At 37.2% G+C, this 144,179-nt stretch overlaps 4 protein-coding genes and 1 long non-coding RNA gene across 9 annotated transcripts; 1 reads left to right on the top strand and 4 right to left on the bottom strand.

Annotated features, from left to right (window-relative positions):
- The first annotated feature begins 26,032 nt into the window (after window positions 1-26,032).
- On the top strand, window positions 26,033-31,333 carry LOC129760631 (uncharacterized). Its single transcript, XM_055758289.1, has one exon. It carries the CDS (start codon window positions 26,033-26,035, stop codon window positions 31,331-31,333), a length of 5,301 nt encoding a protein of 1,766 aa, XP_055614264.1.
- A 17,765-nt stretch (window positions 31,334-49,098) lies between these two features.
- On the bottom strand, window positions 49,099-50,830 carry LOC129739161 (achaete-scute complex protein T4-like). Its single transcript, XM_055730573.1, has 2 exons — window positions 49,621-50,830; window positions 49,099-49,510 (listed from the first exon to the last, which is right to left on the bottom strand). The coding sequence occupies exon 1, from the start codon at window positions 50,529-50,531 to the stop codon at window positions 49,686-49,688; it is 846 nt and encodes a 281-aa protein (XP_055586548.1). The 5' UTR covers window positions 50,532-50,830; the 3' UTR covers window positions 49,099-49,510; window positions 49,621-49,685.
- A 5,340-nt stretch (window positions 50,831-56,170) lies between these two features.
- LOC129742160 (uncharacterized) lies at window positions 56,171-56,918 on the bottom strand. Its single transcript, XR_008736516.1, has 3 exons — window positions 56,787-56,918; window positions 56,556-56,728; window positions 56,171-56,441 (listed from the first exon to the last, which is right to left on the bottom strand). It is a non-coding gene; the product is annotated as an uncharacterized LOC129742160 (long non-coding RNA).
- A 38,435-nt stretch (window positions 56,919-95,353) lies between these two features.
- Window positions 95,354-100,993, bottom strand: LOC129739388 (intraflagellar transport protein 172 homolog). Its single transcript, XM_055730817.1, has 3 exons — window positions 100,785-100,993; window positions 98,687-100,728; window positions 95,354-98,572 (listed from the first exon to the last, which is right to left on the bottom strand). The coding sequence occupies exons 1-3, from the start codon at window positions 100,821-100,823 to the stop codon at window positions 95,431-95,433; spliced, it is 5,223 nt and encodes a 1,740-aa protein (XP_055586792.1). The 5' UTR covers window positions 100,824-100,993; the 3' UTR covers window positions 95,354-95,430.
- Window positions 100,994-118,317: 17,324 nt separating this feature from the next.
- On the bottom strand, window positions 118,318-143,055 carry LOC129738856 (uncharacterized). 5 transcript variants are annotated; one of them, XM_055730167.1, is made up of 6 exons: window positions 142,294-143,055; window positions 130,049-130,295; window positions 129,611-129,881; window positions 121,130-121,767; window positions 120,499-120,964; window positions 118,318-119,512 (listed from the first exon to the last, which is right to left on the bottom strand). In XM_055730167.1, the coding sequence occupies exons 2-6, from the start codon at window positions 130,130-130,132 to the stop codon at window positions 119,166-119,168; spliced, it is 1,806 nt and encodes a 601-aa protein (XP_055586142.1). In that variant the 5' UTR covers window positions 130,133-130,295; window positions 142,294-143,055; the 3' UTR covers window positions 118,318-119,165. The 5 variants fall into 5 exon arrangements, with proteins under 5 accessions (XP_055586142.1, XP_055586143.1, XP_055586144.1 ...); XM_055730168.1 differs by having other exon boundaries at window positions 142,442-143,055; XM_055730169.1 differs by having other exon boundaries at window positions 142,533-143,055.
- Window positions 143,056-144,179: the final 1,124 nt, after the last annotated feature.

Raw genomic sequence — 144,179 nt, 5'->3', positions numbered from 1 at the left:
AAATAATCGAAGAGCTCAGTATGGCCAGCCCAGGCTGTAAACAGCATCATTCCCATTGTAGGTAATATGACATTGAAAATATGATACTTTTACCGTATTCGTTTTCTCCATTCGCCCAGTTTTGAGGTTTACCATACTAGAACGAACATAATTTGTCGTCAGTGTTTTGCTACCTCGATCAAACGAACCTTCATTGTTCCACCGTCCATTTTAAATCAAATTTGGGGAATTACGGATGAAAAACTGAGCGCATAAACTTCTAAAAATGACAGCAAAATTTGCAAAACTTGTTGTGACTTGGTGCAAAACTGGGTATAAACGAATACGTTATTAGATTTTTGGATATAACATGAAGTCAGTTTAGCTGCAACACTCTACCGCCCCTGCTTTCATAACAGTCCCATATGCAAAAACAAGCAAGCGAGAAAATCAGCTTTTCCTGTTTTGGAATACATTCTTAAATTGTGATCACCACTTTCGGCATAAACGAAAATCGTTTCTAGGTTGTCATAATAAATCGTAAGACCTGAAATTTTCGAAATTAAGTTATTGATAAGGTCGAGAGCACCATTTTTATTCATTATGAGACTGTTAATCGACCATATTTGAAACCTTTTTCAAATTTACTCGCATAACAGTCCCATACAGAATATTTTTTTCTCACCAAGCTACTTTTTAAGACTTAAATTTGATCATTTTTGAACTTCTAAATGCAATTGTCAGAAAAAGAAACATACAAAATATCGTAAATTCCACATTGTAAGTTGAATCTTTTTACGATTTTTGATTGCATCCGATAGGAAGTCATTCCTAAGGAAGTCAGACCTGCCTTCGAAAACTCGTGTGCATCATTCGACATCAAGTGAGTTAAATTTGCTTTAAATGATTTAAACCAATAAATCAAAGACTATTTCGCCGAAAGAAGCATTGAAAAGTAACCAAATCCGTGGTATTTCATGGAACTGTTATTCGGGTATATTTCATATAGGACAGCCACAAATTGATATTTTTTTCGAAATTTGTAGAACAAAACCTCTTTTTTTAGTGTTTTATTTTGAATCCCTATGTTGACCTAAAATGACGAAAATTCATATGGGACTGTTATGCGAGTAGGGGCAGTCTACAAAGCACAAAAAAATACTGTTTTTTACCTGCTTTGAAAAGTTCTTTTGTGTCCATGTTGTTAGAAGTACGCGCTCACTCCATATGTTAGTGCAATTGTTCGACCATTGTTTGTTTTCGATGCAAAAAAAGAGATTTGTTGCCATTATTTCTTTCATAACTCTTCAAGGAGTTGATGGCCCACTTTGGTGTCTTCAGATGAAAGTTGCATCATAAATTGAGCTATTCAATGGTGTTTTTTGCAAAATATTCGGTGGTGCAGCCGGTACTTTTAGACGCCATTTAAAGTTTATTAACAACTTTTCATGTTGAAGGTCTTTATTAATTTTTTTCCAGCTATTTTATTTGGAAAGCTGATAAAATTTCAATGCATTTTGATGTTCTATTTTATAACTTTCGTTGAAAAATAACAAAGTTATGTAGCTTTGAAAAATGGTTATTTTTTATTGACAAAAAAATCTAACCGAAGCTAACTCAAAAAATATAAATGTTAGAAATCTGAAAAAATACATGTGATTTTAAGTCGCAAAAATGAACCAAATTTTCAATTTTGGGGAAAATCTGAAGACCCCCGGCGCAAACCCGTCAGATAATAAAAAAAATCCCCTATAGCAATATGATTGGGCAACTTTTGGACGGAATCTAGCATAGTGCCACTTCAATATGGGCCTTAAAAAATGAAAAAAATTCTAGGAGTCTGTTTAGGGGTGTTTTGACGATTTATAAGGATTTTTTTGTGAATTAGCTTTAACCTTCATCTGTTCATTGACGTAATCGATGCAGTTGTAGTAGTAGTCATGAGATCGAATCTCGATCACGCATACATAATAATCTTACTGTGGGCTGGTGGTTTTAGCATTTGTAAGATGCTAGCCATCATATCCTTGAAAGATGTACGCCTTAGTGTTAAGTTTAAATTTGATCTCTTCAAGTTTCACTGAGAACCTATATGTGTGTGTTCGTTAAAACAAATTATATTTTTGCCAGGCATACTTTAGACCTGATTCAATCAAAATAAGTTTTTTCAGATAAAGTTAAAAATGTTCATGTAATTTTTATATTTTTGAATTTCAACTGGAGATTTAAAAAAAACTTAACTTCAACTTTATGTGGAAAGAGTCCCTCATTTCGGAACTACAATAAATTGCAATTCGGGCTGCCTTTTCTGCCATTTCTGAAGAACGGTTTCAAACAGTTGAAACATTTTTTCTTCAAATTTGACATCTGTCCAAATAACCATGGAACCTATTTGCTGGTCAGAATTCATGAAAACCAATTGAAACATTAAAAATAAATAGAAACATAATAAGTAACATAGTTAAAATATATATGAATAGAATATGAAAAACAATTTATTCCGGTTTTTTTTTCATTTAAAATTGACATGAAGTGTGATAAAATTGCTGGTGATGATAAAAACATTTTTTTCTAGGACCTTCTATTCATTTTTATTAAATAAATTATTAACACTTGGGGTCAAGTTGAAAGCACTAGATCTTTGGTTGGCATTTATAGAGACAAAAGTGAAAGCACCAGTATTTAGTACCAATAAAAGTTAGCGCCCATTATAGCATCATGCACAAGTTTTCCCTTATTGTTTGATTCGTGTCATCTCAAAATCACATTGTGATTGTTAAGCACCCTGTGCATTTTTGATATTGTTATTATTTATTTATTAGTTAAATTTGCATTTTGAAAACCACAACCCCCTCCCTCCTTTAACGGGCCTGCCTATACTTCTAGTTTCTTTTTTTCTTCTTCAACCTTTCTTCTTTTTTTTCGTGAATCTTTTTCATCTTCCATTTTTTGTTTTTTCGTGAATTATTTTTGTTTCAAACCTAATATACTACTTAGAAACATCAGGAACAGTGTCTATATCTGCGTTGGATCTACAGTGGCAGTTGGCACAATTAAAAATCGACTTAAAATGCCGATATTTTCTGTTTCTCAATATCTTTTGCAATTTCATTGAGTTTGTTGGAATTTTGGTGATTTCAAGATCAAATTAAAATTAAAAATTGCATTCTTTTTTGTAAGGTATTGGTGAAATTAAGGGAGGTTCAGACCCTAAAACAGTTAAATAACTCTATTTTCATTCTAAATATAATTTTGGTTTACTTTTTTTGTTCAAAACCGTCCACAAACTCTCAATAGAAATTCATTTTAGAGTAAGGGCTGGTTACACGATTGATTTTGGCCATGTAGATCAAAATAATTCTGCTGCCTTCTATGCTTTTTGGTTTGGGTCAATATTTTTCTAAAGAATGTTTTTGTCCTCCTGTCCCGTTTTTAGCGTGGATTCTTCCAAGTTTTCACTCTAAATGTCTGGGACCCATTTTGCGCCGGAATCCTAGTGAAATTTTTTTTATTTTTTTAAACCCTAAATAGTTTTTATTAATCCAAGTAACAAATTTTGTAAATGAAAACCTGCAAAAATGCTTAAAGCTTCATGTTAAATCAAGGCCAAATTTTGTATACTTTATTACCAAATTTACAAAACAATTAGGTCGGAGCAAATAGCAAATTCTTTTTTTGAAAATTACCCCTTCCCCCCTTTGATTCATTCGAAAATCCATAAGGGAGAAATAAATAAGAACATGTGTATGGTTTTCATTGAAAGGATTGAAAATATATTTGAAAATTTAAACAGTTGAAAGAAACAAAAAAATAAAGATAAGAAAGAACATTCTATGTTCTTTCTTATCGGAGTTTTCAATCTTAAGAGCAAGTTCACTGGTGTTGGGAAAAAGTGGTAGAAATATTGACATTTGGAAAATTTTACCATGCAAAAATGTTTTCAAGATCTTGGGGCGTTGTATTTTTTTACAACACTGTTTCTATTTCAGCCGTATGTGATAGAAATATGGCTATTTTTGCATCATAGCATGCGACAATACAACACGTGTTGTAAAAAAACTTGAAGGCCACAGATCTTGAAAATGTTTTTACATGGCAAAATTTTCAAAATATGCCGTAAGTGTCAAAATTTCTACCACTTTTTCCCAACACCAGTGAACTTGCTCTAAACAACATAATTTCTCGATTCTATGCAATATAGATTGTAGGGAGAAGTGCAGTAGGCGTTGATAGGATTGGACTTAATTTTTTTTTCCGCGTGTGTCAAAATCATTGTAGGAAAATTCTTTTCCATGTAATTCAATAAGGGAAAAATTAAATTAAATAGTTTCCTCTAATAGTGGAGAAGGATTAACCCTCAATGCCCTCAAATTCCGATGCTGCTCTTCCCAGAATTTCCTAGAACGAGTGAACAAGTCTAGCGAGCTAGAGTGTTGTTCCCCCGGCCGGGTGTGGCTCATTGGCTGGACTGCGGACGAGTTTGCAACGTCCTCTTTGGCAAAAATTCAACTAAACCGAAGCTAAGTATTTTTTTCTTTTCGATTCATTTTTAAAGCGAGTTCTATGAACTTGAAAATGTTGTTTTGCAGCGGTTTGCGATGCACATTAAGTGATTTTTTTTTATTCTGCTACTGATACTTTTTAACAAAATTTACTCGTTAATACGATGAAACTGTCAAATTTGACTGACAAAAATGAAAAAAAAAACACTTTCAAAGTAAAATTTGACAATATAGGCACAATTCACAAGGTTTTTTTAATCAGAACCTAATGTATATCTCTGTCTCGTAATTTTTTAGAGATCTTATTTTAATATTTAATTTAGAGAAGCGAAATCAAGCCACTTAAATATTAGTGAGTAACAGTGTTATTACTTCGCGAGCTCAAATACTTACCTCAAATAAGTACCAAAAGGTATTAAACTTTCTGCAAACCTTTCCGAAAATTCAACATGTTATCATCAATAGCATCATCTATAACTTTTTGATTCTTATTCCATGTTTTTTTAGTGTTTATTTGTTTATTCTGTTCAAGAGTCGTTTCGAGAATCAGTGATGTGTTAGAGATTATAACGAGGGAAACAGCTAGCTTGTAGGAAATTCGAATGGTTACTTTTCTAATTATTGGAGTGTTCATAATTCTATTTAAATTTTCCAATTAAAACACCTCGCAGATATTATTAGGAGTTTCCTTACGAAAATGTCTAGGAGCATAGGAGGTGAAGGTCAACCAAAGATCATACCATTTTCCAAAAATGGCTCCTGATCCAAACCTCTCCCTTACTAAAAAGAAACCCCTTCCTGAGAAACTTGAATATAGATTCGCAGACGTATAGACAGTTTCTATAGCTGGAGATACTGACTTATCATTGCTCCAGAGTTTCCAAAAAAAGCTTTTGAAGAAAACTGGAACAACAGATTTATGGTAGATCCTAAAAAGTATCTTACTAACAATCCTTCCTTCATCCCTCTTTGACTTCTCGGAAGTGGCTGGCGCCGTTATTGATCATTTTATAAAGGGGGGGTAGGGTCTAACACTTTTTTATTTTTTATTTTCTTATTGTAAAACATTTCAAGAATGTTGTGTCAAATTTTCAAGTCAATTGAAGCAAAACTGTAGAAATTATAGGCCTTTATCTCCTCCTATCTAATACTGCAAGAAAGCAAGAGCAGAAACTTCATACGCGTTTTTCTCGAAAGCACATTTTTAAAGTCCGTGGACATCGTCATTTGAAAACTACTAATCCGATTCTTTTCAAATTTGGAACATATTTTCTACATATAAAATACCAGACCCCAACGTTTTTCTTTTTTTTTTTACTTTGGGGAGATTTTACAGATAAAAAATGGCGGATTTTTTCGTGAAAAATCGTAGTTTTTACTTCAAACAGCCACAAAAATTTCATAAAATTTTTTTTAACCTAAATAAAAACGTTGGGGTCCAGAAAAACATCTATTAAAAATATTTTGCTCTGATTTTTTGACTTCAGATGATTCTGTGCTGAGATAGAGTGTCCATACAGTGACAAATTTGAATACATTTGTTTGAACGATAGCTCTAGAAAAAAATCGTGAATATGGTGTTTTTTTACCCGTTAGACCCTAAACCCCCCCCTTAAAGGGGTAGCATGAGTTTGGTGCATTGAGAATAAGTTGCTAATCCCAAGCTGCATTCTTTTGGCCCTTGCTCAAAATTGATGCAATCACAGAGTAGCAACCATTGGCGATGTGGAACTCGTTCTACTTAGCCACGCCAGCGATCATGAAATTCTAAATACATTGGATGATTCGATACAATGTAATATTATATTATATAATTCAAGCATTTCGGGCTTAATGATTTTAGGTGGATATGAGTAGTCAAACAAGCTAAGCTAAGCTCTATGCAATATAGATTGTATGCAATATAGATTTTCTACAATTTTTTTTTACTTTACTTATGACTTAGTAACTTCGGGTTCTTTCTTTCTACACCAATTTTTGCATCAAAAAGATCTTGATTGTTGATGTCAGTTGTTTTCAGCAGGGTAATTGGAAGAAAAAAAATGTTGTTCCATTGACGACCACCACGCATAGACGACCAACACGTATAATTTCCTTTAAAAAAAGTTACGAATGATCTATTTAATGTCCTGTACAATTTATAGCAGGAAAATGAAAACATAGCGCTTATAAAATCACTGAGCATCATTTATTGGCACAGTCGTAATCCTCTCCAAACTTCCCAAAGAAAATGTTCCATTTTCAAATATGATTTATTACAAATTTAATCAAATGAGATACAATTAGGCTGAGCAACGACCCACAGAGTGGAGGGTTTCCTTTCGAAGAAAAGGCAGAGAAACATTTGAATAAGCCGTCATCATTCCATCATGTACATTCATAACGAAAAATGATGTTTTGATTCGGCAACGAATTTTCGGCGAGCGACTCCAACGAGGGACTAGCAAATTATGTGACCATCGTCCTAAATTGAGAAACATCCGCTGCTGCCGATATTGTGGGATTTTTTTAGGGTTTTTTTTTTCTTCTGTCAAGCGTAATTTCGACCAGCGGTGGTCTCCCGCCTTGTTTTGGTTCTACTTAGAACAGGCACGCCATCAGGTTCCCGGAGAAAAAAGTGTGTCACAAAAAAGGGTCCAACTTCTTCCGCTGCATTCAGTTCTCCGAGAAAGAACGCTAACGATATGGCGGGTGAGTGTTTTCTATGGTCAAAAACTTTGAGATCCAACGAAAAACCGATTGATGGATGTCACCGAGGACGCTTGATTGACTTGAATGTCGGCAAATTTATGTATCCGTTGTGGGTTTACCTTGGACCTCGCTGGCTTTTCCTCATGATGAAGCAATGGCGGAGTCAGCATTTCGCTGGTGATCGCCACCGCCACGATCTAATTGAGTCATTACCCTCTCTTCTCAACTCAACGCAAACAAAACTCAGACATTGTCCCCAGTTTAGGGAGGTGCGGGGGTTCCGAAAAACTCTCAACATTCGTCCTTCCGCCTTTAATACGTTTCGGTAAAAGCAGATGACCTCTGTATCGTTGGTCACTAGAAGATTCACTTCAATTCACAAACTTCAACAGACTTGGCGCAGAACAGACAGAGAGAAAAAAACCCAAAACTTGAATTTATCTTTTCGCAACAGATAAATCCTCATGGCAAAAACAAATCCAATGGGATTGGGAGAACTTTTTTTTGTGTCCATCTCCTTCTCAATCGGTTTGCTGCTGCCTGATCTTTCTTTAAGGAGGACCCCTGCTGCTGGCCTGGGCAAATCCACAGGAAGAAAGTGATCGCTCTATTAAGGGGTCATAAGCGGCATGGCAGAGCAGAAGGATTTTAGCAAACGACCAACCAAGAAGATGATGATGATGATGATGTTGGAGAAATTATCTTAATCTGACAGAGCCAAGCAGAAAAAATAAACTATATATGAAAACATCACAATCCGATGGTGGTCGTAAATTTGTACCAGAAATATGTTTTATGATAGCGTCCCCGATAGATGGGAAACCGGATCAACGTGCTCCCGCCAAAGGGAAGGGAAGACGATCTTTAGGCTTTAAAGTGCATCCCAAGAAAGGATTTCTTTTTCCCAGGCAGAAGACAGGATTAATCAGCCATAAATATTAAAATAATTTATTGTTGGTTGATCCACAAATTGGATCTTGCCATCATACGCTGAATGTACCGGAGAAAGGTCCCCAGAAAAAATTTTGGAAGGTTTGTAAATCGAAATGCAGTGAATTCAAAATGATGTAACTTCATAGTAATAATATACATTTCATTTCGTGGAGTATTGAAGCTACCGATAAATATTACCATTGTAGTTGGTTTTAGTAAGACAGTCTACACTGATATATTTATCCATTAATTACTTCCCACAAATTGGAGCTAGATTATGATTGGATTGTGTCATAACCTGAACTCTTCACAGTTCCGCATGTTCATTGTAGTCGTCAAATAGAGCACTTGCGAGGAGCTTCCAAGAAACCATAAACCATCGTCTCCACGTAATAATTTTATAAGATTGGGCTAAATTAAGCTTATTTTCAACAGGTTCTATATTTTTCACTCATTGAAACACTTGGTTTATCGACTTAAAATGGCTTTTGGCTTAACATTTATAAACAATTTTACTCATTCTGTGCCCTGGAAAGTTCACAAAATAAAATGTTAGTGATAGCGATAATGACATCTGAGCCAAGATCATAAAACCGTCATTTCCGGTAATCAGGATTACGATAAGTCTCCTCATGCAGGATCGTTGAACAGAGTAGCCACTCTTGAATGGAACGAAATCAAGCATCCGTATCTCGTTGTCGAGATCTTGGAGATCACCGTACCACACTTAATCACAGATCAACCACGTTTTGATAGACAGCCGGAACTGCTCGGACATCACTGACGTCAGTTCTTATCGAGGCGCCAATATCGAATCAGACCAATATATGGTGATGGTGAAGATACGCCTAAAACTCCCCATAGTAAACAACATACGAAACCTCGCCTCGGTTAAATATCGCACGACAGAAACGACCTGAGATCGCGGCAGACTACGCGCAAGCGCTCGAAGCAGCACTGCCGGCAGAGACCAAGCTTGACGAAGTCCCTCTCGAGGATACCATCAAGACAGCCATCAACAGTGTTGTGGAGATCGTCTTCGGGCATGTGGAACGAACCCGACGGAAACGACTGGTTCGACGAGGAGTGATGGACGTTGATGAACAATGGAGGAACGAACGGAGGGTTGAAACATAAAAAATCACCGACAGCGACAGAGGCTGCGATTCCGAATTTCCCAGGAGAAAAAGCACTGCCTGGGGAAGGAGGAGCTCGAGGAGCTGGAGCAGCTGCATCGTTCTCACGAAACACGAAATTTGTATCAGAAACTCAAAATGTGGAAGCAGCATTGCGATGAACACCTGAACGGTGCACATGCAGGAGATCAAGATGGTGGGTTAAGGTACATCGCTGGCGTAGCCAACAACGAGGTGGTGCCACTCTCAACGATGAGTGAAGGTCTTCACAAGCTCAATAGCAACAAGGGAAGGATGGTATCGCAGCTGAACTCATCAAAACGGGCCCGGACAAGTTTATCGAATACCTACACTACCGAGCGATCACTGTCCTCAATGCCCCCATACAACATGCTATCCCGAATCCTACTCCGTCGCCTAACGCCACAAGCAAACAGATTCATAGTCGTAAGATCATCTGCGGCGATGGAGGAGAACTACTGCAAACTGAAACGCGAAGCAAGAAGGGAAGATTGGGTTAATGATAAATACGTCCAAGACGAAGTATATGCTAGCCTGCGCATCCGACACCGACTGAATGTGCTTGTCCAGTAATTACAAGGTAATGATCTACGGCGACGAGCTGGAGATAGTCGAAGGCAACAGCGATCGAGAAGACTTAGCCCTCGCATGAAATGTAACCTGTTCATGACGCTTATTAGATCGGCTGTTCTCTACGAGACACGGATATTGCTCGAGGAGGACCGGCGTACACACGGAGTATTCAAGCGAAGTGTGTTTAGAACCATCTTTGGTGGCGTGCAGGAGAACAGAGTGTGGAGGCGAAGGATGAACCACGAGCTCGCGCGATTCTACGGCGAACCCAGTACCCAGAAGGTGGTGAAGGCTGGACGGATACGCTGGGCAAAATATGTTGCGAGAATGCCGGACGACTATCCTGCAAAACAGGTGTTCGCTACAAATCCGGTAGAAACTAGACGAGCAGGGGCGCAACGAGCGAGATGATTATACCAAGTGGAACGTGATCTGGCGAATGTAGGATGTCCGAGAAATTGGAGTTTCCATGAGTCGTAAGATGTAATTCTATGAAAATAAAAAATAATGTGATCCGTTGATGTTATACACAAATCAACAAATAAACAAATGTGGATGATACTCAACTCACTATAGATGATAATTTTCTCTTTTACTGGAATCTGGATAATGTGCTCAACAGGCTGACGAAGATTTCTTAATCGGATTGATTCACATCTATGAAAACAGACGAAGTACTAGCCAGTTTTCAATCCATACTTTCCAATAAGAATTCATTTGTCCTTATTGAGCTGGATGACTGCTTGTTGATTGGCGAAAAAATCATCAATCCAACACCATATCGAACACGAATCCTCAAGTACCTCTTCGAAGTTCGTTTAGGAATCGTCTGTATGAAATCGATTTCAAAAGGCTACTAGGTCTGGGCGAGGCTGGACAATGGCATTGTGGCCACTAATAGTCATAACAAGAAAATCATTTTATGAGATTTTCATTCCATTGGATAATTTATACCAAAATAATAAAAGATTAAAATGAAAATCGAGCCCAACGCAACTTTCTTTTTTCGACTTGCCAGTTCGATAATTAAACCAATACACTAACTGAATCAGTTAGCAAACGAAGGTTGATTGAGTGAGATGAGAATGGGATGGGAATGGGATGGGAATGGGATGGGAATGGGATGGGAATGGGATGGGAATGGGATGGGAATGGGATGGGAATGGGATGGGAATGGGATGGGAATGGGATGGGAATGGGATGGGAATGGGATGGGAATGGGATGGGAATGGGATGGTAATGGGATGGGAATATCATGGGAATGAGAAAGGAAAAACTGTTTTCTACTGCCAGTTTACATACACACCCACAGCTGCTTACTGCCGGACATCTTAGCAGGTGGTTATTTTCCTGCGGTTGAAAACAAAGAATGTTTTCCTTATCTAATGCCGGTTTACACACTCACACAGTGCTAGGTTCATCTTTTGAATATATATTTGCTGTCTGATTGTTTCCATCCTGCTTTGTCTTATGATGGGATATGGGATATGTTTTACTTGGTTTCTTTCAGACATATGAAATGCCATTGCACTGGGAAGACAATGCCAGCGATGATAAAGATTGTGAGTGCCGGTCCGGAATAGAATCTTATGCCCATAGTTCCACCTCTAAGGAAGGTCATTATTGGAGTAAAATGTGTTTTGTGGGTGTATCAGATAGAAAACTTCCCCGGATACTGAAGGGTGAACTTCACACCAAGCCTAACAAGATGCAAGGGGTTCAAGAAGGGAATATCATGTTTAGCAAGCAGATCGGGAATGAGTAGAACGAATGAGTTTGAATGCCATGCCAACGCACATACGGCAACTAGGTGACAGAAACCTTCATGGCTAATGGTTTGTGCTAGTATCTCCCGCTACGGCCGAACTTCGCTGATTTCTTTTTACCTGCCCAGCAAACATTTAAGCAGTTATATCGCAGGAATAACAGAATTATTCTAACAAATGTACCAGATGAAAAGATTGAATTAAACTTGCCAAAATAGCATATAGCTACACAAGTGGAGGCGATCCGATATATCTACAATGAAAAGATTCCAACGATTCGATTTCCCCCCCAAAAATATAAAATAACGATATCAAATAATCTGAGAAAAAGAATAAAAAATTTCTTGACCGAGATTTGAACTCCAGTCCACCGAGTTCACTGTCCGGTATCCTACCACGATACCAACTCATCAGTTGATATGATCCACGCTATAGCTCTATAATAGGTGAGATTTTCTTTTTACGAACTGGTCAAAAGAAGAAAGGGGCCACTCAAATATTACGTAACGCTTTTAGGGGGGAGGGGGTATATCAGTTTGTTATGCTCAATTATTTTGCTTAGAAATTTTGAGATGAATGTGTTACGTAGGGGGGAGGGGGTGTTGAAAATGCTCGAAAATTGCGTAACGTAATATTTGAACAGCCCCAAAGGGAGATAGAGTGTCAATTGAAGGACCGCCCATTTATCGTAGATCAGTTCACTTGTAGATAGCTCAAATTGTTAATGTCGAATTAGCAAATTCTCAACTTTTTTTAGACTTATTTTCAAATTTACTGAACTGCTATCCGATTTAACTTTTTTTGGGCAAGAATATCGTAAATAAATGATAGAAATCACTCAATACCAACGTGTTCACGATGGTTTCACAAATTTTAAACTCCAGTAGATTCAGAATCACAATCTGAAAAAAAAACCAAATCTCAAATTCAAAGCATGTTCCAGATAATTTCGAGCTCGGAGAGGTCGGCGAGTTCACTTGATCTAAACACTATAGACTTCGCTATCTGGGGTATGTTAGAGGGCAAAATCTGCCCTAAAAATCATTAAGAAGTGAAAGTCCGGTAAAGAAATTTTGCGGCAGTCCGGAATAAAATAACATAAGGGCATTTTCGAGCCTCGTACGGTGCCTTTCTAGGTCGTCTGCGGCGAGTGGATAAGCTCAGAGTCTAATAAGTTGAATTACACCAATAAACCTTCATGAACAAGTTTATAAAATAAATTCTTATAAATTTGTTAAATAAAAACTGTTTTTTGCTGTTCAATTTTCCTGTTTTTTTTTGTATGAAGAACTCCAATAACAGAACTTGTAAAAGAATCTTCGGCGACATTATAGTTTTTTTTTTCTCTTATCCGCAGATATCAGGGAAAAGTTACCATAAGAAATTACCTTGAAGTGTTTTTGATTAGATACTTAAACGTAAACTTATTTGCACCTGTACATTAGAATGACCCAAATCTTACGCGCTTCACGCTTTATCATTGAACTACCAGAAGATCTTAAGTAAAAGTTTAAGCGACTGGGATCCCTCCCCATTGTTCTAAAAGGAACACCACGTTACCATTTCCATTGGTTCTGTATATTTGAAACAAGATATTAAGAATTGTTTTATATTATATTATATCTAAAAAATATTTTGAATTTTGTATTACCGATAACGTTTTAGCTTAAATTGTAATCAACATTAATTCCAGAATAATTTAGTACAAATTTCAAAACAAATTAATCTCTTTATCTTATTTTGTATTTCTCTCATTCCACACAGGCATACCTTTTTGTCAAATATGCTCCACATCGCGAAACCGATCGCTATCACACGGAATTCGCTGGGGTCGAACCTTTCGGGACCCATCAAACGAGCGACCAGACACACCACCATCACGATTGCCGTGTGATCAAAGTTTGGGACCCCCGCGTGCATCGACAGGTCGTGCTGTCTGTCTGGATTGGCGAGGGACCATTGATGAAATTATTTGGCTCCATTCATACCAAAACCTGACCCGACGACGGCTTTCGTCAAACGTTGTTTGTTTTGTTCTCGACGTTCTCGGACAACGTTTTGGCCCTCTCTTCACAGACGGGTTGTGCTAACATTTGTTTGCCGTAATACTTATGTTTAATTTAGTTTTTGTTTTTGTACTTTTCATGGCATGGTAAATGCCATTAGCCAAGAATGGCGCTTATCATCCACGATCAGATTGATTGGAAATTCAAGATAACACTGGATACACGAATCCTTATTTTTTATTTTATTTTTCAAGGTAACTTGTGTTTAAGGCTAAATCGCCATGTTCATTCTAAAAAAAGTGAGAATTGTCTGTATATGTTTTTAAAAATTGACTTCGAAATCGTTTCAAATACCAAAAAACTTGAATATACTAGTATAATGGCGAGAAATCAGATAATAATCTGAATATTCTCTTGTTGACATCAATAATGGAATTTCATCTTCAACAAACAAATATTGGCTTTGTCATTAGCATTCAGTTGATTTGCGGTATCAGTTGATATGCAAAGGATTTCAAATATTATCATACTTGATTGTATGCATTTTTGATACGATTAGAGCAGATTATTCCTAGTTTTGCATTCTAAAGCTAAATTATTAGTGCTCCAGCTGAAAGTGGGTTTCTCAGAAATTTAGATTGTTACAAAAAAACACCCACTTTCAAAGTGCATTTTCATGATCAAAAGCTGATCCGATTGTCAACCGCATCAAATATCAATTTAGCACATCTTTATCATCGTCATTTACAAATTGCCCGGTTTTGATCTATGCAAATTAACCTTGTCTGGACTGCGGTTTTCAAAGTTTATGAGGCTGGGTTTTTTCGCTTGCTTGCTGTGCGTTATCCGTTCCTTTTTCTTGTTCCAAAAGCTGCACGCGACCAAGGCGACACAGCAAAAACAGGCCCCAAACTCATTTTACTATCAGATATAAAGAGATTTTTTTACTTTTTTTTTGAAAACTTCATCTATTTTTGTAGCACTAGTTATCTTCTACTTGAACGCAAAAAACGAAGATGAGAAAATATTCTAATGTACCGTCAACTGGGGCAACATGCAACATTTTTCAATTTCAATGGCTTCCAAAATCTTAATGCCTACAGATAATCATTCCTCTTGTACATCAAAAGTTTTAAGGTTGATGGGGGGACGTAGTCAGAAAAACTATTGGTTTTATCAGTTATTTTTAAATTTTCTAAAACATGCGATTTTCACCCTACTAAGAAAAAGGGGTAAGTTGCAACAAACTCTGTAATTAATGAAAAATCAAATGAAAACGTTTGAAAATTTAAAGTTTTTTATACATTTGTGATGTCATAACGCATAAAGTACCAATTACAGTAGTTTTTGGTTTCGTTCGAACTAAATTTTACATTTTATCTGTCAAAAATGTTTTTGAGAAAAAAGTGTTAATCTGCTGCATACATTTAGGGGTAAAAAACACTACAAAATTTTCTATTATCTTGAATCATGTAAATAAATCTTAGGATGGATGAAATTTTAATGTTAACAAACGCATAATGCAAAACAATCATATTCCAGCATATGGAAACGCAATTTATGATATTTAGTTCTGATTTGCATTTAGTTGCAGTTTGCCCCAGTCAGCTAACTGAATTATAAAAATATTTATTTAAAAAAATTTGGTGATTGTACGAAAAATAGTTATACACGAACAGTGTTGGTATTGTATAATGAAAGCAATATAAAGTTTGTAAGTGATTTCATTAAGCCAACCCGTCATACGAGGTAAAGTTTTTTACGGCATCGAAAAATGTAAAAATTTGTACATCTATTGCTCGATTTTTTAAATTTTTTATGAGAATCAAAAACTTTAAAAAAACTCTTTCACGATGTTAAAAACTATGTCATCATCAATTCGTTATCATTCAATGATAACTTTATAACAGTATATTGAAATAAAAATTGAATGAGTGTTGTGGTATAAAATTGTTGCATCTAACCCTGCTTTTGCATGATGCCCCGTTAGACGGTTCATCAGTTCTTCAGAGTTCACTTCTCGACATTGGTTCTTATATTTTCTAAAAATGACTTTTCAAATCTGTTAGTCTTAATTAATCCAAACGTGAATTTGTTAAATTCTAATCCAATCATTTCAAGTTGTAAAGTAAAGAAACCTTATTAATAATTAAAAAGACCGAAAGCCAACATGCATTCCTGAAGGCTTAATGGTAATTAAACCTATTTTGTAGAAAATAAAAGTTTCACATAGAGATTGAATGTTATTGATTAGTCATCTAAAATGATTGATAGATAACACATTTATAAACCATTTGCCGAATTTTGAAAACAATTTGATATTCATTTATCGTTACTTTAACGAAACACTTTCGGAATCACAATGAATAATTCAAGATTTATGCAGGATCTAGTGTGTTCTTGGTCATTAGTGGTGTACCATAAGAGAGTAACTTGAGAGCCCTTCTATTCATCACTGTTATGAGCTGGCGTGAAATTTCCCTATAGAGAATCACCGATGAGCTCGGTTTTCGATTCTCAGTGGAGATTCTCTGAAACGCGCCACGGAGATCTTTAAATGCACCACCGTATGGATTCTGTAAATCAACACCACAGATCAAACACACACTACAGTGGAAAAATGCTGTCACAATGGAGAGCAATGGCAAATGGCTTGGCTGATTGCGTTTACTAATACATACGAATCTAAACACTTGTCCAAAGCATTCAGCGTTTGATGTTTCCATTATGTACGCCATCGTGCTTGTTTTGTCTTTGCTTTTTCGTGGCCCCATGTTATTAACGCAGTTCTTTGTGAAAGAAATTGTCACAACACGGAGCTATTGGAATAAGATGTGTGTGTGGCTCTTGAAACCTGGGTGCGGACAATGTGTGGAGCGGGGTATTTTGCGCCTAAATAGACTGGATGTCTTCTACGGGCACGAGACGAGGATATTGCTCCATCGAAAAGTCAAATCAAACTGAACAATCGCATAAGCAGCCTTCAAAATTTGTGCTTCCCAAGCCAATTCCATATATTTCCACCGGGAGGCCAAATCTTTAGCCAATTCCGTCTGTCTCCATCGGAGGTCGAAATGAAAACAAACATTCAGCCGCAACATTCTTAAAATCTGCGCTTCCTAAGCCTATCCCATCTTTTTTAACCGGAAGGCAAAAGTAACCCAAGCAATAATCAGCCGCAGCCTAAAAAATCTGCGCCTCCTAAGCCAATTCTGTCTTTTTCAACCGGAAGAGCAAATTGAACAATCAGCAGCAGCAGCAGCCATTAAGGGGGGGTAGGGTCTAACACTTTCAAAAAATCGTTTTTTTTTATTTTTTTATTTTCTTATTGTAAAACATTTCAAGAATGTTGTGTCAAATTTTCAAGTCAATTGAAGCAAAACTGTAGAAATTATAGGCCTTTATCTCCTCCTATCTAATACTGCAAGAAAGCAAGAGCAGAAACTTCAAACGCGTTTTTCTCAAAAGCACATTTTTAAAGTCCGTGGACATCGTCATTTGAAAACTACTAATCCGATTCTTTTCAAATTTGGAACATATTTTCTACATATAAAATACCAGACCCCAACGTTTTTCTTTTTTTCTTTTTTTTTACTTTGGGGAGATTTTACAGATAAAAAATGGCGGATTTTTTCGTGAAAAATCGTAGTTTTTACTTCAAACAGCCACAAAAATTTCATGTATTTTTTTTAAGTTAAATAAAAACGATGGGGTCCAGAAAAATATCTATTAAAAATATTTTGCTCTTGGTTTTTGACTTCAGATTATTCTGTGCTGAGATACAGTGTCCACCGCAAATCCTGTTTTTTAAAAGGCATCCTCGAAAGTGCTCCGTCACCGGCTCATTTTTCAATATTTTTCTACGAAAAAATACAAAATGTTCTTTTAACAATGGTTTGTATAATGCAAAAAATTTTAATACATTTGTTTGAGCGATAGCTCTAGAAAAAAATCGTGAAAATGGTGTTTTTTTTACCCGTTAGACCCTAAACCCCCCCCCCCCCCCCCCCCCCCTTTAAAATCTGCACTTCCTAAGCCAATTCCATTTTTTTCCACCAGAAGGCCAAATCAAAACAAACAATCAACAGCAACCTTAAAAATTTACACTTTCAAACCCATTTCGTCTTTGTTCCACCGGAAGGGCTAATCAACATAAGCAATAAGCAGCAGCAGCCATTAAAATCTGATTTTCCTAAGCTAATTCCGTTTTTTTTTCAGCGGAAGGCCAAATCAAAACAAACAGGCTTAAAAATCTGCACTTTCTATGACAAACCCGTCTTTATTTACCGGAAAGCCAAATAAACACAAATATTCAGCAGAAGTTGCCTTTAAAATTTGCGCTTCCTAAGCCATTCAGTCATTTTCAGCGGGAGGCAAAGTCAAAATAAACTATCAGCAGCAGCAGCCATAAAAATCTGCATCCTTATCCAATTCCGTTTTTTCCACTGGAGAGCCAAACCAAGTAAAAATCTTCGCTTCCTAAAAAAATCGTTTTTTTCACCGTGCAGTGTATTATCTTATAACACAGCAACCAGCGAGACCGACCGAGGCGACGAAGAGTAAAATGGCATAATCGAAAGAGAGCGGCACTATTATAAGAGAGTATAAATAAAGCATCCCGTTTCCCAATTAGCTTAGTTTATTCTCATCGTTTAATAAAGCAGTAACTTGTTATAGTAAACAACGCTCGTGTTTTTTTATTTGGTACACCACATACCGGAAGGCTGATTAAAAATAAACAATCAGCAGCAGCAGCCTTGAAAATCTTCGCTTCCTAAGCCAAGCCGTACTTTTCCAGCGGAAGGCGAAATTAAGCAAACAATCAGCAGAAGTTTTCTTAAAAATCTGCGCTTTCTAAGCCATATCGTCCTTTTCCACTGGAAGACGAAATCAAATCAAACGATCAGAACCAGCAGCTTTAAAAACCGTTTTTTCCACCTGAAGGCCAAATCAACACAAACAATTAGAAGCAGCCTATAAAATCTGCGCTTCCAAAGCCACTCCGTCTCTTACCACCGGAAGGCCAAATCAACACAAACAATCAGCGGCAGCAGCCTTAAAAATCTGCACATCCTAAACCAATACCGTTTTTTTCTACCGGAAGGCCAAATCAAAACAAACAATCAGCAACAGCCTTCAAAATTTGTGCTTCCAAAGCCATTTCGTGTTTTTCCACCGGTAGGCCAAATCAACACAAGCAACCAGCAACAGTCTTAAAATCTGCACTTCCTAAGTCAATGCCGTCTTTTTACACTGGAAGGCCAAGTCAAAATGAACAATCAGCAGCAGCAGCCTTAAAAATCTGCGCTTCCTAAGGCAATTCCTCCTTTTTCTACTGAAATGCCAAATCAAAACAAAAGACCGTAACAATCTGCGTTTCAGAACCTTTCCGTCTTATTTATCGATGGAACAAGCAATTAGAAGCAGCAACCTTAACAATCTGCACTTTCTAGTCTCTCCGTCTTATTTACCAGAGGAACGAACAATCAAAGCAACAGCCTTTATAACGTCCATCACTCACAAGAAAAGGTGGGGCTGACTTTGTTTTATTTGTGTTGCCTAGTGTTGCCATAGAAATTTTATTTTATTCATCTTCAGTGTTGCCGAATACAACTATTATTTTATTTTATTCTTGATAAATTTTATTAAATTGCTGCATATCCTTCATCTCATCTTTACAGGAGTGTGGATGCGAAGGAGGAACCACGAGCTCGCGAGACTCTACGGTGACTCCAGTTTCTAGAAAATGACCGGATTCGCTGCGCAAGACATGTTGCGAGAATGACGGATAACTGCCCTGCAAACCAAATATTCGCTGCCAACCTGAGAGAACGAGACGAACAGGGGCGTAACAAGCAAAGTGGTTAGGCCAAGTGAAGCGTGATCTGGCGTATGTAGGATGCCCAAAAAGTTTGGTCGGCTGCCATGGACCGCGTGAATTGGAGAAATATTGTTCATCCGGTTATGTCGTTAGAATGAAAAATGAAAAAAAAATAAAATATTTATTTCAATCCTTGGCTTTAAGGCCTAAAATTTTATCATCATAACATTTTTCTGGATAATCATCAATAACTAGGTCTAAAGTTTCTCTAAGTTGCTTTCTGCAAACAAAAGCCTATAAATTGAGTTTCTTATACGCAAAATTTGGTTTTTTTATTTTTGTTATTAGTAAATATTTAATTTCAAAATAAATGTTTTTTGAATGCTCGTCAACAAACACCTTTCCTGATAAAATGAAAACATTCCGAAATAAACGGATGGTTTTATGTCAAAGTTTTACTTTTTTTCTTTGATTAGGTAGGGAAGAATGAGGATACTTGATTCCTTAGCTATATCTCGAAACTGGAATGTCTTACAAAGATCAAATATTCTAGAAAAATGTACCAAAATGAGCAAAATAACAATGCTTGTAGTCTAAAAAATTTTAACAAAATAATTGTTTGAGTAATTGAACTTTGTTTGAAAAATTTCACAAAATGTAACTTGAAGATCTTTTTTCATCACTTTAAAATGTTCCTTACATGGGAAAATTATGAAAAAAATGTTTGTTCCAACGTATCAATCGTTCGAGCATAGAATGAACTTCATAATGCCATATTTTCTAAGCAATGGAAAACTCTCAACTTTTTTCAGAAAAAGTTCTCTAAAATGTTGATTATGGGTATAATTGATCCCCTAGAGTTGGGTACAATTGATCCCCCTTCCAAACGGCATATTCTTCTTCTGAATTGATGGTTATGATTGCTGATCACGAAATTACTAATATTTATCTAAAAACTAATATTTATCAAACAATTGTCTGAAGAAAAGGCCAAAAATAATTAACTTTCTCTTAATCATAAAAAATAGCGCCTTTAAGTATGTAATGTTAATAGCGTTGTGACAAAGTTATAGAATTTTCTTCTGATGTCTGCTATAAATTGTGAAATGAGAACAAACATGACCAAAGTAGTAAATTAACATTCTATCTTGGGGTTTTGTTTGATTTTTATACAAGGATTAGGGCTTCCTGAATAAAAGATCAAGTCTCCTTAAATAGGGGATCAAGTCTCCCCTAACTTCAGAAAAATCGCAATTTTTTTACTCCCACGAAAATGCTTCTAGTTCATCAACGGTTTTAAGTATCGTTCTAATTGTTGGAGCATAGAAACTTGAAGTTACAAGCTGTCAGAAAATGTCAAAGACGGCGAGTTGCTAAATTTTTCCAAAAAGATATGGTGAAAATAAGAAAAGGGGATCAAGTATCCCCACTCTCCCCTATAGTTCTAGTGATATTTGTTTGATCATTTTGCGATAATTTTTTTTAATAAATATAAAAAGATAGGACATATTCCAAGAATAAAACTTTATCGGAAAAATGTGTAGAAAGTGTAGGTGTCAGATGGTAGAGTTTGAAGAAAAAACTAAAATGGGAATAGAAGACGGACCTAAGGAATTGCGTGAAGGTTTAATTTCATTTATTTTTCGTTGAAAGAGGTTTGTAATTTTTGTCAGTTTGGTCTTAACAAAAATAATTAAAACTTATGTTTTGATGCCTTCTATGCTAACTGACACCAAAACAATTATTTTGAAGATGTTGGGATACGTAAAAACCATGCTGGTCAAAGTTCATGGTCATGCTTTAAACTCCTTTTCTCAGTAAGTATTTGAATAATTCAAGGTGTTACGAAATAGGAACCCCTTTCACAAGGCCGGATTAAAGGGGGGGGGGGCAAAAGGGGCAATTGCCCCGGGCCCCCCGGCTTAGAAGGGCCCCCCGAGGCAAAAAAAGTTTTAAGATTACTTTAATCATACAACTTCAAGTTCTACAAATCTGTGGAAAGAAATCAAAACTAGAAAATCGGAATGAAAACTGGAAATATAACAACTAAAGGGGCCCTCGTGAAATAATATCTAGAATAGTTTTTCTCTTACATAAGTTAAAGGGGCCCCTAGGGTAAGCAGTGAAGAAGTTCTTTCGCATTTTGCGGGCTGAGAATATTGAAATCTTGGTATTAAATTTCAAAATTTCCAACCGGATTTTATTGAAAAAAACCCGATTTTTTATAAAAGTATAGTTTTATAAAAAATAACATGAAAGGTTTTTTCTACCCTTCAAACGATTCAAAATTTGCTATTGAGTGTTTATTTTTAATTAGTAATTTCTGGGTTTTGATCAAATTGCCCTGATGTTGTACGGATTTTTGGTTGTCTAATTTGAAACCAATGCCCGGATTTTGTCAGGTTTAAAATGAAACAGCCCAGATCGCTCCGGCACGTGCTGAAACAATTCTGGCAATCTGATCTTAAATGGGTGTATGGCACTAGTTTGAATTTTGACTGGTTTTTTAAAAGTTATACCAAATATCAAAACACGAATAGAACAATAAATTTGTCAAATTGTAGTATTTTAAGCATTTTAGAGCAAAGAATTTACTTCATTTGTCTGCTTCCATTGAAATCATCGAAATTTTTACTGTAAATATCAAGGAAAAATAGATACATTACATGACAAGTTGCGCAAGATGTCTTTTAAATCTGTTTGGATAGTGTCACATTTTGAAAAAAGAATTATTTAATTGTTTCTGTAGCCAAAAAATGTTTTTGAATAACTTGGTTTACAAAATAATAACTAATCATTTATTTTTTGTGCAGCGCTTCCGATTAAATAACATCTGAAATGGGCATTCGTGAAGCAGTACGCACATGTTAGAATTAAGTTGATTTTTTTTTCACAGCACTCTAAGTCGATACATATAATCACATCATTTGCTTTGTTATTGTTTTTTAAGGAAAAGTTAGACAACTCAACAGGCTACAGAAGTCAAAAATTAGAATTTATTACTTTAAAATTTTTAGAAACAGTAGAAACCTGAACCGAATCTCAATTATCTGCCAATTATACAAACCTATATATTTTAGAAAGAAAACAAATGAAAACAGAAATTATTTTATTAGGTATATCTTTTTAAAAAAAATAGTTACCGTAATCCAGGGTAATATTGATAACTTTTTTCAATATATTTCGATTATTTTTTTTCTTTTAAGGGGAATGTGGCATGTTTTATATTTTTTAAACCAGTACTGGACTCCAATAAACTTAAAACATGGGAGCAAAAATTTATTAGACCTCTTTAAATTTGATTTAAAAATCGTTTTCGTCTCTGTTCAGGTTGGATGCTTTGGGGTGACATTGATCAGTCTCTACTCTGTCGGTTTTAACGTGTTTTCTTTATCATAAAGGATACAAAACAACTTCATAATATTTTAAAATGCTAGTTCAACAATATAACCTTGATTTTTAACGATTTATTTTTTAAATATTTATAATTGGAAAAAGAACTTTGATGCTGCCTACATTCAGGGGCAAAAATAATTATAATTGCTAAATATTCTGAGCTTCAAAATACAAATGAAATTGTACCTTCACACATTCCCCTAGGCTTTCCGACTGTTTCCATTTAAATTTTTTCCTCAAAGTTAACGATTTTATAGGGTTCCTAATCATTTGTCCAATACGTGCTTACTCTTGGAAAATGTCCTTATTTTTTAAGTATATAAAAAATTTCATTAAATGACTATAAAAATAGCACTATAACTGTTCATATACAAAGAAAAAAAATTGTTCATTCACATAAAACAAACCGTTTGCTTCTAAATGGTTTTTGGTTTCATCAGGAGAGCTGTTTGTTTGCGAGCCTAGAAAAATAGATATTCTATGATTTTGAAATAAGATTTTTTACTTACAGAAAAAAAATTCAAATACAAACCACATTTTGCTTTTTTGATACTAAATTAATAGGCTTTCAATTGTAAAAAACAGTTTTTAAAAATTCGAACTATAGAGTGAGTTATTGATGGTAATGTGGAAAAGTTTATTGTTGGTCAAATTTACCCCGGTGATCAAAGTTACCCCGTTTTACGGTATTCATTTATTTGCTCCGAATTATAAAAAAAAAAATGACCTTGTGGCCCGCAAACCCCTCTCATCTTCAAAATTTGGCCCGCCTGTTGAAAATGTTGGCCACCCATGCTTTAAAGCTATTGTTGAATACCATTTTGACAAGTCGTTAGTGCTTATAATTTCTTGGGTTAAACTTTTACATTTTTGACAAGAATTTTCTAAAGATTCAACTTATGAATTGTTGGATTACTAGAGAGCGATGTCAGGCTAAACCAATAACCCTTCGTACGACCCTGGATCATTAACGAAAAAGGACGGTTCAAAGATGTCGAGATGCAACTGTCAGCATCTCTAATGAACAGCTGATTAGAAGGAGCAAAATGATTGTGAAATATGTTTGTCCTTTACTAAAAAGAAGCAAAAATTTTGTATTGTATCCGGTCTTAGTCTTAAGAAAAACCGCCATTAGAACAGATATTGATTTAGAATAGTAGTTTGTTAAATGTTGTCGTAGTAAAAATAAATGTTTGAGTAAACCGTTGATTTTCCGTAAAAACCGCGTTGAATAAATTGTGCCAAAAACTTACCTGTGACTTGTGAATAAATAGTGTAAAAATCCAAGTCAGTGTTTTGATAACCAAGTCACAATCGCCGAAAGAGCTGACCCAATAGCTCCACCCAACCAAGGAATCCCTCACCAAAAAATACAGTCCACGAAGGTATCCCGCACCCCAACATTTTGGTCCATCGGCCGGATCAACAAGCCCAACCGAAACACACCACGGAGGTACAATTTATTATCGCCATTGCGACGGATATTCCCCGAGAAGGAGACTCGGAAACCCGACACCAGGTGCGCGTTTCAACTCGCAAAGTAGCAGCGATCACCTACGATCACCAGCTCACGAAACCCGTTGGTAGGTCTACACTTCGCTTGCCGCCGTCAAAGAAGTTTAGCTATCGCCGTTTGCAACAAACAAAACGTTGCGTTTAGCACAACTTCCACACACTTCGGAACCACAACGTTGCACCAAACTCACCTGTAATATCCACATCACCCAATTCGTCGGTCGAGGTAGCAGGTATCCAGCAATCGAGCCGCTGAAAACGGTTCTCCAGGTAAATTACCCGAGAACAGTTTATGTTCAGCCAATTGCTAGGATTTTTTTTGCATACTACATCGTTTGTTTACCATTCCGCATCCACACCCATGAGAATTGGAGATTCTCACCAACCCCATCAACCCACAAGATCAACATCGACGTCACTACGACAACTCTACCGGAATATCACCAATACTCCAACAAGGCACTTGGAACTAACATCACCAGCAGCAGTGATATCATATATCGATCTCACTGCTCATCATCATCATCCCGCGGCCAATCATCACCATCTCTGATGATCATCATCAGCGCTGATCAGCATCATCAACACCAACGACGATAGATTGACCAATTTCTTCACACTCCAGGAATGAAAATCATCTGGTTTTTGGTTTTCATTGGTTAATCAATTAACATCACAGCACACAGAACATCACATCAACTGACTGGTTTAATCCACCCTGCCCCGAGCCAAGAAGGTACGGCTCAATCAATCACTTGCCGTGCGCCATTGTCTTTCACGGTCAAGGTCAGCCCAACACACAACGCACTATCATACCTCTAGCAGCTGGAGATCCCCTTCGGCAGCAGCACTTCTGTGCTAAGTTTTAGCACCCGTTTGTCATCGACTGGCCAGATTCATCCCGCACAACTTTAAATTCCCGGACACAGCACAACCGTTAGGTGAGTCGCAAACTTTTTAACCCGACGCAAAGAACGAACCAGCCGGTGCTGGTTCCAACACGAGACTAAACAACAATCATAAATCTCACGAACACCACCATGTACCTACCGTTATATGTTTGAATGAGTTTTCGGCTTTGGTATTGATTGATGCAAGGGGCACACGAATGCACTATAGCGATTGAGTGCAACACAGCATAAATACACTGGTCAGCAAAATTTTAGATTCAAATAATTTTTAAAATTGAATCCATGCAACGAGTTTTTCGGTCAGGTTAGTAGAATCTACAGTATACGTCCTGCCGAAGCTTAATAGACTGCAAATACTACATCGCCATTATTTCCCATCATCCATCCTGCTATTCTGTTTGGTATCGAGGGTACGAACGAGTTGGCTTCAAGAATATTTTCACACGGAAACCGAGGCGTGAAATTATTTCCTCGTATCGAAATTTGCGGCTAGGACGTGCATACCTGTAAAGGTGTTCAGCCTTATTTTTGTTAAGATCTGAGGGCAACCATTCCAATCGCGAATAATATTGAGGAAAATCCACGTTTGAAGGCAACGCACGCGTAGTACGCCAAGGCTTTCGGGAGTCGATCGATACCTGTAGAGGAGTGCAACTTTAGTTTCTTTAAAGTAAGTTAAGCTCTACAGTGTATGTTCATTGCCGAAGCTTGTTCGTAGTACAAATACTCACCTGTCATTTTATCACTGTGTACCACTGCGTGAATCCGTTTAACCGAGAACCATGGCTACTTCCGGCGCCCAATCGTCTACCAGAAACCCACCGCTGAGGAATCTCCAAACCAGATTGAAGGCAATGCTGGAGATGTTCAAGGCAATAACCGCGTTTTCGAACACTTTGGGCGAGGTTACATCTGTTCAGCAAATCCAAGTCAGGTTGGAAAAGCTGAATGAGTTATGGGATAAGGTCAACGATGCTATCATGGATGTAGAAATTCATGAAGAGTATTCGTCGAAGGAAGGCGCTTGTCCAGGTATAAGGTTGGACTTCACTACCCGTTACTACGATGCCAAGGCCAGCATGTTAGACCGGATCAAGGAGTTGGAAGGAAACACCGCGAACACCAGCGTTCTGCAATCCACCCGCATCATGGATTCATCCATTCAGCCAGTCACGGAACACGTTAGGCTACCCCAGATAAGGTTGCAGACTTTCGACGGCAACATCGATCAGTGGTTGAGTTTCCGGGATCTTTTCCTATCGCTGATCCATTCCAAGGTGGACTTACCAGACGTGGAAAAATTCCACTATCTAAAAGGATGCCTAGCCGGAGAAGCCAGAGCACTCATCGACCCTTTGGCTCTAACGAGAGCCAACTACAACATCGCTTGGGAAACACTGATGACTAGATACAACGACAGCAAGGTTTTGAAACGTCGACAAGTTGGAAATCTATTCAAACTCCCGAAGGTTACCAAGGAATCGTCATCAGAAATTCAGGTGTTGCTGGAAGGCTTCGAACGTGTTGTGCAAACGTTAGATCAGCTGGTGAAGCCCGAGGATTATAAGGATTTGTTGCTGTTGGAGGTGTTATGCTCGAGGCTGGATCCCGTAACTCGTCGTGCTTGGGAAGAGCACAGTGCGCATCAGACCGAGGACACTGTCAAGGATCTCACACAGTTTCTTCAAACGCGAGTCAAAATTCTTGCCTCACTTCCATCAAAGGCCCAGGATACCAAGCAGGAGCCCTCACAGTTGCCTAAAAAGAATTTCGCCTCGAGAACAAGTTATAGTGCAGCTCAGATGTCATCCGGAACGTGCATCGCTTGCTCAGAATCTCATCTGCTTTACACTTGTCCAGCGTTTTCAAGGTTGAATGCATCCGCTCGCGACAAACTACTGAGGCAGCATTCTTTATGCAGAAATTGTTTTCGACGTGGTCATCAAGCCTCAGAATGCAGATCTATGCAAGTGTGCCGTAAGTGTATGGGAAAGCATCACACTTTAGTGTGCTTCAGAGAAGACGGTGGAGGTTATAGGAATCCACAATCAGCATCACCCGCCAGAAGAGGTCAACAGTCATCTCATCCTGCAGAGACAACAGCAGGAACTGTCTCTTCAAATGTTGCCAGGAACAACTCGTCGACAATAATCCTCGCCACAGCAGTCGTTTTGGTTGAAGACGATACAGGGAAGGCCTTTCACGCGAGGGCTCTACTAGACTCCGGATCGGAGAGCAACTTCATGTCAGAGAGGCTCTGTCAACGGATGAAGATCTCCCGAAGGCGTTCAAATATCTCGGTACTCGGAATCGGCAAGGCAAATACAACTGTGAAATACCAGATTTCAGCAGTTGTGAAGTCACGCACATCTAGTTTTGCGAAAAATATGGAATTTCTTCTTCTCCCAGCGGTTACTGCAGATCTGCCTACTACTAGCGTGACGGTTTCTTCGTGGAAGTTCCCACAGGGTGTGGAACTAGCGGATCCAGGTTTCTTCCAATCAAAATCGGTCGATTTGGTACTCGGCATTCAGCATTTCTTCTCCTTTTTGCAAACCGACAACAAAATTCCGCTTGGCGAGGGGCTGCCAATGCTGATAGATTCAGTATTCGGTTGGTTGGTCACCGGAGCAGTTGAACACCAGGGTTCAACTCGGCGCATCGTTTGCAATACAGCTTCTATAGTTCATCTAGACGAACTTCTCACCAGGTTTTGGTCGTGTGAGGAGATAGGGTCTCCGAACATATTTTCCCCGGAAGAACAACGCTGCGAGGCGCAGTTTGTTCGCACTATCCAGAGGAGTTCTGATGGACGATACACCGTAGGCTTACCGAAGAACGACGAGATACTTTCGACGATGGGCGAGTCGCGCGGCATAGCACTTCAGCGACTAGATGGCTTAGAAAGGAGATTGGCGAGGGATCCAGAGTTGCGGAATCAATATAACCAGTTCATGGATGAGTACGTGAATCTTGGGCACATGCGTAGGGCGCATGTGGGCCCGGAGAAGCGTTGTTATCTACCACACCACCCAGTCATCAAACAGGCCAGCACAACAACGAAGGTTCGAGTGGTATTCGATGCATCGTGTAAGAGCAGCAGTGGCGTTTCCCTGAACGATGCACTCCTGGCAGGACCTGTGATCCAAGACGAGCTACGAGCCCTTATCATGCGTTGCCGAATGAAGCGGATAATGATTGTTGCAGATGTCGAGAAAATGTTCCGACAAATAGGTATCGATAGAGCAGACATGCCACTTCAAAGCATTCTGTGGAGGAAAGATTCATCGGAGAACGTGGAAACGTATGAACTCACCACCGTTACATACGGTACAAAACCGGCACCGTTTCTCGCTACCAGAACACTGAAGCAGTTGGCCACAGATGAGCAGGAATCATATCCAATGGGATCCAAGGCAATAATGGAAGACGTCTACATGGATGACGTTTTGACTGGAACGGATAACGAAGAAGCGGCTTCAATACTCTGCGAACAACTAATCAGCCTAACTAAACGTGGAGGGTTTCGACTAAGAAAGTTCGCATCCAATTCGCCAACGGCCTTGCGATCAGTAGACGACGAAGACTTCGCGTTGCCGCATATGAAAGAAATACAGTTGGATCCAGACCCGGCAGTCAAAACCCTAGGGCTTGTGTGGCAACCTCGAACAGACGTTTTGCGATTCAACTTTACCATATTGGATATCCCGGAAAACGAAAGGCTAACAAAACGGAAAATTCTATCGGCAATCGCAATGTTGTTCGATCCACTTGGTATGGTAGGAGCTGTCACCACAACCGCAAAAATTTTCATGCAGAGGCTGTGGAAATTGAATGAGAATGGAGAAAGGCTTGACTGGGATCATCCGGTTCCAGTTGAAGTTGAACGAGAATGGCGCAATTTTCACCGGCAGCTTCACTTGATGAACGAGTTGAAGATACAGCGCTGTGCAGTCGTCCCAAATTGTGTTAAGATGGAGCTGCACTTCTTTTCGGACGCTTCGGAGAAGGCGTATGGTGCCTGCGCATACATCAAGAGCATCGATGCTCAAGGAAGGATTTTCGTACATCTACTAGCGTCGAAATCGAAGGTTGCACCCTTGAAATGCCAGTCGATACCCAGGTTGGAGTTGTGCGCGGCACTATTATCAGCGGAATTATCCTGCAAGGTACGAGAGGCGTTGAAGGTCGAAATGGATATGTTTTTCTGGACGGATTCAACTTGCGTGCTGCAGTGGTTGAAGGCGATTCCGACGACGTGGGCTACGTTTGTTGCAAACCGTGTAGCGAAAATCCAATCAGCTACGGAGAACTGTGTTTGGAGACATGTTCCAGGGGTACAGAATCCATCAGATCTTATTTCCCGAGGCTTAAATCCCGATCAGATCCAGGAGAACAATCTTTGGTGGAATGGTCCCGAATGGCTACTGCAGAATAATTATCCGGAACAACCCAGCAGCTTTTGCACTGAGGGAGCAGATGCAGAAGTCCGGCATGTTGCAGTGAACCTGGCAACAAGTCAAACCGATTTTGGAGCAGAATACGTTGGAAAATTCTCGTCGTTTACCAAGCTTATACGCTGCACCGCATACTGGATGCGACTGATGCGTATCTTGATGAAAAATGAGACAAGTCCCAAGAGTTTTCTAACCGTCACAGAGCTTAGAGACGCCGAATATGCTATAATCCGCCGAATACAGCAGGAGACGTTTCCTGAAGAATGGAAGTGCTTGGTCGAAGGAAGGGAAATTCACCGAGGCTCACCCCTAAGATGGTTTGCTCCGCGAATGTCTTCGGAGAGTTTAATACGAGTTGGCGGCCGGTTAGGTAAATCGGAAGTGTCGGAAGATACCAAGCATCCAATAGTTTTACCGGCAAAACACCCCTTCACAATTCTGTTGTACGAGTACTACCATCAGAAGCTGATGCACGCAGGTTCACAGTTGCTGCTCAGCTCTGTTCGTTTAAAGTATTGGCCACTTGGAGGTCGGAATGTTCCTCGGCAGATTATCCACAACTGTAAACAGTGTTTCCGCTCCAAACCTAGTCCCATTCAGCAGTTCATGGGTGAATTGCCTTTAGCTCGTGTCACGAGATCGAGACCGTTTTCCAAGACCGGTGTGGACTACTTCGGACCAGTATATGTTCGCTTAGCCCCAAGACGACCAGCAATTAAGGCCTACGTAGCAGTTTTCATCTGTCTCTGCACGAAGGCAGTGCACCTCGAGTTAGTTTCGGACCTTTCGACGGATCGATTTCTCCAAGCATTACGCCGCTTTATTGGGAGAAGAGGATATTGTTCGGATATTTATTCGGATAATGGGACGAATTTCGTAGGAGCTCGTAATTTTCTGCAAGAACTTCTGATTCATTTCCGTAACAGCCAACATCAGGAGAAGGTAGCCAAGGAGTGCGCGAACATCCATATTCAGTGGCATTTTATTCCCCCCGCTGCACCCCATTTTGGAGGCCTTTGGGAAGCTGCAGTTCGTTCGGCCAAGAAGCATCTTCTCAAGGTTCTTGGAGAAAACGCTGTTTCCTTCGAAGATATGATCACGTTGCTTGTTCAAGTGGAGAATTGTTTAAACTCGAGACCGATAACTGCGTTAACCGATGACCCAGGAAACCTTCAACCGTTGACACCTGGGCATTTTTTAATTGGAGAACCATTTCAACAGCTACCAGGAAGGGATTACAGCGAAGTACCGATGAATCGGCTTAATCAGAGCCAAGTTATCCAGAAAAAGCTACAACATTTTTGGGATAGATGGAGAACAGAGTATCTCACTCAGTTGCAAGGGCGATACAAGAGATGGAAGTCACCTGTCGAGATAACTGTTGGGAAACTAGTGATCATCAAGGACGATAATCTACCGCCATGCCGCTGGAAGATGGGACGTGTTGAAAAGCTGCATCCTGGATCCGACGGTGTTGTTAGAGTAGTTACTCTGAAGACGGCTACAGGACCTTCTACGCGCCCAGTTGAAAAGCTGTGCATACTACCAGAATCATTTCAGCCTGAAGAAGATTCCCAACTTGCCCGTGAAAACCAAACAGATCAGACCTCCCCCTTGTGTTCGTGAGATTTCGTTCTTTTATTTTCAGAACCGCGAGCGATTCAGGATGGGCGAGGATGTTGGATTACTAGAGAGCGATGTCAGGCTAAACCAATAACCCTTCGTACGACCCTGGATCATTAACGAAAAAGGACGGTTCAAAGATGTCGAGATGCAACTGTCAGCATCTCTAATGAACAGCTGATTAGAAGGAGCAAAATGATTGTGAAATATGTTTGTCCTTTACTAAAAAGAAGCAAAAATTTTGTATTGTATCCGGTCTTAGTCTTAAGAAAAACCGCCATTAGAACAGATATTGATTTAGAATAGTAGTTTGTTAAATGTTGTCGTAGTAAAAATAAATGTTTGAGTAAACCGTTGATTTTCCGTAAAAACCGCGTTGAATAAATTGTGCCAAAAACTTACCTGTGACTTGTGAATAAATAGTGTAAAAATCCAAGTCAGTGTTTTGATAACCAAGTCACAATCGCCGAAAGAGCTGACCCAATAGCTCCACCCAACCAAGGAATCCCTCACCAAAAAATACAGTCCACGAAGGTATCCCGCACCCCAACATGAATATATTCACGTTTACTCAATTAAACTTAAGGTCTTTATGATTTCAAAATTTTCATCCTGGCAATACCGGGTTAGTACCTGGTATTATTACAACTTTTCACTCTTCAATGATTATTATTAAAATTTCCGTTGGTTTATAAAATTCTTCCCTTCCTTTTTTCGCAAATATAATCTTTAAAAAAGTCTGTAGTTGTTTCAATTGAACCAATTGACTGTACAGATTTCTTTATTGAATTTCCATCTCAATTTCTGTTTAGATTAAAAACTCGTATTGAAACAGTTAAACTGATTTAAAAAAAAATTATCATCTACTGAAGTAAATATCCTGAATTCAGCATATCATATTCCAAATGATCATTCTCAAATTACCATAAAAACGATTCAGTTGCTTATATCATTGAGTGATTTTCTCAACATGAAAATTTTTATGATTTTAATCTTATCTTTATCCAGAATCAATTCATTGAGAATTTGAAGTCTTGTATTGTTTCTTCAGTTACTGAAGTTCAGTTTCATGGTTTTTCTGTATTTTGAGAACTTAGGATCTTTGAACTAAACTTATTTGGATTCCTTATCTGACTTTTTTCAATGATAACTGATTCTGTGTTTTAAACATTTAATCTCTATTCTGAATTTTCATTTCAATCGATTATGTTGGCGTTGAGGGCATCGAATGAAACTTTTGTCACATTTAGAATAACAATATGATAACAGTTTTTTTATCTGATGAGAATTATATTCATAAACATTCCATGAAAACGTTTTTTTGTGTTTCAAAGATCTAAAATTGAAATTCACATTTGTTGCAATTTCTGCTTTGGCTCTAATTGTTACTTTTAATCTCTTTTTTTTTATTTAATTCATATTTTGTTTCTCAAAACTTGATTTGAAATTATGATTTAGATTTGAGACACTGAATTATGGTTCTGAATATACCCTGATTTGTAGTCTTGAATTCTTCAACTCATTTATCTGTATATCTAGGGAATTTGCATTTATTTTTTTTCAATTTTGTATTCCATGTTTCAAATCTTCATGATACTTCCCAATTGTCATCAGGTAAATATTTCTCGATGAAACTCAAACCAGACGTCAATGATAAAATAAAAACCTTTAAAATATCTAACCGTTCATTTTTATAAATCACAGAATTTTAATTGGTGAAAAGGCCCTTATCATAAAGATATTAAAAAAATCATAATTGCATTTTTCAGTTCAAATCAGAGCTTTGTTATTTTTTTTTTTTAATTTCTAAACTCTTCCGCAATGTTTGCATGTGATTATTTTACAATTTTTATTTGAAGGTACCAGAAACTATCTTCTTCGCAGACAACATGGTTATTTGAAGACAGTATACAGAACTCATCTCCAGTTCTTTTACACGTTTGAAATGGTTTATATCCTCTGGCATAGCATTTGAAAAAAAAACCGACTCATAGGGGCCCCCGTAAAAAATTGCCCCGGCCCCCCCGATGGCTTAATCCGGCCCTGCCCTTTCAAAATACTACAATATTCAAAAAATAAATTTAAAAAAATGAGCAAAGCTCCCCCAGTTTACGGTACATTATTTGAGTAACAAAATTTTGAAATGAGAGAGACCTCAGAGACATAGGGATATGAGTGAAAAAATGATCGTTTAGTTCAAAAACAGAAAATGCAATACTTTTCGACAGGCAAACAATAACCGAAAACTCATCAGCAACATAACCCCTCATAATGCAGCATGCAGTCGGATTTTTTCATCCAAAGCTCAAAATGCGGATCAAACCCATTGAATATGAAAGCAGCAAAGCGACAGAAGAACAGAAAAAAAGTCAAATCCAATAAATATGCACCGGTACAATGTAGAGCTGCTGTTCGAAAATGTTTCTCCACCGAAACAAAACATAAAAAAAATCACAACAACAGCAGCAGCAGCCACCCCATTGCGGGTTCCCCATTGCGAGATGATCTGCTGCCCACGATACCGCGCGCCCGATAAAGATCGGTGTTAATATGTCTCTTCTGAATCTTGTTTCTTTTTTTCTGCTTATCTGTGTTTACTCAAGCTGCCCCCTGTGTCGTCAACGCGGTGCAATATGCCGACTGAAATCCGCAACTAATCGCTTCCGATATTGTGCAAAATGAAACTCGCGTGCCGATTTTTTTTCTGCCTGAATCCCAAAGTTGATGAAATATCGGTTGGGCTTCTCTTCAGGCCGACAAGAATGACAGTTTCGTTTATTTTTCCTTTTTTTTGGTGATATATGAAATCTTTACTTTAGTAGCTAAAGAAAAAAAGATAAAATCTGGAATATGGTGGGTTACTCTTATGATTATTCATTGATAACTAGCTGACCCGGGAAACTTCGTTTTTCCTTTAAATCAATGATCGTTATAAATGTTTTATTTCATCTGCACGTCTCTAACTTCGTGCACGCGAATCGATTTTTATGAAAATCGTAACAAAATTGTACGGCTTGTGTCCCATTTAAAGTTAATTTTGTATAGGACCCCCTTCCATAAAAAGTGAGATTCTTGAAACTATTATACAAAACATCTCTGACCCGAAAAACCCTCTGATACCAAATTTCACTTCATTCTGACCGACCGTTCATACGTGATGTTGTTACAAAGAAAACGCCTCCATTTTTATATACAAGAGAGATATAAATAGACCTTATTTAGACCCAACGACTTTCCAGATCGATGTTCGTATATGTAAAGGGTTGTCCTACTTATTTTAAACTTCAAACAAGGTTGGACTCAAATGAAATCAATTAATTATAATTGCATAAAGTCTAAAATGGGAGCTAAAATATTACTTAGCTAAACCAACTCAAAGTCCCTCGCTGGAATGCAAGGATTCAGTACCGTTCTCATAAATCATAATCGTTAGAAATCAGATTCATGCGCTCTGTCACTTGAGCCTTAAACTAACATAACTTTTTTCTATGATTTCATGAAATTTGAAGTTTCTTAAATATTTGAAACATGAGAGAAAGCATTTCTTCTAAAACCTTACCCGTTAAAAATTGGGCTAGCTAGGGTGGTATTCATCACTGAAGCGTCAATACGCCCGACCACTCTTTAAAAGTAAGTCCATTTTTGAAGCCTAATAACTTTTTTATCTTAACTCTTATGGAGATGAAGTCTTCGGATGAAATATTTATCATAATCTAGGCTTTTAGAAAAACCGCATTCAAAAGAAATCGGCCAAATGGAACCAAAGTAATTGATGAAAAAATGGTTTTTCATGTTTCTTCCCGAACAAAATGTCTCAAAATCCCATACTTCAGGCTATTTGAGCGACTCCTTCCTGTGACCCTATCTGGCCCAAAATTGTACGTCTCGCTGGTCGAGTGGTTAGCGTGGTAAGACGTTAATCGCTAGACCACCGATGGCATGGGTTCGATTCCCTTCTCGGACTGGGTGTTAAATGTTAATTAAGTTGTCCATGTCATTTGTTCAGTCTGTAAAGCCTAAATCGGCTAAGACGGTGTATGTCTTAAAAAAAAAAATAAAAAAAAATTTGGCATGAGATCTTGTATTAGGCATAGGATTAATTTTAATCTACAGCGCCTAACTTTTTTCAAAAGTCTGGTCACTTGGGGCTCTGTAGTGTACACGGTTCGAAAAATCTTGACGAGACGAGAAAAAAAACACTATGGGGCCAAAAGAGTCGGGATGTGTCGGTGGGAGAAAAAGTTATGAAACAAAGAAGTTGTTTGCAGTATAAAATCAGTGAAAAATCTCTAAAAGATTCAAAAAATGACCATACGGTTCGAAAAATCTTTACGAGACAAGAGAAAGTTACTATGGATCAAAAGATCTACCGTAGGAGAACAAAGTTATGGATTGGAAAAGTTGTATGATTTCGAAAAAAAAAGAGTGGCAAAAACGCTAACTGAACATTTTTCTACTCTTTTTCCAAATAATACAACTGCTTAAAGCTATAACTATTTTCTCCCACGGTAGATTTTATTGACCCTGTAGTAATTCTTTCTTGTCTCGTTAAGATCTTTCGAACCGTATATTACTCATTCGTGTACACATGTGAAAACCAAATTGCTCCGCCTGCTGCTCATTTACAAATGTCAAATACAAAACTTGGGCGCAAGGATGCCGGAATCATAGAAAAATCTGTATTGTCACCGAAATTTGAGCAAATTTTCATCACAGAATCTGTGTCACAGAACATAGGATTTTGAAAAATTCACAGATTTCACAGAATTTATTAATTTTGAACGGATTTCGAAAACTATCATCTTTTTGGTCTACATATATAAACTTTAGATTTATTACTTTGAATTAGAAAAGTATGATATGATTGGTAATGGTAATTGATTTTCTCCAACCAAAACGTAAAAAAAACTCACTTAATCATAATCATAAATATAAGAAATAGCATCACAGAAAACTTCCAGTGATTTTTTGGGTAAAATCACAGAAAGTCAAAGTTATATTTATTTCTCAAAAAAACATTTTTTTTTTCGGCAACCTTGCTTGGGCTATTATGCTATTAAAAACCAAAAACTCTTTTTACTTTAAATAATTCTATAAGTTAGCTAAAATTTAGCTGACATAGTGAATTTCCATTATTCCATTTGCATTCGGGGACCGTCACGATCTTTGTTAAAAACGCTGTCTTTTTTACCATTTTGTCTATCGCCTCAATTTTCAGACGCCAACAAAATTATAATAAATTTTACTAATAAAAAAAACATGTAGACGATTTCAGAATGGTAAAATTCATGGAAATCGATTTAACGCTGGCCCATAGGTAGGCAACCTGCGGCTCTTTAGCTCCCTGCGCAAGTATTATACATGTTTGTTTTTGAATAATTTTTTTTTTAATCATGCTCAACCGATAATTGAGTCATGTCACCTCGCCCATGGATTATAATAGGTCCAGAAGAAATTTTTAAAATAGCATCTGCTTTAGGAACAAGTGGAAAGGACTAAATCGCAAAGTATAAGTTTTTTAAGCCTATTTTTTACAATTTTTTGCTTTTCACTGTTCTTGAAGTATCCGCATATCAAGATTTTATTTATCATTAACCGTTAATGCAAAACATAACTGTTGTTCTAAAACAACAAAAACTGAAGTCAAATTATTTATTTCCAAAACGCGTGTATATTTTTGAATCAATCGCGTTCGAAAAAATTTGAGCTGAAGCTTACATTAAAATCAAAGTCCTATGTTTTGTTATTAAACAACGTAACCCTCATCAAATTTTACATTTAAAGCAATCGCAATTTGGGCCCACTATGAAACATGTTCAGTTGAAATTTTCAAAACCGTTTTGGAATCAATCAACCTTCTTGCAAAATATTCACAACTTTGACGCTTAACAACGTAAAAATGTTGGGAAAATCATCTTAATCCTATCCTATTTATTTGAATTGAAAACGATTACTTTTATGTATTTGAGTTTACTGCCCCTATTCGCATATGAGTCCCATGTGTAAAAACTGCAAACCGAGAAAAACGCTTGTAAAGTTTGAAACTTGTTTTCATAAAAACAATCGTATAAATCATTTGTTGGCAAAACCTATCAATACTTCGGATAGAAAACACTTCAAAGAATACTTCTGTTTACTTTTGCGCTAATACTAACTAATAATTACGGAGAAATTTCAATAAAATACTCATGTGACTCATATGCGAATATTCTTAACCCTCGAACAGAGATTATTCGCAAATGAGTCTCTGATGCTAAAGTTATCGGCAAGTGGCAAGTACTTTTCTAACATATTTTTTTCATTTGTTTACCATTCTTTTTGATAACAAGAAAGTTATCGCAAGATCTTGATTCCAAACTGATTTCAATCAAGGTTTGTTTATTCACCAAGTGGGATGTGTTTTCCAGTGTTTTTCCAAAACATTGTTTTCATTCTTGTGAAATTGCTGCAAATTTATCATACATTCATTTAATTCAATGTGTGTTACGGATACGTAGATAACAACGACCAAAAGTTTGATGGATTCAAGACAAAGAAGGAGATTTCTCCCGGGAACATCTTCCTAGGTAATAAACGAAAACAGTGGTATTGATATTGTTGTACGCGTATAGAAAAAAGTATTGAAAAAAGTTTGTTATTTTATTACAGAAACAACACTTCAAGTACCACCCACCCGTTCACACATTAGATCGTCGAAATTACCCATGAAGGAACCATCCTGACCGAAGATTGACCTATTAAGCGTTGTTCATCGGTTGATTTTTGTCAAAAATATATTTTTGTTTACCAGTTACTTATTGATGTTTTTTGTGACTAAGAACCAAATTTCTTCGGAATCATTTCGATACTATACGTTCAATTTTTATGTAAATCAATGTTTTAAGCATTAAATTATTGATTTACTTCATTTTCTATCTATCCTTTCCTTCAATTGTAAGCTCTGGCGCTTAATTTCGGTCATGGGACTCATATGCGAATATTTTTTACATGGGACACATCAGGGGTCATATTTTTTCGAAATTTTGGGAACAAACTTCGAACAAAAACTTGTTTTATAGGTAAATTGGAGCACAAAAAAGCGTTTTCCATCGATAACTCAAAAACGATGAAAATGCACATGGGACTCATATGCGAATAGGGGCAGTTTAGACCTCATAAGCATACCAGATTGTCCGGTTTAACCGGGCATAAACGGATTTTCAAAGAAAAAATTGGGAAATTCCCGGTATGGTCTGGTTGTCCGGATATCAAGAAAAAAGGCATTTCCATGCATTGTTTTAGAATAATGAGATAAGATTTCAGAGCCACTGGTGTGCCTTATTTAAAATAATTTTTCGTATGTTTATTTTTCAGCTTTTCTCTTGTCTTTATATGGAAAATACCTAGATTTCGGTTGGATTCGCCCCGGATATCACCCGGTTTGAGATGAGCATGTGCTGGCTACGTACAGAAAAAAAACTGAAAATGTTACTCAATAATTGAGGGGGTTTAAAAGTGAATAAATACATGAAATACGAAATCCCAAAACTCAGATTTGAGAGTTATAAATTTACAGCTTTTCAAACTCGATACATCATGAAGAATGAAGATTGTAGTTAGAAAAAACTTAAAATCGAAAAATTAGGAGGAAAACTTATAACTGGATAAGATATAAATTTTTCATTGAGAAGGTTAAAGTTATTGATTTGAGATGCTCTTCTAATCGGAATATGTATCAAGTTGCCAAGAGCATTAATTTTTTATTCTGTTGAAATTGACCACATACTTCCGGATTTTGAAAAGGATAAGCTCAATCTGAGGAAATGTCATAGAAAAGCTTTGTAATTTTTACAAATTGTATTTCCCTTTACTTTGTTATTTTTAATGCTTTTCTTTGCCGAAGATTTGATAAATATTCTGATTGTGTTAATATGTTCAAATCTTTCACTTTATCATAAGGTTGCCAGATTAACCGGTTAAACCCGGGTTTGTCAGAATATTTAAGATATAATTTGGAAAAAGCCCGAATTTTGTCCGTGTTTATTCTCATTCTCATTCTCAAATCTAACTAAAAACAACAAATTGTATGGTAAATATTTTTATTCGATCGTCCAAAACAAACATTTTCAAACAAATTTCATAACAATAATTCTGTCAGGTTTTTTGAAAACCGTAAATACAATTTAAAATCTGCTGGTGAAAAAATATTTGTTCAAGTTTTTTTTCTAGATTTTTGATGGGTTATTCCTAGGTTTTGATCAAATTTTCCCCGATATTGCTCGGATTTTGGTCGACAATTTTGGAATCAAATTCCCAGATTTTGCCAGGTTTTAAGATAATGTAGCTTGAATTTGTCCAGCCCGGATACGTGATGAAAAAATTTTGGAACCTTACTTTAACATCATGCAATGAATTTTTTCAAGCTTGTTGTAGATTCTAAATTTTCTTTACCCAATATTTGCCAACGCATTTAAATTTATATAAAATCAAACCATGTCCTACTTAATGGTAATCAGAAACAGACTATTTTTCAAATATCCAAGAGTTAAAATTAAACTCTTATGATTAATTTTGTTAAACTGATGTTCATTGATGATTCATGTATTTTTTTCTTTTTTTTATTAAAAACAAAAACATTTAATCTTTAATGTGACTCTTTCAAACTCTGAAATTTTGAAAATTTGAAATTTTTGGCTCTTCAGACTCAAAAGGTTGCTGACCACTGTCCTAGCCAAAAACCACTCGAAAAATAAAAAATCGGTTTAGTTTTTTTGAGCAAGAATAGTGATCCGGGTCTACAGGTCGCTAATTGTCTTTTTTGAATCAAGCAAATAAGGCCAGAACAAATTTCAAATCCTTCAATTGTCACTCGAAATTGTAACATCGCGAGGGGGAAATAGTTAAAAACAATGCGAAATATAAATAAATTGCATTTCCCTTGCCTTCTATTTTTGTAATTTTGTCACAAAAACTAAATGTTGAAACTGATGAGAGGGCGATTCGATATCAACGTTCACTGGTGGCGCTAGAAAACGCTAAGCAAGAGTGTAGCTACATATGTGACACCTTATAAAGACACCTGCGTTTTGACACTCCCATCTGAGCTGAAAAGCTTAGACAAATACTATTTGAAAACTGAGCTCTTATCAATTCTATCCAGTAAACATTACTAGAACAGCATATTTTCAGAAAATTAAGCTTCTAATGATTACTTTCTAGAAAAACTTTTAATCATAACCCAATAAAGGGTGTACGGTCAAAATTTGGTCAAGGGAAAACGCGTGTAAATCGGTGAAATCGTTTATTTAAAAATCAAATTAAATTTCTTTTTCAAGTTTAATTAGGATAAAATTCAGGAAAAATATTCAGTTAGGCTTCCGCTTTTCCAAATCCGAATTGCCGGGCCTTACGCTTAACCCCTGCCATCAGATTTTGTACAGCCACCTTGTCCACCTTCTTCGCCGCAGAAAGCCAGTTTTCCTTCAATTGCTGCTCGTCCTTAGCAGTTTTTTTGATCTTCTTTAGGTTCCGCTTGACAATAGCCCAGTATTTCTCAATTGGGCGGAGCTCTGGCGTGTTGGGAGGGTTCTTGTCCTTGGGAACCACCTGCACGTTGTTGGCGGCGTACCACTCCATGGCCTTTTTACCGTAATGGCAAGATGCCAAATCCAACCAAAACAGTACGGAACAACCGTGTTTCTTCAGGAAAGGCAGCAGACGTTTATTCAAACACTTTTTTACGTAAATTTCTTGGTTGACAGTCCCGGAAGCTATGAAAATGCTGCTTTTTAAGCCACAGGTACAGATAGCTTGCCAAACCAGATATTTCTTCACGAACTTTGACAGTTTCATGTGCTTGAAAATGTCTGCTATCTTTCCCCTTCCTTTTGCCGTATAAAACTCCTGTTCCGGAAGCTGCTTGTAGTCGGCTTTGACGTAGGTTTCGTCGTCCGTTACCACGCAGTCAAACTTCGTCAGCATCGACGTGTACAGCCTCCGGGATCGCGCTTTGGCCGTCGTATTTTGTTTATCATCGCGATTTGGAATCACTACCTTCTTGTAAGTCGATAGTCCGGCTCGATTTTTGGCTCGATGCACCGTTGTAGACGATACTCTCAGCTTATTTGCGGCATCTCAGAGAGAGGATTAGGGTTTCGCTTGAAACTACCGGCAACTCTCTTTGTCGTCTCAGCGGCTTCCGGTTTTCGATTGCCCCCCGATCCAGACTTCCTGGCTGTCGACAAACGTTCCCCAAACACTTTAATTACATTTGTAACGGTTGATTTGGCAACTTTTAGCGCTTTTGCCAGCTTTGCGTGCGAGTAGCTCGGATTTTCGCGATGCGCGAGCAAAATTTTGATAGGCTGCTCCTCTTCCTTGGACGGCATTTTGACAACTAAAAAGTGAATTTCAAAATCAAAATAGGAGCAGCATTCTACACACACACATCTTCAAAATGAGGGGTGTTCAAGTTTTTTAAATGCAAAATTGAAAGAAATACGTCAAGTTGATATTGACCAAATTTTGACCGTATCACCCTTTAAAAAGCATCAAAACTCCATATTTTGGTATACATGAATGACATTTTGAAGCATTAAGTACCTCGAACTGCTAATCTAGCTTTCAACGATGGCTCTCGGTTCAAAACCCTAATTTCTGTTCGGTGAATCGATTCTAGTCTTTTTAACAATCAATAAAACACCTGCAATCAAAGCGGTCATCATCAGGAATTGCATCGATCCCATGCAGCTTATCGATAACAACAACACACGTCAACAATCGACCCACAAAGGAAACGCATTCCATTTTCTTGTTTTTTTTTTTTATGTGTTGTCAGCTCGTCTCGCGCCCGTCGCCATTCGATTCATGCAGAAATTGGTAGCACAAAGTTTATGAATATTTTTACCATATTTTTGACAACCGAAGAAAAAATGTCATAATTTAGAAAATTTATATCCCATTTCGGGTTCGCATTTTCTGCAGCATCGGAATCTCTTGGGGCCGGGCTGCGCTGCGTCAGTTGTCATCTCGTCGTCGTCCGGTTGCAGTGGATAAAAATTAAATTTAGCCCCCGAATGACTGCTGTTGGTTGGGTTGGCAACTCAGGCTTGAATCAGTTGCAAGTTGGTAGGATCAATGCCTTGACCATTTCATCCGCTTCAGGGGCCTCCGAAAAAACAGTGGCGATGGCTTGCTGAAAACGAGGAGTCAATTTGGTGGCAAGGCACATTAAAGAGCGCCCGCGTCGTTTTCTCGTGCCCGTTGAATTCGTTTTCCTGACGGTGATGGTCCGTCTTGCAATCAAATCCAACGATTGGGATGGGACGTCTCGCGATTCAAATTTTCTCAAATCTGGATACGATAACCGCTGGGTGGTCAATTGAGCCATCTCCAAATGGAGAGCGGGCTGTCATCACAAACCTAAACTTTAAAATCTGTTCCTTCCATGCAACGTGATGCGTTTCGTATTCAACATCTAAAATTCATATTTGGTTCAATTTAGATATTCATAAACATAGCCGATTTTGGGAACGGAAGTTGCGATCATAACCGGTGAACTATTTACATTATGCACCGAGTCTAGACATCATCGTAAACCATCAATCAAATTAGATTGCAGTGACAGCTCGATTTGAATGTGTGGTGCTCGAAGGCATCGAAAATCAAAATTTTAAAAACGAGGTGGGAGATTGAGGATAACGTGAAAGTCTTAAAACTTACACACATATTTTATGAGTTGGATTTTCGAAGCATTTGAAATCAAATGTGGAATTTTGCTAGTTTGTTTTTGTTGTTCTGAAATAATGGACAGATTTTAGAGGGCAAGCCTATATGAAGAAATCACCAAATGGAAAAAAAAACATTATAAACCTTTCATCTTGCGCTACTTATTCATAATTAAAATAAGCATGCATAACTGAAATTTTAAATCTACAAGCAAATTTCAAAAACATACTCAAAATTTAATAGTCATTATTTTAACATCAGTTTTAGAACAAATGAACGGTTACATTAATATTGATACAGAGTTATAATTCAGTAGTAAAGTGTTGAATATATAGTTTGTTTTTAAATTACTTATGGAAATAATTATGAAATAAAAATGTCCGTCTACATTAATAAAAAATAAAACTGAACTCTGATTGGGAAAATTAGATTCCAAATCGATTAATATAATACCAATGCTAGAAATTAGTAAAAATTGGCAATTGCCAATTTTTGTATGAGATATAGCGCAGTGGAAAATTTTGGATCCAGAATCTCTAAAAAGTTGAAGTTTTAGGTATGTTGTAGGTATTTATATGCGCAATTTTCTTGGGAATCAAATCTGTCATGAGTTTTGGCTGAAGCAAACTGTATAAGGGATATCTTGAGACAAATTATAATAAAAGTATTTTTCATAAATAAGGCTGACCAACAATTTAAGAGTGTTAAAATTGATGAAAAATTCGAATAATAGATACGAATTTTTTCGTTTTAATTTTTTTCTTTATTATGAATAAAACAAATGTATTATATCTCTTTTGGATGCGAAAAATTTAAAAATTGAATTGAATGCAGTTTCTCAGAAAAATTAAGGTGTACACAAAACATGACTTTTTAACAAAAACTAGTCAATGGCTTACTTGTACTAAGTATTATGTACGAAGCATAGAACTTATGAACAATAAAAATCATTTGTTTCAAACAATCTTCAAGTTTGTGTAGCGTTTGAAATATTTTTTATTCGGGTTTTATAACGGGTTGAAATGATACATAAGGTGCATCAAGCAACACTGTTGGATTATTTTTACAAATATTTTTTAACTTGACTAAAACATGAAACTTAAACTTTGTTATACAAGGTTAGCTGACCGGGTTCGTATTCGATAGGTGTTTATTTCCTACTACCAAAACTATTCTTAACGAAATATTTTTTTTAGATTCCACGGAACTACCTTTATTTGAATATTCTTTACTTTGAACTTAAGGAACTCAACATTTAAACATATATGCTTTATTGACTATAAAAATCTACGAATGAAACCTGAACACGAACTTAAAATTTGGAAATCAATATTCAAAAACAGAAATCAGTTTAAAAACAAAATATCGTTACAGAATAACGAACCTAAAATTTCTATCAATCGATAAAAATTGAAAACTGATTCCATATTTTCTTTTCCCAGAATTATTTTTGATAAAATTTTGGATTCCCAGAAAACAATTTTTCCCAAATTATAAATGTGACTAGAAAAAAATAATTTTATCGTTTTGAAATAACGAGTTCCTTTTTTATTATGGATAAGAATGACTAAGTTGCAATGATATTTCCAAATAAAGCAAAACATGTTATCAGATGCATTCCTAAAAATATATAATTTGCAAAATGTATTTGTTTTCCGAATTTTTATGATATTCTCCGATTATTTTTTGAATGTCCTTCATTATTTTCAACAATGAAGGACATTCAAAAAAGAATCTGAGAATATCATAAAAATTCGGAAAGCAAATACATTTTGCAATTTATGTATTTTTTGGAATGCATCTGATAACATGTTTTGCTAAACGTACTGCATGACATACTAAACATTTTTAATATTCCGAATGATACTAAACATATTTTAAGGTCTTCTTCAGCTTTTAACTGAGAACTTCTGAATATTTTGATACTATAATGAATTTTTGCTTATTTTTCAGATTTTTTCCACATGCTTCCGAGTTCAACTGATTTTTTTATAAATTCTTGTAAGTGCTTTGGAAAACTTTTACATTCGTTTGAAAAATTAAAAATTCTCGTGTTAATTTCAGATTTTTTCAAAATTTCTTTTGAACGCTTCTGAAATCTTCCGAAATATTATGTTATCTTCTGACTTTATCTTCTTATTTCTGAATTCTGCTAAATTCATCTGAATTCTCCTGAATTCTTCTGAATTCTCCAGAGTTCATTTGAATTCTCCAAAGTTCATCTGAATTCTTCTGAATTCTTCTGAATTCTTCTGAACTCTTCTGAATTCCTCTGAATTATTCTTAATTCTTCTGATTTCATTTGAATTTTAATGATTTTTTCTGAACTCTTATGAATTCTTCTGAATTCTTTTTAATTTTTTTGAATTCTTCAAAGATCTTTTGAATTCTTCTGAATGTTTCAAAGTTTTTCTGTACTCTTCTAAATTAACTTTTTTTCTTAATGTTTTTTTATAGAGGAATCAACCTAAAGTTTTCACCCTCGGATTCTGAATTTTATTGATTTTTCTTAATCGTTCTATATTTTTCTAAATTCTCCTGAGTTCAGAAGAATTCTTCTGATTTCTTTTAGTTTCTTATGATTTCTTCTGAATTCTATTGCGGAGTTCTTATAAATTTTTCTCAATTCTTCAAAAGTCTTTTGAATTATTTAGAATCTTTCAGGGTTTTTTCTGGAATTTTCGAAACATAACTGATTTTTTCTAAAATCTTCTGACTCCTTCTGAACTTTTCTGAATTCTTCTCAATTTTTCTTTTTTCTTCTGAATTTTTTCAATTTGTCTAAATTCTTCTGAATTCATTTGAATCCTTCCGAATTCTTCTGAATTCTTCAGATTTCGTCTAAATTCATCTGACGAAATTCTTAAGAATTCTTTTGAATTCTTCAGAGTTTTTCCTAGTTTTTCCTGAAATTCACTGAATTATACTGAGTTTTTCTGAATTCTTCTGAATTTTCTGAATTCCTTAGAATTCATCTGATTTATTCTCAATTTTTCCGATTTTGTCAGAATCCTTATGAATTCTTATGAATTCTTCTGAATTCTCCTGAATTCTTCTGAATTCTCCTGAATTCTTCTGAATTCTTCTAAATTCTTCTGGATACTTCTGATTTCTTTTGAATCCTTCTGAATTTTTCTGAATTCTTCTGAATCCTTCCGAATTCTTCTGAATTCATCTGTATTTTTCCGAATTCTTCTGAATTCTTCTGAATTCATCTGAATTCTTCTGAATTCTCCTGTATTCTACTGAATTCTCTTGAATTCTTCATAATTCTTCCGAATTCTTCTGAATTCTTCTTAATTCCTCTGAATTTTTCTGAGTTCTTTTGAATTCCTCAGAATTCTTCTGAATTCTTCTTAATTCTTTAGAAAACTTCTGAGCTCTTATCAATTCTTTTGAATTGTTCTGAATTGTTCTAAATTCTTCTGAATGCTTCTGAATTCTTCTGAATTCGTCTAAATTCTTCTAAATTCTTTTGAATTCTTCGGAATTTCCCTGAATTCTTCTGAATTCTGCTGAATTGTATTGAATTCCTTAAAAATCTCCTGAATTCCTCTTAATTCTTCTGAAAACTTCTAAATTCCTAGCAATTTTTTTAAATGTTTTGAATTCTTCTGAATTATTCTGAATCCTTCTGAATTCTGCTGAATTCTTTTAAATTCTTCAAAATTCTTCTGAATTCGGAATTCTTATTAATTCTTCTGATTTTTTCAAGTCTTTTGAATTCTTCTGAATCTTTCAGATTTCTACGGAATTCTTCTAAAATTAACTGATTTTCATTAATAATTCTGAATTCTTCAGAACTCTTCTAACTTCTTCTTCATTCCTCTAAATTCTTCAAAATTCTCCAGAAATGATCTGGTTTCTACTGAATTCATCTGGATTCTTCAAAATTTTTCGGAATTGTTCCAAACTCTTCGAAATTCTTCATAGTATTTCTAAATTCTTCTGAATTCTTTTGAATTCTTCGTAATTCCTCTGAATTCCTCTGAACTCTTCTTAATTCTTCTGATTTTTTCTGGTTTCTACTGACTTCATCTGAATTCTTTGAAATTCTTCGGAATTCTTCGAAGTTCTTCGGAGTTTTTTAGAGTTTTTCATACTTCTTCTGAATTCTTCTGAATTCTTCTGAATTCGTATGAATTCTTTTATATTCTTCTAAACTCTTCTGAATTCTTCTGAATTCTTCTGAATTCTCCTGAATTTTTCTAAATTCCTCTGAATTTTTCTGATTTCTTCTGCATTCTTCGGAATTTTTATGAATTCTTATGAATTTTTCTAAAATCTTTTGAATTCTTATGAATCTTTCAGAGTTGTTCAGAACTACAAAATTTTAATGAATTTTTCTAAATTGTTCGGAATTCTTCGAAATTTTTCTAAATTTTTCTGATTTCTCCTGATTTCTTCTGATTTTTTCTGATTTCTTCTGAATTCTTAAGAATTCTTTTGAATTGTTCAACGTTTTTCCTTATTTTTCCTGAGAGCTACTGAATTCTTCTGAATTCTACTACATTTTTTTAAGTCTTCTGGATTATTTTGAATTCGTCTGAATTCTATTGCATTCTTCTCAAGTCTTCGGAATTCGTCTGATTTCGTTTGATTTCTTCTGAATTCAAAGGAATTTTTATTAATTTTTCTGAGTTCTTCTAAAGTCTTTTGAATTCTTCTGAATCTTTGAGAGCTTATAATTTTTATAAATTTTACATTATTTTTTGGAATGATTCTGAATTCTTCAAAATACTCCTGAATCTTCTGCATTCGTCAGAAATCTTCGGAACTCTACTGAATTCTTCTGAACTCTTCCGAATTCTTCAGTATTTTACTGGATTCTTCTTAATTCTCTTAATTCTTCTTAATCTTCTGAATGCTTCAGAATTTTCAAATTGATTACGTCTTAATTCCTCAAAATATTTCTTAAACCTTCTGAGCTTTTCTGAATACTTCTGATTTTTTCAGAATTCTTTTGAATTCTACTGATTTTAACTGAATTCGTTTAATTTCTTCTTTTAATTTCTTCTAGTTCATTAATTTTTTCGAATTAAATGCATTTGAACTATTCTGAGCGCATGTGAATTTTTATGATTTTTATTTCATTTCTGAATATTGAATTCCGAAATATAATAAATTTATATGAATTCTTCTGAGTGCTTCTTAATTCTCATGATTAATTTTGTATTTTCATCTAATTCTTCTGCTCTTTCGAACTCTTTTTGATTCTACTGAGCCCATTTTTGCCAAACTCATTTTGTTTTTTTTTAATTCTTTCAAATTTTTCTAGTTTATTAAACTTTTTTGAGTCTTTCTGAAATATTCTTATTATATGAATTCTTTGAAATTGCTCTGAAACAATAGAATTTCTTTTCTCTTCATTAAATATGCTTCCTTTCAAATCCTCAAATTTATTCTAAGCTTTGATTGTGTCATATTTTACTACATTTTCTCCACTCTAATAGAAATCGTAAGATACCACTCCAAAAAAATCATTAGATAAATCTTTAAAAACTGTAAAGTCTGAAATTAAAGAGTGAATATTTCAAAAATCAAATCTTTGCCTCAGTATGCGTGCAGTTTTGAAAATTGTTTTAAGGAAATGCTCCGAGATCCATTGGATCCAGAAATACCAGTATCCAGGGATCGATACAATCAAAAGTTAAGATAAATAAACAAAGTTGACGACTAATTCGTGAACATCCAGAATTTAAAAATAAAAGCTCTGAAAAAAATAATTTTATCTACTGGACGATAAAATCTCCCACACTCAATAACATTCATCGGGTACTCTGTTCCAGAAATGCGGACCAGGACCAGGATCTGAACGTAAACTTAAGTTACCAACTTCAAGTTTTTTTTTATTTTAACCCTCAAGTCCAATCATTGATGACTTTCCATGAAGCGAACTGCCCCAACTTTTAAAATAATCAGCCACTCAAAAACTCAACCGTACCTTGGAACCGTTTTCGAAGATTCATATTTAATACAGATGATGCAAAAAGGACGTTTTTTCGACACTAGTGATACAATAACGACACAAGTTTTATATTTTAGTAATTTATTAACTGATGACTAGACTTTTTTAAAAAAGATCAAAAACAAGTACATTAAAACAAAAACAAGTTTCTATAAATTCAGCACGTTCACCATCAGCGCGACAGTGAACGCTTTGTACATCTATCAGCACTTCAGCATTTCTAATCGAAGCAATTAGCCTAAAACTTTTCGAGCTTATTTTAATTCTACTTGCAAGAACATTTTTAACTCTATCTGTAGTTTGACACACACTGGGAAATTACGTCTAACTAGCTGGGAGCTCAGCTTGAGCTCCTTCACTACTTGACCTGATTGGACAGTTTCTAATTTGTTCCGCGTACTACTCTAAATAAGTAAACGAGATCATTTGAACTGGCGATGGGTTACAGATTTACAGCTTAACGTTCGATCCACATTATTTTTTCGTTTTTTGGTTTGAGCGATATCCTGTTGATTGGAAAAGAGAGAAAAAAGAGTAGAAATTAAAATCATGATTTTTAAAGATATAATCTTCAAGGGATAAAGGAAGGTTTGTTATGAATGATTATGAAACTCACCACTCTAAGGAAGATCGGACTCGATCTTTCAGTCTTTTATTCCGAAAGTAGGTTGTTTGTGGCGATCATTCCTGTTGTTGCCACCAAGAAATGGCATCCAGGAGCTCCTCGTCGTCGGTATTCTGGGGACTAAGTTGTTCAGAGAAATCCGCCACCGGTGGCTGCTGAGTTAGATGAGTCCTGTAGATTTGGTGGATCGGTTGTGTGAAGGTCGGAGTGCTGAACGTGGTCATGCTGGGCAAAACCGTTGTTGGAGTAATCGGAGTATTGGTAGAAGAAATTGGAGAAGGATTTGAGTACACGTCGTACGGTTCCCTCTTGAATTGTCCGAGCTCGGTAGGACTGCTATAGCTGGAGTACTCGGACATTTGAGACGGCGCAGGTGAAGACGAAGTTGACGCCTCGGACATAGAACCATAATAGGATACCGGGGAAAGCGCTTGAATGTCACTTTTAGTGCTCACTTTACCACTGTTCTCCATATCTTCATCCAGCATGCGCTGAAGGCTGCGGATATATTCTACAGCCACACGGAGCGTATCGACTTTGCTAAGTTTTTTGTGTGGTCCCCGACCTCCATTTGTCAACGAAGTTATCACGGCCGAAGGGATATGCTGGCGAAGATGTGCGAATCCGTTGTTTACTTGCTTGACACGATTTCTTTCCCGAGCATTACGACGTTGGATCGAGGCCGATTGTTGCGGAGTTACTGCATATGGCAAAGCACAGTATTTCTTAGAAATGATCGGACGATCCTTGATCGGCATCGAAGGTAATCCAACACTCGGAACTGGAGCAGGAGCAATCGGCCGCTTCCGGAAAGGATTAACCGAAGCCGGCTGAATCAACGACGATCCATTTGGAATGTACATACTCTGTCCTAGGGACATGCTTCTAACTGCAGTTGCCATCACTTGTCACTTTTGTTATGCAACTGTTCGCTAAACGATAACACTGAATATCACCAAGTCCGAAAAATCCCAAAGTCTCTTCACTTTCGTTTGACGATCTTTTCAACCGAATAAAACGTACCAAGTCCCAATTCTTATAACACACTTCTTGTCAAGACTAAAGCGATCTTTCCATACCAAAGGCAGGACCCGGAATGGTATCTTTCGTCCTAAAGCAGTTGCATTTTGTATGCTCTTTTCCCCAAATCTAGAAATGCAGGTGCACAGCATAAACATAAAAAACCGGTCACCAACACACCTTCGAAGCTCATCCTTTAAGGGCTGAATATCCACCGGCTTCGAAAAGGAGGAAACGTGAGTCGAAAACAACAACATAAGAAGAGAGCACAAAACGAATCAACCCAACCACACTCTCGATCGGGGCCCGATCGTAAAAACCCGAACAAAAGACCGAAGATCCGCGTTCGTTTTGCGTTCGGGCCGCGGATCCACCTCACTCGGGTGATGAAGATCGCGTGGCGCACCACACGACCGGCAAACGCCGGCAGCCGCATCGCGCGATCATACCGATGCAGTCGTCCGTCGTTCGTTCGTTTTTTGGGACCTCAAGCGGCCTGCCGCCGTCGTCCTGCTGAGCTGAGGTCTCTCACATTTCTTACGAGCGAATTTTATGTTATTTTCATGTTCGATCCCGGCGGCCGAGGACCAGGCAGCGCTCGCAAAAATCTTCGCGCGACCCAACCGGCTTCCGCGCGGGACCCCAAAAATCGTGCTTCTGCTGCGCGCCACGCAAGGTGGTGGGTACCGTGCGTCGGTAGGTAATTGATCTGCGAGTGGCTGCTGCCGCTTAAAACTCTGCGGGAAAAATGTAATAAAATTAATCAAGAAAGTTAGTTCGGTCTTTGGGAATTTTTTCGTCAGCTCTTTCGAAGTTGTTTGGGAGTTTTGTGATATTGTTTTTTGTTCGTTGTGCTTCAAATTGTAACTTCTGCTCGAAATCGGTGCCGCTGCCACAAGTGCAAATAAGAATGCAAAAATATTCTTTTCGTTTAATTGCGTTAATTAAGCTTTTCATCGAAAGCGCACGACTCGGTTATGGCCAAGAAGAAATGGTTATTGCAAGAGGTCGGCGATTCTAAATAGCCGACCGATGGAACTGCGATGAAGCTGTTTTATCTGCGGATTACACTTCACGACAATGATAAACATGCCGTGGAGGAATTTTTACGCAATGCCGTTACGCCATACCGTATCGACTTCGATGGGAATTGATTGTGGTTTTGAGGGAATCGTTTCGATTAGAAAATTCATACAGAAGAAGAAGTTTGGAAAAAAAATTAATGAGAACAAGTACATATGGAGCACGAAGATTGTCCAGACTGGTTCTCAAATATTGCGTTTATGGATCATCATACTCAAACCAGTGATTTTTGAAGTTTGGGAATAAAAACTCATTATTGAGAATTTGAAATTCAAACTTAATTAAAATGTACATATAAAGAACTCTTAGCTTCTTCTCTAAACACTTTTAGAACTATGTTCAATTTGGTTTGCTTAATCTTGATTCTTTTTCAATTTAATATTTTTGTTGACTTTGCGTGGAGCTTTTTCAAATTTACAAAATCGCACCACATATATAATAACGAGGACAACTAGTCGGTTAAGGTCATATAGACCCGGATCACTGCGAAACCCGATGGTCGCGCACTTTCAACTTTAATCATTATTTTCTACGAAAATCAACAACTGAGTATCTTTTACTTGCCATACTTGAAATAAATTTATATTGCTTTTTGAGGTCAGGAAATAATAAAAACAAACATCGTGTTTGCGGATGCCATTTTTTCTGTTGTCCTTAGCGATTGAGCTAAGTGGGTCCTTTTATGTAATTCAGTTTTTTGTGTTGAATTCGAGCACCTTGGCAAAAAGTTTTGAACATAAGTTATTTGTAGTTTTATAATGAATTATTTGTAAGGAAAAGTGAACAGTTTGAAGGTTCTGTCACGGAAGAAAAGACAATTTTGCTGTGCGCGGCCATTGGTACACTTGATTTTCGAATGTTTCTATCGCTACGCACGGAAAGTTTTCTAGTATTAATCGTAGCGCACTAGATTGGACTGCGCACTCATGACTACGTCATTTGTGCGAACTTGTACATTTGTGCGACCTGTCAAATCAGTGTAAAATCTGTCGAAGATCTACTCGCTAACCATTTCTCAGTCAATCTTTGTACGGATAACTGCGACTGCAAAACGTTGCACGAAATCCAATTTTCAATGAAAGAGATACCTAATACAGTAAGCGAAATAAGAATAGCACCACTATGTGTTCTGCTTGTTAAAATTTGAATGATTGAAAATTACTAAAATTTTCTTCCACAGTTTGTTCTGAATTGCTTAACGGATAAATCAAGCATAAGTTTACCTTTTTTGAATGTAGCAATTGGCGTTGAGGACCAAAAATGTGAAAAAGGGGTGCGAAATAAGAATAGAACCACTTGAGTTTTTCAACAAAAACATGCTTATTATTAGAAATTTACTGTGTAAAAGTGAATAATAATGCTTCTACGAATTATTTGAATAAATAACTGCATTTTAAAGAGTTTTCCAGAATTCCAAAGGTTTTCATAGGTTTTAATTAGGGGTTTTTAAGAGATGCTCCTCTAGCGTTAATGAATTTGATATTTTAGCTGTAATTCTTTACCAAACTACTTATTTTCTTCATAAAAATGACGTGAAATGATGAAACAAACATTCGGGATTAATTTTGAATGAGAAAAAAATAGGTTGGAAATCAAAAACTTTGATTTTGTTCAGTAAACCACACTTCATTCCAGTTTCAAGTCGTAGATGGCAGCACTATCTTGCAGTTAAAACCAAATTTAGTCTCAATATTGATTTTCCAGGTTTATTTAGGCCCATATTCATCATTTTGAGGTATTTTCTCATCACAGTTTTGTGGAAGTTCACGCTACAGAAAGCTTTTCCGGATTTGCAAAAGAATCACCACCACAAAAATGTACAACCGCCAAAATTCCTGCTCATCTCAACTTCAGATTCAATTGCAAATCATACCAATAATACTACTAGCCGCCTGGTCCATCAAGCTCCATCGCAAAGTATAACTTTATTCTGATAATCGCTCCAAAAAAATCACTTTTAGTAACCTTGATGCAATTCTATTTTTTTTGGATTTAGTGATCTTAGAATTTCCAAAGCGTTCACACTGTACATGTATTTATTTCTTGATCAAAATCATCCAGCACTTCCTAATTAATCCCGGATATTCGAAAATGGACATGAATTTGGTTAAATGGCAAGATAGTGCTGCCATCTATGACTTAAATCTAGAGAAATAGTGTTTGACTATTAAAAAAACATTCGTATTTTTGAATTCCAACCTACTTTTTGGATTCAAACTCAGCCTCAAATCTATGTTTCATCATTTTGCATCATACTTCTGAATGTTAATGAAGAAAATTATTAGTTTAGTAAACAATTACAACTCAAATATCAAATTCCTTAACGCTAGAGGAGCATCTCTTAAAACCCCCTAATTAAAACCTATGAAAACCTTTGGAATTCTGAAAACTCCTTAAAATGCAGTTATTTATTCAAATAATTCATAGAAACGTTATTATTCACTTTTACACAATTAGCTTTTGATAATAAGCTTGTTTTTGTTGAAAAACTCAAGTGGTTCTATTCTTATTTCGCACCCCTTTTTCACATTTTTGGTCCTCAACGCCAATTGCTACGTCCAAAAAAAGTAAACTTATGCTTGATTTATCCGTTAAGCAATTCAGAACAAACTGTGGAAGAAAACTTTCGTAATTTTCAATTATTCATATATTAACAAGCAAAAAACATAGTGGTGCTATTCTTATTTCGCTCACTGTATATATCAGTAAATAAACGTAGAGAAGTTCTTCGAGAACAAAGGTTACATAAGATTAACAGGCAGACTTCACAATCAATATTTTCCATCATATATTGGGTAACCCACTGAAAAAACAGCATTTTAGCAACAATATCGGAAGAATCGATTGTCTAATGAAAATAGCCACAAAATGTTGAAAATTTGAGGATAGATAGCAATTAGGAAATGTTCAGTTGTTAAATTTCCTCGTGGGTTTTCAGACAGCTCGCCGAATGTGTGATAATTTATCGAAATTGGGACCAAAAACATTGTTCTAAAATATGTTCAAGCAAAATCAGGGTCCGGCAATTGAAGTGCTACATTGAAAAAACATATAATTCGATCAAAACAACAACTTTTTATTTTAAATTCATTCAATTTCTCTTGAAAACAAAATACTTTTTAAAAAATCACTGGTAAAGTTAAACTTGTTCGCCCTTGAGTTTAACCATTCGCCGCAGACGGTCGAGGAACGCATCGTAAGAGGCCCGCAGGTGTTCTTGGGGTATTTTATCCCAGGCTGCCACGAGATGCCGCTTCAGAACCTCCACACCTTCATGTTTCTTAGAACCGACTTCGGCCTCCAACATACTCCAAACAGCGAAGTCCATAGGTTTCAGGTCTGGCGAACTCGCCGGCCACTCGGAGCTCGAAATCAACCCTGGAAAATGTTGCGCAATCCAAAGTTGGGTTTTCTTCGCTTTGTGAGCCGGCGCTGAGTCCTGTTGGAAAACCCAATCCCTGGAACGAAAATATTGACGTGCCCATGGTTCGACAACATTCTGTAGAACAAGTTCCCGATATGTATTTTGGTTGATCTTCACTCCTTCAGGGACAGAAACCAGCGGAGTCCGGCCATCACGAGTGACTCCGGCCCAAACCATCACCGATACTGGTTTCTGTAGACGGGTGGCCGTCAGCTAGTCGGCATGGCTTCGTGATCTGTCTGGCAAACAAACTCTGTCGTTCTGCTTATTCACGAACTACTGTACGATGAAGAGTTTCTCGTCAGTAAACACGATATTCTTAAACCTTCCTTCGGCGGCCCTCTTCAGTAGTGCCTTCGCTCTTTCTACCCGTTCTTGTTTCTGCTTCACCGTAAGGTCTTGAACCTTTTGGATCTTGTAGGTCTGAAGTTTATCTTTCAGGATCCGAAAGAGACTTCGATCCGATATGTTGAGATCCTCTGCCAAATTAGTGGCACTACGACGAGGATTTCTCTTAAAGCGCTTCTTGACGATCTTCACCATGGCAGGTATCTTTGTAATGTACGGTATACAAAACTTCTCCACACACTTATATCGGACAGCTCACGAACTATGTCCTTCGGCCGTTTGCCAACTAGGAACAAGGCAACACAGCGCTACGTTTCTGTTCGAGATCCATTTTTCAGGATAACATCTGATTACAAAAGTAACACTTACATCCAATGATAGCTAAGACTAAATGTAAACAAAGCGACGAGGGGTCGTTCAATACACGCTGGGCCGTGTTAAACCATTAACGCTTGAAAAATAACCATAATCGAAGTTTTGTGGGTTAAGTCATTTTATGAGTTTTCTGCGAAAACTCATAAAATGGGATTTCAAAGAGAACTTCAATAATGGTTATTTTTCAAACGTAATACCAGATCTGAATAATGGTTGAAAAACAACCGTTTTTAAAAATGGGAACCTGATTCTTTCTTATCATAATTAGAAGAAAAAAAAAGATTTACGGAATGAATTTGATATTTTGAAATGTATTATAATACATAGTTTTTTATTGTTATTTAATTTGAACAAGTTGATATAGAATAACATTCATCAGTTCTTATGTTGTTCGATTTTCAGTAGGTGTTGATCCTCCGATTAGTACTATGGACATTTCCGAGAGTGTTTTTGGGTTGCCGGAAGAAGCTGTCTCTTTCTGTATGTAGATCATAAAATCGATTTCCAATTTTCTGTAGGTTCCTGGGTTCAAATCGATTTTCGGTTGAGCTGATTCATATTCCTGCGGAGAAGCATAAGTCGTTTTAGGTTATAAATAATCTATCCGCCTTCTCAATACATTTTCTAATTCCTAAAATTTCCTGCAGATGCCCAATAGTATTTAAAATAAACTCACCTTTTACGCTTCGAATAGCGCTTCAAACTTGAGTTCCAAATCCGGAACTTTTTTGTTCTTATCGGGTGGTACATTTTTTCCGCTGCAGTTGATGACAAAATTTTCTCAGCATGTTCCTCGACTCGATTGCTCCGCGTTCCTCCGCGCTCTAACAGCGATTGCCTAAAATGAAACTAGAGATGTGGATCGTAAAAATTATAATGAACACAATGCAAACAGAAAATAATTTACCTTTGAAACTGTGTTGCGAAATTTAAGGAATAAAAACGGAGCCCGATCCTTTGAGTCGCTGAAAAAAACAATGGCGGAACGAAAATTTTCGCTGCTTGTTATTGAAATTGTAACCATTTTTTTGGTTTTCCACCAAAACTTTGAATATGCTTGAATTTTAACAATTCATTCTGGTTGAAAAATAACAATTTTCGAAGTTTTCAGAGAAAAACCATAAAACGGTTAAATAAAACTCGAAAATGGTTATAAAAAAACGAGCGTGTACTGTTTCGTCTGCAACGAAATAATTACTGTTGAAGTAATGTAGCAGTTCCATTGCCGGACCCTGTATGTTCGGACGGCATCCCTGATCAGCACTTTAACATTTTGAAAGGGCACAAATTGAAGTTTTTTTATTAATAGAGACAAATGTGTGCAACAGAATTGTTTTTGTTTTCTTCCATATTTAAACCTATTGTACTAAAACAAAACTATAGTTCTAAATGTTTTCCCATCATATATTTGTGCACGTGAACATAAAACAAAAAATCTAAACAAATGAAAATCAACGCTGATAAAGTTTCACAGAAACGATTGTAAACGAATACAAAATTTTGAGCACATTTACATTAAATTAAAACGAAAATTGAGTGTACATTAGGCATCATGTGGTTTTGTTATAAGCAAGATGGGATAATTTTGTTTCCGCCATAGAATGTGACGTAAGTTTTATTAAAATTCATTCCAGGTCCCGAATGGCATTAATGTTGGTTTAAAAATGAAACATTTTTACTGTTCCTTAAATATGTCTATCATGAAACAAATGATAATCCAAAATACAATGAACTATTTAAATATAACTAGGAATAAAAAAAAAAACAATTATTTTTGAATTTCCTTTTTTCTTGTTTCATGTTCTATATTTAATTTTGGTCTCTTAGCTATTTTTTATTTTTCTTAAGCTTCCGCTTATTTTATTTTGCCCTTTTCTATGCATATATTCTAGGTAACGGATAGCTAGAAAACAAATTGCCGACAGAAATGTTAAAGACAATTCAGATTCCAATTCCTAAAACTAGATATCCTAAAGGAGCTAATGACTATCGTAGGATAAGCTTATGCAATGTAGTCTACAAACCATACGCGAAATGGCTCAAAAATAGGCTAGGACAGTTCATCCAGGAGATAGATCTATCACAATCAGCGTTTCTAGAAGGAAGGTCAACAGAAGATAATATTTTCATAGCACGTAGGATAATGGAGGAATACTGGAATAGTGGTAGGACGTTATGGATGATGGCATTAGACATAAGCAAGGCCTTCGACAATGTTAAATTAACTGAGTTACAGAGAGTTCTCAAGGAACTCGACGTTCCATCGCATTTGATTCTTAGAGTTCTAACATGTATTAAGGATGAGAAAACAAAAATTTTATGGCAGAATCAATGGTCAGAAGAAACAGGTAGGAGTAAGGGTATTAAGCAAGGTTGTCCTCTATCACCATTTCTTTTCATCTTAATCATGCAAAATGTATTACGAAGTGTAGAAAGTAGGGTAGCTGAACTGAAAACCGTTAGGCGAGGAAACGTCGAAGTTCCTTTTATTCTAGCTTTTGCAGACGATTTGCTTATTTTGGCCAACAACAAAATTCAGATAGCTAAAATTATGAGGGTATTAGAAGAGCAACTAGATGTAGTAGGCTTAGCAATTAACGTAGCAAAAAGTCAAGCTTTAATAAGAGAGCCAGATGCGAGTATACATCAGGATAGATCAGTTGAGATTAATGGAAGTATCTATGAAGTTTGTAACTCGATTCGCTATTTAGGAGTTAACTTAACAGCAAAATTAGATAGGCCGGAAACAGTTAGGCTTAGATGCCACAATGCCTTAAGAACAGCTAAAGGAATAGTAGAATTTTGTAAAATGTACAAACCAACAGTAGATCTAGGTAAGTTGATGTACAACTCAGTGATAGCACCGTCAATACTGTATGGAACAAAGGTAGCAACACTTACTAAGAGAAACAGGTTACAATTAGCGAGGTTTGAAAAACAGATATTGCTAGAAATATGGAATAATTGTAGGAAAAAACAGGAAGACAAGTTCAACGTCAGGAAAATTTTAAAAGGTAGAACTATTAATAGAAGAGTTCGATCGGGTAGGTTAAAATATTTTGGGCATATATTAAGGAGAGAAAGCGATCACCCACTAAGGATAGCGAAAGATTTAGATTTTAGAATTAAGAAAAAGGGTAGGCCCAGCTTCACATACAACAAAGGAATAGAGCAGGATATGAGTAGGTATGGTTTAGGACAAGACGCTTGGTTAGAACTGACAAAAGACAGAAGTAAATTTATACAGAAAATAGATCAGATTTACAAATTTAGTGACAGCGAAATCTCCGAAGGAACAGAATCAGAAGATGAGATTGGAAACTGTTAGGGCACAGGTCAGATAATTGGTCGATTCTCTCATCAGGCTTAGATGAATTAAATTCAAGTAAATTTTTCTATTATGAGCTTTAAATTGCCACTTACCAAATCCATATTGCGTTTTTCCTCTAATCGAACTATCCTATTATAAAAAAAACAAAAAAAAAAACCAAAAAAAACCAAAAAAAAAAACACAAACACTATTCATTCCGTTTTCTGTTCCAAAACCCACTAAAGCCAACAAAAACCAAAAAATTAACTCAAACACGCACATACACACACACACACACACACACACACACACACACACACACACACACACACACACATACACACACACACACACACACACACACACACACACACACACACACACACACACACACACACACACACACACACACACACACACACACACACACACACACACACACACACACACACACACACACACACACACACACACACACACACACACACACACACACACACACACACACACACACACACACACACACACACACACACATTATGCTGGTGAATAATATTATTGTTTGAGTTTCAGCTTACCACAGTCTGTACAACAGATGTACCATTGAATGGATATGTCAGGGTATCCGTTCATAAATGTATCCTTTTAAAACTCAATATGCATTTAATTATATATTTTATCTTATTATTTCTAAGCATATACGGTTTGTATCCTTCTGAAAACTATTGTTATTGCTAAACATTATAAACATTATATGTCTCATTAATTTCAACATTTTACTGTTATTTCATAACTATATGCCATTATTATTAAAACACTGTACATTTCCAATAATAATATTCAAATTCCTTATTATCAAGATACATATTTCATTAGAGGGAATGCATCTGGGGATAGCCTAAAGAAATCACTGCAAGCGGCACGGGTAGCCGGCCATTGTAGGTTTCTGAGGGTTGGATGCCTTCTTTCGACGAACCATCGGACCGTGGAAGCCCTAGAAGAAATTCGAAGGCCAAGCCACACAGCCATAGGCCGGACCTTGCTACCGATGCACACTGGTATAGAACATCAATCTAGCGGAACTAAATTAATAGCGCCCATGGATGAAAAGATAGACTTTTGGTGTCTTCGACAGTATTGCATAATTTTATAAGGCGCATACTTTAAAATAAAATATAGAGTCGAGGGATCCACCAATAGCAAGATAAAAATGCTAACTTTTTTGTCAAGCATTTTAGAGCTTTGGTTTCTTCTACAAAGTTGTTTATCTTAACAAAATACATAACTTTGTTGAACAAGTCAAAGTTCTACAATTTCAATCTAAGGAGTTACAATGAAATTAAAAATAAAACCTTAAAAAAACAGTTTTTTAAATCTGGATCATTGTAGGTAAGGCAAAACCATTTTCAGTCTTCGAAACAAAGTTGAAAAAAGTTAAGATCTACAATCTTTCAGTACATTACGATGTGTTTTGAAATTGCTGAAGCGCTGTAGAAAGCATTTAGTGAAATATATTAACGATTTTCAAAGAGAAGTTTATCAAATTGCGCGAATTTTCGCACCATCAGCCAATGTGGATTTTATTTTTGGTATTAAGAGGAAACATTATCACATAAAACTAGCGTGGAACTCGGTGGAACTCGAAGCAATTTTATGATTCAAAATCTAGTATTTTGTTCACAAATATCACTTTTTTTAGACACTTTATTAGTTTTTTAGTTTATTTGATGCAATGAACTTGCAGAATTTGAGAATAATAAATAATTAGACAATTTAACCGGTTTACCGTTTCGAATTTATCAATAGAATCTGTTCTAGTACATCATTATATAAATGATATCTGTAACACGTGAAAGTGATTTAACTCCAAAAGTAAAGTAGCTTTCAGCTTTCAGTAGCTGGTGGCAGGCCAATTTTTGCTCTATTTAACGAAAAAAGTTGGATTACAAACTCAATTTGAGTAAAAGATCTATGACCATTTTGAAACCAGAGTTGTCAACACGTTGATATACACCATTTACTCCTGACCGAACCAAATGTTGTAAAACAAGTGTCTAAAAAAGTGAAATTTGTGAACAAAACACTAGATTTTGAATCTTAAAACTGCTCCGAGTTCCACCGAGTTCCACGCTAGTTTTATATGGTAATGATTCCTCTTAATACCAAAAATAAAATCCACATTGGCTGATGGTGCGAAAATTTGCGCAATTTGATAAACTTCTCTTTGAAAATCGTTAATATATTTCACTAAATGCTTTCTACAGCGCTTCAGCAATTTCAAAACACATCGTAATGTACTGAAAGATTGTAGATCTCAATTTTTTTCAACTTTGTTTCGAAGACTGAAAATGGTTTTGCCTTACCTACAATGATCCAGATTTAAAAAACTGTTTTTTCAAGGTTTTATTTTTAATTTCATTGTAACTCCTTAGATTGAAATTGTAGAACTTTGACTTGTTCAACAAAGTTATGTATTTTGTTAAGATAAACAACTTTGTAGAAGAAACCAAAGCTCTAAAATGCTTGACAAAAAAGTTAGCATTTTTATCTTGCTATTGGTGGACCCCTCGACTCTATATTTTATTTTAAAGTATGCGCCTTATAAAATTATGCAATACTGTCGAAGACACCAAAAGTCTATCTTTTCATCCATGGTCGCTATTAATTTAGTTCCGCTAGATTGATGTTCTATACCAGTGTGCGATGGGGGAACCATACATACATACATACATACATACATACATATATTCTAGGTAACGGATAGCTGTTAAAAGCTCGAAATGAAGACGGAGATAAAAGAAATTTTGTTGAATTCGATTTAAAGAAACTTAAAGGCGCAAATGTTTGGTTAAGAATATGTAGTTAGTTTGTTTACACGTAAAGTGCTGGCGAATGTCGTAATTCAATGTATTTTTAGTTATTTATTTAGTCATACTGAATAAGTCATTAATAACGAATGCTTGACCTTGACATTGTTGAGTCTAATAACACTCCCATTTCATTATTTCTTTATTTAAATTTTGCGTCAAAATTTTACTTCCCCTTTTTCGATATGCTACGTTACATTTTTTGCGATTTTCAATTGAAAAATCAGGACACTTGGCATCTTTGATCAAAGTGCCGAAAAAATTCACAGTGTAATAATTCTATTTCTGTCGCCAGATAGCGCTATTCGTGTCTCCCGTTTTCTCGTTAAGTGGTGTATATCGGTTCAAGTATATCTGAAAACAGTCTAGTTTCAAATGATGGAAAAAAATATTGATTACCATGATCGTGGGACTATTCGAAAAACGTACAAAACAGGGTCTAGGTCTAGGATCTCTTACAATCATTGAAATCAATTTTAAAGGGAAGAAATTTCATTTTTAAGTTGATCCTAGAAGATCCTGGTTTTCAGCTTCAACTGGAAGTCAAGAAAAATATTTTCTCATATTTTATTGTAAATTTTGGGTGCTAGGCACCATCATTAACATTTCTTAAAATAAAGAGGTGAGTGATGGAAAATGTGATTACCAGAGGTTGAAGAAATAAAAAATATGTTGGTACATACAAAGCGAATTGCAACGCAAGGATTTACGTTGATATTAGTAGAACCATGATTGAATACATTTTCAATATTTATTGGAACTAAAATTTTACGAGTTTCTCGAATCTCAAACAGTAAGCCGCCGTTAAACTAGCTTATCAAATACCCTTGCTACTTTTATAAATCGTTCAAATTACACCATCTAAAGTGCAGGCTTGTGATATAGCTCACTTGGCAAGTCATAATCATTGTCACAGATCTTAATTGTTGCCTCCTGAACCGATGTCCTCGAGTTCGAGCCCAAGAGTAAACATCCGTACCGGATAAGTTTTTCAATAACTGTCTGAAAACTGCAACGTTGAAATAAAGTCGCGAATGCCATAAATATGGTAAAACGGCTATGATCGAAACAAAAAAACGTAGGCAAATTTTAGGCTAAAAGAGCTGAATTGTACGGAAATGGAACGAAAACTGTTGGAGAACTGTCCAGAATCACCCCATTTGACTATATTTCAAATTGGTTTTGTTTGGAAAGTCCTTCTCTTTCGCCTTTTTCTAGTGGGAGAGGTCTGTTTGATAGGTACATTATTACACTATGTCATTATTAGGTTGTGCTCATAATTTAATTAAAATTACTTGAAAATAGTTCAAGTTGTGTCGCATTTTCAGTCGTATAAGTTCAATTATTACAAACTTGATATTTTTTCTCATAATTAATTTGGTTGTTCTAGAATATTTAAAAAAAAATAGACGAAGAATGTGAAGTTATTTTTTGAAGAAAGTTTTCATTTTTCCTTGGTTTTTAACTTATTTTTCTAGTTGAAAACTTTTTCTACCATGTGGATTGGCTGTTCGATTCTGCGAAAAAAAACCAACGCAACAGTAATATAAAAGCCAATAAATGCGCCTCAAATCAAGTGTAGATATTGATTGATGAATTTTCTATAGAAATTGGTGTTTCTAAGAAAAAAATTGTAGGCGCCAGGATCATCAAAACAGGTACATCGTGTTGACCCATTTTCACGAAGGGTGCGAAACACAAAAACAAATATTACCGAATCCTTGAACGGGTCCGTCCGTTTCGGTTCAAGGAACATCCCAATGGTCAAGGAATTTCTGCGGTTCTGTCGGAATCGCTTTATAAATGATGCTCTCAGCGCAGTTTGATGTCCGCTCATGCGGTGACGATCGACCGAAGGCGCGTTTCGAATCTCGATTTCAAGGAAGAGGTGACTTCTTTGAAGTGCTGAAAATGGGCGATCCTTCGTTTTACGAGAATCCCAACACGGTCGTAAATTACGCGAATCCCAACGGGAATCTTTTACGGCCGCCGCAGGTTTGTACGAGTTTTGGCGCAGATCCCGAAGGTTCGAAATACTGGCCTCCTGTCGGGAATGGAATCGACAGTCCCACTGGAAGACAAATTAGTATCTAATGGTCGGCACTTAATTACGCTCAATATTTGATCAAGCTGAGCAGATAAGACATGCTCGTCGTGAAACAGGTGAATGCTTAGGCTGAGGGGGTCTCGATTCCTCTGAGCCAGGCGTTCATAATTGAAAAAAGACGCACCGAGAAATTCAATTAATTAATTTTTGTTTTATTCCCTCGATTATTGGCCGGTCCGAAGTGGTTTTTCCTAAATCTTTTCATCGATCATTTGTGATCATCAGCTAAACTCTCGAGGGGCATAGTGCCGAGAACACATTTTTGCCAATTCATGTCCCGGCCACCGAAAACGTCAAGAGGAAAGTTCAGTACCGTTTTTCAAAATCCGAATTACGAACGAACGGTATCTCTTTGAACTTACCGGCAAACTTCTTCATTTTCAGGTTTCGGAAAAAGTCCTCTGCAGCAGGTACACAAAAAAACTTAAAACCGATATGGCACAGTAGTCTTCACCGCTGTTTGTCGGTAGAGGACATAAAGAGCATTTTTTTTTTTCGGTAACTCGCTGTGTGTATTTTGTTTATGCGTTCCACCTACTTAATGCTGCAAATCTGTTGTTGTTAGTTTTTTTTGGCCGATGTTGTAGATTGAATCTTTACATTGTGCCTACGTTCATCCCTTTCGGTGAAAAGTTCTTTGTTTGCCAGTTGACTTACTGACCAAGAGCTCCGCCCACAGGAATGGTGGTTTTTCTTTTAGCTAGAAAATAGATAAGATAAATGTAGCCGAACAGCTTCAGACTCGTGTCATATCTGTATTGCTGTCACCAAGTTCGTAATTTTTATTGCCGTTTGGTTCCTCGATTTTATTTCACAAGTTTGGATTCAACCAACTTTGGATGGATTAAAGAAAATAGATCTATCATTTTTCTACAAAATCAATCAATTATTTACATTAAAATTTGTGTTTTTAGGTTTAGCTGTTGGCCTAAAGATAAATGTAAGTTTTAACGAAAACACGGTGTTATTCTGTCTGATGATTTAGCCTATTGAGCCGATGTCCATGATTTCGAGCCTAAGTGTAAACATCGAACTCAGTTGAACCGGAAAAAATTTTCATCGCAAACTGTATCTTTATTATGAACTCGTGAATGACACAAAGATCTTAAAACGACTAGAATCGAAACAAAAAAAAAACAGTATTACATAATACCTATGTAAATCGCGAATAAGTCCTCCAGAATGTCTTATTGAAACCCTTGCCAGCCATTGAGGATAGAATTGAAATGGCCTTATCCATCGTTATCATCGTAAGTTCCCAACAAAATGTTATTGCTTCTTATTCATGTAGGAATTTGTCGATAATATTTATATGAGCCAATCTTCTAGAAACGAGATACATTGCATTGTATTAGATAATTTCGTTCAAAATAATGTGAAGCTATAGCCCAAATCCATTTGGGCGACTTCAACGCAAAGATTGGCTCCGACAATCAAGACCTTGAGCGCATCGTGGGGCGCCATGGCCTAGGACAGATGAGCGAAAACGGAGAGCTGTTTGTAGAAGTTTGTGACATCCCGAGATGGCCGAACAGAAAATCAAATGGACCACATCTGCATCAGCCGAAAATGGAGAAGGAGCCATCTTGATGTCCGCAACAAACGAAGCGCAGACATTGCATCTGACCATCACCTCGTCCTTGACGAGATACGACCGAGAGCTGCGCGTGTCCAACGGCGCGAGGAGAAAGTCGGGTGTTAATACGAAGTCCGCCGGTTGGAGAATCCAGAGGTGAAAAGGGCATACGTTGAACAGCTAGAATCCCGAGCCTCGGAACTGCCGACAGACGGAACAGTCGAAGAACAGTGGTGTGGAATCAAGAATGCCTTTATCACGACCAACCATGGTATTCTCGGTAAAGTTCGTGGAAGAAGAAGTGAATGGATGTCGGATGAAATCTGGAGGATGGTCGATGATCGGAGAAAGGCGAAAGTCGGAATTGAGCAGGCATGTACCGGGTCAGCCAAAGCACCCGCCCGCTTACGATATGCGGAGCTGGAAAAGGCAGTTAAACGAGCTTGTAGACGAGACAAGAAAGCCTGGACAAACTCCCTAACCGAAGAGGGAGAAAGAGCCGCCGCCAATGGAGATATCCGATTATTTTATGACATTTCTCGCCGCCGTAGTGGTGCAAGGACTAATGCAAGAATGCCGCTGAAAGACAGAGCAGGTCAGTTATTGACCGATCGAACAGATCAGCTCAAACGATGGACTTCGATGAGCACTTCGAACAACCCTTTCGAGTCACGAATAGCAATGGCCAACAGAACCCGCAGCTCGAAGCGCCAACAGTAAGCCGCATAACTGGCTTCAACTCAGAAGCACCCTCGCTGGCTGAAATAGAAGCGGCAATCTGTTGTGGTATGAGCCTACTTGGTTAAATGATTCAACTGAATCAAAGCAATCGAAAGATTCCTTTTAATTCAACCACGGTAAATGAAAAGTTCATATACCAGTATTTCGATAGCAACTTACTACCTTCTTCAGTGAACGTTTTCGATTGATGAATGTGTATCGTTTCCCTCCCTTATATTGTCCGGGTTAGGTAAGCTACTACTAGGTAGCAGAAACCTCCGAATGCTCGGCAGTTGTGCCCAAACACAACCGGATATGCAGAGCAAACTCGACGACCTCACCCAAAGTTCCAAGGCAGCAGGTCTCAAAGTCAATGTCGGAAAGACCAAGTCGATGGAGATCAACACAGGAAATCCCTCCAGTTTCATGGTAGCTGGGCAACAAGTTGAGAAAGTGGAGTGCTTCCAGTATCTTGGTAGCCAGATAACGCCTGATGGTGGTACCAGGAAAGACATCGAAACCTAGATCAGAAAGGCCCGATTTGCGTTTGCGAGTCCCCGAAACATCTGGCGGTCACACCAGATCTCTCTACGAACGAAAATCCGAATCTTAAACTCAAACGTCAAATCCGTATTGCGAAACTTGGTGCACATATGCGGTAACGACGCGAAAACTGCAAGTATTTGTAAACCGCAGCCTGCGGAAAATCATCCGCGCTTGGTGACCTGGCAACTGGATCTCGAATGAGGAACTACATCGCCGGTGTCATCAAAAGTCGCTAGAAATCGAGATTCGGGAACGTAAGTGGAGATAGATTGGGCACACGCTGCGGAAAGATGAGAACGAGATTTGCAGAGAGGCGCTAGATTGGAATCCAGAAGGTCATCGAAGAAGAGGCAGACCCAGAAACTCGTGGCGGCGAAGCCTAGCCGCTGAAATCCGAACTGGCGACGAGAATCTTGACTGGAACCAAGTGAAGACGCTGGCCCCGGATCGTCAACAGTGGAGGTCTTTTACCACGGCCCTATGCAGCGGAGGATCAGCGCGGGATCATTAAGTAAGTAAGTAAACAGAACCAAATTTGGCATGCGAAGGTATATGGGAAGGAAACATATTTTAAAGATGATTCGAGACTCCACCCCTTTGTCAGCGGGGATATAGAAAAGGGGAAGCAAAATTCTAGAGGTAATCAAGCAAATGGAACCAAATTTAATATGGGTGGTTATTTGGATACGAGAAAGGTTTCTAAGATTGTTTGGGTCTCCACTCTCTTCAATTGGGGAGATACAAAGGAGGTAGGAGGACTTTCATATAATTTAATGCATTATTCATTCATGCACTAAACATGCAAATGAATCCAAATTTCACATATGAAGGTATACGATGTTTGAGACCCACCTGTCCTTCCGGTGGGGGGATTAGAATGGTCGAGGGGCCTCCCTTTTATGCATTACTCGAGAACTTATCGAATAAAAAACCAAATTTATCATGGAAGTAGGCATGGTCTCCAATTTTCATTCAATCATTTGAATCTAGACTGCTTTGGGTGTTCACAATCGAATAACTTTTTTTGCTGTCAAAAGAAAACTTACAAGTTTCAGGTTGCTATGAAAGGCAGTAAACGAAACATTCAGACCGGTCCGCATAACAGTCAAATGAAAGAAAAAAAATTTCGATTGAAAATTATTGCTTTTATTTTCATGCCTCTTTGAAAATCTTTAAATGAGTAGATTATAAGTTAAAAACACAACTTATTAAAAACGTTCAAGCTGTAACAATGAACAAAAAACATATTTTTTCAAATTTTAGAATTTTTCTTTGCTTGTAAAATCGATACCTCTTACTAAAATTAAAAATTAATATATATATATTAAATGTATTTCAAGTTTTGGTTTATTTCCTTTTTGAAATTGTTTATAATCTCAAAAAAAAAAACTAGAATAAAAAAAATCGCATTAATATAAAAATTTTCATTTTCATTTGAAATTCAAAATCTTGATTTTCATTTGAAAATCATCAGGTGCATTTTGAAAATCATCAGAGACGAATTTCAAATGAAATCATCGTAAGCATGCTTACAGCAGTAAGCTTTGGCCTTTCATTTGGAAGATTTTTCTGTTGTGAATGTGAAAATTGGAGACACTGGAAGTAGGTATAATCGTGTACGAGAAATGTTTTTTTTATGTTTCGAGAATCTTCCCTCTCTCCAACGGGAAGAGCGGAAGAAGGAGGGATGTTGTCATAAAATATTTTTGGATCACTCGAGAACTTAATATTCAAATAATCAAGGGGTATTTGAGTAGAATTTTTTTTCTATGATTGTTTAAGGCTTCTTCCTCCTTTCACTGATTCGATAGGAAGGGGGGAGGGGGAAGGCAATCTCTCATACATTTTTTTTATAATTCAAATGCTAATCGAGCAGACGGTAACAAATTCGGAAAAGTTTTTCAATACAAGAAATGTTTCTAAGAAAATTTGTTTCCCCTCACGGGATAGGAAAGAGGAGATAGTTGTCATAAGTATGTTTTGATAGATTCAAAAGCTCATCAAATAAATTTAACCAAATTTGAGAGGGGAGAGTATTAGGGTGCGAGAAATGATTCTAAGGTTATCGAAAACCCCTTTTCGTCTTCCAATAAGAGAGGGGAAAAGGGGTTCCTCACATTTTTTTGTATAACTTGAAAACATATCCAACAAATGAAACCAAATTGAAAAGAAAAAGTATTCGAATACAAGCAATGTTTCTTTTTTAAAGGAGAGATTCCATATGGTACAGAGCTGGAAATGAGAGAGGTTTTATCGCATAATTTTTTAAACCTTTTCATGCTAAAGAAACCATATTGTACATGAGAGGCTTTTTTAAGATTCAAGACCTTTCCTTCTTCCAGAGGAGAAACGGAAAGAAGAAAAGTAGGTATAGCTCGACCATTCATCAAGCAAATGGAGCTATATGTGAAATTTGATGTTATTTGGTTACAAAAAATGTACTTATTGCACATTGCAGGGGGGAAAGGAAAATAAATACGAGTTCTTAATATTAAATGTAAAACCATTCCAGATCCAGTTTAACAAAAAATCACTTCAGGGAATCAAATTTATTCGTATTCCAATAATAATTTGATGTGAAAGCTCTCATTTTACAATACCGAAAATTTATTTATAATAAATTATTTTCACGCAATTTATTGGTTTTTAGAAGGTGTAGCAAAGCACACCGAGTCAGCTAGTATCTGTATATAACCAAGATCAATAGGTGGAAAAATAGTAAAAATAATGCTTAATAACTTTAGTAAAGGTTACTCAAAAGCCAAAAAAAGGTTTATGAATTACAATACCACTGATCTCACTGACATGACACTTAGAACAAAATTTTGTTCAAATTTTGGCTAAAAAACTCCTACCGTCGACATTGTTCGACAGCAATTCGAGAATAAAAATTTTACTAAATAGCATGGTCTTCAACGTGTTCAGTCCGTTCGAGTAGTCTGAACTGATCGATATTTATCAAATATCTCGTTTAATTTTCTAGCCGGGCTACAACATCGATCGAAGCGCCTCTGGTGTCGACATTGCTCGATAATTTTTCGAGCAAACAAAAACTGAAATCGAATGTCCAGTCAGTGCTGTCAGAGTTCTCTTTGCCAGACTATATGAAATTAAAGTTTTTTTTTATTTTAAATCTTAGCGGCCCACCACACTCCCCCACACCAAAAAGCTCGATTTGAGCCCTCTGGTAATGGACGCTAACTGTTCTCAGCATGTCTGGCAGCGAAACAAAAAAAACTTAATATGTACTTGAAAACGCGAGCAAAGTTTTAATAATACTGAGAACTTTCAAAGTGATTATTTAATGCGAGGAAATGTAATGAGGGAATATAACAATATTTGTTAAAATGAATCTCAGTGGAAGAAATTCCTTTTAAGAGATCCATTATTTATTTAATGAAAAAAAAACTAAGATTTAAAAGAATTATTACTATAAAGAGTAACTAAGAATACGACCAAAACTACATAATTTTATATAAAATTTATCGCTAAGAAAATTAAAAAAAAAGGACTGAAATAAGTGGTTGGTTGATCATCGGTTTAGGTTATCTTTGTAGTACTGCATAAGTTTGGTCTTAAAAATATTTCTGTTGGAACTGTTTTTAATTTCTTCAGGAAGGCTGTTGAATTTTGTTGGACCAATGAAGGAAATTCGACGTTGGCCAAAACTTGTTGAACTTGCGCATCAAATGGTGAGATTGACGAGTATTGTGATATCGCAAACCCGCATTAAATCTTAAGTTTTGATTATTGTTTGAAGAGTTTAAATTATCAAAAGAATAAATTATATTGGTTGGATAGAGAAAAGGAAAATTGAATATGGTTTTCAGACAACGGTTTTGAAGGGTTTGTAGACGAGAAACAAGGGACAACGACGCTCTGCCCCAAACAGCTATTAAATAGTATAAACGGGAGTGTACAAAAGCAAAATAAAATTTAAGTAAAATATGACGTGGAACATCATATTTAATCTAATTTTTGCACCCGATTTTGTCATCATTTTTTATTCAACGCAAAAATACTAAATATCGCCTTTTTTCATTTCCGTTGAACATCTTGAGGTTGAAATCAGTCTGAAGTGACAAAACTGATGGATGATTACATCGATTAGGGACGTATTAAGATTTTTATACAAAAAAGTCAAGTTTCAAATAGGTTTTTTGTTAATCAAAGATGTTGAATACAATTATTACTAAATATAATGGTATAAAAGAACATATTCAAGCAATCTCTCTGATACGTTGCAAGAAGATGACATCATCTAAAAAGAGATCTGAAGCATCAGCCCAATCAACTATGTTGTCCAACATACGTACAGCTTCAACATCAATTATGTTTCTTGAAATTTCACATGAATCATTTGGGGTAGATGCCGCTGATTCTGAGTCTGGTGCTACATCCGAAATTTTTAATGGTTCTAATGATTTGAGAGGCTCGTTAATGCTGACTGATCATCCAGCGTCATATTCAGAATTTCTTCATCCGTGAAAGCTTTACTTGCATTTCTCTCCTCAGGGTCCTGTGGCAAAAAAGTTTCTTCGCGGTTGTTTACATCAATCAAATGGATCAAGGGAACACCATCTTCGTGAACGAGTTTGTTATTTAAAATAATTCCAATTTTCTTCCATGACTACTGCACTACTGTATGCTTTATTTCACTCCAAGCATCGAGCATCCAGAAACATAAATCCCTCAACGTTATGCTCTTCAAGCTTTGACTGATATCGATTTCGCGAGCCATGACATGTAGCAAAAGTTTTTGACAATATTTTAGTTTACAGTTCTGAATTACATTCTGGTCCATGGGTTGAATCACTGCAGTCACATTTGGAGGCATAAAAACAGTTATCAAACCATAATCGCTTTTTAGCTCATCATTCATATGATGTGCTGAGCAATTTTCCAGTAACAACACAGCTTTAGGAGGCATAGACATTTCGGCTGAAAATTTGCGTACTGCTGGTACGAAGTCCTAGAGGAACCAGTTTTGGAAAATCATTCGAGACATCCAGGCATTTTTAGAGGCGAAATATGTGACAGACACTAATTTTTTTTTTTATTTTGATTTGAACGGAATCTCTCAATCTTATCTTCAGTAAATTATAACCAAAAGAAATATTTATATCATTGGGATTTGAACCATTAAAGATTATTTAATTTTTCTGATAATATCGGTCGAAACAAGGTGTTTAAAGATGCTTAAAACCAATATTGTTTGATGTTTTGATGTAAAAAAGGCCTATAACTAGTAATATGTCAAAAAAGGGAATATCTACTACAAAACCTCTACACTGTTTTATTGGAATAATATATGTTATTTGTAGTAATTATATAACATAATTATATAACATAATTATAATTATAACAGCATTTAGACAGTTTTCAGGATAAAATAAGGCTGTATCATCAGCAAATAGACGAGGTATACCACGCAGCGGTAATTTGCTGAGATCATTGATGTATAGTAAAAACAGTAAAGGTCCTATACTGCTGCCTTGTGGGACACCAACTTCCAAGCTTTCTGAGAGCTCTTTGCCTCACCTAAGATGACAAATTGCTTCCTGTTAGCCAAGTAGCTGCGTATAAGATTATTGGCTAGGCCTCTTATGCCATAACACTCCATTTTTTTCAGTAATATATCATGATTAAGAGTGTCGAAGGCCTTCTTAAGGTCTAGAAAGAATCCACCCACGATTTTTTTGGCATCTATTTTTTCAATCACAGAATCTAGCAATTCGATGGCTGTAAGCGTACTTGTTCCAGATTTAAACCCATATTGTAGATTGTAGGAAACATTATTTTCGTTTAGAAAGCTGTTCATTCTGGTTATTAAGAGCTTTTCGAAAACCTTACTAAAAATGCTTAGAGATGATATGGGACGGTAGTTATTTACATCGAGAGTATTTTCAGATTTAAATATTGGAAGACATTCAGGGTAGGTTCCTGTCTCTAAAATCTTGTTGAAGCATTCCGAGAGAATTTTTGCGAAATGTATACTATGATGTTTAAGCACCTGTGATGAAATGTTGTGTTGTTTATAGTGTTGATGTATTCAACGAAATCTTTGAGCAGCACTCGAAGTAGAAGTTTTCTAGCTTGAACGAATCCTGATTGCATTTATTGCCCGGAACATAGTTCCAGGCAATTGGGTCAGATCACGAAAATGTCAACGAAACGAAACTGTGGAAATTCTAATTCACTTAAAAGATAGTTTTTGTTTGTATTTTTATCTCATGCTTTTTTGGTAAACTTGAAAAATTGTTAATAAAAATTTTGAGCAATTTATAATTTTTTTAATTTACCCATGGAGACATGACCTACCATAAAAATACTCCTGATGGAGCCAAAATAATTTATGGTTGATTGTTTTCATAACTTATTTTCAAAAAACAGTTTGCTTTACAATCAATGAACGCATTTTTTGTTGTTTTGCAATTCTATAAAAAACATACTCTTAATCCGAGTTATCGGAAAGGCATTCGCTAAAAACTGCATGCGAATGCATCCCAGTAGAACGAGTACCCACATCCAAACTGCAAACGAGGCGATGATGAATCCTTCCTTTTTTTCATCTCTGCCCAATAAACTGACTGAGCGGCCGATTGGGCGATGAAGCAAAGCAAGAATGCAAACAAGAAAACGCTGATCTGTAAAATCGGGGATGATCACTCTAACGCTTTCTGCTGAGCTGAATGGATTCCTGCCCTATCTGGGCAAGAATGAAGAATGAATCCCGGAGGCTCTCGGCGAAATCGTATTCAAATGTCTGCTAGAACGAAGATGCGCACCGGGTCTTGAGAGAAGTCCAGATCCGCGCTTCTAATTCAAAGACTTGCTCGTAAACAGATTTACGAATACGATGCGTCCAGCCAGACGCCTTCCGGCTAACCGGCCATAGTTCTTCACGTGCCCCATCCAATCCAACCACACCGAAACCGACTGATGGGTGATATATGCGCGTATACGTAGCCGGCTAAACCTGTCGCCTCCGGATCTCCGGATTTGCGCTCTTTTTGGCTTCCCTGATCTCATTTCTTCAACCATTCTGGGGGTTACTTCCACACGATCTCCAGTTGTTCTGCCGGGTTCCCGATGCCCGGTCTCACCATCTTAATTTGTTTGGTTATTCGCCGGTAATTTATGTGCCCTCTGATCTCTCCCGTGGGATTTTTTACAGCTTGCCGAAGCCAAGCGAAGCCGTTTGCCCTACACCTTAGGGTTTTCTGGAGAGGAAAGGAACCTGATCGTGACTTACCGATATCCCGCTGAAATGTTGGACTGCTTTCGCGTGGCTTCCTGGCCTGACGGCAAGCGTCCCGAAATGGGATAAACATTGCGAATTGGTACCGATACGGGATTGCGGGTATCAAGAAGTAAAAAATGAAAATCGGCTGATCTTCTTCGTGAGAAACAGGTTCATCGTCATGGCCGGGGCCTGTTTCGGGGTTTGGTGATCGGTGTGTGAGCCGGTTGTAATTACAGAGCCTAAATGAAAAGTGCTCCACATTGGCAGCCCCCGCGGAAATTCGACTTGCGCTGTGCTTCTTCCTCCTTTCGATCAGGATGATCCCGTTCAAGTTCTCATGGATCCAGACGTGGGCGAGGGGTGATTTCCTGTACGATTCAATTACATTTACTGATTCTTTTGTTTCCCGTTTAAGGCGAATTTTAGAAACTGGTGGGTTGGAGGCGTTTTGGGGAAGGCGGGCGTGAAAAATGGTATCATTTCGCGTGAAATATGCGCCAACAAGTGGTAATGAACTTCAACTTGAATTTTGCTTTGTGCGCGAATTTGATGGTTTCAGCTTAGAGGTGAAGCTTTCGCGATTTGAAAAAGTTTTCATTTCCACTAATTGAAGATAAGTTGAAATAAGAATATTTGAATGTATTAGGAAGAGAAAACTTATTTTGAAACCTAATAGGCTAGAAATCTTAGATTCCGAAAGGAGCTAGTTTTCGACATAATTTACTATCAGGCATTTTTTTTCTGCTACTTTTCTGACATTTTATAATGCCGATTACACACATACCTACACATACACACACAGCGATTTGTACATCATTCGACAAAATCCTTGCTGGCTGATTGTTTCCAGCTTTCTTTGGCTTGTGATAGGATATGGGGTATGTTTTATTTGTTTTTTTTTTTTTCAGACATATGCAATGCGGTTGCGCTGGGAGGACAATGCCAGTTATTAGAAGGCTTGTTAATGCCAGTTCGGCATAGAATGTTATACCGATAATTCCACCTCATATTAAGTTCATTATTGGAGTAGAGTCTGATTTGGGGGTGTAGACGAGCAGAGCGCGGTGAAGTGTTACCTTTGTTTACAAACTAGCAGTGTTGTAGCCACACTTCAATGGAAAGGCAAACTTGCATCTCTAAATGTAAAAAATGCTTTGAGGCTTGAATTCGAATTTGGTTGTTTTCGATCAGAAAAATATATAACGATACACTTTTCTACCACATACCATGTCGATCTTACTTAAAAAATTAAGTTTTGATGAATGATCAATGAAATACCAATGCATACATGCGGGACTTGTAGTGTAATCTGGCACTCATGGATAATATTTGAAACATAAATATTGATTTCTGTATTCAATTTTGAAAGTCAGTAAAATCTGTGTGCACAGAGCAAAAATCAGGGAAAATATGAGTCTGAACAATTGTTCAAAAGCCTGTGTTTTACAGACAATTCAGGGCTCCTGGCATACGCGGTCCTAGAGCTCACTCTTTGGGGGGAAGGGGGTTTGATTTTACAAATTTTTAAAAATCGAACAATAAAAAGAACTTTAATATCTATTAAAACTACGTTGATTTTCAAAGAGCAATGCCCCTTCTCCGTCTATTTTATATCATTGAACTAAATCAGAGGTATTTAAAAAAAGCTTAAATGTAGAGAAGAAGTTGGAACTACACAGTATTAAATAATCATGTGCACTGACATGTTTTAAGCTGCAAATAATTGGAACAAGTTATTCCTACTAAATTTACATGACTTATAACTTAATGTAAATTCCCGAAAAGAATAAAATACCATTGTGAATTTACATGACAATAACAATGAAACCGTTCCGGCTTATTATTCCTTTCTAGTTTTTGAATCATAATTTATCAACTGCTAGCCATCAGCCTTATAACAAAGCATGACATTGATTAAATAGATATTCATAATGTTCATGTTTACTCGAAATCCGCGAGCTCCAGATTTGAAACCGCATTTTCTTTGCGCATCAAATCGAACTTGCTGCTTACCGGTCGGCCGTTCGGTGTTTGTTTGTGAAATGATCCTGCTACAGGGTGTATCTGAATTTTCGTTTTAGTTTCGTCAATACTTTTTGGATGGATGATATTGAAAAAAAAATGTCATTACTTTTCAATGAAGGTAGCACTAAGTTTTTTTTGTTATATCAGACTTGTTATTTGTTCGTTGTACATTGAAATGTTCTTTGCAAAATGATAGAATGTTAAAAAGGAAAGGGGTAATGAAACTTGCAGAGGTCGGCATTAAAACGCCATTCGCTAGTTAGTTCGCTACATTTTTTGTATATTTATTTTCTAACTTTATTTTTAAAAAACTTATGACTTAAAAAACTCCATCACCTTATGGAAAATAACATTTATCAGCATTACTGCTTGAATAATTTCACTTATATAAAAAAATATTTAAAATTAAGGGCAAGAGGTGAACTGTACCTTAGTACAAAATATCTTTTATATCCAATAATGTATAAACTTTTATCGAGTAATAAACTATACTTGAGTTTTTTTTCACAAAAGCAACAATAAAAAATGTTTTTTATGAACAATTTTAAAAGGATTTTACTTTTTTACATTTATAAATATTTGCAAACAATAAGGCACACCCTGTGCGCGACTGCAACGTGTTCGATCTCAAACATTGTTTCATGCAAAATTCATGTAAAATTGCAACAAATTGACACGAATGAGGAAACGCATGGTTTTTTCTAGGGCTACGTTATAGTATACAACACATCTGACCGAATTTTACATGAAATGTAAAGCTCAGTATTTTTTCTGTGTATATAGAAGGTATTCACTGCAAGAAAATTTTGATAAAAAGATTTTTTTTAATACGATTATAGTCGGTTCACCATGTTTATGGCATATGCGATTTGTTAAAAAGATGAATTTTGTTATTTATTTGTTTACTAGGGAGTTAAAAAATATCGATTTTTAAGCTCAGCTCGTTGAGAAATTTCTCGATATAAATTATATTTGATAAATGAAAATAGTACACTTGTTTTTTAATGGCAGAAAATTTCAAGAAATTTTTCGATTTATCAATCTATTTTTACTGTTCTTTTTCACAACAACACAACAACACAGGTTAACACAACAAAGTTTTAATAATTTTCTTATCATTTAGAAAATATACGTTCGAAAAAAGCTTATATTTGAAATACGTTTTTGAAAATAATTGCTCTGAATTTAAAACTGATTTGGAAACTCTTTTATTTTTCTCTTATTTTGTTATATTTTGCTGAATAGTGATTCGGAAATATCGTATCGTTTTTATCGATTTTTAAATTTATTTCACACCGGTGTGCTTTGCTACATCGTTAAAAACAAATAATATTTTCAGAAATTATTCAAATTTTTATCGTTTTCTTCCCTTCCTCTATTCCCAATTCTATCCTCCTACTGCAAGAAAGGAATTGTTTGATATAGAAAAATTATGCCCAATTTGGCTTAATTTGCGTAGTTAATATTTGAGTTATGCATAAACTTGAAAGGGAACTTCCGTTCTCTCCATTGAATGGAGGGGTGAGAATTTAATATTCATAGAAATAGGGCTCGTGCTCAAATATCCTTTTAATGAAAAATTTAGTTTCATTTGCTTAACTAATACTCGAGTTATGCAAAAAATGTGTATGGAAGCCCCCTCTTTCCCACTTTATATCTTTCCGCTGAAAAAAAAAGGTAAAACTAGGATACTTCAAGGGAGGGTAGGGTCTAACACTTTCAAAAAATAGATTTTTTTATTTTTTTTATTTTCTTATTGTAAAACATTTCAAGAATGTTGTGTCAAATTTTCAAGTCAATTGAAGCAATACTGTAGAAATTATAGGCCTTTATCTCCTCCTATCTAATACTGCAAGAAAGCAAGAGCAGAAACTTCAAACGCGTTTTTCTCGAAAGCACATTTTTAAAGTCCATAGACAACGTCATTTGAAAACTATTTATCCGATTCTTTTCAAATTTGGAGCATATTTGGGCATATAAAATACCAGACCCCAACTTTTTTTTTTTACTTTGGGGAGATTTTACAGATAAAAAATGGCGGATTTTTTCGTGAAAAATCGTAGTTTTTACTTCAAACAGCCACAAAAATTTCATAAAAAAATTTTAAAGTTAAATAAAAACGTTGGGGTCCAGAAAAACATATATTAAAAATATTTTGCTCTGATTTTTTGACTTCAGATGATTCTGTGCTGAGATACAGTGTCCACCGCAAATCCTGTTTTCTAAAAGGCATCCTCGAAAGTACTCCGTCACCAGCTCATTTTTCAATATCTTTCTACGAAAAAATTACTAAATGTTCTTTTAACAATGCTTTGTATAATGCAAAAAATTTGAATACATTTGTTTGAACGATAGCTCTAGAAAAAAATCGTAAAGTGGTGTTTTTTTACCCGTTAGATCCTACCCCCCCCCCCCTCCTTAAACATTTCTAGTATCCAAATACCCTCACATGCCAAATATGGTTCTATTTGCCCGATCAGCTCTCCAGTTATACTGGTGAATTATTAGGGAAGCCATCCCCTCCTCTTCCCCATTACATCTACATCTTTGAAGGAATGAGGTATACCAAATATTCGTAGAAGCATATCGTTCCATGACAAATTTGGTTCCATTTGCTGTTGTAGTTCTGGAGTTATGCTCTAAAAATTGTATGAAACTCTCCTTCCTCTTTCCTTTCTCTTCTTCTCGAATAATCATTAGATCATTTTTCGTTCCGAAATACCTTTCCCTGCCAAATTTGGTTCCATTTGCTTAATTATTTTGCCAGTTATATACAAAATTATAAAAGAGGTCCCCTCCCTCTTTATATCTTTCTACTGGAAAGAGGGAGGGTTCTCAAATAATCATAGAAACATTTTTCGAATCCAAATACCCTCCCATGCCAAATTTGGCCCATTAATATCATTCCATTGAAAAGAGGGAGGGGTCTCAAATAATCATAGAATTTTTTATCCTATCTGAAACCGTCCCATGCTCAATTTGGTTCTATTTGCTTTATAAGTTTTTGAGTTATGTAAAAAATTATAAAATAGGCCCCCTCCCCTTTTAATAACTCCCTACTGGAAAGAGGAAGATGTCTCAAATAATCATAGAAATATTTTTAATTTCCAATAACCCTCCATGCCAAATTAGGTTCCATTTGCTTAATTAGTTTTTGAGTGATGTAAGAATTTATAAAAGAAGCCCCCTCCCCCTCTTTATATTTCTATCGGAAAGATGGAGGGGTATCAAATAATCATAGAACTATTTTTCGTAACCAAATACCGTCCCATGTTAAATTTGGTTCCATTTGCTCCCCCTTTATATATCCTTATTGGAAAAAGAGAGGGGTCTCAAATAATCATAGAAATATTTTTTGTATCCAAATTCCTTCCCATGTCAAGTATTGGTACCATTTGTTTGATCGGTTCTCCAATTATAAAGGGTAATACGGTCAAAACTTGGTCAATATCAACTTGACGTATTTCTTTCAATTTTGCATTTAAAAACCTGAACACCCCTCATTTTGAAGGTGTGTGTGTGTAGAATGTTGCTCCTATTTTGATTTTGGAATTCACTCTTCAGTTGTCAAAATGCCGTCCAAGGAAGAAGAGCAGCGTATCAAAATTTTGCTCGCGCATCGCGAAAATCCGAGCTACTCGCACGCAAAGCTAGCAAAATCGTTAAAAGTTGCCAAATCAACCTTAACAAATGTAATTCAAGTGTTTGGGCAACGTTTGTCGACAGCCAGGTAGTCTGGATCGGGGCGAAATCGAAAACCGGAAGCCGCTGAGACGACAAAGAGAGTTGCCGGTAGTTTCAAGCGAAACCCTAACCTCTCTCTCCGAGATGCCTCAAATAAGCTGGGTGTATCGTCTACAACCGTGCATCGAGCCAAAAAATAGCCGGACTATCGACTTACAAGAAGGTAGTGACTCCAAATCGCGATGATAAACAAAATACGACGGCCAAAGCGCGATCCCGGAGGCTGTACACGACGATGCTGACGAAGTTTGACTGCGTGGTAATGTACGACGAAACCTACGTCAAAGCCGACTACAAGCAGCTTTCGGGACAGGAGTTTTATACGGCAAAAGGAAGGGGAAAGGTAGCAGATATTTTCAAGCACATGAAACTGTCAATATTCGCGAAGAAATATCTGGTTTGGCAAGCCATCTGTACCTTTGGTTTGAAAAGCAGCATTTTCATAGCTTCCGGAACTGTCAACCAAGAAATTTACGTAAAAGAGTGTTTGATTAAACGTCTGCTGCCTTTCCTAAAGAAACACGGTTGTTCCGTACTATTTTGGCCGGATTTGGCATCTTTCCATTACGGTAAAAAGGCCATGGAGTGGTACGCCGCAAACAACGTGCAGGTGGTTTCCAAGGACAAGAACCCTCCCAACACGCCAGAGCTCCGCCCAATTGAGAAATACTGGGCTATTGTCAAGCGGAACCTAAAGAAGACCAAAAAAACTGCTAAGGACGAGCAGCAGTTCAAGGCAAACTGGCTTTCTGCGACGAAGAAGGTGGACAAGGTGGCTGTACAAAATCTGATGGCAGGGGTTAAGCGTAAGGCCCGGCAATTCGTATTTGGAAAAGCGGAAGCCTAACTGAATATTTTTCCTGAATTTTATACTCGTTAATCTTGAAAAAGAAATTTAATTTTATTGTTTAAATAAACGATTTCACCGATTTACACGCGTTTTCCCTTGACCCAATTTTGACCGTATCACCCTTTACCTATATATTTATCATAAACTAAACTACATCAAAACTGTCGAAAGCTAGCTGTATTACCCTATACCCATTTGACGGTCTATTGTATGGTCAGTATGTTGCAGCTTCTATTATACACTAGGGTGGTCCAAAAATAGGGTTATGTTCCGGAATCAAAACCTTGGAAGATGAAATAGTGGTCCCAAGCTCGTTTGGATTTTGTGTTTCAGCTCATTTAGTTAATTTTATGGGGTCGCTCAAAGAGCCTTGAGCTTGTATGGAAGTTTGATACCAGTTACTCTAGCGAGACTGCAAAATCCAATTCATTGGCTCTAACTGATATGTATGTACATGCACAGATTGTTGTACACATTTGGATTTTTTATAATCTTAAGGTATTTTCACACCTTTTCATTGAAGACCGTTAGATGATGTGAGATAAGAACCTTTAGTTGAACTTTTGAAGATTGTATATCTACAATATACATAAAATGCAAAACACCTATTTAGAAAGACACGGCTTAAACTGGAGCAATCAAATTAGGATTTCTTGACTTAATTTGTGTTTCCTAACATTATTTGGTGGAGCATGTTACTTTTGATTGAAGTGAATTCCTTAAACTGCTCAGTATTCTTATTTGGATGTACCCAAAAACATGCATTCGTTGTTTAGAAGCCTTTGCATGGCAATGAAATTACCGTGTCCGAAAGAATTCTAATCACCAGACACGATCAAAATTTATCCTTTAAACAATGTTCGATAATAGTTTCATCTGAAAAAAATTTACATTTAATTAGCCAGGGCCCGAAGGCGGGCTGCGACAACACAACGCCGATTGTTGCTGCGTGCGTAGTGTAGTCATAATGAACATAAATTGAAAAATTAGGATATAATTTGTCAGCTGATATTGTGACGACGAGTTCAGCTACTCGAGAACTGTGCATGTACCCATTAAGGATATTCAAATTGAGGAGAACTTCACGAGCAACAGCGAGCGCAAGGAAGATTCCAAAAATTTTCCAATTAACAAATCAATTCCAAATTTATCGGACAGCATGATCAATGGAGGACCCGGGATCCTAATGCCAAAAAAGAGATGTTTGGTACGGCAAAACCGATAAAACGCACTACCAAAGCCGTACCGTAGTGGATGGAACCTCGAACCAGTTGTGTTGATACTTTGGGATCCAATCTTTTGTTATTGCGTTCGGAGTTCGTAGCAAAACGGTACGAGAATTTGAAGTCAAAATATTCAGGGAAAGGTAAGCCATAGACTCTGTTCAAGGTAAGGTTGGGTCGATTTAACCCTTTACTGCGTATAATCGAGTTTGCAGATATAATCATATTTAATAATATATTAATTAGGTGTGAAAACTATTTCAAAGTATGTAATCCAATAAAAGTATATTATAGAAGAATGTTCGTTCTCCCATATTTAGGCCCTGTTTGAACAAAAATGGCAATTTAAAACAAAATTTCACGAATGCTAAATTTTCTCTAAAAGATATGTTGAAAATAAGAAAAGGGGATCAAGTAACCCCATTCTCCCCTATTATTTTAGCAGGCCCAAGCCCAATACTCCTTCCGTTTCTCGCTCTCGCTCCTTGCTTTACACGGGCTCTTAGACCACCTGTCATGTTGGTCAGAAACCGTTAAAGTCGACACACAGTGAGTTGGCATCTCCAGAGATTTCCTCGGATAGTCGAGCTCGGTTTTCACAATCGCGATCCTGCCAGGAGCCAAACCTGGAATCTTCTGATCCGCAGTCAGGCTGTTTTCAGAATGGCGATTCTACCAGGAACTATATTTTTTTCTTAAGTAAATCGTAAAACTTCGAAAGAAATTCTCGATTCAGTGATCAGATCTAACCAGTGAGACATGAGTTTTATTCGAAACTTAATTCGAGGTTGATATCAACGTCCGGGATTTTTTAAAAGTGTGTAATTAAATACAAAATCGTCAGTTTTGGACTTCGGTCCAGTAAAGGCAAAGTTTGCCAGTTCAGGACTTCGATCCATTATAGGCAAAGTTTGCCAGTTTAGGACTTCGGTCCAAGTTAAGCGGAATCGCCAGTTTGGGACTTCGGTCCAATTTAGGCGGAATATACATTTTAGGATTTCGGTCCAGTATAGGCAAAGTTTGCCAGTTTAGGACTTCGGCCCATTATAGGCAAAGTAAGCCAGTTGAGGACTTCTGTCCAGTTTTGGCAAAATCGCCAGTTTAGGACTTCGGTCCAGTAAAGGCAAAGTTTGCCAGTTTAGGTGGAATTGCCAGTTTAGGACTTCGGTCCAGTATAGGCAAAGATAACCAGTTTAGGACTTCGGTCCAGTTTAGGCGGAATCGCCAGTGTAGGACTTCGGTCCAGTATAGGCAAAGTAAGCCAGTTTAGGACTTCGGTTCAGTATAGGCAAAGTTTGCCAGTGTAGGACTTCGGTCCAGTATAGGCGGAATTGCCAGTTTAGGACTTCGGTCCAGTATAGGCAAAGTTAGCCAGTTTAGGACTTCGGTCCAGTATAGGCAAAGTTAGCCAGTTTAGGACTTCGGTTCAGTATAGGCAAAGTTTGCCAGTGTAGGACTTCGGTCCAGTATAGGCAAAGTAAGCCAGTTTAAGACTTCGGTTCAGTATAGGCAAAGTTAGCCAGTGTAGGACTTCGGTCCAGAAAAGGCAAAGTTTGCCAGTTTAGGACTTCGGTCCAGTATAGGCAAAATTGACCAGTTTAGGACTTCGGTCCAGTTTAGGTGGAATCGCCAGTGTAGGACTTCGGTCCAGTATAGGCAAAGTTTGCCAGTTTAGGACTTCGCATGGTCCACCTGAGGCATGGGTTCGATTCCCATCTTGGTACAGGGTGTTAAATGTTAATCTTAAGTTGTCCACGTTTATTCAGTCTGTGAGCCTAAATCGGCTAAGACGGTGTATGTCTTTAATAGGACTTCGGTCCAGTAAAGGCAAAGTTTTCTAGTTTTAGGACTTCGGTCCCATTTTGGCGGAATCGAAAGTTTAGGACTTCGGTCCAGTATAGGCAAAGTTTGCCAGTTTAGGACTTCGGTCCAGTATAGGCAAAGTATGCCAGTTTAGGACTTCGGTACAGTATAGGCAAAGTTAGCCAGTTCAGGACATCGGTCCAGTGCAGGCGGAATCGACAGTTTAGGACTTCGGTCCAGTATAGGCAAAGTTTGCCAGTTTAGGGCTTCGATCCAGCTTAGGCGAAAAGGCCAGTTTAGGACTTCGGTCCAATTTAAAAAAAAAGTTTGCCAATTTTGTACGGTAAAGGGAAATTTTACCAGTTTAGTACTTCGGTCCAGTAAAAACAAAGATTGCTAGTTTAGAACTTTGGTTCGTCAGTTTAGAACTTCGTCCTTGAAAAGGCAAAGTTTCCAGCCAAAGAGTTTGGTTCAGAGAAAACAAAGCTACTAGACGGCGATCTCGATCCAGTTGCCCTTTTACGACCTTGGCTCAGTGAAGGCGTTATTACCTGTTCATGATTTCGGTCCAATAAAGACAAATTTTTCATATAGGGACTTCGGTCCAGTTGAGGCAAAAATGTCATTTAAAGTCTTTGGTTCAGTGTAGTCAAGACAGTCACGTAAAAGTTGGGTCAAGATAAAAAACCATCAGCTTTTCTATTTAAGCGCTCTGGAGCAGAGTAGCCAGCTTTAAACTCAAGTACTGCAGTTCCGACAAGACTTTCCAACCATTTAACCATTTTTTACAGGCGGAGTAAGCCAGCTTACAACCTTAGTGCAGTTCAGGGGGGTATCGCAAGTTTATAACGTTTCAGATTTTGGACGATGATGCCAAATTACTAGAGTTTAGTTCAGACCAGACTTCCGCTGATCATTTACCGCCAGATCTTATGGTTGCTGCGGTCATAAGTGAGCCGACATAGAAAAAGTCTTCGGCTATCTCCAGCTCGTCCCCGAGTTCTCTCTTAGGTCTATGTCGATAATCCGACTGACTATTGGCCCTTCGTAGAGTGTGAATCCGGTACTGAGGAAAAGCCCAACACGCCTGCACTAATGACACCGGTCTTGCCTCGCCTACCACCAACGCACGAAAGAAAACCACGCTTCCGGTTGTGCACAGATCGTGGTTATTCGGATCGGGGCAATGCAAAACAGTGGTGGACGGTAAATTCTTGGTTACGCGTCGCATTCCCGATTGCTTTGATACTTTCATATCACGCGCTTGTTTAGCCAACCATGTGCGCAGCAACACATTCGATGTCGTGCGTCGTAGCTAAGTACCGTTAGCATTTCACTAGCCAACGCGATTGGTTAGTGGGAGTATGCCAGATTTCTCTTATGGTTTCTATTTTGCCGAGCTCTCGCTGAGCCGATCATGTTTACTGTCGCACATTTACTTGGCCCGACGATTGAAATTCCTTAGCGACATTTTATACAGGGCTACGCTTGATGGCAATATTTCTTTCCCTTGCGGTTATCATGCTTACAGACACATACGTGCTGCATATTGTATTGGCCATAGGTTTTCAATGGAGATCAACTCAGGAAATCCCTTCAGTTTCATGGTACCTAGGCAACAAGTTGAGAAAGTGGAGTGCTTCCAGTATTAAGTATGTTAAGTAAGTATATGTTATCGAAAATCGGACGAGTTGTTCAACGCTCTTTCACAACTTTCATGCTAAATTTCAACATTCTATACCCATTTTTAAGTTGCAATAAAGGGTGATACGGTAAAAATTTGCTCAATATCAACTTGACGTATTTCTTTCAATTTTGCATTTAAAAAACCCGAAAACCCCTCATTTTGAAGGTGTGTGTGTGTGTAGAATGTTGCTCCTATTTTGATTTTGGAATTCACTGTTCAGTTGTCAAAATGCCGTCCAAGGAAGAAGAGCAGCGTATCAAAATTTTGCTCGTGCTACGCGAAAATCCGTGCTACTAGCACGCAAAGCTGGAAAAATCGTTAAAAGTAGCCAAATCAACCGTTACACAAGTAATTAAAGTGTTTGGGGAACGTTTGTCGACAGCCAGGAAGTCTGGATCGGGGCGAAATCGAAAACCGGAAGCCGCTGAGACGACAAAGAGAGTTGACGATAGTTTCAAGCGAAACCCTAACCTCTCTCTCCGAGATGCCGCAAATAAGCTGGGTGTATCGTCTACAACCGTGCATCGAGCCAAAAAACGAGCCGGACTATCGACTTACAAGAAGGTAGTGACTTCAAATCGCAATGATAAACAAAATACGACGGCCGAAGCGCGATCCCGGAGGCTGTATACGACGATGCTGACGAAGTTTGACTGCGTGGTAATGGACGACGAAACCTACGTAATAGCCGACTACAAGCAGCTTCCGGGACAGGAGTTTTATGAGGCAAAAGGAAGGGGAAAGGTAGCAGATATTTTCAAGCACATGAAAATGTCAAAGTTCGCGAAGAAATATCTGGTTTGGCAAGCCATCGTACCTGTGGCTTGAAAAGCAGCATTTTCATAGCTTCCGGGACTGTCAACCAAGAAATTTACGTGAAAGAGTATTTGAATAAACGTCTGCTGCCTTTCCTGAAGAAACACGGTTGTTCCGTACTTTTTTGGCCGGATTTGGCATCATGCCATTACGGCAAAAAGGCCATAGAGTGGTACGCCGCCAACAACGTGAAAGTGGTTCCCAAGGACAAGAACCCTCCCAACACGCCAGAGCTCCTCCCAATTGAGAAATACTGGGCTATTGTCAAGCGGAACCTAAAGAAGACCAAAAAAACCTGCTAAGGACGGGCAGCAGTTCAGGGCAAACTGGCTTTCTGCGGCGAAGAAAATGGACAAGGTGGCTGTACAAAATCTGATGGCCGGGGTTAAGCGTAAGGCCCGGCAATTCGGATTTGGAAAAGTGGAAGCCTAACAGAGTATTTTTTACTGAATTTTATACTAATTAAACTTGAAAAAGAAATTTAATTTGATTTTTTAAATAAACGATTTCACCGATTTACACGCATTTTCCCGTGACCAAATTTTGACCGTACCACCCTTTACAAATTTAGACTCTGTAGATGGATAAAATACACCTACAAATGAATGAAAGTAGAATCGAACTCAAGCAATTTCATGTTTAACAATTTGAGTTTAAAGCAATCTTTCAAAATCGACCCGGCTCAGTGCTTATAGAAAGGGTTCTTCTAAATTTGAAGGCAGAAAACCAAAAAGAATTAGCTCCATCATCGCCGAATACAGAGGACGAGTGTTGCGCGGATAGCGGCGGGTTGGTACGTGTATAGACACCTGCCTTCGATGCCTCGTGCTTCGCTATCCTGCCTGTCCCTGGGATGATGGTTGGGGCTTGTGCCCGTGCGTTTAGCTGAGAACATCGCGGTTGTACGTCGTACACGCCCTTCGGTCATCTACGGCGAGACTTATGACGCTCTGAGCATTGTAGATGCTTCAACAAGGACCTCATGCGGGTCGCTTGTTACTGCCAAAATTGACCTCTTGATGTTTTTAGAAAATAAACGGAGGGATCTGTAATATCAAAGTATGATGAATATTGCAATCAAGATATTGAAATAAAATTCTACGGGTTGGATGCAAATTTCAAATTTCAATCTCTTTGAAGGCGACGTACTAAATAAGAATTTTTCTATCTATTATTGTGAAATTTTACAACTTAGTAGTTTATAAAAATGAAGTTCATTACTGACAATTCTTATAGCACTGTTGTGATCGATTCGGACATCCGTTTTTTTCCTACAGCGCATAGCCAAAAGAAAAAAAAAGCCGAATCATCAACTTTGTTCCGATGAAAACAAAAACACCTGGAAGGGCAGCTGGACCGAACTCGCGTGGCGCACCGCTTTTTGGCTGGACGGGAATTGGAAAAGCCTCAAAATGTAAACACACTCATTTATTGGCCCAATCGGTTTGCAGCCATAGGTTAAGGAAGGTACACGAAATGATCACCATACTCTGTCCTATATGCTTGAATGTGTGTAGAAACGGCAACAACAAAAAAGATGAAAATGTACCCGTCCAAGAAATGTGATCTGTTCATTACCCGCATGTTTACGGATCCTTTTTGGCAAGGATCTTCTCCGGCCCGTCTTTCGCATAACTTCTGATTTCCGATTTTCTCTCCTTCTTGCGCCAAGTTGTTGTTGTTGATTGTCATCGGTCGTCGGGTATAGTTCATCAAATGTAACCCGCAATTAGGACCGGACTAAGCCGATTTGATGGAGCCAATATCTTAAGCTCTAAATTGTTGCATTTTACTTTGGAAAGCTTCTTTGAAAGCCCTATCTTAAGGAGTTCAAATAATCCATGGGATTTTAAGAAAATGCGTTTATAGGTACTGCATTTTGATTGAGTCGTTTTCATTTTTAATGATATACTTGCATAAAAGTAACAAATACCTTGAAAAAAAAACTAGGTTAAAGGTTAAAGCTAAAATTCTATCGTTGTGAATCATTATTATTTGTAATTTGTAATTTATTAACTGAAACGTAGCCTCTCAGTTACAATTCAGGTTAAGAAAAACAACTGAAAATAAAAGTATTCATTTAACCCGACCTTTATGTTTTACCGACTTTCCCGATGGACAACATCAAGCCCGAAACCGGTCAAAAATTTGGTAATTTTGTATCCTTTTTCGTAAAGTAAGAACGTTATGTGGCGTGTCCTGTAATACGTCGTGTGTTATGTGCAAAATTGAAGTTCTTACGTAAGAACAAATCATTTAAAAATGAGTTTCCCCTTAAACTCTGAACGAAGGTTCTTCCAAGATTTTAAAATTTATTTTTACCAATAAAATTAACAAAAAACGTTTATCGAAAAAAATTATATGATTGAAAAAAAAATTTATGCTCAAATTATCTAAACAAACATAACTACACTGACCGATGCTACAGGTTCGAACGATGAAAACTGGCTTTCATATTGTCAAAACAAGAAGAAAAGCACAGATAATATACGGTCAGTCTGTAAACAAAAGTTCTGCCGACGGCAAGCGACACACAACTTTTGGAACAATTTTCTTCTAAGCTCAAGCCGATCGTAGGACGTAGGTATTATATTGGTCGAAAGAAAACTCGAAACGAAAAAAAAGCCAGATACACCGAAAAGAATGCCCCGAAAGCAAAATATAGGTTATGTATTATTTATACGGATTATTGATCTGTAATTGTTTTTAATATGCAGCCAACCATAAACAGACACATTTCATTTCCATAAATTGGATTTTGCCGTGTTTGTTTTCGTCTTCTGGAAGAGGGTGAGGTTTAGCAACGAGGAAGAAAGCATTTTTCGGGAGGATCCCGGATTTCTTCCCAACAACGTCGGTATCATCTGCCTCGGTATTTTAATAGAAAAGGAAAAATGAGTAAAAAAAAGATGAAACACATTTGAAACCTGGCAGCAAAGTACTGCGGCCGGACAAAGCCTGGGACAGGATTTGGCTTGAGGTTAGAATTGATGAGTTCCTTCCTGATTGTCTCGAGTAGCCCGAATTGTGGAGGGATAAGCAAAAGGTCCCATCAAACGGAACCATTGTGTCTGAAGATTTGGCAGCAAATGGCATCAATCATATTTATTTTCTGCCGCACATACGTACACTACACACCTCGCGGGGTTTTCCAACGACACGGCGGATAATAAATGTGACCCTGAAAGCCGTCAACGGTAACGCAATGATATGAATTTTTATAATACAAAATTACCGCGAGAAAAAAAAAACGACGACGAGAAGCATTAGACATTTATCGCTCGATCTGCCATTGTTTATGACGTTTTCGTTATTTGATCGAGCGAGAACATTTGGTGACAAGACATAATCTTTATTGATTTTTGCAACCACTGGGAAGGGTTTTTTTCGAATTAAATTATTGTGAGACAGAGTAAAAATGTAAGATAGCAATAAAAAAAACCAGAAAATATTCACTTGAAAGAATTAACAACAATACATAGAATGCAACCGAATGCAATTGTTACCAATATTTTTCCTATATTGTTATGGAAAGTAGACATTTTGATTAAAAGAAGTTAACAGTTTTGGAGCTGTAGAAGGTACCATGATCGAGAAATTGATAAACAAAAATAAAAAATGACAAATAAAATGGCCGGCTGGAATATAAATGTAATCCTATTTTTGGCGAAGAAATTTAGAATGCTTTGAAAGTTGTGCATTCACAAGGTTCTCTGACTTTGTCAGTAAGTATGCGAGGAGAGCGCGGTGAGGTTCAGTGAGTTTGTTTGTGAACATCGGAAAATTTGTTCGACCTGAGGGCTTTGTTGGTAAACAAATTCCACGTACTCCATAGTAGCCAAATCAAAATGGCTGAATCGAGAGTTTCTCATATCGTTACACGTCCTATCTATACATACCTTGGTGCAGTCTTTAGATTTTTGGTCAATTTATTACTATGGAACAATTTCATGCAAGCAAGCGCTGCCACTATTAAAATTAGAACGTTATACGTTAAAAATGGTCTAAGACAACTAGCTTCAACCATAGCAAGGTGGGTATATACAGGAGGTGTTACCGAATATCGAATTCCCGATTCAGCCATTTTGGCTATTTAGGCTATGCTATGCAAGTATGCCGAACTCATGAAGTTTGTTCACCATCAAACAACAGAAAAGCTGAGCAAATAATCTTATATTTGTAAACAAACTCATTGAGAGCCCCGCTCACTCCTGGCCTACTAACTGTGAAAGTCGGAGAACCTCGTGTATCAAAAGACCTTGAACCATAGCAAGCAGAAATGTCATCAAATTGTTGAAAAAGTTATAAAAATATTTTTGTCCATTGGCATGTATGGAGATCTCCCGTTGTGGAATGTTGTCTCGAAACACTTAATTTAAAAAAAAAAAAAGGTTAGTAGTTGACTCGACGCCATACCGTGAAGCCAGCCGGTTGATATAGTGGAAGCGGGAAGTTTTTTTTTCCATTAAAACGACGCGGATTCAAAAATATAAAGTTTTCGGATATCTCAGTACAAATGAAGTGGCAGAGCCAGAAATAGCTTTTTAAAAAGAAAATAAAGAGTAGAGATATATAAAAGTGAAGTGTTGGAGAAAGGAAAAGGAAGGAATTTGCGGAGAATAATAGATTAGGCGAAGGTAAGCGAAAGTGAGGTTAGAAGCGTAATTACCTATGACCAAACAAAATGGACGAAGACGAACAGTGACGAAGAACTTGATTTTCACGGCTTTCAAGATTCCTATCAACAAAACACCATAAATAATCCTAGAAAAAGACAAATCAATATAAATGAAGAAATGAACATCAAACCCAAAATTAATAAAATCAGAAGACTCAAAATCTAACACACATACACATAATGAACATCAAAATACAAAATTAAACACAACACTGGATGAAAACCAAATGAATATGGAAATGTGAGTGCAACTCACATGGCGGTCGAACCATCCATAATTAACTGTATCGAAAAATGTAGTGCCTTCTCTATTGGGTACTACTTCTTCAATACAGTTAATTGATGCGGGACAAAGAATTTAGCATGTGGTCAAGCTTCTATTTCAAATGCTCTTCGCTCTTTTCACCACCTTAGAATTTTCTTCTGTTCTTCTATCCGTCTTTCATTTCAACTCTTTAACCCTCACCGATAAAGCCGCAAATTCATTTCATAAAACAAATTCACGGTGATTTCTCCTCTTAAAATATTAAAAAATACCTTATAGAAAATCAAATTCATATTCTTATGATGCAAGAAACCTGGATCAAAGATACTGAAAATTTTAGATTTTTGAACTATAAATTTGTCAAGAAATGTCGAGGTGAAGGATATGGAGGAGTAGGCAAACTCATCCACCCTACGCTGATCCTACAAGAAATTATTATAAATAATGTAGACTTGGAAATAATTGCTGTCAAAATCAAAAATATTAAAACTCCCACAATTTTTATTTCAATCTATGTACCACCAGAGGTTGCAAAAGCCATTTCGAACAACAGATGAAAAACCTTTTTCACTTCATACAAAATTGCTCAACACCAGTCCTAATGGGAGGAGACCTTAACGCTCACCATCCCATATGGGACAGAATTACAAATAAAATAAATAGAAGAGGAACAATAATAAGCGATTTATTAGCAAATACGGATTTAATTTTTCTTAACAACGGACAAGCTACTACGTGGGCAGATTTGAATCATACAGCTACGGCCATTGATCTGACTCTAACCACTATAAACTTAGCAGGGAAAATTAATTGGGAAATAAGCAATAAAAACTTTGAGTCGGACCACAAATTGATTGAATGTACGTTGATTGATTACAATAAATTTGAAGAAAACAAAACAATTACTTTAGTAAACAAAAAGAAAGCTATCAGCAACTTAGATAATATAAATCCAAATAACATTAGAGATGTAGATGACATGAACATCAAAATCACAGAGGCAATATCTAACTCCACATACAGTTTTAAATTAGACAATAAGAGAAAAATAAAGCCATACTGGAACGATAAAATTAAGGAACTTTACGAAACTAAAAACAAAAAACACATTATCTTTCGAAATAATTTAACTTTAGAGAATAAAAAAGAGTATAAAACCGCTGAATACAATTTTAAGAAAGAGTTAAAAAAAGAAATAAAAAATTATAGAAAAGATATGCTAGAAAAAATTAACAACGATACTCCAGTAAACGAAATGTGGAAGATAGTTAAATGCAATTGAAGGAAACTTTAAACACAAGGAAAATACAGAAATAATGACTAATGAATTACTCGCAAACAAATTTATGGATCTTAACTTCAAGAAATCAAACATTGAAAGATTCTATTCCAACAATTTTGAACCTGACGAAGAAAAATATTCAGGAAACATTCCGATAGCTAATATGATTGGAAATATTAGGAAAAAGAAAGATCGATCAGCAGCGGGAGAAAATAAACTTTCCTATTTTTTCCTTAAAAAAATCAATATAACATTACTAATAAGAATACTTGAAATCACTAATGATGTCTGGATGAAAGGTACAATTCCAGAAGATTGGTTGAAAATCAAAATAATTCCAATATACAAACCTAATAAAAATAAAGAATTAGAAACTTCATACAGACCGATAGCCTTAATCAATACTAACTTAAAAATTATTAACTCAGAAATAAAACACAGAATTGAAAAATTTATTAATGAAAACAATCTCATACCTGAATACTCTTATGGATTTCGTTCAGGATACTCATCGATTGACTGCATTAATCATCTTAACTCAACGATTATGTAAGCAAAAAGAAATAAAATGAGATCAATTGCAATATTTCTTGACTTATCGAAAGCATTCGACTCAGTTGAAACTCAAACATTACTCAGAATTTTAGATGACGTTAAATTACCAAAAAAAATCCTACTGTGGTTGGAACAATATCTTACCTCTAGAAAAGTTAATCTCCAAATAGGTAACGAAACTATATCAAAAGAAAACAATCATGGTCTTCCTCAGGGCTGCCCATTATCCCCAATCTTATTCAACTTATATACAAAAGATTTGCACAATATCAACGAAACAAACAAAAAAATCCTGCAATTTGCAGACGATTTTGTAATTATCGTCACAAACAAATCTAAAGAAGCAGCTGAAGAAGAAAGCAATTTTGTGCTAACTGAATTATCAAACAAACTAAAAACCCTTAAAATTGATATAAGCATTGAAAAAACAGCCGCAATCCTATTCGACGCAAGAATTGACGAGCAAATAAATCTCAAAATTAACAATATCCCCATTCAACAAGTAAACAATCACAAATATTTGGGATATATGATAGATTACAAACTTTCAAATAAAACCCACATTAATTATCTTAATAATAAAATCAAAAAAAGGAACAATGTATTGAAAATAATCTGTAAGAAGAACAACGGAGCTCACCCTAAAACAGCCCTTACTATAACCAAAGCCATTATTAGATCGCAAATCGATTACGGAATTACAATATACGGAAACACAGCTAAATCTAATTTGATCAAATTAAACACTTCCTTCAATGACGCCCTTTGAACATGCCTCAGACTCTTGAAATCCACCCCCATAAATGCCCTATTTGCAGAAGCAGGTGAATTACCAATTAAAAAGAGAGCACAATGGCTAGCTAAGAAAGAAGCCCTCAAAGCGTTTACTTACAACAAGCCAATAGTTAAATTACTATATAAGTTTTTAGAGCTAGACACATCACCAAAAAAAGTAACCTTATTAGAATTAATAACATATCAAAACAATTATCTAATAGTTCAAACAGCCGTAAATAATCAAAATTACATTGACGAAAATTCAAAAACAAAAATACTAAATACTATCAAAATGATAGTAAATGAAGTTCTCAACAATAATTACGAAAATTATGAAAAAATTTTCACAGATGGGTCAAAATCAACCCAAGGATGTGGAATTGGAATATATTTTGAAAAGGAACAAGAAAAATTAAGCTATAAAGTTAACAAAGAATAGATATGATAATGAACAAATCAGGTAATAATTTCTTAATATGTACGGATTCGAAATCAGGACTACAATCACTAAAAAAGTCAAAAATCAAAGATAATTTTATCATTGACGAGATACTAAATAAATTATCTAATTCCGAAAAAGTTATAAAACTTCAGTGGGTTCCTGGACACTCGAACATTAACGGAAATGAAATCGCGGATCACCTTTCAAAACAAGGATGTATTTCGCAGCAAATGATAAATACAAAAATTCCCATTAAAGACGCGCTAAATTTAGCAAAACACGAAACCTTACAAGAATGGCAAGAAGAATACTCATATGTATCATCAAACAAAGGCAAACAACATTTTAAGATTCTACAAATTCCAACACTTAAACCCTGGTTTTCAAATATTGATTTGGGAACACAACAAATAACAATAATTGGAAGACTTAGAACTTTCCACACACTAGACAAACAAAGGCTTTTCCTATGGAAATTAACAGACACCGACCAATGCGAAATTTGCAACACGACAGAAAACACTGAACACATATTATTCAGGTGTTACAAATATACACTTTCTAGAAACAACTTTCCCAGTCTCATTCTAAACGACGACCTAATTACCCTTCTAACCAACGCTAACAAGAAAACTTACAATGAAGTAGCCAGATTTGTTATGCTCAACAACATTTCGCTCTGAGTCACTCTATCTGATATGGATCCAATATCTAAAATTTAAATAAATATGCAACTGCCAGTTCAAGTCTGAAAATTTGACAACTTTCGCGATTGTAATAACATAAAAGAGGCGAAAAGGCCCAACATAAACTTCCCCTTTTACGAAATTGACAAGACTTGGCAACATAGTTCGTAACGTAAACACACGAACTCGCCATAAAAAGAAAAGAAGAAGAAGGTTAGTAGCCGAAATGTGATTTAAAATTATAAGATTTGTTTGTGCTCAATAGAAATACCATTTATTTATGAGAAAGCTTAAATACTGAGATCAAAACATATTTTGAAAAAAAAAAAATTTATCGCTTAGTCAACTACCCGGACAAGAAATTAGCCGGTCCACACCATTTTTCAATAAACTCAATAACATTGGGGATATCCGTCTGTGGAGCCATCCTGGCGGCAACGGTCAGTTTGCTCCAGGCATCACGATTAGCGAGACGATGAGTACGTTGGAAAATCACTGGCTGCCGACCCATTACCGGATAACCACTGACCAGACATGCCTGATCCGAAATACCCAAACTTGACTCGAACAAATTACGATCATCGGTAGGCAGTACCTGGTCCACCTTCTGATCCATGCTCACAGCCAACACCCACTCACGGATTTCCTCGTGCAAGTTGAGTTCATTTCTCAGATGCAGCTCCGCCGGAATCGGGACCGAACTGGGGAAATCCGTGGATGAGAGGTCAGAATGATCAACCAGGTTGCCGGAACCTTCTTCGATCGCTTCGCATACATCCAGGTAATGGTTCAGGATAACAAATGCCTCCGACTCTCGACCCAATCCGCGTAGATCCATTCCCGCTTCGTAGTAGCCCTTGTCACATGGAATGATGTCCGTGTGGCGCAGAATTGCAACGGATATTTTGACAGCAATCGATTGCAAAGCGGGTGCTTGACGACAGGCTGCCCTGGTGCTATAGTAGTGTGCTATCATCAGCAACTGCTCAAAACGATCGCTCGTATCTGCATCTGCTTGATCAGAGCCACGCAATGCTTGAACCAAGTTCAAGAGGAAGTTACGAAGATTCTTCCATACATGAATTCCGTCAGGCTCTCGCAGAGCAAAACACTCCAACGCAATCCGGTTGTATATGTTGAAATTCTGAGCTACAGGCGGTACTCCATGTTCCAGATACAGGTTCAAAGCTGCCACGCAGTCTCCATCACGGATTAGTTGAGCCGAGTATTGGGCAAGATATTTCTGTAAAACCGGAACGCTGTGTTGCTTAGCTTTCTCTATACAACGAGTCCATTGACCTTGCTCAGCTAGCAGATCCAGCGCTCCCACGATGTCAATGTCTGCTAACTGTTCCACGTTTCCTTGGTTTCTCAAGCGAGATTTCTGTTGCGCCTCAACGTATGCGACCAGCTGAGGATCGATTTCTTTAGCCAGTCGCCGAGCTTTGTTCCAGTTATCGGTTTTGATAAATACGTCAACAGCCTCTCGTGGCAACTCTGCAGCCAGATACAACTGAGCAGCTGGTCCAATCTGGTTAATATCAATCAATCGGGGACCTAGCTCTCGTGCTATTTCCATGGCATCAGGCCCCTCCAAAAATTGATTACAAATCTCAGCTGCTCGAAGAAGAGCACGGCCGATGGTGGCCTCATCAGCATTGGTTTCATTGATTTGTAACAAACATTCGGCTGCTTTTTTGAATTCTTCAGCTCTAGCGAATTCAGATACTTTCTGTAGCAAATACCGTGAATCGTTTGATCCACTTCCCCGATTTACTTTTGCGTAAAGTTTCTGTATCTCTGGCAAAGCAGAAGGAACATACTCTTTAGCAATCCGCAATGCTTCAGTGAGCATATTATACTCTTTGTAATGCTCTAGAATCAAATCAAGTCTATCGGCTCTTATCATGAGCGCTTCATATTCAGGATAATTCCTGGATTCCAATGCAGAAGCAGCTTGACTTAGAAGCACTTCTTTCGTAGCTTCCGGTAAATACTGTTCAGCCACACGCAAAGCAGATTTCCAATCTCCGCTATGAGTGTGCATCATGATCGCTTCTTTGGGTTTGTTTGCGAGAAGAAATTCAGCCTCCGCCTCAGTGAACTTTCCGTCATCCTCTAAAGCCATGGCAATTTTCAAATGAACTTCATCTGATGACTTGCCACTTGCTTTGCATAAATCTAGTGCAAAGTCGAACTGCCCAGCTTCACAAGCGTAAGCTATGGAATTGTCAATTAAATTCATTTTAGTCAGTAACCTAGCAGCTCCCTCAATCGGTAATGATTTTGCCCACATAAAAGCAACTTGATTCGAAGCTCCATCTCCTCCCTTTTGTTTCGCTACACGATGCGCGTCTTCCCACTTATTAGCACTGCAGTACATATGAACGGCAGATTTCCAATCGCCAGCAGCTAAAAAGTGAACCTCGGCGTTCTTTAAACGACCTTTGCTTTCCAACTGCCTGGCCAACGACGAATGGGTTTGCTCCAACAAATTCTTGTGGTAACGCTCAACTAGCCTGATCATTGAATCATACATCTCCTGCTCCTTATACATGTTTATAGCAATGTCTGGTTCATTGACAGTCAGCAACACCTTTTCTGCATCTCTGTACTTACCTTCTTTTTCCAAACCTTTAGCTAGCTCAATGAACAAGTCATGTACCTCACCAACATCCAAAAACTGCTCTGCAATGTCGTACGCCTTTTCCCATTGGCCATGTTTATTCAAAAGATTCACAGCCTCTTTGAACATTTCAGCCCGAATTAATAACTCTTCTGCTGTCTTCACATCTCCAATCAAACACAAATGCTCTGCTAGCTCAACGGCATACTTCCGTATTTCCTCTGGATCATCAACAACTTTAGCTATTTGCACCGCTTTCCTCCACTGTTTTGCACCGACTGCTGCTTCCAAAGCTTTAACAGTGCAACCTGCTTCAATATAATGACTAATCGATGCATCCAACTGCCTTTTCGATACTAACCAATCGCCCCATTCCTCTTCCAAACTGGTAACTTCATCCGGTGAAACAAACCGCGCCAAATCAATAGCCCGTGCATAAGCTCCTCCCTTACGATACAACCCAATTGCAGTTTCTTGCTGCCCGATACGATGAGCTAGTTCCGCTGCCAGTTCAAACAGTTCAGCCTTTACCAGCGATGCGGAAATGCGTGTCACTATGTTCTCATTTGACAGCAGATGTGGTGTTTTCAGAGCCAACTTTACCGCCTTTACAGGTTTGTTTGCCTTCATGTACAACGTCATCGCTTTGTCTTTTTCTCCACGTTCCTCCAGCACTTCACCCGCTCTCTCCTCTTGGTTGGTGTTTAGCAGATACTCCATTTGCTGTTCTTTCAGCTCGGTTAGCCCATGATAGCCCCTACGTTCGGCCAGTTTGATGGCGTCATCCCAACGTCGCAGCTTCTTGTACATATCCAAGGCCGCTTCAATGTCACCCTGTTCGATGTAGATGCGTTCGGCTGATCTGCAGTAAGAAAAAAACTAAAATTAGTACCAAATTAAAACTATTTTTTGTGAGTGATGAATTCTTCTCAATTGACTCTCAACCAATTGAGTTATAATAGAATAAACTTATTACCTCAAATCCCCTCCTAGTAAGGCCATCCGTGCTCTTACCTCCGGGCAAGTCATTCCCGGACTACTAGTGGTCTCTTCGTACTTCTCAGCTATTTTTATCATCTCTCCGATGTAGAAGGTCTTGGAAGCATTCTCCAATGCTGCATAGCACCTCTGCGCTACCCACAAATTCTGTTGAGCTAGCGCAATCGAAGCCAAATTATGCCACATTGCCTTGGCAGCAGGAGTATCCCCCAATGATTCAAGGTAGAAGATAGCCCTACCGAAGTCACTGTCATTGACGGCCGTTCCGAATTCCACCAATCCTTCGTCCAAATGATAAACATGCTCTGATGCGCCTTCTCGGGTATGAACTTCTGTTTTTCCTTCCTCCCGTATCACATCGAATACGTCACCCCGTACCGGAAGAATGGTCACGTGTTCCGGTAAGTCAATGTTGTACCAGATAGCTAAGTTGGAGTCGCTCTGAGCTATGGCAACATCACTAGAAGGGACCCACTGGACAAAAGCAACTTTAGCTAGCAGGGTTTGCTTCTTACCTGTAGCAATATCCACCAGTAATAGTCTCATTTTCTTATCGCGAAACAAAAGTTTATGTCCAGTTTCGCTCAGCTCAAGCCAATCGATCTTGGAATCGTGAGTTATTTGCGATATGGTTGATTGCAACATGAGATCTACAACGCATACTGTTTTCATGTCTAACAGGTAGGCAAGTTTCTTGTTGTTTTTTGAGTTCCCACGTTCGTTGAGACGGACAGATATAACGTGAGGATTGACAAATTCTGTTCTCACTGAGCCGAGAATGAAATTTTCTCCATACTCAACCAACGAGAGTTCTCCTGCGTTGAAAATTAAGGCCACAGTTGGATTCTCGAAGTAAAATCGCTCATGGCGACCGGTTGCAATCCAAGGGATCTCACTTGTTAGAGCTCGGATGAGATCACACAGTATTAGGGAGTCTTCGGTTCGACCCACCAAATAGTTGTCTTTGCCCATGATCCGAACATCGTCGATTTCCAGACCTAGCTGAGATTCCACTATCATAGTGTGAAACGGCTCGTGGAGAGATTTGAGTAACACTTGACTTGGGGCTACAAAGGTCAGCTCGAACTTGTCTTGCCAGATGGTTCGCCGAAGCACCGATTCGTAACCTAATACTGCTCCACAAAGTGATCCCACAGTTAATCGAGATCCATCTTTTCTCCAAGCTAGGGCGGTAACTGTATAGAGATTTGGGATACTTTTGCACAGAGCTTCAGTCCAGGTATTCTGACGAGGACTCCAAGAGAAGATTCTGATACGATCAAAGCTTCCAACGGCAACGGCTTGGCCATTTGGACTTGAAGCCGCTACAGTGAATTCTCGTTCCAAATCATCACGAGTGTAATCGAAAGTGCGCGTTAAACGTCCAAGAGTATCATAGAAACAAATCTTCTTGTCACATCCACTGACAAATATTCCACTTTGAGGCCATGCTAATGATACCGGAGCCACCGGATGCTGTAAGATCCTTCCGGAAGACTCCCCTGGTTCCTCTATTATGTAGAACTTGATAACCGAACCATCTTCATGACCAGACAAAAGTCCAGTTCCTCTACAGTTGGGCGCCAAGGCAACCACCAAGCTCTCTGCCCCATATAGAGTTTTCGATTTGTTGTTCTTGCAGTGTAACGACCGTACTTTCCCGTCCTCCAAGCCAGCGATGATCAGTCCTCCTGCCAACCAAGTTACACACGTTACGGCCGCTCCCTGCGGAAACTTATTACAGATGACCTTTTTCTCATTCCAAGATTCACCCAGTTTATAAACGTACACAATGTTGTCACTTTGAGCTACTGCCAGCCGATTCGAATCCGGACTAAAAGCAATCCCTCGAATAACGTAAGAACTTTTTCCGGCATTAGGATCCCCCGGTTTGGTCGAAAATTTATCCCGCCGTTCCCCGTTTTCATCGAACAGCAAAATTGTACGATCGGCGGTCGCCACTGCCAGTTTCTGGTTATTCGGGGACCAGCACATGCCCGCCACTCGATACAGATAGTCCTACAAATATCAATGCTCAAAATAACGCATAAAACCAAATAAAATGTCTGTTTTACCTGGGCTTCAACTATGGATTTCATGAATTTTAACTGCATTTTTCCGGGAACGTCTACCAAGTTTCTACGTCTTACAAAATTAATTTCTAATATCGATTTTTCTTTCTGTGGCCAACAACAAAAATCGTTGTTGGGGTAACCACGTTGCCTGGGCAACCGGAACTAACAACCGGATACAAACAACAACTTGTTGCACGTGCCGCACGTGTTTGTTTGATTTTGTTGGAGGGGTTTGAGGTTGTCGCAACCAAAACAGCATGCAACTGGTGTCGGCGCGTGAGCCAAATGCAACTTGTTGGCCATCGATATGCAACAGGAGGATTTTTTTTGTGCATTAAACATTCCTAGGGGATATGAGGGTAGTCAGTACTATAAACATTATTATAGATTGGCCCAGGTAGTTGTGAAGTCGTTATTTAGAGTATTATAATAGAAAAATTAAAAAGGGTTAAAGAAAATTTTGAATAGCAGAAGGCAACAAAATTCAATTTTTTCTGAAGTGCACAGAATTAAAGAGAATATTTGGACTTATTTTGGAGCGCTGAGTTTTTATCTATGAGCTTTTGTTTTCGAGATATCTCTTGAAAATAGGTAAAATTCATGGAATAATTTGTACTCTTTTTTTGGCAAAACTGTAGAACAGTAGAAATATTATTAAAACATAAATTATTGACTTTACCGAAGACTGCGAGAGATTATGACTTCTGTGAAAAAAGTTATTGAAGTTTTCTTTTTGTAAAATTTCCTCAAATCAGCCAAACACGGGAATTTAAACAAAATTTCAAAGAAGATTTAAACAAAATTTGATCTTGGATATTTCTCAAAGCATGAGTCAAGCTGTTTCACATTCTTCAACAAAGTTGTTGAATGAGTAAAAAAGTTTTCATATGACATTGTTTAACTTTCTTGGATTATGTCATTCTTTTCTTATATTCTATTCTTATATATTCATATTTAAAAAAAAAAAGGAGACTTAATATTTTTCAAAGCATTGTATCCCGGAAATAAGAATACCTAAGCAAAATATAAATCCCTTATTCAATGAAGGATAATGAATTGATTCAAAGTGAGCTTTAAGTTTTCGATTTAGGGTAATTAGTTTAAAAAGACACTTTGATCAATTTTACTTAAAACTTATAAATTTTAAAATTTCTAATCATCTTAATTTACATTTTATATCTACATTTACAAATGAATGGTAGTTTTGAAAATTTCGCTGTAATATCTTGAATTTGAAAAAATATTCATACATGATTAGAAATGTGAACATTCGATTTAAAATTTCCAATTTGAACTTAACAGATTTTTTTTTTTTTTTTGATAATTAAATTCAGTTTATTTAAACAAAATAAAACAAATTAAATATAAAATAAAATTATCAGGCGACGGTTTCACAGTTTCAAATTTAAAGCTCTGTATGTATTTTTCGCAGTCAGTTGAAATAAGAGGTCCTGGAAAGGAAAAAAGGTAGAAACTATGTTTTTCTTATTAAAAATTTAGATTAATACGCTGAAAGAGAACGCTGTTTCCAGAACACAAAAATTTAGAATTTGGACAAAGTTATCAAAAATATTACAAAAAAAAAAGTTTGACTATAAATTTCGGAAGATTCATTTAAAAATCAAAACAAAATATGTAATAAGATAAAAAAGACAAGTTTTTTAACATTTTAGAACACATTTCTTTTTTCAATAAAAACATTCTTTGAAATTCTCGCTTGATACAGAATGGGGAAATCAAACAAAAGTGTTTCAAAGTTTTCGTCAAAAAAAACAGAAATTTTCTTAAATTATTTCAATTTTTTTAAGTTTTCAAAAACAAAAACTTATAGAAAAACAAACATATTTGGGTTTATGGCATCCAGAGAAATCAAAAGAAGCTCTCAAATTTTTTACACTTCCGAAAAATGTGGCTTTGTGTTATTAATCAAAACCCCTTGGAATGTTGAGTTGAGTATTTAAATTGAAACACAAGATACATAAAAATAAAATGAGGTTGAAGTTAGTTTCTTGGAGAATATTTGATATCAGCATATAATTTGTAATGACATAAACGATTTTACATAATCAAAGTGATAAGAAGTAGAGTAAAAGATACTAGTTTTGATTTTTTTTGCTAATTTTAGTTTTTTTTGTTTTTTTTTTTTTTTTTGTTTCGATTATAGTCGTTTTACCATCTTTATGGCATTCGCGACTTTATCAACGTTGCAGTTGGCGGACAGTTATTGAAAAACTATCCGGTACAACTGTGTTCGATGTTTACTCTTGGGCTCGAACTCACGGACATCGGCTCAAGAGACAACAGACTTGCCAACTGAGCTATATCACAAGCCTCCTGCTAATTTTAGTGGTAAACACCTGTCACATAGCTTCTAACTTGTTGATAGAAACTTCCTCATAAAAACACATCTTTAGTCGAGGTAGTGTTGTTGTGTGTCAAGATTTGAATTTCAATACGAATGTTTAATTGAATTATAAATCGAAATTTACAATAAAAAACTAGTGCGGTCAAAAGTAATCACGAATTAAAATCTACTGGAGGCGAGCTAATTTCTAAAAGGTTTGTAAACACTTATTTTGTACTACGGTAAATTCATTTCTTGATACGAAAGTTGTACTTGGAAAAAAACTCCATGGTGTGGTGAAAATTTTTCCGAACTTGATTAACCTCTCATATCCAAACTGCACAACACACAAACATAATGCTTGCTTTTTCTGTGATTATTAATTTCGTTGGAAATGGTATTCTAAACTGGAATATTACAATTCACATGCAAACATTCCGTTGGAGTTCTAAGAATCTCATTCATTTTTACATATTACGATAACCCACGAGATTTCATTTTGAATTAAGGATTAGTTCTTCAAGAATGTGTTCATTTGTTTCATGTGTTTTAATATTTTTCATAGTTTTGCCAAGAAATCTCAAAATTTAAAGATAATTTTCAGAATTTGGAAAAAACCAGAGTCTTTGTTTTGTTTTAAGATTAGAAATTCATGAACTTAATTGTTATGCGTAATTCAGGCATACCCAAGCTACAAAATGGTGGTCCAAAACTGAAAACTCGGAACCAGATCTATCTTCATTTGAAACCCATATTTAAATTCAGATATACAAGTAGGGTGAAAAAAAATTGAAATAATGATTGAAACCCAAAACTTCAAAATTTTAATTATAGATTCATGGTTGTGGGCTCTGAAACATATTTCACATCTGTTCCAGAGACGAACCAGCCAAAGGCTGAAATTCTCTTTAATAAAGACAAAAAAAAAAATATTTCACATCTTGGTTCATTGATAAATTTTGATTTGGAATTAAGTTTCAGAAAACGTATTGAGATTCTGAAACAGATTGAAAATTCAAATTTTTGAATGCAGAATTCAGATTTAGGATCGATATTGAAAAAAAAATATTATGATGACTATTCCATTGAAGAATTTAAATAGCAAGAGATCGTAAACTTATAATGTTGACAGGAAAAGTGATTTTAAAATTTCAACTTAAAATCAAAAATATAAAGTAGAATTTGATTTATTAGGAAGTATGTTTTATGGAAAATAAACTGATTTCTATGTATGAAAAAAAAACCCTCCACAGGATTAACATTTAAGAATTGATTTTAAATGAAGAATATTTGCCGATAAAGCAGCATGTCATCTTAACGAGATAATTTCATATTCGCTCGGTGTATTGATTGATTTTTTTAAATCTCAGTTTTTTAGATAGTCAAATTTCGAACTAAAATCTTGAATTTGGATATGCAATAATCAGACTTGAAAAGTTAAATTGAGATATTTTACTTTCACTTTTAAAATTTGATATTTTTTCCATCGAAATCATTGAATTCGCGCAAGAGTTAAGTTGGTTTAGCTTGTTTGATTTGAGAACATGTTGAAAATCTTTTTTTTAATGTTTCCTTAAAATTACTCAGTTCGTGCTCAAATAAAAAAAAATCCAAATCTTCTAGAATGTTGAGTACATCAAAGATTTGGAACATCGATAAAATTATTTCTGTATCTTGTTACTTAAAGCAGTAAAATAACTGACAACTTTTGGATTAAGCTTTCGCACTTCTTGAACGGTTATCGAAGTGAGCAGAAGAAGCATCGGCTTTTCAGTCAAATAAGAACATTTTCACCCAGCAATACTGATTCGAGGCATCTCAAAGCGGGTTTCATTCACGTAGGGTCACGTAGGGGACTAATTTGGAACCACCTTGTCTAGCTCTCCCATAAAGCAATTAATCATGACACATTTTGAGCAATGAGTTGAATCCCGGGCACTCGATATAATGCGCTAAATTTTTTCATGATTAGTTGTTTTTTAAGAGAGTTAGACAAGGAGGTCCAAAATAAGTTCCCTGGTCTAAAATAAATCCGTTACCCTATCACATTTGCATCCCAATGGACAAAATTTAGTATTTTTTGACAATTTGAAGAAAGAAGCGGATAAATTTAAGGATACATTTTTTATGCTACATGACGAATGTGCTAGGAAGCTCTAACAGCAATTTTCTAGAAACATACCAAGTAGTTCATAAGACCTGTCTAACTGACCTATTTAAATTTTGTTATTTTTTCTCAGTTTTGTTTTGACAGTTCTCTTTGGGGTGTTTGGAGATATCTGGTTTCCCAGCCGAAAAACAAAAATTGATTCAAAAAGGGCGTTGGAATTTTAACACAAGTTTCGTGGGCTAGCATGTACGTCTGTTCTCTGTGTATTTTCATAGAAAAAAAATCAGTCGCCAAAACCCTCCTCTATTAGGTGGTTCTTCTTATGTCTCTGCTTTTGCACAACGTATAGCTTCTATCTTCAGCTTTCTGAACACTAAGTGTTTTTGATTAGTTCTTTGTAACTGATCTACAGTCTTTTTTCCGAAGCATGTTTTTCGGATTTTTTCCTTAGACTTTGAATAATGGAAAACTGTAGTTGTAGCTGAAAAATGTCAGGGAAACACATTTGAGTTCCAATACAAGGTTTCTTAATCTAGAATTTTTTTTATAAACCGGTTGAGAAACAAGAGAGATGTAGCTGTTTTAGTCAGATGTGTCAAATTGACACTCCAGCAACTCTTATACTTACTTACTTAATGATCCCGCGCCGATCCTCCAGTGCACAGGGCCCTGGTAAAAGACCTCCGCTGTTGACGATCCGGAGCCAGCGTCTTCACCTGGTCCCAGTCAAGATTCTCGTTGACAGTTCGGATTTCAGCGACTAGGCTTCGCCGCCACGAGTTTCTGGGTCTGCCTCTTCTTCGATGACCTTCTGGATTCCAATCTAGCGCCTCTCTGCAAATCTCGTTTTCATCTCTTCGCAGCGTATGCTCAATCCATCTCCACTTACGTTCCCGAATCTCGATTTCTAGCGCTCTTCGATGACAACGGCGATGTAGTTCCTCATTCGAGATCAAGTTGCCAGGCCACCGAGTGCAAATGATATTCCGCAGGCAGGGGGTTACAAATACTTGCAGTTTTCGCGTCGTCACCGCATATGTGCACCAAGTTTCGCACCCGTACAGCAATACGGATTTGACGTTTGAGTTGAAGATTCGGATTTTCGTTCGTAGAGAGATCTGGCATGAACGCCAGATGTTTCGGAGACTCGCAAACGCAAATCGGGCTTTTCTGATCCGGGTTTCAATGTCTTTCCTGGTACCACCATCAGGCGTTATCTGGCTACCAAGATACTGGAAGCACTCCACTTTCTCAACTTGTTGCCCAGCTACCATGAAACTGGAGGGATTTCCTGTGTTGATCTCCATCGACTTGGTTTTTCCGAAATTGACTTTCAGACCTGCTGCCTTGGAACTTTCGATGAGGTCGTCGAGTTTGCTCTGCATATCCGGATGTGTTTGGGCGAGCAAAACAATATCGTCAGCCAGGTCAAAGTCGTTCAAATGGTCCATTGTTGAAGGATTCCACGGCAATCCTCGGTTCGGTGCACATCCGATCGATCTAGTCAGAATCTCATCCATTACGATTAGAAAAATGAGCGGTGATAAAATACATCCTTGTCTCACTCCAGCAGTTACCGGGATCGGTTCGGACAAGACACCGTCGTGCAAGACCTTGCACGAAAATGCCTAGTATTGTGCTTCGATAAGATGGACTAGTTTCTCTGGAACCCCTCTTCACCTTAGAGCCACCCAGATGTTTTCATGGTTAAGTCGGTCGAATGCTTTTTCGAAATCAACGAACACCAGCAGAAGAGAGTCCTGGAATTCGTTGATTTGTTCCGGCTCTTTCCCCCTCTTCGGCTAGGGAGTTTGTCCAGGCTCTCTTGTCTCGTCTACAAGCTCGTTTAACTGCCTTTTCCGACTCCGCTTAACGTAAGCGGGCGGCTGCTTTGGCTGACCCGGTACATGCCTGCTCAATTCCGACTTCCGCCTTTCTCCGATCATCGACCATCCTCCAAGTTTCATCCGACATCCATTCACTTCTTCTTCCACAAACTTTACCGAGAGTACCATGGCTCGTCGTGATAAAGGCATTCTTGATTCCACACCACTGTTCTTCGACTGTTCCGTCTGTCGGCAGCTCCGAGGCTCGGGATTCTAGCTGTTCATCTGTCGTATCTCGCCAAGGACGAGGTGATGGTCAGATGCAATGTCTGCGCTTCGTTTGTTGCGGACATCTAGAAGGCTCCTTCTCCATTTTCGGCTGATGCAGATGTGGTCAATTTGATATTCTGTTCGGCCATCTCGAGATACCCAAGTGACCTTATGTGCTGGTCGATGGGGGAAGAGCGATCAACCAATCACCATGTTGTTGTTGCCACAAAATTCTACAAACAGCTCTCCGTTTTCGCTCATCTGTCCTAGGCCATGGCGCCCCATGATGCGCTCAAGGTCCTGATTGTCGGAGCCAATCTTTGCGTTGAAGTCGCCCAAATGGATTTGAATGTCACCCTTCGGAATTTTCTCTACCACGCTGTTCAGTTGACTGTAAAACTGCTCTTTCTCCTGCAAATCGGCAACGTCAGTTGGCGCATAACACTGGACCATTGTAAGGTTTCTAAGCCGTGTTCTAAATCTGGCTACGATTATTCTTTCGTTTATTGGTTCCCATCTAATGAGGGCCGCGTAGGCCTGCGGGCTTAACAGGAAACCAACTCCTCGTTCCCGAGTAGCATGTTCTCCTCGTATTTATGCCAGAGTAAAGCAGGACTTGCCCGGATTGTGTCTTGTGTTCTCCAGTATTAGGCCAACGGACTTCGCTCAGTCCCAGAATTTCAAGCTTAAGGCGGCTAGCTTCTCTAGCAAGTTGAGCCAGCTTGCCTTGTTGGGCAAGGGTTGAAACATTCCAAGTTCCAATTCGTGTCCGTGTTTTCATGCTAAAAGTCGTCGCCAAAGTTCCAGGTCGGTCATTTCTTTCGGATTCCGTAACAAGTTTATGAATCGAGAGCAGTAGGTTGTTAGCCTAAAGTCCCTATCCCGCGATGGGGCTGCCATCTTGGACTTAGCTGGCGAGAGCCGCATTTCATAAATACAGCCGCTTGCTGCAAGACAGACGCTGTTTGAGCCGCCCCTGACCTGGAAAACAGATGCTCGGTTGTTGTTGCACGCCGCCCCTGACCTGGGGAACAGACGCGTGCGGCCACCTTTTCAGTCTGCATGCGACCAAAGCATCCACCGGGGTTGGGTACCCGATCTCCGCTTAGGTTACTCGCACCCCAGCCGGCACCGCGGGGAGGTAGAGATAGGAGTTGTGAATAAGAGGTGATATGACCACTATGGGGTCTCGTGTTGCACATTATCCACCATTTACCAGCCAACTCTAACAGGTAAAATTTTCTGGGACGGATGAGGGTTTAGCATAATATGGATTTAGAAGTTGTTCTGATGAAAAGATTAGAAGAAACCGTTCCAAGATGATTGATTTCCATTGTAAACAATATATTTTGAGTAAATCTAGCTAACACAGATAAAATGACCAAGGTTGAAAAAAGTTGGACCTCAAAGTTGAAATAGCTGTTACTTTCCATACCTTGAACCAAATTTCATCAAACAACTTTTGTTGAGATACTGAGAGTGTTAAATTTGAATTTGTTGACCATTTTGTTGCTTAGATTTCACCAATTTGAGCTACCCATTGAAATGTACAATATTATTTTATCTAATACTACTTAGCTCTCATAACCTAAAGCTTAGCAAGCAAATGGTTATGAGTTATATTTTCGCTCCAATTTCAAAATCGTTAATTTTCTTTTGGGTATTAAAGGGATGAACAGAATAAAACAAAAATATTGCAGTACTACTATATATGAAACAATAATCACGCGATTTACAATTTTGTGTAATTTTCAGAAGTTTTTACTTCGTTTTTTACAATACACTTTTAGCCTTAAAAAAACAAAAAAAAATCCTTGAGTCTTTAAGTGTTAGATATGTGATGGTGATGTGCTGTAGAGTAAATCAATTTTAGGTCTATTTTTGGAATCTCCGTGGTTGGATTTGTTTCGCTCCGAATGATATCGATTCGTTGTAGAATCAGTTTATTTTGTATGAATTTCCAAGAAGCTCACATGCTGCAGCAACGAAATTTGTTTTAAGAAATTGGCAAAACTGCACGATTTTTCAACAACGATTTGTTGTTTTTATTCCCATACACAGTTAGAAGCCCATGACAAATTCTTGAGCCCTCAAATTTGCACAGTTGTTGTTGAGCTCAAAAAGAACCTAAATACATTTGATATTTGTTTAAAGCAATTTTGAGACCTACATTATGAATAAGTTAGCTGTGTTACATTACTTAATGTCCCGTTTCAACTATTGAAATGTTTTGTGGGATTTTATTATCGAAAATCCATACATCTTATTTTATGACTAAAAACTAATTATAATTAAATCGGTTGCAATCTCATGCACTTGATCATCAAACATAAACCCAGCTTCAAATTACCCAAAACGCAATTTACAGCATTTCTAGTACGATCAAATCACTTCGTCGGCTTTTAATAATTATATTTTTATCTTCCTGAAGGTGAAAATTAAACTTACACCCTTTTCATGTTAGTTGATCGTGTATGATCGGCCGGCTTCCCGCTTGGCTCACAGAATTTCAATTGAGATAAAGCACAAGCATTTCGAATACTTCTTTAAAAAAAACCATCGACTTAGGTAGGTAGCCTTTTTGAGCCAAAAACACACCGGACGTTGTTTAGGAGGTTTGGGAGATTGGCATTTATGTCTCATTTATCATCGCGCAAACGAGGACGTTGTGCTGATGAAAATATAATTTCCCGGGAACAGAGTTTTTTTTTCCTTCAGCTTCGACCAAGCATCTTTCTTGAATTTTGCTTAGTTTTGGAGCTCCTGGAGTGGAAGGACCTCTGATAGTCATCGGTGTTGTTTTTAATTTTGTTTATTGCACTTGCGAAAACGGATCTCACACCAGCCCAAAATTACAGGCGTTTGAAAGTTCAAAAGTAAACGGGGCGTCGAGATGTTTGATGGTGCTTGATTGTGTGGTCGTGCTTGGATTGTGCCTTCTTTTCTAAAGGAGACCTTTCATACGTTCCCTTTTGATAAAATATAACTTGTTATTTGATTTTATGTTGTTCTCAGTCATTGTTGAAAGAAAAAATTGAAAAACTGGAAAACAGACCACAGTTTTTTTTATACAAATAAAGGATTATTCTCGTTTGAAATAAGTACACATTTGATGAGTCAAAATTTCTTAATCCTTGATCGCTATGAAAAGAGATTCTGAATCTGAATTCTGAATCTGAATTCTGAATTCTGAATCTGAATTCTAAATCTGAATTCTGAATCTGAATTCTGAATCTGAATCTGAACTCTGAATCTGAATTCTGAATCTGAATTCTGAATTCTGAATCTTAATTCTGAATCTTAATTCTGAATCTGAATTCTGAATTCTGAATCTGATTTCTGAATCTGAATTCTGGATCTGAATTCTGAATCTGAATTCTTAATCTGAATTCTGAATCTGAATTCGGAATCTGAATTCTGAATCTGAATTCTGAATCTGAATTCTGAATCTGAATTCTGAATCTGAATTCTGAATCTGAATTCTGAATCTGAATTCTGAATCTGAATTCTGAATCTGAATTCTGAATCTGAATTCTGAATCTGAATTCTGAATCTGAATTCTGAATCTGAATTCTGAATCTGAATTCTGAATCTGAATTCTGAATCTGAATTCTGAATCTGAATTCTGAATCTGAATTCTGAATCTGAATTCTGAATCTGAATTCTGAATCTGAATTCTGAATCTGAATTCTGAATCTGAATTCTGAATCTGAATTCTGAATCTGAATTCTGAATCTGAATTCTGAATCTGAATTCTGAATTCTGAATCTGAATTCTGAATCTGAATCTGAATTCTGAATCTGAATCTGAACTCTGAATTCCGAATCTGAATTCTGAATCTGAATCTGAACTCTGAATTCTGAATTCTGAATCTGAATTCTGAATCTGAATTCTGAATCTGAATTCTGAATCTGAATTCTGAATCTGAATTCTGAATCTGAATTCTGAATCTGAAATCTGAATCTGAATTCTGAATCTGAATTCTGAATTCTGAATCTGAATTCTAAATCTGAAGTCTGAATCTGAATTCTAAATCTGAATTCTGAATCTGAATTCTGAATCTGAATTCTGAATCTGAATTCTGAATCTGAATTCTGAATCTGAATTCTGAATCTGAATTCTGAATCTGAATTCTGAATCTGAATTCTTAATCTGAATTCTGAATCTGAATTCTGAATCTGAATTCTGAATCTGAATTCTGAATCTGAATTCTGAATCTGAATTCTGAATCTGAATTCTGAATTCTGAATCTGAATTCTGAATCTGAATTCTGAATCTGAATTCTGAATCTGAATATTGAATCTGAATTCTGAATCTGAATTCTGAATCTGAATTCTGAATCTGAATTCTGAATCTGAATTCTGAATCTGAATTCTGAATCTGAATTCTGAATCTGAATTCTGAATCTGAATTCTGAATCTGAATTCTGAATCTGAATTCTGAATCTGAATTCTGAATCTGAATTCTGAATCTGAATTCTGAATCTGAATTCTGAATCTGAATTCTGAATCTGAATTCTGAATCTGAATTCTGAATCTGAATTCTGAATCTGAATTCTGAATCTGAATTCTGAATCTGAATTCTGAATCTGAATTCTGAATCTGAATTCTGAATCTGAATTCTGAATCTGAATTCTGAATCTGAATTCTGAATCTGAATTCTGAATCTGAATTCTGAATCTGAATTCTGAATCTGAATTCTGAATCTGAATTCTGAATCTGAATTCTGAATCTGAATTCTGAATCTGAATTCTGAATCTGAATTCTGAATCTGAATTCTGAATCTGAATTCTGAATCTGAATTCTGAATCTGAATTCTGAATCTGAATTCTGAATCTGAATTCTGAATCTGAATTCTGAATCTGAATTCTGAATCTGAATTCTGAATCTGAATTCTGAATCTGAATTCTGAATCTGAATTCTGAATCTGAATTCTGAATCTGAATTCTGAATCTGAATTCTGAATCTGAATTCGGAATCTGAATTCGGAATCTGAATTCTGAATCTGGATTCTGAATCTGAATTCTGAATTCGGAATCTGAATTCGGAATCTGAATTCTGAATCTGGATTCTGAATCTGAATTCTGAATCTGAATTCTGAATCTGAATTCTGAATCTGAATTCTGAATTCTGAATCTGAAGTCTGAATCTGAATTCTGAATCTGAATTCTGAATCTGAATTCTGAATCTGAATTCTGAATCTGAATTCTGAATCTGAATTCTGAATCTGAATTCTGAATCTGAATTCTGAATCTGAATTCTGAATCTGAATTCTGAATCTGAATTCTGAATCTGAATTCTGAATCTGAATTCTGAATCTGAATTCCGAATCTGAATTCTGAATCTGAATTCTGAATCTGAATTCTGAATCTGAATTCTGAATTCTGAATCTGAATTCTGAATCTGAATTCTGAATCTGAATTCTGAATCTGAATTCTGAATCTGAATTCTGAATCTGAATTCTGAATTCTGAATCTGAATTCTGAATCTGAATTCTGAATCTGAATTCTGAATCTGAATTCTGAATCTGAATTCTAAAGATAAGTTAACCACCGTTAATTAATTTTGTAAATTTATTTTTCGGCATATCGGTGAAAAGTAGTTTTGAAATTGATAAAGATGGATAGAAAAGTGAGAAGAAAATTTACAGATGTTGAAAAGAGCGAAAGAGCATTTTTGCGAGGAAACTTATTAACGTACACCATACTTTACCCTGCAACATTTCATTATTTAGGAGAAGTAGTACCGGGATAGAGGTGGCACTACCTTAACCTATACAATGAAATCTGGTTGGTCCGAAGTCTACATGTGGTGAACACGTATACTCCGGATAGCCCGTCCGGAGTATACGTGTTCACCACATGTAGACTTCGGACCAACCAGATTTCATTGTATAGGTTAAGGTAGTGCCACCTCTATCCCGGTACTACTTCTCCTAAATAATGAAATGTTGCAGGGTAAAGTATGGTGTACGTTAATAAGCTTCCTCGCAAAAATGCTCTTTCGCTCTTTTCAACATCTGTAAATTTTCTTCTCACTTTTCTATCCATCTTTATCAATTTCAAAACTACTTTTCACCGATATGCCGAAAAATAAATTTACAGAATCTGAATTCTGAATCTGAATTCTGAATCTGAATTCTGAATCTGAATTCTGAATCTGAATTCTAAGATAAGTTAACCACCGTTAATTAATTTTGTAAATTTATTTTTCGGCATATCGGTGAAAAGTAGTTATGGTGGTTAACTTATCTTAAAAATCATAATAATAGGCTTTAAAAATCAAATCAAATCAATGGTTCAAAATAATTCGGGCTTAGCCAAATTGGACCGTTGACCCTAATGATTAGCACTCATACAGTGCATTCATGCCGTGATAACGAAATATCAACACGGCTAGCGCATCGATAGAACCATTGCGCGCAATAGGGAAGCTTTCTGGAGCTTAACGTACGCCATATTTTGCCCGTCCGGAGTATACGTGTTCACCACATGTAGACTTCGGACCAACCAGATTTCATTGTATAGGTTAAGGTAGTACCACCTCTATCCCGGTACTACTTCTCCTAAATAATGAAATGTTGCAGGGTAAAGTATGGTGTACGTTAATAAGTTTCCTCGCAAAAATGCTCTTTCGCTCTTTTCAACATCTGTAAATTTTCTTCTCACTTCTCTATCCATCTTTATCAATTTCATAACTACTTTTCACCGATATGCCGAAAAATAAATTTACAAAATTAATTAACGGTGGTTAACTTATCTTAAAAATCATAATAATAGGCTTTAAAAATCAAATCAAATCAATGGTTCAAAATAATTCGGGCTTAGCCAAATTGGACCGTTGACCCTAATGATTAGCACTCATACAGTGCATTCATGCCGTGATAACGAAATATCAACACGGCTAGCGCATCGATAGAACCATTGCGCGCAATAGGGAAGCTTTCTGGAGCTTAACGTACGCCATATTTTGCCCGTCCGGAGTATACGTGTTCACCACATGTAGACTTCGGACCAACCAGATTTCATTGTATAGGTTAAGGTAGTACCACCTCTATCCCGGTACTACTTCTCCTAAATAATGAAATGTTGCAGGGTAAAGTATGGTGTACGTTAATAAGTTTCCTCGCAAAAATGCTCTTTCGCTCTTTTCAACATCTGTAAATTTTCTTCTCACTTCTCTATCCATCTTTATCAATTTCATAACTACTTTTCACCGATATGCCGAAAAATAAATTTACAAAATTAATTAACGGTGGTTAACTTATCTTAAAAATCATAATAATAGGCTTTAAAAATCAAATCAAATCAATGGTTCAAAATAATTCGGGCTTAGCCAAATTGGACCGTTGACCCTAATGATTAGCACTCATACAGTGCATTCATGCCGTGATAACGAAATATCAACACGGCTAGCGCATCGATAGAACCATTGCGCGCAATAGGGAAGCTTTCTGGAGCTTAACGTACGCCATATTTTGCCCGTCCGGAGTATACGTGTTCACCACATGTAGACTTCGGACCAACCAGATTTCATTGTATAGGTTAAGGTAGTACCACCTCTATCCCGGTACTACTTCTCCTAAATAATGAAATGTTGCAGGGTAAAGTATGGTGTACGTTAATAAGTTTCCTCGCAAAAATGCTCTTTCGCTCTTTTCAACATCTGTAAATTTTCTTCTCACTTCTCTATCCATCTTTATCAATTTCATAACTACTTTTCACCGATATGCCGAAAAATAAATTTACAAAATTAATTAACGGTGGTTAACTTATCTTAAAAATCATAATAATAGGCTTTAAAAATCAAATCAAATCAATGGTTCAAAATAATTCGGGCTTAGCCAAATTGGACCGTTGACCCTAATGATTAGCACTCATACAGTGCATTCATGCCGTGATAACGAAATATCAACACGGCTAGCGCATCGATAGAACCATTGCGCGCAATAGGGAAGCTTTCTGGAGCTTAACGTACGCCATATTTTGCCCGTCCGGAGTATACGTGTTCACCACATGTAGACTTCGGACCAACCAGATTTCATTGTATAGGTTAAGGTAGTACCACCTCTATCCCGGTACTACTTCTCCTAAATAATGAAATGTTGCAGGGTAAAGTATGGTGTACGTTAATAAGTTTCCTCGCAAAAATGCTCTTTCGCTCTTTTCAACATCTGTAAATTTTCTTCTCACTTCTCTATCCATCTTTATCAATTTCATAACTACTTTTCACCGATATGCCGAAAAATAAATTTACAAAATTAATTAACGGTGGTTAACTTATCTTAAAAATCATAATAATAGGCTTTAAAAATCAAATCAAATCAATGGTTCAAAATAATTCGGGCTTAGCCAAATTGGACCGTTGACCCTAATGATTAGCACTCATACAGTGCATTCATGCCGTGATAACGAAATATCAACACGGCTAGCGCATCGATAGAACCATTGCGCGCAATAGGGAAGCTTTCTGGAGCTTAACGTACGCCATATTTTGCCCGTCCGGAGTATACGTGTTCACCACATGTAGACTTCGGACCAACCAGATTTCATTGTATAGGTTAAGGTAGTACCACCTCTATCCCGGTACTACTTCTCCTAAATAATGAAATGTTGCAGGGTAAAGTATGGTGTACGTTAATAAGTTTCCTCGCAAAAATGCTCTTTCGCTCTTTTCAACATCTGTAAATTTTCTTCTCACTTCTCTATCCATCTTTATCAATTTCATAACTACTTTTCACCGATATGCCGAAAAATAAATTTACAAAATTAATTAACGGTGGTTAACTTATCTTAAAAATCATAATAATAGGCTTTAAAAATCAAATCAAATCAATGGTTCAAAATAATTCGGGCTTAGCCAAATTGGACCGTTGACCCTAATGATTAGCACTCATACAGTGCATTCATGCCGTGATAACGAAATATCAACACGGCTAGCGCATCGATAGAACCATTGCGCGCAATAGGGAAGCTTTCTGGAGCTTAACGTACGCCATATTTTGCCCGTCCGGAGTATACGTGTTCACCACATGTAGACTTCGGACCAACCAGATTTCATTGTATAGGTTAAGGTAGTACCACCTCTATCCCGGTACTACTTCTCCTAAATAATGAAATGTTGCAGGGTAAAGTATGGTGTACGTTAATAAGTTTCCTCGCAAAAATGCTCTTTCGCTCTTTTCAACATCTGTAAATTTTCTTCTCACTTCTCTATCCATCTTTATCAATTTCATAACTACTTTTCACCGATATGCCGAAAAATAAATTTACAAAATTAATTAACGGTGGTTAACTTATCTTAAAAATCATAATAATAGGCTTTAAAAATCAAATCAAATCAATGGTTCAAAATAATTCGGGCTTAGCCAAATTGGACCGTTGACCCTAATGATTAGCACTCATACAGTGCATTCATGCCGTGATAACGAAATATCAACACGGCTAGCGCATCGATAGAACCATTGCGCGCAATAGGGAAGCTTTCTGGAGCTTAACGTACGCCATATTTTGCCCGTCCGGAGTATACGTGTTCACCACATGTAGACTTCGGACCAACCAGATTTCATTGTATAGGTTAAGGTAGTACCACCTCTATCCCGGTACTACTTCTCCTAAATAATGAAATGTTGCAGGGTAAAGTATGGTGTACGTTAATAAGTTTCCTCGCAAAAATGCTCTTTCGCTCTTTTCAACATCTGTAAATTTTCTTCTCACTTCTCTATCCATCTTTATCAATTTCATAACTACTTTTCACCGATATGCCGAAAAATAAATTTACAGAATCTGAATTCTGAATCTGAATTCTGAATCTGAATTCTGAATCTGAATTCTGAATCTGAATTCTGAATCTGAATTCTGAATCTGAATTCTGAATCTGAATTCTGAATCTGAATTCTGAATCTGAATTCTGAATCTGAATTCTGAATCTGAATTCTGAATCTGAATTCTGAATCTGAATTCTGAATCTGAATTCTGAATCTGAATTCTGAATCTGAATTCTGAATCTGAATTCTGAATCTGAATTCTGAATCTGAATTCTGAATCTGAATTCTGAATCTGAATTCTGAATTCTGAATCTGAATTCTGAATCTGAATTCTGAATCTGAATTCTGAATCTGAATTCTGAATCTGAATTCTGAATCTGAATTCTGAATCTGAATTCTGAATCTGAATTCTGAATCTGAATTCTGAATCTGAATTCTGAATCTGAATTCTGAATCTGAATTCTGAATCTGAATTCTGAATCTGAATTCTGAATCTGAATTCTGAATTCTGAATTCTGAATCTGAATTGTGAATCTGAATTCTGAATCTGAATTCTGAATCTGAATTCTGAATCTGAATTCTGAATCTGAATTCTGAATCTGAATTCTGAATCTGAATTCTGAATCTGAATTCTGAATCTGAATTCTGAATCTGAATTCTGAATCTGAATTCTGAATCTGAATTGTGAATCTGAATCAAAATTCAGAACCACAATTGTGATTCTGAATTTGAAGTCTGGTTCTGAATTTCGAATCTGATTTCTGAATATAATTGCCGAATCCAAATTCTAGATCTGAATTCCGAATCGGAAATCTGAATTCTGAATATCAATGTTGAATCAGAATTCTGGTTCTTTATTTTTCTTCTGAATTCTGAATCAGAATTCCTAAAAGGCGAATAAATAAAATTCGTTTCAATCGAAAACAGCAATGCATCAGAGGTCGGTCACAAAGTAGATTTAAAAATCACAGTATTGATCGAAAGTTTTCATCCTGAATGTTTTGAGTAATTCAGGTAACCCTTGAGATTATCTGAAAGATTCTCGGTAGTTTATGAAAAAACTATGCATTTTTGTTCAACAATTATGATGTTTTTTTTATATTTTTTTTAAAATTTGTAGATAGGACGTTTGAAAAACGCCTTAAGAAACATTTCTTTTGTGTTCATATTTAAAGACAAACGTTTCTTTCACGACCTCCAACATCAGCTAAAACAAAATTTATTGTTATTCATGAAATTTGTGGAGATTCTAAGCTCCTTCATTCGTTTATATTCAAGCTCCGCTTATCTGTAGTAAGTATGTATCACATCGTCATAAAACGTGACATATGATATTTGCATTTTTGTTTAATTCCTATGTTCCCAAAATGTGAACTAAGTTAATCGGTTGTTATACACTCTAAAAATCTTACACTTCATCTCCGCTGCGAGAGTTACTATCGAACTTCCAAAAATGCTCTCATACCATATTTTATATTGTATATCATCAACAACAACAAGCTCTATAAGGCTCATACGGTTTTGAATCGATCCGTTTGTGAAACCAGTGCGATGGATACACATTTCTTGTAGATATTTGCTAAACGTTTCCAGGTTTTGATTTTCGAATTACATACATACAATAGGCTAATACTGCGTGCCCTGTGGACGCTAAAATACAAACTAGTAATCAAGATTTTTTTGGTATCCCTCGTAAGTACACCTTTGCTTTTCTACTAATCACGTACGTTTCACTTTGAATCTTAGCTAGTTGATGTATAGGTTTTGTTGTATTTTTGTTAAATGTATGTATATATCGCAGTCTCATTCTTATACGATAACTCTTGCTAAGCTAGAGGGACAACAATTCCATTTTTTTCCTTCTAAATTGCAATTGCATAATTTCTTGCTCGTTTTTTTAGTTATAACTGTTCTCGCAAGAAATATCTCAAAAGTACGCTGTCTAAAAACTTTGAAAAATATTTCTAAAGTGGTGAATACAGTCCCTCGGTTTATTTTAGATGAGTTTGAATGCTCCCTAAGGTATGCAACGTCGTTCAAGATCACCTTTCATCGACTCAAAAGCTTCACGCAGCAACGCTTGGGTTCGCTTCGACGACTTTCTTGTTTCTTATCCTTCTGATCGCAAACTCGATCAACCAAGCAAAAACGCAGGTAAAGATGCAGACGGACTGCGCGTGGATGCAGATCGGATAGCTATCGGTCCAGTCCCGGATGGCTCCGATCAGGGGTCCAAAAGCGATCACAAACACCCCTTTGCCGACCATGTGCCATCCGAAGGCGGCCGGCAGCTTCTCCAGCGATGAATACTCGGATACGCACAGGGTAAAGTTAGCCAGCGCGATACCCCGGAAGAATCCGGTGATCGAAAGCCAGATCAGCAACTGGGTATGGTCGGTTTGTTCGGCAACAACTGGAAGAGATGAAAAAAAAAGATTTATTTTATTAAAGCACTTCTACACTACGCGAGATTTTAAGATTCATAAGAAGGGTCCATCATTAATATCAAGAGTTCAGATTCAGAATTCAGAATTCAGATTCAGAATTCAGATTCAGAATTCAGATTCAGAATTCAGATTCAGAATTCAGATTCAGAATTCAGATTAATTCAGATTCAGAATTCAGATTCAGAATTCAGATTCAGAATTCAGATTCAGAATTCAGATTCAGAATTCAGATTCAGAATTCAGATTCAGAATTCAGATTCAGAATTCAGATTCAGAATTCAGATTCAGAACTCAGATTCAGAATTCAGATTCAGAATTCAGAAGGTTAGTGTGGAATTCAAGTGATGGAACTTATTCGTCAACTTTCTTTCGGAAGAAAGTTATTTTTCCTAATGAAATTCAACATAATGGAAGATTGACTTCATAATGAAGAAGCCAAAAGCTTTATCACTTTATCAATTTATTTGTTTTTTATCTGAAAAGTTCAACGATAATGTTTTGACTTAAGGTAACAATTCTTACCACATATTTTTTATTAATATCTACGATTTCAATTGAAAAGGTTTGAGAAACTGATCATATTGATTGATGAATATTCTAGAAGAATCATGCGGAACGTGACGGAGCAAAGCTTTACTGGTTATCACTCAATGCAATGAAAAACAACTAAAAAAAACTCAAATTTCTGTCATAGGTATGAATACGACAAACGTGCTGATGCATCTGTTCAAAATTCCCGAGCTTCGCTTCGTCTCGCGGCTTTAGCTTCTATGAAAATGGCTTTTAGGGTGGCCAATCAATTATGAAACATTCGTGGCTAAATTTCATCTCATTTAACCTTAAAACTAACCTTAAAAAATCAACCTTTCTTAATCAAGGCTGAGAGGAAACGGCCTCCAAGACCAGAAATTATTTTTAAAAAAAGGTAAAAATAGTGATTTTCATCACTTACTGGATCTCGTAATGGCGACGAAAACGAGCGAGGTCATAAACAGCAGCCGCTTCCGAATCTTCAGCTTATCGCCGATGGGGGGCACTATAACCCGAGCCGCTATATCCGTCAGCGCCGAAACCGACAAGAAGAAGGCCGTCTCGCTCTTGTCGAAACCCAAACTGGTCAGGAAGAATGGCGTCACCATCTTGAAGTTCATCTCGGCCACATAGAAGATGGACAGCCCGAACAGGATGTTCAGATAGTAGATATCCTTGAGCAGCCCAACGTCCATCAGAGCCGTGAACCGCTGGAAGAAGGTCACCTTGGGCTTGATCATCTCCAGACCCAGTTCGGATTTGACTGTTTCGATGCGCTTCGGCGTGCGAGGCGCCCGGGCGAACGAATTCATCGATGACATGCCCACATGAGTGTTTACGCGCCGAATGATTTGATAGTCGACGTCCTCCGCATCGACGTCGCCGGTCTGCGAAAGAGAGATGAAAATGGAATGAGTAAAGAGAGATCTTTAAGCTTTCTACGGTGCTGCCACCTAGGTGTCGACTTAAACGTTTCTAAGGTTAGTGTGGAACTCGAGTGATGGAACTTTTTATCAGCGAAAAAAAAATTGATGCATTCATTGCCTACTCACATCAACGTGAATGTGCATACAGCTGCCACTTCCGGTGAAGTCCATAGTGGAAAGCTGCGACACAACCGATTCGCGTCGTTTTCGCAGCGCCAGACTCATGCTTGCCGTTGACGTTATTCTCGGGAACGATGGGCGTGTTCTCATTCCTCCAACCATCACTCCGGTTGGACCATTTTGCATGCTGACACTCGAAGTAATCCGGGGAAAGGTTGGCTTCCTGGGGAACCCGTTCGGTTGAGGCGAAGGACAGTTTTCCGACAGCTTCCGGTCCCGGCGGGGAAACAGCAAAGTTTTTATCTCCGGCAAACTATCGTTATCGCCGTCGTCCTCTTGCTCCAAAATTATTCCCATCGCTGGAGCTTCTACCATCTCGATATCCACTTCTTCCTCCTTAAGGTGCCACTTGATGGGTTGCAGCAGCGTGGCACCAACTGCCGCGTGAAGCGCCAGACCACTGAGCAACAGAACGGCTCCCCGGAAATCATACGTTTCCAGCAGAAAGCGGACCAGCTGCGGCATTATCAGCATACCGAGCGCCGTGCCCGCCATCGAGAGACCCACTGCTTGGCCACGCTTTTTGGCAAAATAATGATTCAGCGCTACGAAGGCAGCCGAGGTGGCCAATCCGACGCCGATGCCTGGAACGAAAAGTTGCTCATGAGAAAGATAATTTGATATTTTATTCTACATTTACTTTACAACACGGTTTCAAATATTTCTTCGACTTTAAAAAGCTACAGTTTACAGCTAGGTACATTTAAAAATCAATTTAAATTTTTTTTACATATACTAAGAATAAAGAAAATTATCGGTACAACACCCCTTGTAAAACCTAAACGTTCATAACGGACATCAAGAATAACAAAAAAAATTGCCATTTGCATAAATTCGTCCGCTTTTAGGATCAATTATTATATCATTTAAATATTCATACACTCGTTCGTAAGAAATTTTCAATTTAAGATTATGAGTCCTCCTAATAGTAATGTCAAAAACATTGTCCATTAGGCTGGTTATACTTCCCCGTTTTTCTTCAGCCCACAACCAAACTTCCTGGGATTATTCTCTATGTAATTTGTAGTATTCATTCCAAATCTGAGGTAGTTCGAAAAGTTTTCGTTAATGTGCGTCGAGTTTATGTGAAAAATATTGAAAATTTTCAATTCATCTTGTTTATGTAAATTTATATTAACATTTTTCAAAAATTTGTGTTTATGTTTCGAGCGTAAAAGATAAATTTCTAAAAATAAGCATACTCTACTCAAAATCGATAATATTTTGCCTTTATACTCCTTTGCATGGCCGTAGGAACGGGGGGTTTTGGGGCGTTAAAAAACCATCAACCCTCCAATCCCCCCACCAAGGGTCCAAGAAATGCAACGAGGTATTCTACTCTACACTCAGAATTTTAAACTCTCAATAAAATTTGAAGATTGAGTAAGACTATTCAAGAGTATCAATCTTAACTCAGAACTGATGCAAAAACCTCGAAAACAAATCCCAGTTTTAGTATTCTGCTACAGTTTTTTTTTTAAATTGTCTCACTTGTTGATAGAAATTCTGTTCTGAATATTTAATTTTAAATAAGATTATTCTCATTTCGGAGGTTCCATATTATCAGAATCAAAATTGTATTATTGATTTCATATTTTGGATTTAGTATCCAGCCAGTTTAGGATACTTGATTTCCAGTTCGAATAATGATAGAAATTATAAATGATGTGCTGTTTAGAAATACTGGTTCAAATTAGTAGTAGTATTTTATTCAAAATTTAATTTGTGCCTTTCTAAACTCATATGCATTTTCAATTTTTGGGTAACAATTTTACGAATAAACTTAAAAAACAAACCATCCTGAGGTTTTGTTTCATATCCGGATACAAAGTTCTTAAACTTTGTTTTTACGCAGAATTAAAAAATAACAAAGCTTTAAAATGACGAATCAGAATTCAAAGCTAAGAATCAGATTTATTATTCGAAATTCAGATTCATAAGTCGGATTTAAACTAAATAATAATTTGAAATTTAAACCCCAAAACATTATAATTGAGATTTATTCACGATTGAGGGCTCTTAAACGAATTTCACTTCGTGGCTTATGTTCAAAATTGTGAAGATTCAGAAATCGTTATTTTTCGTATATTTCAGAAATCGTATTGAAATTCGGAAACAGACTCAATATTATATTTTTTTATTTTGGTACAAAATTCTGATTAAGAAATAATAGTCAAAATTCAGATTCAGTAGCGTACATGAGTTTTGGGTACAATCAAGATAAAAATATCAGGATGACTATTGTCGCTGAATCCCCAAACCGGAGTTTTCGTCAACATCAGCGACGGCGACATCACCGACGACATTTCATGTTAACCGAATGTCTATCAAACATCTTCCAAGTGTCGGAACCAAACGGTTGCCGATTGCCGAGGTGTTTGATTAAATTTTCATCGTCGCTAGTTGGCAAGGTTGCCAATCGCCAGCGTAAAATCTTCGAATTGCAGTTGAATTGACAATATTTCGATAGAAAAATTAAAATCACATAAATATGCAACTTACAATTTTGATAGTCAATGCAGTTTTTTTTGCAAGTTTTGTTTTTGAAAAACCCTGATTTCATTTTAAAAACGTATCACAGGATTACCATAATAAAGTTGATTTTTAATGAAAAATATTTTATTTTACCGGGAAATGTGATCTTCATGAAAAAATTTCACAGGAAACTGCATATTTTCTTAATGTATTGTTTATTAAAGTATAACAGTTTTTGAGAGCCAAATAAGAAACTAAAATCTTTATTTTGGATCAAGTATGCAAGAATAAGATCTGAACCACATAATTTCAACTTCAACTTTATAATTTCACTGATTTTTAATCAAAGGTCTTCTTCAGAATCTTTGCTAAAGAGTTCGATCTATTCCATGCCCAAATCAAATAAGCTAAAACTACTAGGCTCTCGAAAAAAATCAAAGATTTTTACTATCGATGAAAGTAAGTTTCCTTATTTTTTAATTAAGCTTAATTATACAAATTGTGCTTACCACTTTTCAGAATTCAGGACATTTATTCAAAAGTTTAATACGAAAATCTTTTAATAAGAGAAAATAGAATATACTTACTGAACAATATTTACTTACTTACTTTACAACTTACTTACTGAACAATATTTATTTCATGCTTTGTCGGAGAAAAAACATTATTTAAAAAAAAACGTCACCGGTGATCCCTTTATCGTAGGGGAGAGTGGGGTATCGTGGGCCATGGGGAAACGTGGGCCACTTTTAATATCTCAGATGTGTGTTGAGATAAAAATCTCGAATCAACTGTCATCGTCGTCGCTTTGCGTGAGCATATATTTCTATATGTTGTTGACTTAAATACGCATCATATGCTTCTTTTATTTATTAAGCTATAAAAAGTTAGAAAAATTTACTTCCATAATAAACAATACACCAGCTAATTGCATCGATGGGGAACCTAAAGTTCATAACGAAAATATGCTTATACGCTATTATCTTAGTTTTGTCATGATCTTTCACGTGGAAAAAGAATTTTTGATGAAACAGCAATAAGTCACACAAACGCAACCAATTTGCAAATTATAGTTTGTGGGGAATCGTGGACCACACATCTTGAACCACCTATATTTTTAAGTTTTTATACAGAACTTAAAATACGTTTTCCCTATCTGTAAAGTTTTCTTATGCCAAATGAAGAGCTATGAAAAATATGTTGTCCATCCTATATAAGGCATTTTGCCCAAACGTTCGCGAGCCAGGTTTCGGAATCTATTCGAACATACACATCTCTCTTTTTTATTTCATTATCTGAAATTGCTTTGAAATAACGAAATGAATTATGAAATCACAGTTTTGGGTCAACTCATAAACTTTGCATGTTATTTGGTCAATTTGGATTTAGTGGCCCACGATTCCCCACCATTTTTCAAAATCCAAAAAATATTGGTTTTTTTTAAAACAGTCAGAATTTGCGGAAAATAACTTGTTGAAAATTAAAAAAAAAACCTTTTAATACCTTGAAAATGTAGAAAACCACACCATTTTTTATTTTCATTTTATCTTTTATAATAAAGAAGTTATGGAACAAAGAAAAAAAGTGGCCCATGATTCCCCACTCTCCCATATGTATGACCAGGAAAGAAAAGCTAGCGGCATCAGCAAGTTGGCCAATATACCTGATTTTTTCAGGATTTGCCTGATTATTTTGAGGCCCATCCTGATAACCTGACAAGCCCTCAATTTTTCCGGATTTTTGGAAATAAGCCTTATTTTGCCTGATGTTATAATTTTCACGGTAAGTTATGTGTTTAAATATGCAAAATGATGTACCTATATTTCAACTATTATCCGTCCTAGTGTGTCAATATGACATTATTGGAAGTTTGGTGGTTTGTAACTTTTTTCAGGCGCACACACAAATACAAAAAAAAATCTTAGACCCCCAATGAATTCATGATAACTATAATTTTGTAGCATTGCTTTTTATAGATGCTCACGAAAAGCACTGCCAAAAAAAATCCTTTAGGGATCTAAAGTATCAATTTATATCGCTTGTTTCTCAACCGTAAAAATTTTACAGTTCGTTTGCAAATTTATATCGTAAAGCCCGGTTTACAGTTCTTGTGAACTCGGACGCAAACGTGAACGTAAACTTACCACAGTGAAAAAATATTCCGCAGTGAAATGTCAAATCGGTCGAATCTTCTAAATTAGCAAAAGGTCTGTTGAATGATAGATGGAAATTGGTTTCGATCAGCAAATGACAGATCCAATGTATTCAAATTGAAATTGAATTTTTTTTTAAAGTATGTAAAGTAACAAAAATAATGGTTGTTTTTCGTCAAAATATATTGCTTTGAAAACGATTGATTTAAAAAAAAACTAAAAAGTTCTTATTTGTGAATACAATGAATTGAAATTATAAATTTTAAACGCTTTCAAAAAGTTTTTATCGATCAAAGAGTAACGAACATTAGTGATAGGTTTCTTTCGAAAAACTTATTGAAAAAACGTTATGAATAACTTCTACAAAATAGCCAATGTTTTCAAAATTACTCTCATTAAAATGAAACAATCGAAACTTTTATGAAATTTCAATGTATCGGTTGGCTATTGTTCATCAGTTTTTCTGCTTTTCAGTTTTATTAAAAAAAACATTAATTTTGAAAAATTTAATGAAATTTCCATTTTTTCTATACTTTTTCTGAAGCACACATTTAAACAGAGCTGAATCTATGTTTAACATTCCAATGGACTCTGGCTATTCGCATGGTCCTCGTTTACTTTTATTTTCTGAGAAACTCTTCTAACAGGTACAATTAAATGATGCCCAAGCAGTTTTTTAAACTGAAAAAAAACCATCGTATGCGTTTTATTTCTAACTCGCGGTATTTTTAAGCCTTTAACTGTCTTCAAATGTGCTTTCAATATAAAAACTTATTTTTATGGAGCAACAAAAATTTCCGTCATCCGTGAAGAATTCTTTCTAAATGCACATTGCCATTCGGACGTGAAAATATGAACGTGGAATTTATATTCACCACTCGTGTTCGTTTTTCGTATTCACGTTAGCTTACACTTCGAGCGGAATGGCTGTGAACGCGAAAAAAATATTCCGCAGTGAAAATCGAGGGAATTGAAATAAAACCAATTTTTAAGGGTTTTGAACAAGGAAATCGGTTAAAAAAAATATTTAGATATGTTTTGGATTTTTGTTTTTAAGATCATAAGAACAGTACTTTTCAATCGTCCAACCGTTAAAATCGTTTCAGCCACTGCAGAAAATTTTTGAACAGTTTATTAGAAATTTTGAATTTTTTTTCACATTTTGCCATCATTAGATGCTCAAAAAAACTAAAAACAGATTGTTTTTAAAGAATTTTCGAAAAGAGCTGTTTTTTCTAGTGAAGAAGTTGCAGCGATGTTTCACAAAAATATGATAGACAGACTCAACGTATACATCAAATTTCCTAGACACATCATTTTTTTATTAAAATTCTAATTTTAGATCTCATCCAGCTTTAAATTCCAGTTCGACAATCTCAATTTTCAAGCGACATCTTAACTCTAATAAGAAATTTGGAGTTCGATCACCATTTCTACCATTTGATTCGCAACAAATGAGCAATTTAAGTACGAATAATGTTGTTTCTTTTCCAGTCCTAATCCGTATAAAGCTTTAAATTTGTGGACAATTTTTACCATCAAACGGTGAACGGGTGATATTTGTATCTAATGTCTGGTGTAAAAGGAAAACCAAACGGCCAATATGACCCTTATATCTAAGAAACAACAAAACAATAATTATCTCAACAATCTGAAACAAACGGAATTTCAACATATATTTATATTAGCCTGATTAATCCTGATTTTTGTGCTCAAGGTTTTCTGAATTTTAAGAAAAAAATGTTGCCAACCCTGGGCATCAGTTTCCTCAGCTTTTATCCAAACAAAGAAAAAATAGTCGATAGATTTTTATTAGGAAAACTGTGATGTAGTGTATTTATGCATGTACAATTTAAACTGTTCACTTTTCGGCTTCTTTCGCAGATCAAAGCCGGACTCATAAGGGTTGTTCCTCATTCATTTTCAAGTATTTCTGCTAAATTTGAAATTTATTGAACAAATCTCTGTTCTGCGCAATGAGTTTTTGTGAAAAAAGTCTATTTTTCTTGAAAATTTTCTTATGAGAGTTCTATAGCAAGACACTGTTAATTAAATCAATAATTTTGATGGGGGTTGATATTATCAGCATTTTTATGGATCTGTTTTAGATAATCGTTCGAAACAAACCGAAAAATTTTTAAAAATCATAAACTACCAACTTTTACAGAAACTTTACTTACAAATTGAAGGTTAAAAATCTGCGGTAAGTTAGAAAAAAATATTTTTCACAAAATTTTTTCTTGTTAAGGAAGCCCTGTTTATTACCTTTCTTTTGATGTAATAAATATACAAATTGGATATAAAGCGGTCAAGTTATTTATAGATGTTTGCAACAAATTTGAATTGATAAAATATTTTTCATTCAAGTTTTCTCTACACCAACTTGTGCACAAGCAGAAATATTTTATTCAATCATATACCCCATGACAGGGCCAGGAGTTAAAAAAGCGCGTGCTTTGATCAAGTTGTAAGCAAGTCCTCTTGATGTCACGTTTTTCAGGTTGCATGAAGCTAAAACTTGAATAGGAACACAATCATGATTTAAAAACTGATGCAGAAATATGTGAATAACTTTGCTCCTATTCTTGCTATAATTACATTTTAAGCATTCAATGAATGGTTATAAACAGGGCTACCTAAACAAGAAATTTTTTGGTGAAAAATATGTTTTTCTGATTTACTGCAGCTTTTTAACCTTCAACTTGTAAATAAAATATCTGTACAAGTTGGTAGTATATGATTTTTTTTTATTTTTTCATTTTGTTACGAACGATTGTCTGAAACAGATCCATAAAAATGCTAATAATATCAACCACTATGCATCATAAAATTATCATTTTATATTAAAAGTGTCTTGCTAAAACTCTCATAAGAACATTTTAAAGAAAAATGGACTTTTTAGCTTAGCTTAGCTTAGCTTAGCTTGATTGACTACTCACATCCACCTTGAATCATTGAACCCGAAATGCTCCTTAAAATATGTTTGAATGAAGAGTATTCTAGTATACTCTGCGATTGATTTCTAAATTTGGTTTAAAAACAAGTTAATACAATTCGGATTCTATGACAGCAGGCGTGGCTCAGTAGAACAAGTTCCACGTCGCCAATGGTTTTAAATAAAAATGGACTTTTTTCACAAAAACTCATTGCACAGAACAGAGATTAGTTCAATAAATCTCAAATTTGGCAGATATACATGACAATGCATTAAGAACAACCCATATGAGTCCGGCTTTGATCTGCGAAAAAAGCCGAAAAGTGAACTAAAATATATGTTTTTTTTTTCTTTTCCTCACAGAATAAAGGAGTGGTACCGGGTCAAATCCGCTTTAATAAACTATTTATAGTAATAAGTAATAACCATCAAAAACAAGCTCAAGTTAAAATAAAATCTCCCCATCAGTTTCTGCATAGAAAATGCACTACTGAAAAAATTAATAAATTTAGTACAGAACACAGTGGAAAGCCGTGAGAATAGATAACTTTATTTCTGAGTCAAGAATGGTTTTTTAAATATTTGAAAGTTTCAAGGCTTATGCGCTAAGCAATAGCGCCAGAGCTTCTGAAACTCCATAACCAAGAACCAGATAACATATTCTAAAAAAAATATTCTTAGGTGAATTTCGTCCAGTTTCTAGCACTACCATTAAACATTTTTAAGGATGTTCTTCAGCGTAACTCATAATTGTAAGAAAATTTCTTAAATTAAAAATTATGCTTTCTTCGTACGGGTTCTAAATCTACAGGGTCTTAAAACTATTTTAACAAACTACGGAAAGCCTTAAAACAAGCAACCTACCGTTTATGACGCTATAAGTCGCCAAAATGTGCCCCATGCTGGTGGCCGGGGAGGTCAGCGCTAGACCCAACCAGCACAAGATCGCTCCGGCAATGGCCACCTTCCGGTACGAAAACTCCTTCAACAACGGACCCACAAACAAACCACTGAAGTTCATCATCACGTCCAGGGTACTGATGATGATGGCTGCCCCCGTTGTGCCGACCTGTAAATCATTCAGCAAATCGCCAAACAGCAGCCCAAAAGAAGGTTCGATGGAGCGCGTCGCTAACTGCATTTTTGTGTCGTTTTTTTTCGATTTTCAAAAGAAAAACAGGAAGCGTGGTTCAAGCGAAAACAAATTTGAAAATTTTATGGAATAAATTGGAAAGAAAAAAAACGCTCGCGCAAAATATTCTCATCAACGCTGTGGCAAAATTAATTCCGGGAAATACTTACATTGACCAAGCTAACACCAAAGGTGGCCACCCAGCCCCAGCCACCATCCGGGGCGACCTTTTTAGCCGCCCGCAGCTTCTCCATGGTCACAACGGCTGAATGGTGGTGGTAATGATGCCGGGTCTCGGATCGTACCGGAACAACTTAAATTTCCACGCTGGACTTGTGTAGCAGCAAACACGATAGCAGTTTGGTTTCTTGCTTTGGAGCCTTCCTTTAGTCAGTTTTTAGTGGCTATGTTGGTTTGCTGTTGGATTTTTGAGAAAAGAGAAAATATATTATAAATTTAAATTTTGTGTCAGTTGTGAAACTTATCTATTGCCGAAAACATTGAAATTTGGTAGCATCGCACCCAAAACATAATATGGAATAATGTTGAAAAGTTTTGGAAATTGCATACCCCTCATTTTTTAATTCATTTGGCTTCAAAATTAAAATTTTGAATTTTCCTGATTCTTTTTGCATCCCCTTTGGTGATTTTTGTGGGTCGAAATCCGGAAACTTTGAGCACTTTAAAGCACCCCTAAATCAAGTCCGATTCAGCAGAAATTTTGAACATAATAGTTGGATATATACGATTTTCAAATTTCAATCATGAAATTTTTACTACTTCGTTCGGACTGCAGCATTAATCTTCATAAAAAGTTAAAGCGCATTCTAAGCATCACCAGAGCTCTAATAAAGCTAAAATCTAGCTATTTGGCCTAGAATCCTAGAAACGTCATCATGACCTATTTTAGAAACTTTGATAAATCATTATGCTGTTTAATTATGGTCACCATGGCTTTTATTAAGCTTTTATAAAACATGCAAGTTTTGTTTTTTTTTTACGATTTTGCAACCAACATGGCGTAGTCAATTCAACGTTTAATAGCTTTATTATGGTCATTAAAATGGATATTTAGTTTTATAACAGTTTTATGAGGGCCATCTAAAAGCTTAAATTTGATTGTCTCGCAAGCCAGCCAATTACACGCGTAGGATGAGTTCTACATTTCTGAGTTGTTAATCATTAGTACAGTAAATGAGAACATACTTTTTTAAATGAAATGAATAGGTAAGTGATTGGATGTGAATGGCCGATGGAATGAGTTGAAGTCGAATTCTGTTGTCTGTGGCCATCTTGAAATCCAAGATGGCAGCTTCCGATAAGCTTTAAAATGTTTTAAATGACTTAAAATCGTATGAAACTCTCACAATATGGATATTGAGTGAAAGTGCTAAACTAGAAAAAAATGGCGGCTTCAGCTGAACTATAAAATGTTGTTTATCACTGAAAATCGCATGAAAGCCGCGCAATATGGGTATTGGGTGGAAGGACTAAACTAGAAGAAGCCTAGTTTCGCCGCCATTTTGAAGGCCAATTTGGCGGCTTTTGCTAAACTCAAAAATGTTTTAAATAGCTTAAAATCGCATGAAACCCCTACAATTTGGGTATTGGGTGAAAGGGCTGAACTAGGAAAAGTCGAATTTCGCTTTCTGATGCCATCTCGAAATTCAATATGGTAGCTTTTGCTAAACTTTAAAATGTTTTGAATGACTTAAAATCGCATGAAATCCCCACAATATTGTTTGAAAGGGCTAAACTAGAACATGTCGAATCTCGCTATCTAACGCCATCTTTAAATCCGAGATGGAGGCTTCCGGTTCTGTTTAAAATACTGTTTATCAATAAAATCGCATGAAATCCTCACAATATTGATATTGAGTGAAAGGGTTAAACTAGAAGAGGTGAACTTTCTCTATCTGACGCCTTCTTGAAATCCAAGATAACAGGTTCCGCTGAACTTTAAAACTCCGTATACGACTTAAAATGTCATGAACCCCCACAATATGGGTATTAGGGGAAAGGTTTCGCTCTCTGACACTATCTTGAAATCCAAGATGGCGGCTGGGTATTGGGAAAAAGGGCTAAACGAGTAGAAGTCAGTTTTTTGCAGTTATTTACAGCATTCTCGAGTTGAGTGGATGCCGCCATCTTGGATTTAAAGATGGCGTCGAACAACAAAATTTAACTTTTGCTTGTTCAGCCCTTTCACTCAATATCCATATTGTAGAGTTTTCATGCGATTTTCAGTGATTCATAGCATTTTTAAAGGTCATGCGAAGCCGCCATCTTGGATTTCAAGATGGCGTCAGATAGTGAGATCCGATTACTACTCGTTGAGCCCTTTTACCCAATACCCATATTCCGCGGGTTTCATGCGATTTTCAGTCATTTAGAGCATTTTTAAGCTTAGCGGATGCGGCCATCTTTGATTTCAAAATGGCGTCGGGCAATGAAATTCAACTTCTACACGCTTAAAGGCCGAACACGAAATTATTGCGACAAAGAAAATGTCATGCCAATTTTCTTATGATGTTTAGAATCAAACCTAAATTTCAGGATAGTTTTATACATACATTTATTTCAAAAACCAAAAGAAAAATTAGTCGATGGAGCCTTGAGTGCAAAATTGAACGCATTTTCGCTAGATGTCCTCCATCAATGTCTTTACAGTGTCATCCGGTACCAGTTTTTCAGTTTTATTCCATTTTCTTAACATGTTCTTCTCGTCTTTGAATGTCTTCTTGCTCTTCCGAAGTTCCCGCTATATTATTGCCCAGTACTGCTGCTTCGGGCACAGTACCGGACGGTTTGACAGGTTCATGTCCTTTGGAACAAAATGGACAGAATTGGCCTCACACCACTCTAGGACAATTTTAATAGTGGCAAAATAGTGGCATGATGCCAAATCTCGCCAAAATAGCGGAGCTTTGTCGTGCTGCTGCAAGAACGGAAAAAGGCGCTTCTCGAGGCACTCATATTTGTAGATCTCGCCGTTTACTGTGCCCTTTGTCACGAAAGGATCAATCCTCAGTCAGCAAGAGCAGATGTTCTGCCAAACGAGATATTTGGAGGCTGTGTGGCATGCGTCAATTTATTTGGACGTGTATGAGTAGCATACAACAGTCTGAAGTGTGAGCGGTAGCTTAGCCACGGGGCCCATCCGATTGCTGTTGAGTCAGTGTGAGTATTAGCCTGTTTCGGTTAGTCATCGTGTAGTCAACCTTGCTGCAGGCATGCATTTTCTCTATGGAGAATCTCCGCGGTGCGGGTTTTTCGATTCCCCACGGAGTTTCTCTGCATTTCACCACGGAGATGTTTAACTAACACCACCGGAGAGATTATATTGAATTCAACACCAACGAGCGTGAGAGTGAGAGCTCTTATGATCACCACATACACCACCGAGAAAACCGATCGATCCAGTTATTGAACACGTAAACATTGCAGGTGATTGTCTACATTTAGGGGTATTTCGAGTGATAGTATACTTGAAGGGGCAGTTCCAATAGGACTAGCAACGAAGAAACAGTTTGTATATCTGAATAAGAAATGTTTTACCAATCAAAATCCATTGCTTTCAAATCTTATTAATGATTTTTAAAAATAAAAATGTTTATTTTGTTAAAAACTTTTCTTTCAAATTATTACAATTTTCTGAAAAGTTCGGGCCGAGTGATCTTATAAAATTATTCTCGGTAACTTTTTTCAAGTTTTGTCCCGGATAAATTCGGGCAATCTGGAATATTTCTTATTGATTGAATTGTTCAATTTTATGTGACATGAGTCATTAAAAAAAATGCAAAGAATATATATAAAAAAAAGATGGGTTTTAATTTGTTGATCCATGTTGAAAATGCGTATTTGAATTATTGAAGTGTAAAATTGTTAATTTGATATATTTACATTACATTTTTCTACTTTAATGACAATTGTCTCCAGTTGCAACGATGGATTTTTTTTAAATAGATTTCGTTTTCATCAGATTACTAAATTTTTTAAGCTTATTATACCGGTCGTTCGTAAATTGCTATCTACTCGTAGAAATTAAATGATGTTTTTGGTCGAAGTGATTTTTTGAATGTAAATCCAATGCTTTGGATGGTTTTTTTACATCTACCAAAATCAATCGATGCACAGATGCATCACTCGAAGGATAAATTTACGAACGCCCCGTAAGAATGGCTAAGGAATGGATACTGTCTTATGGCACATTGCTTTCAACTTCCTGCTTTCCTTACGTTCGGCAAAGCCAAGTCACAAAAAAACGCAGGTGATTCTCGCCGGTGAGGAAATTTGCTACTCTACGGAGCTCTACGGTGCAAACATTTATGTTCCAATGTGAGGATCTGGTGGCGGTGCGAGTTTAAGTTAGTGTATATGACACTCGAGTATTTCGATAGCAGATAGAGAGTGGTGAAAAACTAACAATCCCTCCGGAGAGTTAATGGCAATAATACTGCGGTGTTGAAATTCTCCGGCTCCATAAAAACACCACGGAGGAAAGCATCCCTGCCTTGCTGAAGGTAAGTCGTGCGTGAGCAATGCTGCAATGTTGGGTGATTCCCTGTAGGCAGTCAAACTGCATAGAGGCGAACTTCGACATTTTCTTCTTCTTAAATTTGTCGTCCACATCGAACTTGCTCTTGCCGGTGAAAAACTACAACCCCGGAATTTGCTTAAAATCGGCTTTTATGTACGCTTCGTCGACACCGCAGCCATATTTTGTCAGCATCTTCTCGTTGAGCTTCCGTGCCCGAGTTATAGCCGTCGATTGTTGCCGCTCATCGCGGTTTGGGAAGTTCTGTACCTTGTTTGTATGTAGTACAGCTCTCTTCTTTGCATTCTGGACGTAGCTCTGCGACATGCCGATCTTTCTGGCCAAATCATGGCTTGAGACGTTGGGATCTGCTTTAATCATCCGCATCCCTCCATCTTTTTGTTCTCCGATCCCGGTTTTCTTCCAGCTCCTTTGCCGTGGTTCAACGCCAACTGCTTATATATGATCTTTTATTCAACTCAAAAATAACACACATGACTTACCAAAAATGTGTAAACATGGGAATTCCAATTTAAATATATGACAATCTAGTTAGAACGTGTCCTGTTATGACATCTTGATCGAGAACTGTCATCTAGACCTAATACGGTGTTAAAATCAAGCACTGCGTGCCTGCGTATAAAACATGCAAAGAAAATCTTGGAGCCTACTTTATAGATTTTGTTTTGTTGGAGTTTTAATAGAGCATTTAGAACTCTTTCTAAACAACTTAAAAAGTATATTAAGTAAAAGCTTTATTAGCGATTTCAAAAATTCCTGAAAAAAAATGTTTGAATCAAAAATCTAAGCATTTCTCATTATCATAATAAAATAGTTATAAAACAAGCTGAATGTCAAATGTTATAATAAAACCATAATCAAACCTTCTAATGCTAGTTGGCTTAATCTGTGTAACTTGGGCGAACATATTTTAGTCAGGCTCTGTTTAATGTTGTACCGCATAGTTGTGTATCGAATGATCATTTAACATTTATCATAATTTAGTAGTAGTCTTGAAAATGATCACATACAATTTGAGAACCTTTTATTTATTGCAACCGATTGTTTCCAAGCGGAAAACGCCAGGATCACGTGTTTCGCTTATCGAAGTGTCACCGCAGCACATTGACTTGACACAATATCAATGTTTACCATCTCTGGCAAATGGTGATTGGAATAACAAATATTATCGATCACACAACCGATGCCACCAAATTAACACTTTCCAGTCCACTTGGGCCACACATTCAGTTAGACTTAGCTCATCATGGCAACAATTTGCCTTTAAAGTAATGATATACTTATATCCTCAGCATAGCGCCATCAACGCTGCCGATTCAACGGTTTTGCAAATTGCCGAACGCTCATTTGGTAGCATTTATGTTATCATCAAAACGAGGCGACGATGTGACAAAATGGAATGGACAATACAAACAATCCACCCATACTAATGATGATGGTCTGGGGCGGATTGATACCGACTGACCGAGGGAAAGAAAAAGAAAGCGAGAGACCATGTTTACCATCAAGTGGTCACCACAGTTTTGCAAACATTTGTTTCTACCCGTGACGGCTTGATGGAAATCGGACAAATAACGCTTTGCTTCCTGCGCTTCCCGCTAGCCATCGAGAAGGGTTCCACAACTAGAAGTGACTGGATAGAGAGCTCATGAAGAGGATGACCGACTAGGGTGCAAAAAGTAACCAGTTCGAACAGGTTCCAGAGTTGTTTGCTGCCAATCCATATGAATTCCCTCCTTCTAACGATCCATTACAATTTGTGCTATCAAATCAAATTAATCAAATTTCACCACCCGGAGCACTACTGAACTGTCAAGGTAGGACCAGCAATAATGCGAGCGATTGGTTGTCAGAGGGTATTCATTCACGCAACCAAACTGGTATTTATCGAAGTGCTTGTCAAATTATAGGAAACTATCACAAGCATGGTTGGAAATTTAAAACCTTTTCGATATAAATTTCAGACGCTCTCTTTCGGACAATCTTTAATCTATTTTTCTATTTGTATTGTTCTTTTGAATACGTTTTGATACGTCCTACATATTGTTCCAACCCGTGAAACTATTCTGGGAAGACATCGCATGCAATAAAATGCTCGCATTTGAGTTGCGATGCTATCGCAATCCAGATGATACCCCACAAGGTTAGCTCTATTGATTTCAATTGCCGTTGAAGATATGTTTGCCGAGATACCATAAGTTGGTATTTCAAATGACCTTAAAACAAGACTCGTTAACTGATAGGAGGTGCACTTCGGCAATTCCCGGGTGATGACTAATCAGTTTATAGTACCTCAACTTGCTAACGTCCAGTTGTCTAAAATTAATGTTTACGTCCAGTTGCCTTCAAATTGATACTATATATGGCCTGCCTCCGACCAGACCGAACTGAATGCCATAAGAAATTTTTAAAACTGAAGATTTTGAAACTCATGATATTTTTATGCGAGACCGAAAAATCTAAAATAATTCACTGGAATGCGTTCCTTGGATTATAAACTATTGATTCTGGTTTTTAAGTGTTACTGATTTTGTCTATAGTTGAAAATATTTGTACATTAAACTCGAGTGACTCGGAAAAATGTTGATGGCGTTCAGTTCGGTCTGGTCGAATCCCGACCATATACAGATCGAAAGGCAGCTTTTGATCGTGTGAACTTCATGATACTACTAGCAAAATTAGATCGACTGGGACTAACAACTCTATTCGTCAATTGGATGGAATCTTATCTCACTCAGAGGAACGTGTCGGTGAGACCGGGTTTCACCTAATTATCAATATTCAGCAACTGTTCAGGCGTACTCCAAGGCAGCAATCTTGGCCCTCTACTATTCTCAATATTTTTCAACGACGTGCTAATAGCTCTACCTGCTGATTCTAGATTAGCATACGCTGTTGACCTAAAAACCTTTGCTCCGATTGAGACAGAACACGACTGTTTACGCTTGCAGAACTTCATCGACCTCTTCAGAACAAGAATCTTATGCAAATATTCGAGTGGAGAAATGTGCTGTTATTTCGTTTTGCAGAAGAGTCAACCCTATAACATGGAACTCATGCTGATCTCTAAATTTTGGGGGCAGTACCCACGTGCTCTCCAATGAAATGAAGAGCCGCAAATCCGACATCGTAGCGCTGCAGGAGGTATGCTGGAAGGGCTCCACGGTACGAACGTACCCAGATGGTCGTGCCATCTACCAGAGCTGCGGCAACACACACGAGCTTGGAACAGTAGACTGAGTCGATTTGGGGTCATTATTGAATTCCTCAAACCCTGGGGTCTAAAAAGCTTCGTCTTGGTCTAAAACTCATCCATGATTTTTTGCAGAATTTTTAAGTAACGTTTACATGAGTAAATTTGAACTTTTAGGTTTGTATGGGGAAATTGAATATTTTGTACTGAAAAATCAACATCATCGAAGTATTGCATGAAAAGTTGTCGTGCAATACCTCGCTAGGCACCCAGCAGTGATGTCAATTGAATTTATTGTTTATCATTGCGAAAAGACATATCTCTGTTTAACAGCTAATAACTTTTTGCCTAATAAGATACGAAGTTACGGTCTTCAACAAGGTTGTTCAGCGGAAAATTTTCTTTAGTAAATTTATAAATTGGCACAAAAACCATCAGCTGACTCGGTTCTACAGAAGAAACAAAAATGATGTTGATTTTTCAGTACAAAACATTCAATTTTCCCATACAAACATAAAAGTTCAAACTTACTCATGTTGTAAACGTTACTTAAAAGTCCTGCAAAAAATCATGGATGAGTTTTGGACCAAGACAAAACTTTTTAGACCCCAGGGTTTGAGAAATTCAAAAATGACCTTAAATCGACTCAGTCTATTGGAACAGCTTTTATAGTGATGGGAAAGATGCAAAAGCGAGTGATCGGGTGGTGGCCGATCAACTCACGAATGTGCCGGTTGAGAATCAAGGGCCGGTTCTTCAACATCAGCATCATCAACGTGCACAGCCCTCACCTCGGAAGTACCGGTGACGACAAAGACGAATTTTACGCGCAGCTGGAGCGTGAATACGACCGTGGGCCAAAACATGATATCAAAATCGTCATCGGGGATTTTAATGCTCAGGTCGGCCAGGAGGTGGAATTCAAACCGACAATTGGAAGGTTCAGTGCGCACCAGCTGACCAACGAAAACGGCCTCAGACTTATACATTTTGCCGCCGCCAAACGAATGGCCGTACGTAGTACCTTTTTCCAGTACCGCCTCCCACATAAGTACACCTGGAGATCACCGTACCAAACGCAATCACAGATCGACCACGTTTTGATCGACAGCCAGCACTTCTCGGACATCATCGACGTCAGATACTCTCGAGGCGCCAACATCGAATCAGACCATTATCTGGTGATGGTGAAGATGCGCCCAAAACTCTCCGTAGTGAACAACACACGAAACCGACGCCCGCCTCGGTTAAATATCGCAAATGGAGCAACCTGAGGTCGCGGCAGACTACGCGCAATCGGTCGAAGCAGCGCTGCCGGCAGAGGGCGAGCTTGACGAAGCCCCTCTCGAGGACTGTTAGGATACCATCAAGACAGCCATCAGCTGCGGAGAACGTCATCGGTTATGTCGAGCGTACTCGACGGAACGACTGGTTCGACAAGGAGTGTAGGAGAGTGATGGACGAAGAGAATGCCGCGCGGGCGGCAGTAGTGCAAAGAGGCACCCGTCGAAATGTGAAAAATCACCGACAGTGGAAGAGGCAGTAAGTCTGAATTTCCAGGAGAAAAAGGGCCGCCTGGAGGAGGAGGAGTTCGAGGAGCTGGAGCTGGAGCAGCTGCATCGTTCCCGAGAAACACGAAAGTTCTATCAGAAACTCAACGCATCCCGCATAGACTTCGTGCCGCAAGCCGAAATGTGCCGGGATAAGGACGGGGGCATCCTGACGGACAATCGTGAGGTGATCAAAAGGTGGAAGCAGCACTTCGATGAACACCTGAACGGCGCACATGCAGGAGATCAAGACGGTGGGGGAAGGGACATCGCCGGCGTAGCCAACGACGTAGAGGAGCCACTCTCAACGATGAGTGAAGTTAAGGAAGCCATTCGCCAGCTGAATAGAAACAAGTCGGCTGGGAAGAATGGCATCGCAGCTGAACTCATCAAAATGATAGTCCAGATCTGAGACATAGAACAGCTACCGGAGGATTGGAAGGAGGGGATAATATGCCCCATCTACAAAAAGAGCGATAAATTGGACTGTGAAAACTACCGAGTGCAAACAGATTCGTGGGAAGTCATCAGTCATTCATGGAGGGACAGTCAACAACGGACCAAATATTCACATTACGGCAAATCCTCCAAAAATGCCTTGAACACCAAGTCCCTACGCACCATCTGTTCATCGACTTCAAAGCCGCATACGACACGATCGACCGTAACGAGCTATGGAAAATCATGGATGAGAACGGCTTTTCCGGGAAGCTGATTAGACTGATCAAGGCGACGATGGATGGAACGTAGTGCTGTGTGCGGATTTCGGGTGAATTGTAGAGTTCATTTGAATCGCGCAGGGGCTTCGACAAGGTGATGGACTATCCTGCATGATGTTCAACGTGGCGCTAGAAGGTGTTATTCGACGAGCGGTGGGCGAAATGCGGGGCACGATTTTCAACAGATCCAGTCAACTTATCTGCTTTGCCGATGACATTGATATAGTCGGCGGATCATCTGCGGCGGTCGAGGAGATGATTAATACGTCCAAAACGAAGTACATGCTGGCCTGCGGATCCGAGACCGACCGAACTTGTCCAGCAATAACAAGGTCACAGTCGACGGCGACGAGCTGGAGATAGTCGAAGACTTTGTCCATCTCGGCTCACTGGTGACGGCAGACAATGACACCAGCCGTGAGATCTGGCGGCAAATTATCAGCGAAAGTCGTGCCTACTATGGACTCCACAAGCAACTGCGGTCGAGAAGACTTAGCCCTCGCACGAAGTGTAACCTGTATATGACGTTCATTAGACCGGTTGTTCTCTACGGGCACGAGACATGGATATTGCTCGAGGAGGACCTGCGTACACTCGGAGTATTCAAGCGACGAGTGTTAAGAACCATCTTTGGCGGCGTACAGGAGAACGGAGTGTGGAGGCGAAGGATGAACCATGAGCTCGCGTGACTTTACGGCGAACCCAGTATCCAGAAGGTGGCGAAGGCTGGCCGGATACGCTGGGCGGGACATGTTGCGAAAATGCCGGATGACTGTCCTGCAAAACAGGTGTTCGCTACGAATCCGGTAGGAACAAGACGAGCGGGGGCGCACCGAGCGAGGTGGTTAGACCAAGTGGAGCGTGATCTGGCGAACGTGGGGTGCCCGAGGAAATGGAGAACGGTTGCCATGGACCGAATGAATTTTAGGAATTATCTTCGTCAAGTTATGTCGTGAGACGGAATACTATGTAAATAAATAAATAATATTTTCGTATTGCAAAACCCTACATATATGGCATTTTTTTAAAGTAAGAGTTTATCATGATCACGGTATAGCTACCCCTAATCAGTATCAGAGGTGCGTAAACTCGCCTCGGAAAAATCGTTCTGCTGATTTTTTCGAATTTTGTACAGACAATATAGAATACCGGAGTCTAGATTTACACTTTAGATTTTCCATAGTTCATTCTTCAGGTGCGAATCGAAATATAAACGACATAATTAAAAATGTATTATCCCAATGCAAAGTGGGCAAAAGTGTTTATATCACAAAGAATTTCGATATCTTTGTATAAAATAGTCTGAAGAGTTGGTTTCCGATATTGTATGCTACTCATTTTAACCATATTCCGTTCACATATTTGAAAAATCAGAAGATTGGAATATTCCGTAAAAGCACTCTATAAACTAGATTATGTCGATTATATGTAAAATGCATTGCAATAGATTATAGTTTTCGTTTGCGAAAAATTTCCGCATTTCCAGCTCACACTACGTAGAGAAAAATTCAATAAGTATCACATAATTTATCGAAAACATTCGTCTGGTTTCAGCTGCTCCAACTAATTCGCATGCTAATATTAATCGTGTCTTACATGTGTCACCCGAAATGGCACTGCCAACACTAATCACTCGACTCTCAGAGATACATATATTTGTGGTTTCATCGTCTTGATTTCATCACCGCAGATAGCTTTTCTAAAAACACATGTCCCATCTACGTATGTCTCACACTCAATTTTATTCTGATTCTAAAGCCGGCACTCGATCAATTTCCCGATGGAACAACAACTGCTGGATGCTTCTTCTGGCTCAAGCGTACGCATCCAACTGAATCCAGAACCGCGATTCCACACCTCGATTCCTGTGGCGGCACTATTTTAAATACAATCCCCAGCCGCTGAACTGAACTGAATGTTTTGATTGAGCACACATCCATCCGTTGGTCCCGTGAGCTCTCGAGACACAGTGATCTATCGATGACGAATACATGTGACAGATATTTTTTTCACGGCATTTTAGCAATGCGACATCGAAACCGGGACCAATTTTAAATAAAAAAAAAGCTGCCATACTGCTATCCACAACAGCCAGACTCACGTTTTAGTTTTTTTAAACAACAGCCATAACCCACGCGCGGGTTAAGTTGAATAAAAGCTTGACACCGCTAATTTTTATGTAATTCCCGATTCTTCAACCTTGGCACACTTTTATTTATATACAAAAACGATAAATTGTGTTTGGTGATTTTTTTGGTAAAATGAGCACTGTCTTACTAGAAAATAAAAAATTGTAACAAACTTTACTTTTCCGTTTATGTTGTCATCGACTGTCTTAAAAAGCGTAAAAATCTCGTAGAAATGCATCAAAATGTGATTGCTACAAACTCCTTACCAGTCTTTAAAATGGGTTCCAAAAAGTTCAGGATCCAATTCCGAACTGTCCGTGAGGATATCTATTCGGTTGAATTGATTGCGGTTTGAAATCAGATATGTGTACATACAACCTTTTACTCTTCTTCACTATCTCGCTCAAAACGTACCCTTCCCTTTGATTTCCGCTTCATCAAACCGCACAATTATCGACTGGCACTTCATCAAATGTTATCAGTAAAAGTATCAACAGTAGCTTACTCTAAATTAATGTGTCACAAACGCCCTCACTTTTCTTATCAGCTCCAAGCATAGTGCTGCGACATGCGTTTTTTTTCTACTGCGCTAGCTGGAATCGAACAAAAACTCGAAACATTTAGGACTTCCCGATTCTAATCGAACGCTCAAGGTCGAAGAACGCCATCGTCCGTGCCCAGCTCATCCAATATTTAACGACATTGCACTACCGTCCAGGGAGATACACTTATTTGAATAATTTCAACGACTCGAAAATCCATATACACGTCATTCACTGTCCGAAAATTGAACAAAGCAAGAAAAAAAAACAACAACACTCGCTTAGAATCAAACGAAACTACCACACGCCATTTCTTCTGACGATGAATTCCGGGGACCACAGAAAAAAGGAAGGACCAACTCAAATGGACTACGGGGTGCCAAAATATGCCGACATAAACAACGAACGAACGCTAGATAGGTGTCAAGCAACAAGCGAAAGGCACAATTTTTCAAAAAACCGGAAAGCACCGCCGTACGTAGTGGGTGTTGCGAACGAACTAAAACAAAAATGACACTAAAATTTCTACCAACAGTTCTCGCGTATTGATGACGATTAACCCTTGGAGACCTCGGGCGGAGAATTTGAGGGAATAAAAAAAAGTTTAACGAGAGAAAATTACAGTTGCAGTGTTGCTAAAGAATTTACACGTTTGTAATACATTCAACCATCTTTAGAGGGTTGATATTGCTTAGCGAAACGGAGTGTAGTCGACGAAGTGCCGATCGCAAAGACCAAGAACATGAGTGGGACCATGTAGCTTCCCTCTGGTACTCCCGTCACACAGTGGGGCAGACCAGACCAATCGATGGTCAAAACCTTATAACTTTTTATGTGAAATCTTACAGGTTTGATGTCTGCAAAAAAGTTGTTCCTCTGTTTTTTAATTAGTGTATTTCTCGGTTATGTGAATATTTCCTAAATTATCTAGATAACTTTGTTCAACTTATCAATGTTCGAAACTATATTCAGAGTTTTGTTAAAGGGTGATACGGTCAAAATTTGGTCAAGGGAAAACGCGTGTAAATCGGTGAAATCGTTTATTTAAAAAATCAAATTAAATTTCTTTTTCAAGTTTAATTAGTGTCAAATTCAGGAAAAATATTCAGTTAGGCTTCCGCTTTTCCAAATCCGAATTGCCGGGCCTTACGCTTAACCCCTGCCATCAGATTTTGTACAGCCACCTTGTCCACCTTCTTCGCCGCAGAAAGCCTGTTTGCCTTGAATTGCTGCTCGTCCTTAGCAGTTTTTTGGTCTTCTTTAGGTTCCGCTTGACAATAGCCCAGTATTTCTCAATTGGGCGGAGCTCTGGCGTGTTGGGAGGGTTCGTACCCTTGGGAACCACCTGCACGTTGTTGGCGGCGTACCACTCCATGGCCTTTTTACCGTAATGGGAAGATGCCAAATTCGGCCAAAACAGTACGGAACAACCGTGTTTCTTCAGGGAAGGCAACAGACGTTTATTCAATCACTCTTTTACGTAAATTTCTTGGTTGACAGTCCCGGAAGCTATTTAAATGCTGCTTTTCAAGCCACAGGTACAGGTGGCTTGCCAAACCAGATATTTCTTCGCGAACTTTGACAGTTTCATGTGCTTGAAAATATCTGCT

Source organism: Uranotaenia lowii, chromosome 1, assembly GCF_029784155.1.
Source record: "Uranotaenia lowii strain MFRU-FL chromosome 1, ASM2978415v1, whole genome shotgun sequence".
Lineage (NCBI taxonomy): Eukaryota > Metazoa > Arthropoda > Insecta > Diptera > Culicidae > Uranotaenia > Uranotaenia lowii.
The sequence above is the reverse complement of the archived record's forward strand: the minus strand, read 5'-3'. Positions and strand labels throughout refer to the sequence as shown.

Bases quoted from the DNA above. Each gene is read 5' to 3' on its own strand.
- LOC129760631 (XM_055758289.1), top strand. From the start codon at position 26,033: ATGGCTACTTCCGGCGCCCAATCGTCTACCAGAAACCCACCGCTGAGG.
- LOC129739388 (XM_055730817.1), bottom strand. From the start codon at position 100,823: ATGCAGTTAAAATTCATGAAATCCATAGTTGAAGCCCAG. The intron at 100,729-100,784 runs GTAAAACAGACA...TGATATTTGTAG, and splicing joins AATCCATAGTTGAAGCCCAG to GACTATCTGTATCGAGTGGC. The intron at 98,573-98,686 runs GTAATAAGTTTA...TTCTTACTGCAG, and splicing joins TTACTAGGAGGGGATTTGAG to ATCAGCCGAACGCATCTACA.
- LOC129739161 (XM_055730573.1), bottom strand. From the start codon at position 50,531: ATGGCAACTGCAGTTAGAAGCATGTCCCTAGGACAGAGTATGTACATT.
- LOC129738856 (XM_055730167.1), bottom strand. From the start codon at position 130,132: ATGGAGAAGCTGCGGGCGGCTAAAAAGGTCGCCCCGGATGGTGGCTGG. The intron at 121,768-129,610 runs GTAGGTTGCTTG...TTTTCGTTCCAG, and splicing joins GACTTATAGCGTCATAAACG to GCATCGGCGTCGGATTGGCC. The intron at 119,513-120,498 runs GTAAGTGATGAA...CATCTCTTCCAG, and splicing joins CGTCGCCATTACGAGATCCA to TTGTTGCCGAACAAACCGAC.